Source organism: Seriola dumerili, unplaced genomic scaffold (assembly GCF_002260705.1).
Source record: "Seriola dumerili isolate Sdu_G_001 unplaced genomic scaffold, Sdu_1.0 BDQW01000073.1, whole genome shotgun sequence".
NCBI lineage: Eukaryota > Metazoa > Chordata > Actinopteri > Carangiformes > Carangidae > Seriola > Seriola dumerili.
Window position 1 is genome coordinate 2,286,084 of NW_019174328.1, and position 106,828 is coordinate 2,392,911.

Sequence of the window (106,828 nt, forward strand, 5' to 3'; positions counted from 1 at the left end):
GTTCCCGTATGCGCTGTCCTGATGGTGCGTTCAGGTAACCCTCGGAAAGTGCCTCACCCATGTAGCTCTCATACATAACTGCATGGTCAAAACATAGCCCCACATCCAACTAAACAGAGACTTGAATTAATGGTTTCCCTTTTCAGTGGTCTTGACATCAAAGTGAAATACATACTAAAAGTTAATACACACTAAAATACAGACTAAAAGAGTATTTCTGTTTTGTAGGTCAATTTAAATTTTAAAGTTCTATTGTAGGTTGGAACAATTTTGTTCACACTGGATATAGAGAGGCTAAATCTGAACCTCCTCTCCACACCTATACGAATACAAATGCAATACAAAATATCTTAGAAAACTATCATGCAGGTTATGTTTTGCTTATTCTGCTGCCAAACATATTTATATTGCTTTGCTAATTTCAGAGAAGGCTTAATGTATCTTAAATATGTACAATGGAGATTTATTAAGGTCAAACATAAGGACACAAACATTTATCATGTTTAAAAAACATAATAGCCTTAAAAAAAACAATATTAGGTTAGAATCAGTATTCATACTGAGTAGACTGAGTATATATACATATATGCCTGCCTACACTTAACTGTTCCAATCAGAAATATGGCAACATAATTTATTGGCATTTCACAAGTTTCTGATGTCTTGTTTTGTATAATTCTACAATTTCGGTATCTGTGAACGAACCATCAGCCCTGGAGTATCGCCAGCTGTGATTGGTTGTGAGCAGCGTGTCTCCTCCCGCACAATCCTCCAGTCCCGGAAGAAGGAAGAGATTTCGCAGAGTGGGGAAACTCTGTTGACAGCAGGAATCACACCCAGGCCACTGACAAGTTTGAACATATTTTCTGCCTCAGTAAACCTGCCCGGGATTGTGTTTTGGTTTTGGACTTTGCAGGAGCTCTCAAGGTACTTCACGGCTACATTAGCGTCCGCAGAGGAAGATGGTTGGGGGTTTCTCTTCAGTTAACTTGTGTTTATGAACTCTTTCAGGTATGGAATATGGCAGCGACTGAAACGCAGCTTATGTTAAGCGTCGGATTAATCGGTAAGTGTAAGTTCACTCGTGGTTTCTTGTTTCTTGGTCTTGGTTTTGAAACGAACCTGGCGCCTCAGACTCCCTGCAAGAGGATCACATGATGCCATTGTGACCCAAACGTCTCCCATCAGCAGGGCTCCATGTCCTTCATTGGTTCATTGCTCCTGCATGTTTGTCCTGCGTTCATTTAGGAGCTGGTAAAATGGATAACACAGACCTGATGAAGATTTGGTCTCATGAGGCCCTGTCCTAGACCATTTTTAATCTCTGTCCCTCTTCAGATAGGTAAAGATTGATACACCATGTTCAGTGTTGGTGTTATTTTGTCTCTGCCCAGAGAAAGATGTGAATGGAGACACACTGTGGGTTTGGTGCTATCCCTCCGTGGACTCAGACCTGAGGCAAGTCCTGCTCAGCAAGTGCTGCCTGACGCAGGACAGCCGGGATTTCCACACCTTTGTGTTTGGTCAGTTCTGCCGTACCTGGTACTACATTACCACAGTGGAGGTACAGGAACCTACAGCACTAAACAAGGTACAACGTCATTTCTCAGAGACTCCTCCATTACAATTACCTTACCATAAACTAGGAACAATGAATCTGGGGCTGACACTTATGATTATTTTCATTCAGGATTAATCTGCTGATTGTTTTTTGTAATTAATCAGTTTAGTAATTTGTATAGTCTATAAAATGCAAGATAATGGAGAAAAATACACAGCACAATTTCTCAGAGACAAAGGTGAGGTTTTCAGATTGCGTGTTTTATCCAATCAGCAGCCCCAAAAGATTTATAATGATGTAAAGCAGAGAGAAGCAGCAAATCCTCCATTTAAGAAGCTGGTGTCTTTATTTGATAATTATTTTCTGTTGATCGACTAATGGAGTTTTGTCTCTGTTTTCCCTTCTTCAGGTCACTCATTTTTCAATAGTTGTCACAGCAAAAGACTTCAACCCAGAGAAGTATGCTGCACTCAGTAGAATACTCTGCAGGTAACACTGTTTGTGTATTTCATGAGTAATGCCAACTTTGTACTGTGGACTGCGCTTATTTAGTCATGTGGTGTGTTTTGATCTGTCATTCAGGATGTACATCAAACACGGCAGTCCAGTGAAGATGATGGAGGCTTACATCACTGTTCTCACCAAAGGAATTTGTCAGAGTGATGAAAATGGCTCGTTCCTCATCAAGGACTACGATGTTCGGAAGGCGTACTTGGCCGGTTCAGTCAAAGGTAAGACGTCACAGTTGTTAGGACGAACAGGGATCTGTATTTTGGGCTCTATAGTCTGATTTCACTTTAAAATGGATGCAGTGGATTTATTGTTATAGCAAAGCTGAGACAAATAGATGATTAATTGATCGGCAGAAAAATAATCAACTATTTTGGAAATTGATTAAATGTTTCAGTAATTTTCAACCAAAAATGCCAAACGCTGGCTCGCTGGTTCCAGCCTCTCGGATGCAAAGACTTCCTGCTTCTTGTTGTCATATATAATAGTAACCTGAATATCTCTGGGTTTTGGACTGTTAGTGTTATAAAACATGCGATCTGCAGGCATCACCTCGGGCTCTGAGAAATCATGATGCACATTTATTTTCACAATTTCATATTTTGAAGACTAAAGACTCATTGAATAATCAAGAAAATAATCAGCATATTAACTGACAGAAAAATGAATGCTTAGTTGCGACCTGAAATTATATTCAAGTAAGATAAGACTACAAAGAAGCACTGCATGTAAATGTTGACTAACCATTATTTCCATTATTATTTTATTCACAAATTATTTCTGTGATTGTGTTTGAGTCTATCACAAGTTACCAGAACACATCGTGACATTCCTAAATATCTTGTTTTTTTAAAACTCAACAAGATATTTAACTGATATAATTATAATAATAATAATTATAATTACAATTAAGAAACTGAGGCAATCTATTTTTGTCATTTTTGCTCAAAAAATTACTTGTGATTAATTTTCTGGCAATCAACTAATCAACTATTTGAATTATTGTTAATGCGTCAAACAATCAAGCCACTGATTAACATAGCTAAGTTCGCTTACTTTAAATTGGAGCTCAGTGAACAACTTGTATCTGATGTGGTGTTTTATTTTATAATATGAAGTAGAAAACGCAGCCAAGAATCTTTTCTTTCCCTATGGTATTGGTGATTCTACCATCTAATGCTGAAAGAAAAACAACTAACACTGAAAGTGCTTCATAAAAATTTACTAAGAACACAACCCAGATTCCTTCAGAGATGAAAGTGGGTCATCCAGTTTACTTCCATGTTTCCGCTCTGTTTTAGATGTGGTGTCTCAGTTTGGTATGGAGACGATCATCCTGTACACTGCTCTCATGCTGAAGAGGAGGATCGTCGTCCATCACCCTCGTATCGAAGCGTTGTTGGAGTTCACCAGGTAAAATTGAGACTTCAAGCCAAGATATTTAGTTTAAACCTTCATGAGAATTTGATGGTGGGAGATTAAAGTCACAATACTTTGCCCGTTTCCCTCTAGAGTTCTGCCGGCTCTGACGTGGCACAGGAAAGACTGGTCCATCCTGCACCCGTACGTGCACCTGACTGATACTGAAGTGGAGGATTTAAAGAAATGCCCCGGTGAGACTGCCTCCTGATTTATTTAAACTCTGATCAACAGAAAACCTTCGTGGCGAGACCTATCCTCGTGCCACCGTCTGCACTGTGATCGCTGTGATCTCATGGTGGGGAAATGAATTATTCATGCACCAATATGTTTGTTTTCTCCACAGGGTATGTAGCAGGATTTGTAGATCCAGAAGTGAGCAACAGATCAGACTTGTTTGATGTGTTCGTGAACCTCCCCGACAGTGTCATCACAGTATCCCAGAGCGCCAAAGGTACAGTATGTTGAAAGAGAGGGAGATATGTTTGTGAGAGCGAGAGAGTAGGACAACATTTCCCTCAGACTGACGTGCAGTTTCCCACCACAGAGGCCATGGCTATGGGGAAGCTACACAAGGACGTCGGCCACCTCATCGTCCAGTCCGCAGAGGATGCTGAGAGGTCAGACAGTCAGGTGATCAAGGTGAGAACACACTCAGAACACCGGCACTTCTGTGTCCAAGCCACAGCTGCAAGAAATGTTGACTGTAACTTGACGACCACGCTTTCATTCACAGGACATCTCTGTGAAGACCAAAGAGATCCTCGCCAACCTGGTCGCCCTGGCTGACGAGTGTGAGGACTCCAAAATCACACTGGAAGGTTTAAAGCAGCGTCACTTCCCTCCAGCGACGGAGAACTTCCTCTTTCATTTGGCAGCTGCCGAGCAACTCCTGAGGATATAAACTCCATTTCAGACGCTCCGCTGCAGGATGATGTCGCTGTCAGCAGCTGTGGGCTCTGTGGTGTTTTGTATACGTCAGGATAAATACTGTTTTCTGAAAGGCTTGTACAGACTCTCGCTGTTATCATATGAGTGTGCACAAGACGCTCTCTCACAGCAACCTTCATGTGAAGTAGGAAAGTGTCACTAGCATCAGATTTTAGCTTACGCTGTTGCGCTAATGAGACGTGACTCATATCTTGTACCAATACAAGGGTGTTTGACAATAATTTATATATTTTTTTATTGCCAACAAATCCCATGAAAAGACCAAAACAAACAAGTATTGTGTGTGTAGTCAAAGCCTGATTATATGTGATTCCTCTGTGCCATAGAGCTCCACTGTCGTTCAGAAGCTGTTGAAGCTCTGTTACACTGGGAGACATTCTCTGTAGTTAATTTCGAGTCAATCACCTCATACACAGTCCTGCTGCTGTTAATACTCACTAGAATGCCAAATGTGTATTAATCCGCAGCTGGAAATAGTCCCCAATAAATGCACTGTTTACTGCAGTCTGAGTAGTGTTTGCTAAAAACTACAGTACCCAGCTGTTGTAGGAAAACATTGAGCCTTTTAAAAGAATGAAGGTATACATTTGTGACTTTATCTCTAGAAGGAATCAGTGGGTTTGAGGCCGAGTACCATGTCGTAAAATTTAGAAAGACAGACACTAAAACTGTTGATTTTGGTCTCTTCATGCTATTTATTGGCAAACAGATAAATATAAGATGATGATAGCCTTATACTTTAACATTAGTCATTATTGACAATAAGGAGCTACAGTATTTGTCTCAAATGTTGTGAAATTGACACAAATAAGCTGGTACTTTTTCAGCTGGTACATCCAGATGTTAGCTTCCACTCCTCAGTGCAAAGCTGCACAAATCTTGTTCTTGGTCTGAATCGACTCGCTGTAAAGAGCCAGACCCAGATGTGTTTGTGTGGTAGCAGCAGCTGGAACGACTCAGATGTGATGAGAACTTATTGTTATTGAGTTAGTTGATAGAAACTGCGTTGTACGTGGTTATGAGATCTCAAGAGCACAACATGTGGGTTTACGTCTTTTTAAACAGTTTGTATTTTACTAATGATTTTGGTGTCACAACAGAAATACAAGCAAATTGTGTTATCAGGTTTTTTCAAAGTGTTTTATAAAAAAGCAAAAACAAAATAACTGTTCCTCATTAACCTGCAGCTGATCAAATAATGACTGATGCTTCTATTCCACAGTGATTTAAATTGCATTATGTGTCTTACCATTCAGGTTTTTTTTGTATTAATGTACGATAAGCAATGTTGTTTTACTGTCCAGTGCATTTTCAACCACATTACCAAAAGGATGTTTTTGACAGTGCAATACATAAATCTTACATGCTCGTGTAAGTTTGAAAACTAATTGTATTTTCATGAATTGACATAATATTTCATATCTATAAAAACATCTAATATTCCAATTAAATAAATTTACTATCAGAAACTATCTTCAGGTTTCTTGAAATGTTTTTTAAACAAAATATTCCACATGAAACTCTGAAAAAACGCTGCATTTCAGTTTTGGATCATATATTTTCATGCTATCCAGCACTGTAATTGGATCTCAGTTCATTTTGTATCTCCTGTGTGTGACTGCTCCTCAGAGTCCTCTGTGATAGAATAACTGTCCATCAACGGCTGCAGCCTGTAGCTCCTCCTCCAACGCCTCCTTCTTTATCTGTAAAACAAGGTCAATATCAGCTGAGTTCATCACTATGGAAACATCACAGCAGAGCAGAGGATCCTGAATCTCACCGTTCCCAGCTGTGGAAAGAGGCTGAACGACACAGGGATCATCAGGCCCAGAACAAATGCAACGCTTATGTGACGGAGAGGAGCGACCAGCAGAGAGTTCCTCTGGAAAAGTCTCGTTCTGTGAAGGAAAATCTAAGGTTTAAAACAGGTGTGATTTTGTCCAGGTAGACAGGAGTAAAATTTAAACTAACTCACCTCTTCAAAAGCAAAACCAGCAGATTAGGAACAGCGGCGGTCGTACCAAACAGTGCCGCTCTAGACAACGCAGTGTCTCTCACAGCCTGAGGAAAAAGTAAACAAATATTCAACACTGCAAGTCTTCAATGAGAAGACATCTTTATGTCCATGTGCTCCTCTTTCTTCACCTTTTCTCCTGCTGCTTTAGAAATGCCGACAGGATTTCCATTGGAATCAAACACTCGGATCCCTGTTTCTGACTCCTCACTTCTCACGGTGAAGACATTGAAGAAGGCCAGAGCAGCTGAAGACAGTTACACACCATGTTAGTATAGAAAGTTGTAGTTGTTACTACTGGATCCCTGCCTGATGAATTATTGGTAAATCATTCAAATTGGATTTATATATGTGCGAACTATCTGAGATGTAAAATAGTTTCTGATTTCTGACACAGTTCAGAGTAAAGAACCTACCTGAGAGTGGGATTGGTAATATCGACCTAAAGAAAGTCTGGATCGGTGGACTCCTTACACCGAGTCGGTTAATGAAAATTTGAGGAAGGGCCTGAAACAGAAAATACATTAGGGCAAGTTCACTTGAAACATGATGGTCAGCACTGAACAGTTGACACCAACAATCAGGTCACACACACCCCTGCACATGTTGCATAGGACACTGTTCCTGCGATCAACAGGAGCTGCTTCACAGACGTCTTCTTACCCTGGTGGTGAGAGATAAAGACAGACAGGAAGGGAGGACGTCAGAGTAAAGACTGAAGATTAATGAGGGATTCAAGCAAACGAGTCACTTTGTGTGGAGACATTAGTATCTGATGACTCAGTGTCTGATATATTTGAGGATCTCAGTAGTTTTTGTGTTACTGATTCATGTATTACCTGCTCTGATGAAGAATTTCTATTTGCATAGTTGAACCCAGCACTGTAACTCTGCAGCAAAAACTGTAAAAGATAATTTTTTTTTATCATTAATGTTCATAATGTTATAGCCTCATGTCATATATTTTTATTAATGTGATGAATGAGCTTCGTTACCTGCCAGAACAGAGCTGGTTTGACAGTGTTATGAGGTAAAAAACTGGCTACCACCTGCAACAACACACTTTTTAAAAAAAAAGTTTGTTTCACAGCCACAACAATATTAAGAACAAGGTGTAATTAAATATTGATTAAATATTGATTGGATGACACACGTACCAAAGGTGCTGATATTGGTAATAATGCTATAAGGAAATGACAGAGGAGAGGGCATCAGGATATATGTTGCAGATAATTGCAGTAATGCAATAACACAGTAGCAATATACATACAAAATGTCATTTGAGATGTTTAAAGATTGATTTTAATGTTAGTGGAATTGAAACTAAACTCAACAAAGCAGACAGCAGCAGCTGATTTCTGATCTCAACTTTTGAGACCTTTATATACTTTTTTGAAAGACCCGCAAATACCATGATTTACTGCCATTAAAGTTTCTATGAGAACACATTAAATACTCGTCGATATTACAAGGTACTGATGTTTTAATATTGGCTGGAGGAAGATTAGTGAAAGTCTGCATTCTGCTGTACCTGGAGGGCGGAAAACTAGTGGAAGAACAGCTCCAGAGTCAGCGTGGACGGACGACTGGAAACACAGAGGTAACATTAAGACTTAAAGAAACTCATTCAAATCACAACATATGGACCCCACAGCCTCCAGAGGATAAAACATCTGGACACATTTAAAGACATAAACACACTGGCAAAAATGAATTTCAGTTCTGTCTATACAAATGTTTGATGCACGTGGCTCAAATGTCTGAAATACATGATCTTCATCTGTTCTACTGGAGCAGAAGCAGCAGTCATTACATATTAGGCCTTCTGGTAAATATTGTAACAGAGAGTGTTCATGCAGAATATTTATTTATATTTATGGTTAATTTAGCAAACATGAATATTATTTGTTTTATGTTTCTTTCAACACTTACAAGAGCGAGGGTCAGTGCAGGAGCATCCTAGAGAAGGAAGAAAGAGGTTTAAATAAAGCTGAGAGGCAAGTTAAAAAGGTGACTGTCTGTCGAGTAGAAACATCATCTGACCTTTTCCCTTTTCTCTCCACCTCCAAGAAGAGAGTGGGACCTCTCTATTTCAGCCTGAGGAGAGCAGCACCATTAGTTAAACATCAGATTCTTTCTAGTCGTCTCTCAGTATCAGATCACCGCAGTAGCTGCTACTTACATCAGAGGAGAGCAGGACAGTTGGATCGAGCAGATTAAGCCAGATCTGAACTCGACTGAGGAAAGACTGAAAGAGAAGGTACAGGTCAGCAGAAACATCAGAGGAACTAAGAAATAAACAGTTCAGTTTCATTGTAACTGTAACTGTGTGATATATCCTCATCACTGATGATGCTCTGCATGTTAAAACACAGCACAGTTACCTGCCCCTGGTTCCTCCAGTACAACTGGTTAGGATCCATTACAACAACAAGTACATTCACGTCTTATTAATTAAATATCTCACAATAACACTGCTACACTTCACACTGATTTCCCATGCTTCTGAGGTCAAGTTCTATTTAGAAACTATTTCCGTGTTCAACCACGTGTTCTGTTGTGGGCGGGTGGTGGTACATTCATGAACTTCGGAAATATCGGAGGTTATACTTCTATGTGATGAAATCATGGATCATATCCATGGATGTATCATAAGCCCATGGTCATATCTGTGTTGCTATTGTGTTCACTTTATTGAGCTGGAAGCATATGCAGCATGTTCATGGTTGATGCAAAATATTGGGATTATTAATAAACAAAACTTTAACAAGAGGCAATGTTTTGTTGTTTTTTTTAAACAGACCTCTGTAACACATTTTTGACAAAAAATGAATAAATAAATGAATAAAATTGCGGTGCCATCTTTCCAGCGCTACAATAAATTCCCAGTGATTGGACCTTTTGCTATTCTTTTTTTAATCTGAGATATATCGCCCCGAGGAGCTAAGCACCCAAAGGCAGCATGAGAGCCGGTTAAGGTTTGTTTTTATTTTTAGGTTTTAATTTTTCCCCGTAACGTCTTCTGCTGCTATTTTTGGTTCCCATTCTCATAAAGTCAAGTTGACAGTACATCATATACGATATTTTATACTTTATATTATTATACAGGTTTGCGTCGAACACGCGCGTAAATGACGCAATAACCAACTCAAACCGCCCTCCTCTGTCATAATCCAAAATGGCAGCCACCATTGGGAGACTACTCAGGACCTCTGTAAGTGCAACTTCATACAACACAGTATCAAATTCACTATCGGCACTGTTTTGTCTTAGTAAGGCACTTTATTAATCAGTAATTAACGAGTCTCGATAGCAGGTATTGATGAATAATTTGCATGCGCACTGAGGCGCTGTCATGTCGTTAGTGTCGCACATTTGAACCGGAGGACCAGCTGACACTGTGGTACCAACCTCTGGTCCGCGGCCGCTGTTTAAGAACAGTGTGTTTTACAAGAAATACTCAAATAATACGTAATACTTTAATACATAATACTTTCAATTTATTTTTACTTTGAAGGGCTTTGTTATAAACTTTATGTAAACCAACAACTGTCTTTGTTCACATCAAAAACTCTGAATCTTACTTTACTTTTAACATTGTTGTCATCATCTCATGCTTTATTTAATTTATTTTTTTTAAATTTGATTTAATTTAAAGTGGTCCGTGTCACAGTGGCATTATTACTGTCCCATACATAGACATTATTCGCATTGTGACGTGCCATAGCAGAAAAAGCACAGGTGTAATCAATCACACTAATTAAAGGTGTCTCTGTTGTACTGTCATGGCAGTTAGCCAGAACACTTAAACTTAATATTTGTCCTGATGTTTGTGTTTTGTGTTACGAATTTGTCTGTTTTCATGTTGAAGAAACAAATAACTTCAACTGTATTTTTATACTTAACATGTAAACATGCTTAACATATTGAATTTGAATGTAATGCTGGCTGTGACCCACCTAAAAGAAATGCAGCCATCATTAATCTTATCAATTACACCGGTGCCTTTTCTGCTATAACATTTCAAAATGTCTACTGTGATAAATGTATGTATGTGTGTGGCATGTTTTTTGTCATAACTGCAACTGCATGAAACACAACAACAGCTTAAAGATATAGAATTTAATATATTCAGTATGAGCATAACGGCCATCTATAGGCTTATTTTGCATTTTTAATTATTACTCACCCGTCGTGGCAAACTATTCAGCAGAAAACACTCAACAGAAACCTGTGATTTTGAAGTCTATGAAATCCACATCAGACCTGCTAAACATGTTGTATAGGTTCAGACACAGCTCACTTATTTGCTTGTTTTTATTCCTGTCAGTGGCGGCGGTTTGCTCTCTCTCAGCAGGTATTGTGCCCTGGCAGCTGGTGTAAAACACCTGCTGGGAAATCACTGTTCGTGGTGTAACTGACTTTTGAACCCTAGAGAGCAGTGCAGCATCACTTTTATGGGAACTTCCCTTTCAACATGTTTTAAAAAGATATGACTTCTCATAACTGAGGGTGGCGCAGTTTGGCAAGTCAGGACTGCAGATGTCAAACCAACACAGTGTCATAAATTTCGGCCTGTTCTGCAAATATTTAGGAACCTTTTTGGACTGCACTCTTGAGTTTTACAGTCAACACACAATGCATTTTTTAAAAAGCATAATTTGCAGTGTTGTATCTAATCAAGAAATTGGAGTCATATGATATAAGCAAAAGCATTTTAGAGATTGTTCACAGAAGTCTTGTGGAAAGAGTTTTAACTTTTAATATGTGCACATGGTGTAGGGCGCCTAGGGTCTAAGAAACAGACTGACCTCGATTACAAGCACTGCCAGTAAAATAATTGGGAAAGAGCAGAAACAACTGGAGTGTGTAAACAGACTGCAGGTGAAACAGAAAGCTCGACAAATTGTGTCTGATCCTGTTCGTCCCCTTTTTTAAAGAATTCACAAACTGCCCTCAGGAAGACGCTGTACTACACACTGATAGGAATTAATAGTATACAGTGACAAAATCATATGTCACTGTTATAAGAAAAGTTACTTTGAAAAAAAGGTCATTATTAATATTTCTACCTACAAATATTCAGCATGTATTCAGTGTCACCATCATGGCTGAAAAAAATCACAGCATGTCATTCATTTTCAGCACAGGATCTTTCATCTTGCAGAAACTTGTTGGCATCAAACCTGTGGACATCTCGTCTGTCGCTCATCATAAAACCACCTCACATTTGTAAAGATTTCATAACAAGCCTCGAACATTTGCACATCACGACCTTTGCTCACTAGACTGTGAAGTGGTAGCAGCAAAAGAAAAGTTGTCAAATTATAAAGGAAGGACATATTTTCTTTTCATGCAGGATGAATTCAAATCAAACATGAGGGATTAAACATCCTCGACTTTATACCTCAGCTTTAAAACTGCCCCACATTTTAACTACGTTTTAGTCTCCAGTCAGGACACAAACATGGCTGGTATGAACTTATAAAAAATAAGTGTCAAGTTGCTAATTTACCATTTGTGTATTGTTAATATAATGAACTGATGTCTGTTCCCAGGCAAGAGTTGCAGCCGCTGGACTGAACGTCACAGCAGCTTGTCAACATGGAGGCTCTGGGGCTGTAAGAGCTCTCACCGCTCCTGCTCTTCAGAGAGCCTGTTTCTCCACCAGTGAGTACAAAACTCAGATTACAGCTGTCAGATAATATCACTTTTCCCTTATTGATGTATATCACAATGAGGCAAATATGTGTAATATCAAATTAAGTATTCAAATTGATGCTTAGTGCAGTGAACTGATCAGACAAAATGATTCATGTACAAAACTTTTTTGTTAGTTTATAATCAGATTTTGGATCAATTTAGACCAGCGGTTCCCAACCTTTTCCAACTCATGTCCCACTTTAAAATCTCAAAAAAGTTGGCAGCTAACATTTGACCCTGTAACGATACAGAGACCAAATAATACATTCTCAGTCGTTTCTATTTGAATGATAACAAGCAAACAGGACTGAGATGGCAACAAGGTAGAAGTTCCTATCATTGGCTTATGACAGTGACAGAACTTAATACAAGAAATAAAAAACAACGAAAGGAGTTTTTCAACATTTTTAATATTTTTAAAGATAATTTTGTTTAAGCAAATATTTTATAACACACATATTTTCACCAAAATTGTTCTGTTTTGTAAATGATTTGTCGCCCCACTTGCAGTATCTTTGCTGTCCACAGGTTGGGAACCACAGATTTAGACCACAGAATTCAATATAAAGGTGACTTGTTATGATCATATCATTAAATCTACCATAAGTTGTCTGCAGCTCACACTGATGATGTTGTTTTGTGGAGGTACCGTACACTGTGTCAAGTGGGTCTCAAACTGATTGCATGTCTTTGCAAGTAGCTCCTGTTAGTAAGTATTAAACTAACATGCTGGACATGTTGTCCATTGAGATCATTGTTTTCAGCACACACCGACATGTTCCGTACACATGTTATCTTGACTGAAGATGTATAGGGGTCATATATAGATGACTGGGATCATCAGTGTGCTGTATCTGTGCTCCAAACTGCAGGAATCACCTTGGTTTCACTAAGCAAATAGCATGTATGAATAAATTGTGCTTGACTTTTCTATCAGGCTCTTGCAGATGGGCCCCCGCTGTCACTCAGCCCGCTCCTGCTTTTAAGGGCACAGCTGTCCACAATGGGGAGTTTAAGGAGATGAGCCTCGCTGATTTCAAGGGCAAATACCTGGTCCTGTTCTTCTACCCTCTGGATTTGTGAGTACTGGTCGTGACTCTCAGACGTGCACCAAGAGATGACGTGAATAACACGTTGACTTTGTTCAGCTTTAATTTAAATGTGCTTTAATGTAATGTAAATTAATGTATGTACATTTTAAGTACCTCTATTGACGATCACCTTGTGCTTTTTGACCGAATGAAAGTATTTCAGACTCATCTCATCAATCCTCTGCAGATGTACTGTGGTTATTTGTGACTGTGCTATCTCGTGACTTCTCTCTGTGTCTGCAGCACCTTCGTTTGCCCAACAGAGATCATCTCATTCAGCGACAAGGCCAGCGAGTTCCACGACGTCAACTGTGAGGTGATGGGTGTGTCTGTGGACTCCCACTTTACCCACCTGGCATGGATCAACACTCCACGCAAGGTACACTTCCTCCCTCAATGATTAGTCAGTAACAGACACATGGTGCAAGGTTCAACTCACTGCTGTTTTGGTTCCGGCTTTGAAGTGACAAACCTTTAGTAAATGCGTGGTTGGTCTGTTGTGCTCTGAGTGCTGTCTAATGCACTAAAGTAAATATATGCTGTGTTGTCAGACTGGAGGTCTGGGCCACATCCACATCCCCCTGCTCTCAGACCTCAACAAGCAGATCTCCAGAGACTATGGGGTGCTGCTGGAGGGTCCGGGCATCGCACTGAGGTAGGTTCATGATGTGATCTCTCAGTCCGCAGCCGCCATTAAACCGACACAGAAATGTTTGCCAAGAATTCAACATAACTTAGAATTTAATTTCCAATATAATGTACAGGTATAGTTGTTTAAAGTTATTAGACCAGACTAACCAGCAGAGATGTTGGCAGGTGTGACAAGAACCCTGAAGGACTTGTCACTTAACCACAGCTACTGTTGCTACCACCATCACTGCTGCTGTCATTTCTTAGGTGGCTAACATCACTTCTATCTGTCACCTAAGCCCATTAGACCCTTTGGTCCTCGTTCTGATAATGTTGCTGCAGGACTATTTGATTTTTTATTTGATTTTTTTTCAAAAACCGATCATTGTGGTTTTTATTTACTTTTATTTGCCAGCTCAGTCTGTGTTCAGTCCAGATGTTCTCCAGGAAAGAGAAAGATGTTTGCTATATTTAACAGAACAGCTGTTACAAACAGCATTTGGTGAACTTCCACAGTGGTAGTGTAATAATCATACACTCACGCCCACAGCTGCAGTACTGTATTTTGAAGGATTTTATTAAAGCCTCAGTAGAAGTCAGAGAAAACACTCATTCTGCAGATTTATGAGCCCAGTTGAACTTTAGAAGATCAGGTTGTTTGTATGTTTACAGAGTGATCGTAGATGAACTGAAGGACATGGAAAACACGATTCAGCCTCAAGTTGCTGCTATTTATTTCAGTATCTGTTATGTTTGCTACCGTTACCTGTTACTATTTCTGTACTGATGTAGTATTTCTTGATTTTTTTTTCTTTTCTGATTGTCTGCATGATGTTTTTGACTTTGACTTTTGTTTTTGCCTCCGCGCCAGCGGCGTATTGTTTTTGGGTTTTCTGTCAGTCCATACATATGTACATCAGTATGTCCGTCCCATTCCCGTGGAGACGATATCTCAGAGGAAGGAACTCCTTCAAATTTTGTGCAAATGTCCACTTGGACTCAAGGACGAAGTGATTCCATTTTAGTGGTCAAAGGTCAAGGTCACAATGGCGTCAAAAAACATTTCTTAGCCATTACTCAAGACTTCACACAGCAATTATAGCAAAATTTCTCAGATATTTTATGACAGAGATGTAACCTGACACTACACAGCTGTGAGGAGGTAATTATAGTTTTGTCTTTTGTTTAGATTTTGTTAATGTTCTGTAGAGAACAGTGTAACTGTTGTTGAGAAAGACGCTTGACAATGTTTTTATTACTGTCCTTCAGGGGCCTGTTCATCATTGATCCAAACGGTGTGGTGAAGCACATGAGTGTGAATGACCTGCCAGTGGGCCGTTGTGTAGAAGAGACCCTTCGTCTGGTTAAGGCGTTCCAGTTTGTGGAGACTCATGGTGAGGTGTGTCCGGCCAGCTGGACCCCCGAGTCCCCGACGGTGAGTTCACTCAACCTCTGTTGGATTCAGCCCCAAAGTATAAATGTTCCTGTTAGCACCTTTCTCGGTGCATTTCACATTGTGCTTTTAATTTCAGTTTGTCACACCAATTATTCACTCTGTGTGTGTAAGTGTAAGAAATGCAATGTGGAGAAATGTGCTTCAGGTTCATCAGTTTTCTGTGAGTCAGAGTGGAGACCTGTTCTTCAGCTGAAGTTCATCTTGTAACCGTTTGTTTTTCAGATCAAACCGACCCCAGAAGGATCCAAGGAGTACTTTGAAAAGGTCAACTGACAAAGTTCACAACGCTTCCAGCTAAAACAGCACAAACCTAAAAATAAATGAAACACTCTTAGTCCATTAAAGTTGTATTTACTCATACACTGCTCAATAAATATATTCTTCATAAACAACTCTGTTTTATGAGCAAGATTGTGGTGGAGCTCATATTTTAAGCAGGGGTTCAGGCTAATTGACCCGACACGTCACTCTTTTATTCATGGCTGGTATTTTCTTGAGTGATTAACTGAATCACCTCAGCTTCCCCTCGAGACTCTGCATAAAACAGTGATGTTACGTTGGCAGCTCTTTGGCACGAAGGGAACAGAGTCGCACTTAATGAAAGCCGTTCTTTTTATCATTGGGCACAAATATCAGTGCGCCGACTTATTATTGCAGATAATCCTGAGCAAGAGCCAAATGGGGAAACTCCAACACACGGCAGACCAATGGTATAACTTCATCACTCAGTCACTGTTGTGGTCCAGCCAAAAAGGAAAAAGAACAATGATCTAAGAAATAAGCAGAGCCCTAACTCCCAGCTCATTCCCTATCAAACAGACACTGAGCTGTACCACTGTATGGTCTGGTGACTGTAATACAGTGTGAACTTATTAAACCAGTTTAAAAATATTTACCCTCAAAGTCCAAACCACACTTAATAACCCCTGTACATAAACATGTTTATTTTCTCTTTTTACAGCAAGTTAATATGCAGGTTCAAAATGTCTAAACAGACATTGGTACACAACATGAGGTGCCAAAATCAACTTCAGTGGGGGAGAACTGGAAGTTAGAAAAAAAAGGCATTGCCACTTCTCATACAAGTAGGGTACGTACTGTATTTACACAAAATGGAAAAAAGCATTTGAAACACTCCGCAGCACTGTGGTTATGAAAACATCTAGTTTTAAGTGTACATAAACTTCACTTTGTACAGTGTTTGCAGAAACAAAGCAATCTGCCTCATTCCTTCTGACATTCACAAATGATGTTTCAGGTTAGGCAACAGAAAGAACATGAAGGGAAAATGGCTTACCAGGAGATGTAGAGCCTTTTAAAGCTTTAAATAATATATGAAATCAAAAATAAGAAGAGTGTCCATAAGCAGGCCTACTGATCATCAAAAATGTACCTCTACATTTTGAGACTGAGAAGATGCTTACAATCGGAGAGAGAGAGAAAAAAAAAAAAAAGACAGCGCTGACTGAAGTGAAAACTTGATCAGATGGTTTGGTGAAAACTTCATGCAATTTCAGGCAAGATGTAACAGCGCCACCAGCCCCACCCCAAGCACCAAACAAAGAAAAAAAAAAAAAAACCTTTTTGTTTTTAACTGAATGATTCATTTAAAAAAAACACCCTGTAGTAAATCTGTACAACGAAAATACATTTGGGATCTACATCTAAAGGTACATTATTAAGGTTATATACACTCCCCCCCATCCATATATTATCTTTACAAGTAGACTTCATTCAAACCCAAACATTAAGAAAACATAAGACTAAACGGGAAATGGGGTCACATCAAACATCCATTTAAAAATCGGGTCTTACTGCACCTCAACCACTGATCAGTCCCTCTGTTCTCATCTGCACAGTAAACTACAGCAGGACTAAAATCATCAACTGGATGGATTGCTACTGTAACAGGGAATTAAGAATCGTCAAAATGGGGGAATGATTCTCGAGTGACAACAGATTTCTAAATCATTTTGCAGTGGAAGTAGATCTGAACAAACTACTGTGTAGTAACGATAATTCGATTGACTTCAAGAATACAAAATAGAAATCAAGTCAGAACACGGGCACAAACCCAACTCTCCGATATTCTGACACAATAGAACGAAAGGCTTTCAATACACTTAGGCCTCTTCACTGAAGAGAGCTACACTATGCCATCAATAAACATTTATGTTCTCTGGTCTCAGGTGGGACTGGGTTGGAAAAGAGAAGCCATGTCAGCCTTAAACATCTGCCCCAACGTTTGTTTGAAAGCAACTGATAAAAACAGAACCTTGTGTTTGATATCTCTCCCGCAGATTCGCTCTTGTTCACTTTGAGTTGCGGCATTGAAATTCATTCAGAAAAATGGAAAAAACTACATTGTACAAAGTGAGATTCTCACAATCTCTTTGCAAGAAAGAAAAGTAATAAAGAATGACTTGTGCCCGCCGTCGTAGGCAAATCCATTAATATCCCTGTGTTGCTGATTCGCGCCTTAGTCAATTTTCACATTTGTGTAGATCTTCCTCACGAAGGCACTTGTTCCCATGTATCCGACGGCACCTGGAAGACAAATGTGTTGTGAGTTTCTTTTAGGTGGACCGACAACTCGCGCACTGCTCTCACTCTGCAGGTAAATCCATCACAGGACAAAACGATTACTGGTGAAAGAATTCACTGAGGGTGGGAAGAGCAAAGCACATCCTACATCTACACAATGAGCAGTCACACATCCAACAAACCCAGAGGGGAGGTAGTGCCGATTAGAGAGAGCTCCACAAAAGGAGCTTTAAGATACATCGGTGACGGTCTTGGCTTATCATTCTTCAAGATGAGGAATGAGTTTGGCTTGCAGCTAATGAGGAAAAGCCTATATAACTGCAGTTAAAGCTGAAGAGCTGATGTGGAAAAAAACTTGCAGGCTGAAGAACCACTTGTGTGGACATAATCGAGTGATTCAAGACAATCTGTTGCATCCAAAAAATTTTTGGTATTTAGAATTTGCATCCAGGTCTGTTGCAGGGTTTATGGACAGATCATTTGTCTTTCTCCACATGAGAAAAAACACTTGATTGACTTGTTTGACTGTGACTCAGGAGATCGAGTCAGCCGCTCACTGAACCCCACATTGTTCCTCATAGTCAGGCCGTGGCAGCTCACTGCTGTCTGTGTGTCAATGGGTAAATGAGCAAACTGTGAGGTGCTTTGTATAAAATACAGTCATCTACCACTGCCTCAATCTGAATTAATTTGAAATTTAAATATGTAACAATAAATCCTAAATAAACTCAAATTACTGCCTTGCAGTCGTCCAACTCCACCAACAAGTCAAGCTGCAGTTTACAGCCATGTCTGTGCAGACTCATAATATATGTAGTGAAGACTTTGAAGGAATTTAATGAAAAGGTATTAAGTGCATTTGCAGAACATTATAGTGTCACAGTGAAGTTGACCTCTGACCTTTAGGATTTACCCTATGAGACATTTGTGTGAAATTTTGACAAATTCTTGACAAAAATGGTTATATGAGTTCAGTGACCTGGATTCATCCTGGATAAACTGATTAGAATCTGTTGGTCAAAAGGTCAAAGGTCAAGGCCACTGTCACATAACAAAACATTTATGGCCATAACTCAAGAATTCATACGCCAATTATGACAAAATATACTTAATACCTTTTATTAGATTACTTCAAAGTCTTCACAACATATAGCTCCATCTTTGAGAAGATGATGTTTGTTTCACAAAGTGTTTTTTACCTTTAGGTATTCAGAGCTGGAATCTTCACTACATATATATGCAAGTCTGGACAGACATGGAACTTGACCGTGTCACAGCACGATGCTGCTCTAATGACACAACGCTGTATTACACCGGAATTATTATTTAATATTGATATTTTCTACATTGTTTTGGGTGACTACTAACATTTACATTTGTTATGATTTCGTCTGCTGGATTGAGCATGAATGAACCCTGCCCATATACTGAGCTAAACAGGGAGCTCTGCATAGCATTAAGGTCGATCATGCAAATGGTCAAATCTCACTGCTGCGCACCTCTTCATGGACAGATAACACTCCTCATGTTGAAACAGGTATGTGCACTCATAGGATAAGAATATTCAAATGTCTTTACAATCAGGCTCAGCCGTTACCTCTCAGAGACTAATCACACTGGATGATTGCCAAAATATCTTTCACATTATTTCATCACTGAAAAATCTAATCAACAGATGGATTTGTGGCAGTGTACTCATGTCTCTTGTTCTGCAACAGACTCTGCAATTAAAAGTTTTTGATTAAATCTAGAGTTTATAAAAGCCAAATTCTGCAAATATTACTTCTCCAAGAGTTTCTTTAGTTCAGCTCAGTACTACAGTATTTAATCAACCAGGACCGTGACTCACCACACATGATTCCGAGGGCAGTGCTGAACACGGCCATGTAACCAAAGTAGAAAGATGTCTGGAACAGCCCGTACATCCTGAAGCACATGAGCATAAAACAACATGTTAGAAATGTATCTGACTCTTCGGAAGTATCTATTTTAAATTGTTTCTCCCCGTATTGGGAGACTATTCCATGTGTGTGTGTATTAAGAAGACTGAAAACTCACTTAGTTTTGAAGAAGTAGTAGTAAAAGGAGTACATGTAAACATAAACAGCAGTGGATGCAGCAGAGAGGAAGCTTGTCCATTGCCTGGAAAAGAGGGACAAGCAAAAAACTACAATCAGTACCAGTTACTTTCAGTAACTCTCAACTGTTTATGGCAGGTGAGCACAAGGTTTGCAACAAACTGTAAATGGTTTAAAATGCTGAAAGATTATTTTCTGGAATTAAACTCATGACTGTTATTTGCAAAATCTGTATGGAACAAGTTGTCGTCGTATTGGGCAACACACTCACCATCTGTAATCCTCAGCGTTGAGCAGGAAGTACGTACACACGATGGTGACACACACAGTCACGATGCACAGGATAACCAGGACCAGCATCATGAAGCCGTACACGTAGTAGATTTTGTAGGCCCAGAAAGATGTGAAGATGAAGTACCTGAAGAGTGAGGACAGTGAACACATTGCCGAGGCTGCAGAGATCAGCTAACAACGTACAAATACATCAGTATCACCGCACACACTTACATTTCAATGAAAATGGAGCCGAACGGAAGGATTCCTCCGAGGCAGACGATGACAGCGGGCTCCATGAACCTGAGCAATCGCAAGATTCAGCATGTCAATATGACTTTATACATTCAAGTGTTTACATCAGACTCCCCCCTTCAGGGTACAGATACATGACTCATTGTGTTATGTGAGGGAAAAAAGAAAAGACAGACGGAGTGGAAATTCAAGCTAATTCTGACAGTGGCCTTAAGTCACATCTACCATTTCCTGCTGGCAGCTGGCCACAGTACTTGGCAGAAGGTTGTAAATGTTAATACACTCACAGCTTATTTCTTTGCTATTTGTCATTACTCAAAGAGTTTGTGCAGAGAGCAAAAAAACCATTCTCTGCTTCAGACCTGACATGTCACACTTGAACACAGGTCCTACAAACACTCTGGATTCATTTCTCTCCCTCGCTGACCACTGATCAGTCATTACACTTTCCTCTAGAGCAATAAATACAGTGTAAGCCGTAATGTTTGAATGGAAAATTATTACTTAATCAGTAGGCTTCAAGCATTTTGACACATTTGTTTATGTAATTTACTTATCTTGCAAAAATCCAACAAATGTGCTGATTATTTGCCTTTTCTGTTTCATATTATTGTAAATTGTAGAATAGGCAGAATATGTGTTACATATGAAGAAAAGTATGTTTTGATTATTATGATTTTTTGTACACTGTGAATGGACCACAAGACTTTCCACTGTCCAAACTGACCCGTCCGTGTTGGACCACACTTACCATTTTTTCTCAGGGATGGGTCGCGGCACAGCGTTCACTCGGCAGGGGAAGTTTGGCTGCCCTGACAGATTCCTCCCCAAAATTGTTCCCACGAGGTTTAGCGGCAGAATGACAAAGAAGCAAATACAGCAAACAGCAACCTGTAGAAAAGACAAACAAAAATTATTAATATTCATCTGGGAGGTCTGTGTTTACAGCCAACATCTCGTGTGTTTTCAGATCCCCCACCGTTTACTCAACTGTCCTTCCAATGAGTCCCAGGAATTTTTTACTATCAGCTCAATGTCTTTTAATTAACTGTTGAAACTGTTTTGAGTGGTGCTGGATCTCTTGGTTCCCAGATTATCATTGTTAATGCTCATAGATCCAGAGGTACACATGCGAAAAACGCCAACCCTCACCAAATTTGTGGGATAACAAATACTGACAGGTTCATGGTTTTCATTAGATGACCTTCAGGTTTGGCCAGAACAAATTAAAACTGCCCCACACATATCTGGGAGCCGGTGACTAAGAGGTGCTCATAACTGTGGTTTTTAGGAGGTGTTGCTGTGTCAAACCCACCATGGTACCAAATGGGATGGCTCTGGAGGCGTGGTAGTAGATAGCGATGAAGTTAATGAAGAAGGCAGTCCCGCACACCATGGCTGGGATCATGAAGGCCCCAATGAACATTTGTTTAATCCATCTTCTGCCTGTATTATTGAAACAAATCAAACAGTGTGATGTGAGAAATGCAGTCTGGATCAAGCCAATAGTCCGTGTCCAGGAAAGCAGTTAGATAGAATATGATGCATGGAGGTTTTTTTATTACCTCCTTGTTTTGCATACAGACTTCCTCCAAAGTAGCCATTGACTGGGGAGGTAGCAGCGTACACAAAAATGGCTGTGCTCAGCATGGATCCTCTCCTGCAGAGAAAAAAATGGAAGTGAGGTCCCCTCCTCCATCAATTACTGGACCTTGTTCATCTTGAAAATGGTGTTTCATATTTCTTATGTTTTCTCTGACTCACATCTAATTTTATGTTTTAACCTAAATTTCAATAGAGCTTGAATTTTAATCGACATAACCCAAAGAAAAACACACTGACACACACATACTTCTATCTTTGTAATGAAACTCATTCACGCAATGCATTCCCTAGTCCCTAACCCTGACCCTGGCTGTGAACAACAAGTGCTCATGGATGCATTATAATAGATGTATTATAATACATCCAAGGCAAGTGCGTCCCACTTGGGTTCATCACTTTTTTTGTGTCTCCTGGAAGCACTCCCTTTGAGTTGTGACTATTTGCAGCACATGTGTTGTCAAATTGATGATGATGTCTTCTGAATTTGTTTGTTTTGTCTGTTTGCATGTGTTTTCTCTCTAAGGTTGTGAGGACCAACCTAACTGTCCTCACTCTGAAAGGACTAAGGCTCTGTTCAGACCTGGCATTAACAAGCGCCTTCAGTGATCTGATCACAAGTGGACAGCTGTAAGTGCGTCAGTTCACACCTGGCATTAGACTGCATCTCCACATGCCACTTGTGATTGGCAATAAACATTTGTATGTGTTGTTTTTTAGTCTGACGGGTCTATTGTCAATGTGTTTGTGTTTGTGAGAGAGAGAGAGAGAGAGAGAGAGAGAGAGAGAGAGAGAGAGAGAGAGAGAGAGAGAGAGAGAAGAGAGAGAGAGAGAGAGAGAGAGAGAGAAGAGAGAGAGAGAGAAAGAGAGAGAGAGAGAAGAGAGAGAGAGAGAGAGAGAGAGAGAGAGACTGTTCACAGCTCTACAAAGAAAGTTTTACTCATTTAAAATGGTCAAATATTTTCAGTTCATTATGAAACTGTGGCAGGACTAATTAGACTGTGGCAGAGTACGTCAGTTGAGTAAGTGGTTCTTCAGTGTGGCCCAGGACACATTTAAGTCACACTGCTACAAGAATGTGGGCCACGCCACCTTCAGATGTGGTCTTAGTGATTGGATCTCAAATATGTCCTCAAAGTGTCTTGGGTCCATTCACACCAGATGTTAATACTAGGTCTGAACAGAGCCTGCCACCCACATCCACCCACCCACACATACACATACATACATATACACACACACACACGCTTGCTTCCTTCATGAAAGCATTACCTTCCTTTCTTTCCTCTAAGGACCCATCTATTCTGTGGTATTCCAATTTGTACTGAAATAATCCTTCTTAACAATGATTTGTAACTTCCTCATACTTTATCCAAACATTGACATGAGGTTAGCATAAAAACTAAATCCTCCTAAATCTGATTATTGAGTGAATCTCAAATGTGGAAAATGAAACTCAACATTATATTTTTCTTGATCGTCATCATGTTTGTTTTTCAGCTAAATGATTTTAACCTTGGCCTCAGGCAACATAATAATTCAGGAGATAAAATATCTGACCCATCCCGGTATATAAAATGAAGTTAAAAGTTAGAAGGCAGTTGGCTGCCAGTTACTCACTCTGTGTACAGATCCTCTACCATAGCCACGATGATGACGATGAGGGAGACGGAGAAGATCTGGCAGCCAGACCCAATGAGTGAAGAGAAGATCAATGGGTGGCTTGATGGTCGAAACACGTCGCCATGTACCTGCTTCCACCCATATTCATCCCCCAGGTCTCTGTCCTGTTGGTACACAGTAACAGAATGTGAATATGAGAAGGAAAAAAAGATCAAATGAAAGATAAAAATCTAGGAAAACAATGACGACAAAACCTAGAAAATGAATTCTGCATTAACCAAATGACAGTGTGTTCACGAGCAAACTGCTGAGTCAACAAAAACTTACCATGTCATCCATTTCCTCCTCTTTGCTGTATCTGGCATAATCCTTTCTTAGTGTCCTCATCAGAATCATTGACACCAGACCGACCAAGAAAATGACCATCATGAAGGAGTTGAAGATGGAGAACCAGTGAATCTGAAAAAAAAAAAAAAACAAACAAACAAACAAACAAAAAATGATAATGATAAAATTAATAATTAGTACAAGTTAGGAAACAAACTTTTTCATCCACTGGCTGTAGAAGGTGCTGGTACGACAACAGCAATAGTTAAAGAATCAGCCACAAGTTACCAGGTGAGTTATATCGCACCTAAAACGGAACAAGGCTCGACTCGTAGCTTCTGAAAGGTCATACACACGTGTTACAACATGCCAGTGGTGTTTCCTTGGCTGACATGATGAAGCACAAATCTTCTGAAAACTCACCCTGTGCTGGAAGAAGGATGGGTCGAGGTACTTGTCGAATCTGTCCTCAAACTTCACATCTGACTTCTTCCACTTCACCTGTGATGGGAAAAATTTATTTAGACTAATATAATGACTATTTTCTATTCAACAGTCTATTCATAGAGACTCATGTTACAAACATAAAATGGGTTTTAACCTGTAAAAAGGACCATTCAGTACTCACAGAATAAGACATTGCAATTCTCGTGTTTGGCACAAGTCTGACTTTCCCCTCGCTGGTCAGATTTACATCAACAATTCTGTTGCCATTGAAGCCAATCTCCAGTTTCTTGTATGTCCACAGGTAATGATCTTCTCCGTTTTCATCTGCCTCACCAACAATACCTTAAAAAATGCATTGAGTTAGAGATCTGGTACTTCTGACCACAGAAATGGTCACATAGGCAGGTATAAACACTGAGCCTTTGGTTTCATGAAATAAATAATCAAAATAAATAATCAGGATGGGTAAATGCCAAATAAAAGGTCACTTACTACACTGCTCATTAACTTTCTAACAGCATCATCTGCATTCATCCATTATATTCAGCTTTAAGGCCTCAAGTTCTTGTCAAAGTTTGTCCCTGTGGGCCATGGTAAGCAATCTCTTACTCTGAGCAAAACAGTTTGCAAAACAATCACTCTGAATAAACTCCCAACTGACTGCCCATTATTCTAGCTCTTACAAAAAAAACTGAAAATGTATCCCTCTATTTCTTCACTAAATGGTTACTTGACAAAATTATATTAATACAGAAATTTAAAGTTATTCTCTTGTGGCAGTACATACAGCAGACAGTGTGAAGCCACTAAAAAACAAGTAGATAATGAGAAGGTTTTCCACAAAGCCCTTAATATGCCTTTGCCTCTCCTACTGAATATCACACTATATCTTGTTATGGGATTGGTAACAGGTAGGGTAAAACACCTGTGTAAAGCATTTGCAGTGGCATACCCTCAGTTGGCAGTTTATTAGGAATACCTTGCTGCAACTAATGGAGTCTAAAACAACAGTACTGCAATAAATTCTCCCTTCATAAAGGTTATAATATTCAGTTTTCATTTAATGTGTTTTAGAGAGGTGTGGATTCAACTTTATGGTCATTTTGGGAGCTGCAGTTTGTGGTGTTGTTGAACTGTGTTTCTATTATTTTGTCCACTCCATTTATGTCAACGAGGGCACGCTAAATAACAGAAACACCTCTCTTTATAATTCAGTATTATTCAACAAACCACCATATATTAGTCTTGGTAGGTACTGTTTTCTTTTTTTTCTAGTTTACCAGCCCCAAGCAGGTGAATCTAATTTAAGAGACTGTAGTAAATGGTGCTGCAAGTGTGTTGTGGTCAGAAAGCGTTGAACTAGAGATCTGTCGTTACTGAGCTCCAGGTTTTATGTCAATAACCCCAACTAAACACATCACTGCCTCGTACATGAAGCGCACTGGTTCAGTTATCACACGACAACCCGGACATGAGGTCAAAGTCTAAATGTATTTATTGTCATTAAGGCATGAGCAGGTAATATAACAACAGAGAGAACTGTCTGATAAAATGCGAGTGCCCCACCCACTGCCTACAACATAAGTTTACAAAGTTGTGTTTGAGCAACTGTAGGAGTGGCACCGTTGTACAAACTGCCACCAAGTGTGTGAGAGATCCCATTCACAACTTGTTAGAGTGATAGCCTTAAGAAGAGTCTAATGACAGTGACTCATTCATATCCTGCTTAGCCTAGAACAACAGAGGAGCACCTCACTGTCCAGGTTGGCATCAGAAGCTCTTCTACAAATGTGACTGTATCAATACTGTAAGTTGTAGGGGTGTAATTAGTCACGAAATAGAAGGTTTGATTACTAAGTCAACCTGATGTTGTGTATCAATACATTTTCAATAGAGCAGAGATAAGGAGGTCCTTAAAGTGTACATCAGAAATACAGATTTAATTTTATAAAAATGACATTCATGATTTTATAATTGAACAATAGTTTTCTCTGATCCATTTAAAGTGGCTTCTCAGCAGTATATAACACAGTGCATAAAATACAATACAATATAACAAGAGCCAGATGAGGTGACAGAAACTGAAGATAGCTGCTCATCAACCAGAACACTGCATTGTTCGACTGACTCTGAACAAAAACCATGCAGATTCACCACACGTACTGACTTGAGTGGCTTTCAGTAAGCCATCTGATATATGAGATATGTGTGTGTATTGTTCCACCCCTAGTAGGTTGGCCAAGTATGAATGGACACACCCACCTTCGAATAAGAACTAAAGGTTTAACTTCTCCAATATTAAATCAACTGATACACAACCTTGATACACAAGGTGCCATTATCACTGCAAACATTTGGAATCGGCCAATTAGCTAATAAGCAAATACATAACTCAAGCAGAAGGGAAGATAAAGATAGACATAGACAGAGGAAGAAAATATGACAGTAATAACTATATCACAGGACAACTCACAACACACCTTTGTTTTTAAAAAGTAAATGAAGCATCTCTTACCCCAGATGGGCAGGTCATCTATGTACATTTGGTACCAGTAGTGATTCTTTATGGCATAGACAAAGGCATCCCGCTTGGCTTTGTCCAAGTCAATTTCACAGTAAGTTGCCTGCATGACTTCGTCTACGTGAATTAAAAAGACAACATCATCGTTGTTAGATATGATTACATGATGTGTGCAGGAGAAGACATCCATATATGCTCAACCGGTGAAAGTCAGTGTAGATTACCTTTGAACTTTATGTCTAGGCCGCTGAATTCCAGCTCCACTCCCTGCAGAGCTTCTCCAAGTGTTTCATGGTAATGACTGATAGTCTTCTTGGAGCCCGCGCAGAAGGGCAAAGAGAAGTACTTGTATGTCTCCTGTCGGTTGTGGTAAGGCCCCACTGTGTTCATCCATAAAACTACCTCCTCCTTTTCTGTGTACTGCAAAGGAGAAGCAAGGACTCTTATTGTGAATTGCAGGAATGCAAAACCAGTTCTGCTAGTCCTGCTGGTTTCATATTATGGCATTTGATAATTTAAAAGAAATGTCTTGAATAATAAACAAAAAGCACTACTTTTTCACACCCACATTAGTTACAACACAGCCACAGCAACATTTGATATAGACAAAGACGACTTGCTGGAAGTAACATTATCATCATATTTCCACTAAAACTGACAGGAGCGTTATTGCATTCAAAGTCATGCAAACAAATTAACATGCAACAGTCTTGATTATCACTGCATCAATATAACACTATAAAAAGTGATGTACGTTAGCTGCAGCTATGTTTGCAGTTAAGGAAGTTAACTTCAATGCTATCACGTTATCCGTTGCAGCTAATTCAACAGCTATCACGTATAAGACAGCTGGACTGTGTCGACAACACAATGTCAACCAGTTTATGAACTCGTTAACTAACTGTATCTGGGGTGTCTGGCTCTCACAAAAGCGACAGAGACATAAGAAACACCGCGAGGCCCTGACGTTTAACCGGTGTTTCGGCATAATGTTACGTTGACTGTTAAAACCACCATCGTATTCATGATTTCGGGGGAAATTGTTTTAAAAGGATTTCCTTAAGGCTACAATGTTTACGTGTTCGTTATGCTACTGGATTTGAATCTGTTAAACTAACTAACGATAGCCAGCCTAACTTCAGTGCAGTTTCCGCCGGTGCTCAAGGAAAGCTTGTGAAGACCAGTGTTGAAGACGTGCTAACTAGCTAGCAGGCAAACGTTAGCCATAAGCACTTAGGCCGATAAGTGATGACAAGTTAGCTAGCTAACTGAACACCACTATGTTTGAAAGCTCACAGAGTGTCGATAAATAACCCGACAGGCCAAGTCTGGCACTGTGTCATGTATGTAATTCTGTCTTCTCGTGTGCAGCTAGCTGCCGCAGCTACAGTTAGCAGGTTACACAGAGCACAAACGTCCATTATTTTCAAGGCTCCCCCTTTTCAATCGGCCTCTCAAAGGCAGTCTTACCGTGTGTTCATGTTCATCTGCGTCGACAGGTAATAAGGAGCCCACTATAGCGAGAAACGCCGCCGCTGCCACCTTCCACCTGGAAGATCCCATTATTTTTGGAGAAAGTATGCAGAAAGATTTGGGATGTTAGCTTTGCAGGGCTATCCCACCTTCTTCCTGGTTGTATGACAGAGGCAATTTTTAGGGATGCTCTCGTACGCATATGGCGTAAGCGCTTCATGACCGCTCACCGTACGCACATAGGATTGGCTGAATCGAGTCACGTGGCTCAAAGCCTCCAGTCAGCGTGGAAAGCGGTGAATCAAACGGCGAATAAAGAAACTGTGTCGGCGCATCGTCCGCAACCTTCAGCCACGTCATCCGACTGCCAAGACTGGAGCTTCACCTCAGCTCTGACAGAGCTGGTGCATGAAACATGATCCCCGCGCAACACAAACGGGTCTATTCACTTTCTGATGAGTCTCCGAATGAGGACAAAGTTGTCTGAGCAATATGTCGCTTCTCATGCATTGACGTGTACTTTAAGGCATTCACAACAACCCCAGCCTTTCATTTTCTGAGTATTGCCATTTTATGTTACCCGGAGGATAATGCCTACAACTTATACCGCTTGTTAAGACCTAATTTTAATTTTTTGGTAACATATCTCTCCTATTGCCAGAAACATTAAGGCTTCAGTTTGTGACCCATTAACAAAGTTGTTTGTACATCCTTTATCAGAACCATAACTCATATAATAAAAATGGCACATGCTCTTTTGAAGACAATGCAGTAGTCTTTGAGGATATCAGTCTAAAAAAGTGGGTTAATAAACACCTATTGTCTTCCAAAGGAGACAGATTCATCTTTGACTTCTTATACGTGCTCCTGAGCTTTAAAAATGTCATTTAACAATTATGAAAACTGATATACATGACTGAAACTGAAATTTGAATAAGATTTGAAGTTATCAAAGTAAAAAAATCCATTTGGTGTCAGTATCCTGTATATAAATGTACAAGTAACAGTGATAAATTAATCTGGACGGCTTTATTGAAAGTTACATCCTCTGTTCTATTGAGAAACAGTGCAAAGTAGACTACATAATATACTACAAGTTAAAGAGGAAACATGGTTCAATAAGAAGTGTTAATTAAGATCCTGACATGAACAGAAATCAGTCCAAGGTAACAGTTTTTTTTAATTAAGAGAAAACAGCTTTGTGAATATCTGACAAAATCAAATTTGTTGTGGGCAAATTCTCTTGATACTGTAGATTTCCACATAATTCTTTACTTTTCAGGTTCATAGATGAACCCAGGTGGTTGAACAGATTCAATGCTGCAACAGTGCAACACATACCTAAATCAACCCTGACTACTTTATTTATGAGAACCAATTAGAAATGAAGTAGTGTTATGTGAAAAATACGAAGTGGATAGCTCTTCCAGATTTTTTCCAAACGACACCATTACGTTACTGTGTGTTTTCATGTGACGTGAAATGAAAGACAGACGTGATGAGCTGCTGACAGTGGGTGTCATCAAATTTATTGTAATAAACTGCAACAACATATGAACTGAGATTCTTTAAACTTATATGAATGCATTTTATATTCTATAGTTGAACTGACAGAAATCAGAATTTCTAGAATTTGTGTTTTTTCTAGAACCACATTTGTGATAAGAAGTTCAGAGGACAGATGTTTTCCAGCTGCTCTCCCTGTATTATTCTGAAATGTTACTGACATCTCAATGTCTAAAGCCTTGGATTAACAAACTGATTATCTTGTATTATAGATGAGCATTATCATCACACAAAAATGCCCAGCAAAGGGCACCTACTGTAGTAATGTCGCATCTTAAACATTTTTAACCAGTTATTTCTAGTTTTGTTAAATCAGAATAAGTTACATTTACAGATTTAAAAAAATCAGTAGTTAACAATTTCATGCATCTTAACCGATTGAAAAAAAAAATTTTACCATCTATTAGCCTGAACAACTTTGGCATTTGTCCTTAAAATAACAGATGTTCAACACAGACCTTCTGGATCACATATTTATGCAACATATATGCAGCAGTAAAGACAAAGTAAAACGCTGAAATCAAATCAGTGCTCTAACTCTGAAGTGTGGCACGTTTTTCCTGTTTTCAGTCGTCCACCCCACATTACAATGACATCACAAACTTCCTGCAGAGGAGAAATGACAAGGTGAGATGTACATGTCGTGCAAATCAAACAGGCACAGAGTTACCAAGCCGGGATATAATCACTTTAAGTATTATCTGCAAAATGTTTTCTCACTTTAAGATGTCAGGCAGATGGGGGTCTCTGTATAAGCCGTTGTGCAGGTACCCCAGAGAACCGTCAAAAGACACCAGCTTGACTCGCTCTGCATTCTGGGCGCTCGCTGCCACCTCATACATCTGGGAGAGAAAGGCAAAGAAAAAACTATAGCAAAAAGTTATCCCAGAGAGGACACCTAATCAGGTACAGCTGCAAGGAAAACACTGCTTCAGTTTACATTGGATTAGATGAAAAGTAGCTTTCTGTGCCAGTAATACCTGCTGAGCAATCTGAATGGGAACCAAGTGATCGTCTTCTGAATGAAGGAAAAGTATCGGGCTTCTCATTTTCTTCAGACTGCAGAAGCACAAAAAAATAAATCACGTCATTGTATTTTACTGCTAGTAACAATATTATTAGCTGATCAATGTTTGTAGTATTTGACTACCGTGTATAGGTTTTCATTAATGCTTACTTTTCTTCAGTAGGAAAGACAACCTTGTTTTCTGCCCATGGCTCCGGGAAAAAGTAGCCAGTGCCTGGAAACGTCCAGTAATACTTCAAAGAGAGAGAAATACAACATTGTTTATTATTTAGTAGCAGGCGCATGAAATGAACAAATCCGATATCAAAAATGGCTTAAGTTAGTTGAGTCTACCCAAGTAAAAGGATGAACTGTAATGCGCTCTCGAACACTATTGAATGCGCCCTCCAGGATCACACCATCCAAAGCCACACCTGGAAACAAGAGGAAATAGATATTTTGAAATCTTGAAATAATTTCCTCTTATTTCTATTTGCCATATTGCACTGGTAGAAAAGCCTACCTTGTTCAATCAGTTTCACTGCAGTGTTAGTGGCCACTCTGCACAGAGATATGAGGAGCAACATCTTCAGTTTCTCTAATTGTGTGTATTATTTGAACAGTTATTATTTGCAATTATTAAACACTTTTCTCTTCGACTACTTCTGACAGTGGCAGGTTTATTGTAGCTGAGGGCAAATTTCAACAATTCCTGTCAAAATGTATGATGTATTCTACTGATGATAGTGTCAGTTGTTTGGTATAACTGTTAATCACTGTGCAAGCACATGAATAAAAAGTGGCTGATTATAACTAATCAAATACCTGTAGGTGATTTGTTTTTTTGTCACTTATAGTCATAATTTCTACTATTTATTCTAGAAATTGTACTATTGAATATGGTGAGATCTGTCAGTTTCTAGCAGGACCTGCCTGTAACACATTGTATTTTTCATCAGTCCAAACTGTGGACGTGACCTACTCGCTTTATATATATCTAATATCTAAGACAGTCAATTGTGTAGACATGACTAGCTATGAATTAAAGTATAAATGTTGCAGTCTGTTAATTCAAAGTTCCAAGTTCCAGATTTCAAAGAAGAGTAAAACTGTTAATGCAACAGTCTTTTTTTTTGTGATTATTTTATTTATAGTTTTTCACATTCAAACAAACACACCCAATACCCAGTACAATTACACAAATTAACAAAAAGGCAATGATTCATATCCAAAACTCCCAATAAAAAAGTATCAACAAACAAAAAACAGGCAAGATAGGAGACTGCCCTGTCTGCCAGGAGAATCAAAGGTTCCCACAAAACCAACAAAAAAACAAACTGGAGGACTGCCAGAATATCAGTCAGTGCACAGAATAAGACAGAACTTGCACAGAGTAGAGCTACAACATAGCAGCAAAGCTCGTGGATTATACAGTTAGGTCTTATCAAGCCATGTCAAAAATGGCTGCTGGAAAAGATTTTGTGAATTCAGTTTGCTATAATGAATCCGTTCCATCTTAACAATAGAAGGCATCTCATTCAGCCACCTCTTGGAACAAGGGGACGATGGATACTTCCAGTTTACTAATAGTAATTTTTTTGCTGCATCAATGCCTGCTTTTAACCTGACCTGAGTCATTTTTACTTTTGTGAGTGTGTGTACAATGTTATAGATTGGGAGTCGTTTCCTACTCACCCAGTGCCAAGAGAGTGTCCCCAGATGACAACCAGGCTGTTTCCACTGTGTGCTTTGACCCAGTTGTACAAGTAGAGTGCATCAGTGGTCAGACCGGCCTCAGTCGGTTCCCCAGTGGAATCTCCAAACCCTGCCAAAGTTTCTCATATCAACTACAGCTCACTGTCAGAACACAGAGCTGCTTCACTCTGCCACAAGGTGGCAGTCACTCAGAGGAAAACCTGCACTAAATTTTGACCTAAAGTTGAACTGCTGGCTTTTAACTGCCTTACAACAAACAACTCATCAAGCACAGCCACTCTACTCTACAGTGATCATATGGCTGCAAATGATATTAAATCAATGTGAGAAGGTTGTTTATTACAATCAATAAGAAGGGGAAGAAGCATAGACGTGGAAAACATGTTCAAAAGAAGAGTCATAAATCTTCATTTGCACCAACCTCTGTAGTCAGGCACCAGCACGTGGTAACCAAGTGCACTCAATACCTGTTGACACATAATGCTTATTTGTCATTAGAATTGCTGCTGAGACTTTCATATCTTTATTAGACCGCCAAAAGATTAATATGTTTGTGTTGGTGATCACTCACTTTTGCCACTCCCACCCGATGAGTGGCTGCCCTGTTGAAATGATTCATAAACAACACAAGTGCCAATAAATTAGTGTTTTTCCAAAAATAAAATAAAAAATAAAAATAAGAACAAATATGTCTAGTGGTGTGGAACTAATACTCTCTGCTTCTTCAACTATAATACCAATGCATTATTTATCATACCTTGTGCCTGTGTTTCCATGAAGATATATGAAAACTGGACTTCCATGGTTTAAAGTGTTCTGGTACCATGCCAAGTCCTTCCCTTGAGCCTCTTTCCACAGACTTTCAGGGACAGTGTGCCTTGAACAGTTCAAAACAACAAACCAGCTTAGAGACACAACCGATAATTAGATCATTAAAAAACAGGTATTGTCCTTTTCTCTCAGCCTTTCTACACCTATGCTAGGAAAAGAGAAAAAATGCTGAAGTTGGCTTATACTCACCATACGCCAAGGGAGATTCCTTCCTCTGATGTTAAGTACATGTTGATGGTGTGATTAAGGGAGAGATCAGCAGGTCGACTGAGGTCAACAAAGAACGGCAACCTGACTACAAAGAGGAAAAGAAGAGAGGTGGGTCTCCTTTTTTGTGAGCAACCTGAGGATTTACAGTACTTCCAAGAGACAGGCAGGGTATTCACTTACTTCTGTGAGTGTAAACAAGGTGCTGGATTAATTCTGGGCGTATTCTTAGTGAGAAAGGCACCAAAATGAAAATAACAAGGGCGGCCAATACACCTGTTTTCAGCGAGCATCGGGGCCTGAAAACAGGCAGAGAGAGAAATAAAACAATGTGATTACTGACTACCTAATCATTGTCTTACAGATCTTATATCAATAAAGGCTGAGGACCCTCTATGGGCCCTTCAACAATCTCCATGAGGTCTCAGAGTGACTCAAGTGTTTGTTCTAAGTTTTATTACTAAGCCAACAAAACAAGATTACAATAGACTGAATCACCATATGTTAATTTAACAACAATTATTATTGATTATTGGTGATGTTAAATCCCCTCTTCAGAGCCAGATCAGCTCAAACTCCCTAATCAACACCTGTCCAATATGAATAAGAGTCACAACGTCAAATCAACACCAGGAAGCATTGGAAAAGTATCACTCCCGACTCTCCTCTTCACCCACTTCACACCTGACCTCGGCTCTACCTCTGCTTCATTTCAACTGCCTCAGCGTCAGGAAAAGGGAAAGGAGGATGGGGGTGTGGTGGGTGACTTTGTTGAACCACCTGTAGCTGCGTGTAGACAAAACCTGAGAAAAACAAGACTCCTGGGACCTCGTGGACAGCAGCTCCCATGGGGAAGGACTGTGAAGATGATGCAGCAAGTGTACATGGGAATGCACACTCAGGCCCATTGGCATGTACTGAGCAGCTCCGCACAGGTCTGACAAGTCTGAGGTTGCAGCCTTAACATGGAAACATTAATGTGGGAGAGTAGATTTTAATAACCTAATAAGAATAGCAGGCTGTCCTTGGAGTTAGTCTTGGCTCCCTGAAGGCAACAGCAGAAAAGGGGATGCTATTCAGACTATTGCTAATTAATGGACAATACATCCCACCCCCTCCATTAACACTCTAATCAGCTAGAAGAGCCCTTTTAATCGAAGACTGATTTCTCCACGCTGCTGGAGGGGAACCATAAAGGAGGTCGTTTATTCCAGCAGCCATCAGACTGTCGCCTCATCTCTCAAGAGTTAATTCTTATACTTTAATATTCACTTCCAAATCTTTTCTACAAGAGAGTGAGAAACCTCATATCAGAAGTTTGATGAATGTGCAGCTGCAGCGTGATGTAATACTACCTTTGGTTAACTAGACAACCTGAAGTTTAGGTTTACTGCAGAACAGATGTCTGCTCATTCTGCTCAGTTTTTCCAAGTGCTGCAACTTCAGAAAGTATTCACACCCCTTCCCTTTGTCACAATTTGCAATTTTCCCCTTCAACCTACACTGAATAACTCAAACTGACAAATAGAAAACGTGTTTTATGCCCGTTTTATGCCACCTAGGTAACGTCACTCATTAACTATATCCAAAAAAAATGTAACTTGAAGAGAAAGTTAGTGGTAATATGTGCACTAAACTCAGACCTACTTCACCCCAGACTATAACAAAATTACAACCACCGCATAAATACTCCGCAACTCCCAACAGTTACAGTTAACGGTTAGTGAAGTAAGCTAGCTAACTTACGATGCACTTTGGACTCTATCAGTCCTCTGAGCTTCACTGACTTCGGAAGATGAATTATTCTGTTTAACGACCCTTCTCTTCATCGTGTGGGCTAACATAAGTACATAGGTAAGATACACATCAATATATAAGCACTTCTTCTGACACTTAGTTAGTAGCTAACAAGAGGTTGATCAAAGTAGTTGAGTCGCAAGGAAGAGGCGGGACCTGTGATTGTTAAGGTAGCACTATTTACATATATTCGTTTAGTACAATACATGGTGCAAATGACGCTACCTTAAATAGGGCACAGTATACACTTAATAAGCTAAAGCATACTTAAACTAAACATACTTAAAGTTATGTGACACATAACACAATTATAGTAGATGTTTTATTATACAAATCACATCATACAATTATACATGGAAATATATATACGACGCAATGCCTTCTGCTGTTTTATTTAATTTAAAATCAGGTATTTTGCAAGGTTCTGGAAATCTATTCATTTTATTTCACACTTTAAATGTTCATGGTAAAAAATTAATAAATCAAACACACATACATCACTGATTAAAAACAATTAGAAACTTCTCAGCAACAATCATTGTTAGAGTGCACAGACTGCTGCACCAGTGCAAGAGTCTGTGTATTTGTAAGAGGTAGAGATGTGGCATATTAAAAAAAACAACCAGAGCAGATGAGTCACCGAAGGAGTTGATGAGTATGAAAATTAGGTGAATCATATGCGATGGCCTATGAAGTCACCAGATCTCAACCAAATCGGGATTGGGGAGTGACGTGCTAGACAGCACTGTCCACCACCGTCATCGAAATACCGCATAACACCACATTAGATAGGCATTTACTTTTACTTCATTTGTCATCCGTCTATATATTTTGTTCAGCTTTTGTCTGGGAGGCCTTGGGCACACACATACTGACAAACATGCTATTAGCAGTACGAAACATTGGGATACACAGCAACCACCTCGTCTCACTCTTGTAACTGCACCACAGGTGAGCATATAGGACCAATTTAACTGCAAGACGTTGACAGATCATTTGAGCACACACGTACTTTATGTACAAGCATGTCAAGCTGAACATATAATTTCTGGTGCCAAGATGTCTAACCTCACTGTTTTTCTCAGGAATTACAAATTTTCTATCTTCTACCTCAAATTATTACGCTTTCTGACAAACTATTATGTCCAAGTCAGCATCACTTTGGGAGCATACACTGAGCGCTGAGTGTCTGGTAGCCTTTTTTTTTTTCATTACAAGGAGCAATATGTCTCAGATCTCTGGCAGCAGCAACAGTGTTGTGTTTGGAATAAATAGCAATATAAACCTCCATGGGGAGAAACAGTGGAAGAACTGTCTGGGAGGTTAACTTGAACAGTGATTAAAGCATCAAGCCTGACATGTTTTGGCTAAAATAACAGTAAAAAATTCAATTTCTAATTTTGTCATGCAATTAATGCTTCACATCTACTTTACTCCACACACTTTAAAAACATCACCATGGGAGAAAAATCCAGAAATCTAATTAATTTCCCATCAAAACAGACTCAGATTGAATAAAATCTGAACACTCAGGCACGAAAAGGATGCTTGAGAGGACAAAAGACATCAGGGCGACACAGACAGAAAAGAGCAGCATCTACAGAAACACCCCACAGTGTATGACAGGTGATCTTTAGGACATGCAGTGCAGAAATGACTGCTACATCAAATATGTTGACAAAATAAATAAAAGAGGATGTTGATGCAGATGACCACTTCAAGAACCCTTTGACTCTGGCTTTAGGAGGGAGCCAACAGTGAGGACACTGGCTGCAGGGGAACCCTTTGGTAGCTGATGGGTCAGGTACACACCAAAGGTCACCTAAAGATCCACAAAATAACAGGTAAAGGGATTATTTTTTTTCATGCTCATGCACCACTACACAAGCACACAAATGTTTTTGACTCACCTTCCCACTGCGGTAAGCTGACAGGGACATCAGTGGCTCTTTTGTTTTGGTCCCAGTTTCCTGGTCTACTCCAACCATCTGGCACCTTCCACACTGACCTGCAACCTTTGGGTTAATCACACAGGGAGCACATTCGTTTTTGAGAAATCCGCTTTTAATGCATCTGAAGATTTCATCATTTATCTCAAAGTGTCAGCTCACCACGAATTGAGTGTTGCCAATAATCAAGTGTGACCAATTATCTTCCTCAAATGGTTCTACTCCAGTGATGACTAAATTGGCTCGGAAGCGGCTAATGACATTCTGTGTGTCAAGGAGCTGATTGCCCTCAGAATAGTCCTGCCTGAGAAAAGGGAATGTGGAAATTGCACGTTAGTTTTCTACCCCGACGTAAATGATCTACTGTAATGTAAATGTACAGGCGTCAACACATCCGGATGTTTCTCTGTGGAGCACTGCTTATTTTGAATAACTCATTATGTGTTCAAACCTGCTGCTCATTTCTTTCTGAATGAGCTCCACACTGGCACGACTGATCATGAGATACTGAGCTTCATTCACCAGGGAGAGGGACGCGGAGGAGGCAGCTAGAAGGGAAAGACTTTATATTACCCCAGCGATTTATTTGTTTTCAGCAAAACATTCTGATCTCTCGTTTTGAACAATGTGCCTCCCCAAAGAGCCTTCAAATTGAGTTTCTACTGTAATACAGAGAGAGAGGAAAATGTGTGACTTCAGTGAATTTATCATTGCTGATCAAAATGTTCAACATTCAACACACATGAATAACAGTTGAGCGATGGTGGTCGAATCTTCTATCACCAGGTATGTAACTTTCAAGCTGACAAGTGATAAATTGTGTAATTGAATTGAAAAGCTCCACAACGGCTTGATTGGATTATTTTGTCAAATATCAATATACAGTATATTGTGATATAGTAACTATTCGGGAAACTCAATTTGGAAACAGTTTATGGCAGCTCCGACTTCACAGCTCCTTCAGAGCCAGACAACATTATACAACTGTTTTTACCCATAACACTGAGCTAGATGTATAAATGCGTTGTATAGATGCATTCATGCTACCACTTGAAGTTGCAGAAGCTATCTATTTTAATTATTAGTATCACTTATCCTTTTTTTTTTTTTTACCTTTTTCAACCATTTATTGCTTTAAGTTATTTCAACCATTCACCCATCACTTATAGCCATATCTACCATGTATCCATTACTGTTAGCTAATTATTTGAACCATTTCCTCATTGATTTTAGCTATTTAAACAATTTAGCCATTACTTTTAGCAAACTGTTTCAACTATTGAGCAATTTTGTTTTACTATAGTAATCATTTAGCCATTAGTTGTAGTTATCTATTGTAACCATTTACCCATTAAGTTAAGACAGCTGTCACAACAGGTGGTGTTCAGGTGTTAAAAGCTGAACCTGTGTAGGGATATTTTAATGAAATTGTAATTTCCAGGAACAAGTAGGAACCACTCCAATATGTCATATGTCATATGTCATATGAACCAACCTCTGCCTCAATTTCTCATTTGCTTTTACATAATAAACTATTTCTCGAAAACATCTTAACTTGCAAAAACAGAAAAATATGACATTTCTAAATTCCAAATTACCACCAGCATGGAATGGAAAGTCACAGCCACAACATGGACTATTTGCAAGAAATGTGACCTTGTATTGCTCATGTACAGTATAACAGATGACTCCAGGGTAAAGGAAGAAGAGCCAGGCTGAACAGGTACGATGCTTATATATACCTCCGCTAGGCCTCTTCTTGATGTCTCGGGTGAAATAAGGACTTTGTCTTATCAGGCGGCATGGCTGTCCAAGGAAGTCTGAAAGCCATGATGCAGCCTCATCCCCACAGTCGACAGTCTCCACCCTGGGGGAAGGAGGAGGATTATATTCAGGAGGCCCCGAGGGAAATCTACTGAGTTTGATGTTGCTTACTATTTGGTGCGACATCTAATCCAAGAATGACTGGATGAACAGTTTTTTTTATCCTGTGACTCGTCATGCGGGTATCCGTCAGAGGACATTAATGTCATCTCTTGGTCATTGTTTGTTTTTCCATTTAAAAATGGTAAAAAGAAAAAAAAACAGGAATTTCATATGAAATCGAGAGAGAGAGGGAGGCCACATAAAGTCATCCACTGTAGAAATGTAGTGTCAAGAACAATGGAGCGAGAGAATGCATTGATATGAGTGAAAAATATGGAACAAATGAAATGTGTGACAGTATTTCCTGCAGCTGCTACTTTTAGATGTTTTAACATTGCCGGCTCACCTGTCACCACAAACTTTACTCTGACACACCCGGTAGCTTGGATGCTTTTGAGCGTTGTTTTCCAAGGGAACAGAAATGGTATCCATCCCTGCAGGGCAATGAAAAAAAATCCTCTCACAAAGAGAATTTATCGCAGAAAAAAAAATGACTGACTGAAATTTCGTATGGTTAAGTGGTGTTTTTATTTTCAGCGCGCCGCTGACAGACTGTCTGACCTGATGCCTGCAGGAGCAATTTGTTTGAGGGCAGGTGGACTTGTGGGCGAATGAGGCATAAACGTGTCTCTCTCTTCTGACTCAGGCACACGCCGTTTCCATTCACCACCATCCAGCCTCTGTCATATAGTAAACCCAGCGGTCCCACTGGCCAGTCGTGGACCTGCATGAAGAACAGCACAGAGTCGAAATCAAAACAGAGAGAGGGAACAAAATAGGAGAGACAGCGATGGAAAAAAAAAAGTGATGGAGAGATAGCGTTGTGTTGTGCTCAAACCTCATATGCTGCACACGATTTGATGGGATATATGTAGATATTGGTGAGAGTATAAGCCTCCCCGTGGCTGTTTGAGTCTCGGTGTCCAAATCCCTTCAGTGATGCTGCTGTGGGCTCCTTCTCATCTACTTTACATATTTCTCCATTAGTCAATTTGATAGGAGGATCTTCATTTGAGCCCTCGGACGCTGCTGTTGTTGTTTTTAGCTTCTGGAGTCGCACTTGATCCACCGTGACCGGTTTCTCTACAAAGCACTCAGCAACAAAGTTCAGGAACTTTTGACAGTCTTCAAATGTCGACATGTAGCCAAAGGACACGCGAACAGATCCGGTCGGCTGGCCGTCCACCAGGTCGATGCTGTCTCCACAGACGTGGCCGGCCTTGAAGAGAAGAAGACAATTTTGTGTTTTACCTATCCTGCCCTTAACAGACTTTGACATTTTTCCTATCCCTTGATCTCATACCTGCAGGTTTCTCTTCATCTGCTGATTGGTGATCCCGAGGAAAGACTGACAGGCCCCGGTGTTGCAGAAGCAGCCCGTGCGCACGTGAATATTGTACAGACTGGCCATTCGGTCCACCTGAGGAAAACAGAGTAATTGTGGGAATATTCACAAGCGCTGCCTAGGCATATACAAGCAGTGATGAAACTCTTGTGAAATAGAAATAAGTCCCTGAATGTACCTGAGAATACCCAATTATCTGTCCATGAGAATCCATGAGGTTGAAGTTTAGGATTGCGCCCTGTGTGCCTGGACTCTCAAACTGGCCGTCAGTGTAGATTCGAGCCACTGGTCTCCCGTTGCCATGGCAAAGACTTGACAGCAGCATGTAAGTGTAGCGTGCCAAGCCAAAGGTGTGCTGTTGGATGTTGTGCATGCCCCCTGAAGGCAAAAAAGGGATAAGGATTGGGGATGCTGCTGATGTTAACCTGAATCAGCTTATCATTATGAACAACCTGCGTATGCATTATGACTACTAAATGGGGGTGTTAAAGTTTTTCTATGAATGAGCATGCTCATTTACATACCTGTGATCTTGTAAAGAGCGTCAAAACTGTGATTTAGAGCAATAATGTCCAAGAAAGAGACAGTCCCATCTTCAAACCTGTATCAGGGAGAACGAAGAAGAAAACATTGCATTTTAGAAGACGGATGCAGGAGCTATACAGCCTCTGTGAGCTGAGAGAATATCTAGGATTTGGCAGGCTTGTACAGTACTTCACCTGTCAGAAATGTTTGCTGAATGCACATAATAATCTTCTCCAGAAAGGTAAGCTGCTGCTGTGCCTCCTCCAAAATAAGTCTTTTTTAGTATGCCTGCTGCGTCGTTACGGACAAGAAGGGCCCCCAGCCCTGTAGGGAAGCCAAACATCTTGTAGAAGGAGATGGGAATGAAATCAGCGGGGCAGTCCTGTAGGTTTAGAGGGGAACAGCTGACATGAGAGGCAGCATCCAGCAGCACAAGCCAGCGGCCTCGGTGGTCACATGCTGGGTAAAGGCGTCTCGCCTGGATGCCTTTCACATGGCTAAGGGGATACTTCCTCCCAGAGAAGTTGCTCTGTGCTGGGTAGCAGAAGAGGTGCAGCGTCTGGCAAATAACATCTTCACCTTGAGCCACATCCTTTGCCCTGTTTTCCACCTCCTGCGGGGAGACAGGCAGCACAACTACTCCCTGGCTAGAAGTCAGTCCTCGTATGCCAACTACAGAGGTATGGCAGTCAGTGAGATAGCAGAAGTGACTCCCCGCCTCGCCTTCAGTCTGCAGCCTCCAGGGAAAGCTCTCGGCCACTAATTTGAGAGCGGCTGTACATCCAGAAGTGAAAATCACAGAGTACTCCTCCGAGGGGGCGTTAAAATGCTGCAATACCCTGTAAGAAAATGTTCTGCTTTTTACTCATATGAACCATCAAAGTACAACTCAAAGTTTTCACAGGGGCTCATTATGAGGGTTTCTGAGGCCATGAATGGACTTTACCTGTATCTGACCCTCTCCATGGTGTCATGTGTCAGTCTGCTGCTGGGGTTATAGCTGTGAGGATTTCCTATTGGGGAAAATAACAAGACTTATTACAAGGCTTTAAATTTAATGTTTGAATGAAACATAAAGAGCCACATAAAATCACACTCAATGTGACTCCCCTCACCATAAACGTTCCTTGTAATGTCCAAGCTGTAGTCCCTGACCAGAGACTCTGGGTACAGAGTAGTTCCTGCATGATCCAGATATGTTATTCCTGTTTACAATGAAAAGAGCAGCCATTAGCGACCACTAACCCTGTCACTGTCTGCTCAGGGCTGGACATAATCATTACCTTTAATTCGTGTGAACTCCTGCTCGATCACTTCCTCTAAATCCGCCTCATAACCGTAGTGAGTCCAAACCTGCTGGAAAGTTTCAAAAGTGCAGAGGTTTTGGAAATCCATCGACCCTGAGAGCTACAGAACACACCGCGGGACTGCTGATGCCTCAGCCATTTCAACACACACAAACCACCGTCCTGTCCTCATTGACATTTTGCTGGGTCTAAGTCTAAGCTTTATAGTCCTCGTCCGTCTGAAGTCCGGCTGTTTGCTGGTAGGGGGGCGGTTACACGGCCGTGATAGCACATGACAAGTTATAACTTAGTCTCTGACTGACTGAGTTTTTTTTGTCGGAGTGGACACTCAGCTAGAGGAAACCACAGAGCTTGTTGACTATAGCTGAAGCTCAGCTGCTATAAACGTTTTACCGTCATGTGACAAGCTAGTTTTTTTTAGCTTTCTCCTCCTCTTGTCAGTGTGTTAGGAATATAAACAGTGAGCTAACAGCAGCTAACATGGCTAAAGAGCATATATGAGTAACAACAGATGAAGTTATTTTGAAAAGTTAGTAAGATAACTTATTATTTCACTCATTATTTCATTATGGACATATATTCTGATACATATATGTCTCACAAACATTTAATACTTATAAACGTGTCACAGAAATACAATAATATTTAATGAACATATTTAATGCTGTGCAGTATGTAGTATTTAACATGTATTGATTTGTTGATGTATTGTTGTGATTTTAAGCATTATAAAATATGATTATTCATTAGTTTCTAAGGTATGTTGAATTTATTCATTCTTTAACAGCTGCTCTTGGTCTTAAACTTGAAGATTGACATTTTATTTATCAGTAATTCATTAATTCACATTTGATTCCTTTAATCAAAGAATAACAGGGATTGTATTGAAACCCGGAGAAGTAAATGTATCTGGTGTCTCAAGATGTCTGATAGACATTAAAGTTAAGCACAGATGTTGATGAAAGAACCACATGAACATTATATTTATCCTTCACAGCCATTTAGCATGATTGCATTGTTGCATTGACATTTATACTGCTTTAACTGATTTTATCAAATGTCTTAGTAATCACATTACAGTAACCCCACCACATATAGTCCACATTTTATCCTCATTGACACACAATGTGCATAAAGGAGTTAATTAGGACGGCTGGTGTTCAAAATCTTATTAAAAAATATTGATTAGTTCACATTATTCCAGTGTAATGATTACTTTATGTCAAGCTGCTAGACCTGCTGTGTTATTAAAGCCAAAGACAGATAATGATGAAATAACCATGAGTATATCACATTTATCCTTCTACATTCTTTGAATTTTGCTAAAAATGTAGTGCAATAATGACTCAATTTCTTTTCATTTTTCAGGATGTTCCTAATTTGAAATCTACCCTGGTTTCAGTAATAGTAACCGATTACACCAACAGGTAATCACTTCACAGTAATCCCATTACATGTAATCCCTGACTCTTTAACCTCACTGACACACAAGGAACATGAAGGGGAGAAAATTAGTCACAAGTGATTTGTATAAAATGCATGATCACCTCATGAGCTCTGAAAGGAGAGTAACATACCGGGTCAGACACCGTGTCACTGACAACTCTGACGGCTTTGTTGTAGTTCTGAGTCTGTTTGCAATTCGGACACAATCACACTGTTGTACAAGTTTTATTATACTTTTCTGAACTTTTATTGACCTTCATTCCCTAACCTCAAATCCTAACATGACCTAGGCTTAACCCCTGAAAAAGTCCCTTAAAACGTGAAGAATACCCACACTTAAAGGGATTATCTTCATCTGTCTGTTTTCATGAAGACATCCAGCCCTTTAAATCACAGAAATACAACTTGGAAGCTGTATTGAAATCCTAGTTGAGAAGTGAATATAATGTGGCCTGCTTAGATGTCTGATAGACAGCCATGAGGCTGACAGCAGCCATCATTGTCTCCGTGCAACGCACTGAATAGTAATTAAATATGCCACTTATGCTTCACTGATTCATTTCCTTCACAATTTCGAAGCTCAGCTGAATACATTTTTCAGTGCAGAAGGGCTGTATTGTATCCAGTATGGCCTCATTACGAGGGCAGAAGGGCTTGGTGTGGGGGAGGGCCGAGGCACTGACGGGGGGAGAAGCACCCCACGAAGACATTGTGTTTAACATCACTAAATAACTCAAACGCCACATTGTCCTTCCCAGCCCTCAATTAGTCGGGTTCCTTGTACAAAGCACCGATTTCATACAGGGAGATTTATTTTTAGAGAAAATCCGGCCCTGTGCAGGCAGGAAGCTCTCTGAAAATCTAATGAAGAACACAGCAGTCATGCAGAGTTGTTAGTCACAGAGCAACATTGGTTAACAAAGCTTCCCTTCAGTGTCTCTGTGTGTATTTCTGATGACTGCAAAAGGCTAGACCTTCGCGTTTTTTTTGTTGTTGTGGTGGTGGCTGTAACTGTAGCTTGCTCTATCTATGCTGGACAGTGTCCAGGCAAAGAGCCTCTCTGCCCTGCCCTCAGGCCTCTCCAGCTTGTGGATCTCCGTGCGGAGGAACACCTCTTTGGTGGCTGTGACAGGGAGAATTAGGCAAGAGATGCGGGTTCACTTGCCCTGCGTAGGGGCTTATCTTGGGCTAAGCTGAGGGACTAATAGCAAAGCCAGCCTCCGCTCCAGCCAGTCTGAGGGCACAGGGAGCCATCTGTCCACTCCGTGGATAACTAACAAAGGGGGCAAACATTGAAGACGGACCACAAAGTAAAAGGCTGTTCATTTTGGAGATATCAGAAATAAAGAAGAGGAGCAAGTATTCTCTTTATAAGGTCAGTACGTTATACTTATCATGCATTACAGGCCCTTCACTAAGAGAGAGAAGGGTCAGACTGGTCAGTTTCTGTTAAGAGTGTTGCTGCAGGACTATAGTAATGTTGGGGTTTAGCCAGACAGGAAGTTCAAGTGTAACTTTTAATACAGCTTTCTTGTTTTGCTTTGTACATTTAAAGGGAGCTGAACTAGGTGAGGCTTTGTTTTAATACATTACTCCTGACACCCATTAGGTTAAATTAATTTGAGCTGCTTGTTTTTCTGCTGTGTTGTAAACGCACTTTGCTGCGCTCATAAATTCAGAGATCGGTCGGGCAAGAATTAATATTGCATTAAAGCAGACATGTGATGTATCTCCAATACTGTAACCCTTGTGTAGAGGGAGGAATGCCATGCTGCAAGGCCCCATGCTTATAGTCTAATATGTGGTGGCTCACAAATAGTTATAAATAGAATAGAATAAATAGTTAGACATAGAACAACCGTTTAGATAATCAAGAAGCAATTAAAACCTTTCATTATGTTGAAGGTAAAATATCTGGCATGAAATATATGGAATTTCTTTTTGAATTCATGTCTTTTAAAGGGCATTTTTCCTAAAGCACTATTCTATATGATAATGTACAATACAATAATCTTCGGTGTTAAAAAATTCTTTGTGTTACCCTCAAATTTCAATATATTTTCAAACGAAACTCCTCAAGTAATCCACTTAGACATTGTTCTCCCGTTCCCTCAAGGATTAATGCCCCGTTTTTTTTCATTGTCTGAAACACGTTCCTGCCTGTCACTGCTGTGGGAGCTGGGTTCCTGTAGATTATCTGTTTTATCATGTGCACTCTGTGGGTGCTGTTGTGCACCAGTGTTTTGTTCGGAAGTCTTGAGTGGGCGCTGACATGCTAGAGGTGACAGAAATGGGTCAAAAGGGTCTTAGCATTAACTAAACAAATCCTGGCCTATAGGATTAGACAGAGATGTTGCTGTTTATTTGATGTACTCACTGTAACTTTATAATGATACACGGAGAGGAGAATAGCTGTGGGTCTTGTTAGCAGAGAGACACCCTCCACTTATTCACAATATTGTTTGGATTAAGTCCTTCAGCTCAGTCTGGTATTATCAACACTGGAATGTGCTAGAACAATATCTTATTGTAAACTCAGCTGAGGGAAAGCCATGTTTTATTTGCCCATGATCACACTGATGCTGCCACATGTCATTCGACGACTACTGACAATTGTGTTGTTATCAGAGTTAGCATGCTGGAGGCAAACTCACTCATTTTTGGTCTTTTACTTTTTTTAGGTGTGGGATGGCGGCAGAGAGTTTTGTATTTATTGATTTGTGTGAGTATCTAAGCTGGGGTCTGTGGGAGGGTCAAAGGTCATGTATTAAAGATGGAGTTCAACCTTTGAGGAAATAGCTTGTTCGTTTTCTTGCGGAGAGTAAAATGTTATAAGATGTTACAACTTTGTAGTTTAACTTTGTTCAGAGTAGTGTCAGCTTCTCCCCCTGTTTCCAGCCTTTATACTAAGATAAACTAACCGGCTCTCTTTAGCTTCATATTTACAATATACACATGAGAGTAGTATCTCTCTACCTAACTCTCCATCAGGAAGCAGATAAGTGTGATTTCCCACAATGTTGAACTATTGCTTGAAAAAAAATATGTCATAGTGTTAAAACCCTGGAGTAGGATTGAATTAAACTCTGGATTAACTGGAAACACCTCATACACACTCGCCAATAGCGTGTCGCCATGTTCCCTCCTCCCCTTTGAAATCGCCAAGGTTTCAGCAAGTAAATCTAGCATTTGCATGAAGCCAACGTGACCAGCTACTCAGCTGCTACAAAATCCAGACAGCTCCTGGTTAAATGACATTTTTTCATTTAGTTTATTGAGTGTATTCATTCATCGGTTTTCTATGTAAAGTGGCTCTCAAAGACTGAGCTTCATCATTCCTGGTATTAATGAATGTAATCAATGGTAAAAGCATAATCAGAATCATGATGATCTAATAAACAAGGTGACCCTGGTCCTTTATAGTTAAACTCTATGGTTCTCTCTCTGTCTATTATGGTGCAGTAAGATGCCTACACTTTTTTTTTTTGTTCTGCAAATACAACCAATTGGATACACGGCCACAACAGAGCTGACATTGTGTGGTGTGCTGTTATATTAAGAGACAGTCACACACACATCACTTGATCCTCAGGCCTCCACGGCACCAGTGGCTTCCTTAGTATCTTATCTAATCCGAGGGAGTCACACAACTTGTATTTAGCCGGAACTAAAGACACCGTCCCATGTGAAGATTGCACCTAGTGATAGGCTTATCTTCCCCCGCTCACTACCACACCATCAGAAGACAAACAACTATGGTCTACAACTCTTCAGAGAGCATCAGCCCCCTGATAAATTCTTTAAAAAAAAAGACAAATTGGCTTCTTATAGCAGCATAAAAGCAACTGTTCCAACTTTGTAGTATTTTCCAGTTACTTTACATTCTCCATAGTTAAAGTAATGATCCATAACATTTTCAAATAGAGATCTCTTTTATTGCTGCTGCTGCTGCTGCAGCTGCAGCTGCAGACTGGTTTAACAATGATGATGCTGCTAACACGATAGCTTTAACATTTACAGTGTCTGGTTGCTGTTTCCCAGGAAAATCTTGTTGAGCACAGTGAATAATACATTTCACATTTGCAGCAGTTTGACTGTAAAACACAGAAGAAGAACAGGCTAGTTAGCATGACAAAAATAAGGCTGCAAGTTTATTTAAACTTTTAAGTGCAATACTTTCCACTCTTGAGAGTTTGACTTTATAATAAAATTCATTAAAACACACTTGGATCTTGCAGAGAACACGTCTTCAGCTTTACAGATAATTTCCTGAACCACCTGAACTACCAGAGCGGGGGTTATTATGCATGGGGACTGTCTTAGATGATTTCTTTCTTTTTGCAGAGTGTTTGCTTTAAAGCTCGGAGAACAGAGAGGATGTCTGACAAGGAAGAAATGGCTTCAGATGGGAGCCTGAATGTTACACTGACGCTGAGACTGCTAATGCATGGAAAGGTAATTCACAGATGTGGTATTTGTAGTAATAGCCTAATCGTCTGGTAATGGCATGCAGTTGCTGTTAAAAGGATTACATCCTGCTCCAAATGTGAAGAGCTGTTAAGAGAAAATCTTGTGTGTTGCCTCTTGTGTGTTCAAGCATTGTTATCTTTTCATTCACAGGAAGTTGGCAGCATAATTGGGAAGGTAGATTTATTTTACAATCCATCAAAATGTATTTATTCACTCTGCCTTTCTTCTGGTTGTCTATTTTTTTTCTTCTCATAAAACTAATCAGGCCTCCTGTTTTATCATTTCTTACATGATTCCAGAAAGGAGAAACGGTAAAGAAAATGAGGGAGGAGGTGAGAATTCACTTTGACATCCATAATGTGGAATCATATAGAATTTAATGTGCTCTGGCAGATCAATTACAGCTAATCAAAGCTGGAGTTATTGTGGGTGTGTGTTTCCAGAGTGGCGCTCGCATCAACATATCAGAGGGATCGTCTCCTGAGAGAATAGTCACCATCACAGGACCTACAGAGGGCATCTTCAGAGCTTTCTCCATGATCGCACAGAAGTTTGAAGAGGTACAACAAAACACAAAAGCAACAAACTCCACAGCAATGTTAAAGGTCTCATATTTTACACTGTGTTTTATTTGAAGTGTTGATCCATAAGAAGATATATTTGTGGTTTTAAGGACCAAAAACCATCTCAATGTAGTTTTACATCTCTCAGGCTTCTCTGAGCTCTAGTAACATCAGGTCAATGAGCCAATCAGAAGAGAGGATCCCAGTTTCTCCTCTTATTGGCTGACTGTTTTCTGAGTGATCTAATAAACATTTCACATAAACAGTCAGAGAAACCAAATTCTCTAAGGTTGGATGGCGGGTCCATGTGGGCAGGGCTTGGGGCATGGCTGAGAGCGGTGACTGCTTTGTTGTGACATCACAAAGTTCCAGAAGTCCTGACGGCTGGTTTTAAGGCTCAGTTTCTGAATACAGGCTGTGTGCATTTCTCTGTGGACTGAGGCTTTGATACTTTCACAGTATTAATATAGAACCTAGACCTGCTTTATAATCAAGCAACACAGCGACATCTCACTATATACAATATGGGTCCTTTAAATCATTACTAAAACTCTATTGTTTTACACAAGAATTTAATAGAGAACCTTTGAAGACATTGTCTGAAATCTGAAGGACAGTGAATGCACCTTTTCCTCAAAAAAGACTTGTCAGATGAAGCTGACGTTTTTACACCCTGTGCTTTAAAAATAAAAAAAACAACATATTTTTGAATTCTCCCTCAGGACATTACTGCAGCAATGACAAACAGCAACGTGACAAGCAAACCACCTGTGACACTTCGTCTGGTTTTCCCAGGGAGCCAATGTGGCTCACTGATTGGCAAAGGAGGCTCAAAGATCAAAGAGATCAGAGAAGTAAGTGTCCTTTTCCTTTTTTTTACTTTCTATCAGGAAGTTGTTTTTCTGCACCCAAACACGCACAGAAACGCTCCTCCTCAGGACCCTGACACCTCAAGTATCAAACACTCCAGTCAAACTTTTCTTATTCCTTGCCGCCTTAAAATGTGTGTGTTTTTTTGGTTGCTGCTCATGAAAATCCCACTGATTATGCCTGTAAAGATCAGAGGAGGCTGAATACCCGTTCTGAATGGACAATATTTGTGTGCACCTCTTCAAATATTGGAGCACACATTGCTATTTGGCTTGCAGCTGCTCCCTGCATGTCAAAATGTGTTTGGGGTAATTTGCGGGTGCTTGAAACAGCATTTCAATTTGGGTGATGGTGCGCTCTTTTCAGCAATAAATAGCCTTTGTTTCTTCTGCTGTCTGGCGATGTGAAGACCACAGGCGCTCAGGTTCAGGTGGCAGGAGACATGCTGCCGGACTCTACAGAGAGGGCTGTCACAATCTCCGGCACTCCACAGGCCATCACTCAGTGTGTAAGACACATCTGTTCTGTCATGCTGGAGGTAAGCACTGTCAGACAGCAGATGATCTTCACATTTAGCAGCTCTGTTTAGGTGTCAAGTATGCCACATTTGTTTAGGCTGTGGTTAAAGGTATTCAGTAGCACATTTAGGATATGTTAAACCTGAGCAATACCGAGCGGTAATACTTTAACCTAACCTATGTCAACCCTTATTTATAGCTAACTATGTCAACTGTTTTTTTTTCATTACTTTGAGCTAAGTATTTCAACATCTCTGTTTGTTTGCTAACCAGTTTTCAGCCACTCATATGCAAATGTAATATATGTGATATATTGAATTTGAATGCATGAAATACATATACATATAAAATAAAAACATAAATGTAAAAAATATACATGAAACATATTAGAAGTTGGAACAATTTCATATATTGACATGGACAGTATGTCTAACCCATACAAATATGTATGTTCATGTATGTATGCTTACAGTTTTAGACATAAGTTACATAAATAGTATATATCCATCCCAAAACCTGTCAAGGTATGTTGATATACAGTGGGTTTTATCACTTTATCACTTTCCCAATGTGAAGATAGATGTGTTTAAAATTAATGATAAATTAATAAGAAAATATTTAAGTATATAGAATGTATCTTGTTTTAATAACCTTGCATATATAAATTCAATATAACATAAAACATATATGGACACAACATGTTATACCGTAAAAAATATTCATCATACAGATATTTTTTAATATACTATATGTACATATACAAATTTTGCTATAAGTTTTTCATATATGTTCTAGACTTATATTCTTAATATATCCAGACGATGAATATATGTGATAATAATATATCCCCTGATATGTGACATATATGGCAACATCACTCTTGATATCGGGACATATATACTATGCATATATATTACATTTCTTTATGGGTATTGCAACATGTAATGTTAATTAATGTTTTACAGCTGACTCAGGTTGATAGGCAGCTACTGGTTATTGCGGATAAACAAACAATCCCACATTATAACCAGTTTGCAATCCCATTTGGCTGTTTATTTTCCACTAATATGTGGATATATTATTTTAAATAAAATCATAATTACTATTTTTGTAGGTGTAGTTGAGTTACCCCTTGTAATTGCAGAAGCACCACTTGGAAGGGAAAAACTGAAGTATAGTATGCTATAATTTTTTTTATAGTGATTCATATAAACTTGAACATGTAGGTAAAATGGGTTCCTTTATATTAGCATCCTAATACTAATGTTAGAAAAGGAATGTGTTTAGATTTATGATGCAAGCCCAGTTGACTTCTTTGAAAATTGTCAAAAACTCTCCATAATTTCATATTTTTCCGGTGTATTCACAGTTGTATCATGAGGTTCTTTGGTCCAAGGTTTCACTGACAATGAATGGGATATAAAAAGATTGTGCAAGTGATATAAAAAGGCATATAAAATAGCAAAGGTTCTTTTCTCAGCTGTAGCAGTGAATAAATTCTTTCTCCCTTTTTGCTTGGCATGACTGTGTCTGTAGTCTCCACCAAAAGGAGCGACTATTCCCTACCGTCCCAAGGCTATACCTGCAGGAGCCCATGCAGTATTAGCACCGCAGCACTCTGCACAAGTAAGTAGACACATGGGGGCTATTTAGCTCTGATTTTAGCCTCTTTCTGAAAAACATAACAATTGAATAGGCTCCTTATTTTGTGGGATCTCAGAGTCACACCACTAGAGGGACACATCTGTGTAATGCTGTGAGCAGAAAGATGAGGTAATGATGTTATTAAAAAAGTATCAAGCCAAGCTGTAATGTGTCAGTGATATGAATAACAGTCATTTACATTAATAATCCCCCTGCAGTGTGAAATCTGAACGATGTCGTGACCAAAGCTCATGTTTTCCATGAGCTGGCTAGCCGCTGTCCCGAATTTGGCACAGTCTGTCCTGACCTATCAGACATCTGTTTATGTTATTGGATTTCTGGCCATGGTCAAAGAGGGGGAAAAACAGCAGATGACATTTAGATAAAATTCCATCAAATCTATACACATCAGAGCTATGGAAAAGAGAGCGGGGGTGGGTTTTCAGACATGCAGTCACTGAGGTTGCTCTTCACACTCTGTGTGTGATAAATTCACATTTGAAGTGACGTGTTTCAACATGTCTGCACCTCTCAATCACATCACCACATCTCTTCTCTCACTCTGTCCAGGCCTTTGCAATTCCAGGGCAGTACGCTTTTGCGCATCAAGATGTAAGTATGATCATTTGATTGACTGACATCAGCCCTATTGACCTACTCCTGCCCACTCCCTCCAAGCCACCACTACGCCCTCTGTGTACCCTACTCTGCAAAGATGAAACTTCAGTAATCTGTTGACATTACTAACTCTAACACACGGTAGCAGCATGCGTTGATTGAAATGAAATCTGAGATCGTAAGAGTTCATGATCAGTTGTAGCTTTGTAGCCTGAGAGATGTGACTGTATTTTTCAGAAGACTAGCTTGAGAAGCCAGCATGCCTTTCTGAAGGAAATGAATCTCTTTCACACTGACACCATCTGTGATGTTTGTGAACTTCACATTGGCTCTGTATTGTAGCTGTCAGCTCCTCTGAAATAATCCAGTTTGATTGGTTAGCTCTAACTTCCTTCCTACCCTGCAGTTGACCAAGCTTCACCAGTTGGCTATGCAGCATATCCCCCTCCCTTCCCTTGGGCAGAGCAACCCTACCTTCCCTGGTACGTACCCACGGCTCCCCAGGGAAGTCCATCTATCCCTCTGTCTTCACTCCTCTTTGAATCACACCATCAAAACATCCCTGTCACTACAAAAAGAATCAAGGATGTCTCCATTGTTTCAGACTTTCTCACAGGTATTTGTAGAAGATGGCTCTAAATAGATGTACATATATCCAAAAAGATCTGCTATTTTGCAGTGATATTTGCAATAAAATGAAAGAGAAAAGAATAATGAATAGGATAGTGATGTTAAGCCAACAAACTAGTTTATTATCAACAATCTTGAAAGTAAGTGACTGAAATATTTATAATCCAAAAGAGTAGGTGACAGATTAAAGCAGACAGTATGATACAAAAGATGGAATACAAAAGAAAAAGAGACTTGTCTGAGAGGGAAATGTGAAAAATGACAGAAAATATTTACACTTTAGTAAATATTTAATCATTTTTCACAATTTCTCACATCCTCCCAAAATTTCAGCTCAGCTCCATTTGCCCCAGTTCCCTTCTTCCAAAATAAAACAGATCCTAATCTCTTGACCCCATCCTTCACCTCTGCAGCGTTTCTCCTTCAAATCTAACATCGTCTTGGCCAGACCATCCCTGACCTCAACCACCCCATCTACTCATATATTTTACCACAACTAACTAAGAACGAAACATTACATTATGATTACATTGGCTGGACTGGTGTGATAAAACTAATGAAACCTGTTCATTTTATTTAAAAAGTAGCTTTTCCAATTACAGTAATGTGAATAGAATGCGTGTAGGATACATATATACAATGTAGGTGTCTAACAAGGAATATTTTTCTGCCATATGTAATTTTCATGTCCCTAATTTAGCTGTATAACAGTTATAAACTAGACAAAGTAGGGCAACTTGTCATGCAGTGAAAGTGGAAGCCATTAGCACCATACTGTTGTTAGCGTTCCTTGTCCTACTTTGCAGGATTGGATGCATCTGCCCCCACAAGTTCACAAGAGCTGGCAATACCTAATGATGTAAGTGCCACATTGTTTGTATTCCTCCAGCACTAAAACTCACACCGATAATCCTCATGCCACTGACTTCATTAGCACTTTCTGGGAGGACAGCTATAATGAGGAATTTATGGACACTAGTGTTGCGCCTTCTTAGCTACAGAGAGTAATTTATTCCTTGTCTCTAACTTAAATTACTGTAGGGCTATTATCGTAGTGCTAGCATTACCAGTAGTAGCCTGTTGTAGCTTGAAAAAGACAAAAATATTAATATAACCTCAGTGTTTCTAAGGCTCTATAGCAGCCTATTAGCTATTAGACATTAACCTTATATAAGAATAGTTTAAGCTATGCTAGGTCAGCAAAACAGATGTCTCAGATAAAAATGTTTTATATTCATATAGAATTACACATACTACAACCTAACCTCTGCCATAAATTGATACCACCCTTATGTCTGTATGGTAAATGTGATCGTGGAGCCAGCAGCCGTTAGCTTAGCTGAACAGAATATAACATTTGTTTCATCCACAGAAAGACTGAGGTGTAAAAACAGATTAAACGAAGGAATGATAATGTGTTAATTTTGTCTTCTTTGAACCTGTTCCCCATTTCCAGTCTTTGTGCTAAGCTAAGCTAATGGGTAGTAGCTTCAGATTTAGCCTACAGACATGAGAGTGGTGTCAGTCTTGACATCTAACTCTCAGCAGGAAACAGTTTCACAATAATAGGTTAGTGAAGTCAGTGATCTAGTGACGATATTCAAAATATCATGAGCTTGCATTCAATGAGATGTTATAATTACAAGATGGTGTTTTAGTAATGTGGCTATAAAGCATCATGCAGATGTTTTCTATGCTAGGAATATGGTTTTCCACTGTAGAAATCTTGCTTCCAGATGCTGGTTTAAAATCTAATTCCTGAAAAACATGGAAACATGAACTGTCTTGTTATTCACGTTTCTCCACTTCTAGTTTATTGGCTGCATAATTGGAAGACAAGGCAGCAAGATCAATGAGATTCGTCAGGTCTCTGGAGCTCACATCAAAATTGCCAGTGCCACTGATGGCTCAGCCATGCGCCAAGTCACGATCACAGGCTCACCAGCCAGCATCAGCGTGGCCCAGTACCTCATCAACGCCAGGTAAGACATTACGCAGGGCAGCCACGTCCAGCAGGTCTTCACATCACAGCCTGATGATAAGAAAGCCAAACACCAAGCTATTGTATGAGGGTAGAGTTATTGTGCTCAGGGTGAGGCTGGATTTGTTCCATCTCACTGCTTCGTTCTCTTGACTGCATTAAAATCCTTATTGTCTCTGCTTTTTAACACATTCCTTCTTTGATTCTTATGTTTTCTCCTCTTTCTCACCTCCCTTCTCCTTTGTCTCACCCGTTCATCCCCTTTTCATTTTCCACTCTCTTCTCTTTAACCCCTCACCGTCTCAACTTCCCCCTTCCCTTCCCTTCCCTTCCCTTCCCTTCCTCCGAACGTCACGACCTGCAGCTTAGAGATGGCTAAATACACCATGCAGGCTGCTTCCTCAGCGACCCCAGTTGACTTCAACATGAGCTTCTCTCAGTCCGCTCCCACTGCCTCCACTGCTGCTACCTCTATGGCCGTCCTGGCGGCCACCACCCCAGCCCCAACCACCATTAACGTCCACTCTCCTTCCACCTTACCAACCATCCAAAACCCACACTATGCCGTCCCCGTTTCCAGTCTTCTTGGCATGAAAACTCTCCCTGTCCTGGCTGTCCACCCAGCAGCCGCTTCCAGCCTAACACAGGGTTTATCCCCTTACACCGCAAAAATGTCAACCTCCGGCGTCAAAAAATCAGAGAGGCAGAAGTTTGCTCCGTATTGATGTATGCTTTTTAAAGTGTAGCCAGTGTAGCTGACTGGTAAGACATTATTGAAATATGTCAATTTAACATTAAGGGTATAGCTTACACCAATGTGTGTAAGTTTTGCCAGTGTAGCACTTGTTTTCCATAAATCAGGAGGATATTAAAAACATGCTGAAAGGATGGTGGTATCAAAGCAAACATGTCCTCATTAATTAAACAGGCAGCGGAGGTGAATATTAACTCAGCGCATTATCTCACGGACATGCATAACAATTAATGTGGGTAACTCAGGCTTGTATTAGTATCCTAGAAAAAGATATTTTTTCAAATGGATTCATGTCACAGAGCTTTATATGAAGACTTACACCATGAGATGTGTTTTCCATGATGCAAATATTGACTTAGTTTTCTATCTGTGTAACTAGTTTACAATCAGTTTTTGTTAGAGAATGCAAACTAGTATCTCAAGACGTGGTGCTTTGTTGGCAGCAGGCTGTTAAATTGTTTGTCTTGTACATTAGAAGTCAGTATGTAAAGTATTTTTGCTCCACTCTTCTGTCATGTTTCCCCCCTTTTCCTTCACTATAGGCTCTCATCAGTGCTAACAGGCTTGGGTGTCCTGTAGTAGCGCTGCACTGTTGCAGTTCTGATGGGATTATCCTAAAGCCACATTGGATTCTAGTGGATTTCACTCTACACAGTAATCCTGTAGAGCGGGACCGGCCTAACTAACTCATTTATTGTTTCTGTACACTGGCGTGTTTCTTGTTTATTCTCCAACCTAAATGAGTGGAGTGCTTCAACTTTCAGCATCTGAAATGGACGCTGAGCAATTATTGTACTGAATGATTTATTCATGTGTTTCTGGTGAGGACCCCCCACCCCCCACCCCCCCCTAAACAAGGCAGATTTGTTATATTTGCTGATGAAATGACTTTGAAATAAATGGGACTTTTTATGAATGAAGATTTGGTTGTTTTGTTGTAATTTGTTAATGTAGAAAATCTTTTGCATTTTTGCTTAAGTCTCTAACCCCTATATACAAACATCAGCTCTGAGGATTTATGCATTGTTTAATCTGAAGCGGCTTTAAGTTTAATTTTATATACATCAGGACCACCAGCATTTAAGCTTTTTTCTTTAAAATATCATGTGGGCTCAAGTCTCTGAATACAGGCTGTGTGCATTTCTCTGTGGACTGAGGCTTTGATACTTTCAAAGTATTAATATAGAACGTAGACCTGCTTTATAACCACACAACACATGGACATCTACTTTTATACATATACGAGAGACGAGACTTTGTATCCATGCAGCGGATAAGGAATTTGAGCCCCTGTTACAATATGATATTTTTTGAATTTCACATTTTATTGTTGCAAATCCTTGAGATATGGGCTAACTGAATCTAAACAAACAAACTGAGGGAACATTTTTCCAAGTTTTTGTCTGACCTGTAGAAACCCAAAGACTAGACACTGCATAGTGTGAGACTTATAGCAATCAGATACTTTTCTCCATATTTTGATGGTTTTTCTCCGAAGAGAAAATGTGCCTCCACAGCCTGCACATGTAAAAAATTAAACAGCAGTGATGCTGAAATATAGACAACAATAGAGAGCAGTAACAGCAGCCATTACACGTTTGCAGCACACAGATGTATAGTGATTTTGGCAGGTGTACAAAGACAGCTCTACACAGACTGGTTCATGGTGTTGTGGATGCAGTTTGTTGATGGCAGAGTGCACAAAGCTCCTGCCCAAACAAACTTTTCCCTCCTGCGCTCTCCCGAAAAACAGAAGCAAACTTGGCCTAACCTCACAGTAAATATTCAACACAGGCTGTGGCAAAATTCTCACAGGTCCGGAAAAAGAACGACTTAACCTCCAGATGTCCACTCAAGCATACAGCTAATGGGCAGGTAGGGCACAGTCTAGTCACTCCTTGTTCCTCCCTGTCCCACTTTACCCCTGCCCCTCTGTGAAATCTGACTTCAGCCCCAACCCCCACCCCCAACCCCGCTGTCCCCCCCCCACTCCCACCCCCCCCTCTCACTGTAAAAACCAGGAGGTGGGCACTTCTGTTCTGCCCGATCAGTGGAGTATGGGGTAGCGAGCCACATGGGCCATTTCCACAGCAGGTCTGGAAATGCTGAAGTGGAGATAATCAATAGTTAATGGGGGCAGAAATGTAATGACAGTGAAGGATGACATTTCAACCTCGGGGAAAAAGTGAGGCAGCAGAGAACAGTGCTACATGTATGCTTATGTGTGCCCAGGGCAGTCATGAGTTCACAGCCAGACTCTAATGCTATATTAATGATTTCCTTTTTCAACCTGACACAGGCAGGAGTGAGGGACCCATTTTGGGAGCCTGCTGCCATTATGCAGTTTTGAAAAGCAATTTGGAGGTAAATAAGTAAATAAATAAACTTTTTTTTTTTTGGGTGCATAACCACGTGAAAGATTGTAGCAAATTGGGAGACAGGGCTGTCTCTCAATCCCTGATGAAAAATCACTGCAATACTCTATAAATATTCCTCTAGGGACAGACTCACATATCTTTTACTTTGTCTTTGGTATTCCCTCAGTAGTTTTCCACAGAATTTCTATTGGCCAGTGTAAGGTTTCATACCTATAACACTTAAACTAATAATACTTACAGTGTTATTATGATCTTCTTAAAAGAACTTATCATGTTATTTTTATAGTATCTACTATATATACACTTGTGTTTCTTTGATAGCAGTGAAGCTCTTAATCAGCCGTGCTGTAGCTTGCCTGTGTGCATGCAGGCCTGGAAAACTGAGGACAATGACACACTCAGCATTGCTTTCTGTTCTTGTTCATTTGGGGTTTTAGCTCCCTGAGGGGAGTTTTCATTCTACCGGTGGTGCAAGAGGTAAGAGTATAGCAACACCACTGTATTAAATATAGCCTAGTCTATTGCAAACAGAAGTCATGCATTCAAAATTAACCAGCAAAAGTACAGCAAAGTGTAAAGAAAGGTAAAGGAAGTGCAGGGAAAGTGGTCCGTCAGAGTTATAATCTATATTATAATACTGAATTACTATTATCGAGGCATTAATATATAATGTAGCTGGGAAAGGTGGAGCTCATTCTAATTAATGGGTGGTTTAATTTATTGTATAACGACGTGTCATATTTTATTTTCTAATTCTTAAGCTTTTAGCCACGCTGTGGTTGGTGAGTGCTCAGCTGTGCTGCCCACTGAGATATCTCAACAACTATCAGATGAACCACTGTGACGTTCTGCACAGACATTCATAGAACAAAGATGATGATTAATCATGACGATGATATTTCTTCAAGCAGAAAACAAGTCGAAATTTCAATTTGTCCAATTTTGGTTTATGACTAAAGTAAAGCAAATAAAGTACAAATTTGCATGTGGTTATTTTCCACCGCTGCATTTTACAGCACACATATTTTTTACTACTTTAAAATAAAAAAATTATACATAAAAGCATTTCTCTGCCAGAATGTTATTCCTGCTAGTGAAGAGACTTTGACCTTCATTTCACTTAATAAAACACAAAGTGTAATTGAACAGTTAACTGTTGGAATAAAATATGAAAATTTTAATAATAAAAACAAATGAGACCTTTCATTGCTGCTGGTCCAAGTGATGTGCAGATGGTGATGGATGTTGCGTGTGTGTGTTTGCGTTTGTGTTTTTATATCCTGGCGGGGACGTCAACCTGAATACACAGGACTGCGGCTCAGGAGGCAGAGCGGGTCGTCCACTAATCAGAGGCGTGGTTTGATCCCCGGCCCCTCCTGTCCACATGGCAAGGTGTCCTTGGGCAAGATGCTGAACCCCAAATTGTCTCTGATGGCTGTGATGTATGAATGTGCGTATAGGTGAATGGGTGAATGTGGCATGTATTGTAAAGAGCTTTGAGTGGTCGATAAGACTAGAGAAGCACAATATAAGTGCAATCCATTTACTATTACACACTAACCCATTGCAGAGACATCTGAGAAAGGAGACGGTGCACTTACAATCATTTCCCTTTAACCGTGTCATGTGGGTTTCTCCACCTCCCTCCCCCTTTAGGAGACCAGCAACTGGTCTGCATCTATTCACTCCAATGGGAGAAGTGAACGTGATCACAGGTTTTATGGTTCTTTTGCCCCATAGTCACCGAAATAAATAGCCATTTTTCCACAAGCCACAGATCTTCCGAACATCCTGACATTAAAATGGCATTTTTCAGACGGATCAGGAGAAAACGTACTTTATTAGAGACCTGTCTCTGTCTCAGCAACAAACTCTGGCAAAATCATGGCAACACAGATCTCTCTTCTCTCTGTCGGTTCTGGTTCTGGTTCTGGGACCTGTACATGCAAGCATGCATTAAAAGTTAAAACTGAAACAAAACGAATGTTTCTTTGCTTAAAAATACTATTATTGTTATTATTGTTTAACAGTTTTTGGAGGGGAAACAGAGTATTAGACTGATATGATCTTGTACTGAGTTGATCAGATATTAAGCAAAACAAAAGCTATCTATCAGGCATGTAGTTGTGAAGGTTAGGGTAAGTGAAACAAGTCAGTGTGTGTGTGTGTGTGTGTGTTTGTGGCTGGGTGTGAGGGGGCTGCTGGGGGACTCATGACCACAGTGTCTCTAGAATCCTGGCTATGGCCCTGCATGAGTCTTGATGTATTTCACTCAGGTGGCCTGTTACACTGACAGTTATGTGGGCCCGCATTTTCTAATTCCCTGCTTGTTTAATGTGCTTTGGTCTTTTCTCATTCGGTAACAAATTATCCAGGGACCGAGCCGTGTCACGGAAACGACTTCCTAATTCGAGATAATGAAGTAAAGTCGTTAATCACAGCAGCGCGCGAACCTTATGAACCGACCTGAGAAACATCCATTCGGCTAATTGACTGCCTGTTGTTCCCCCCCAGTTTGCTCCATCTAGTGGCCTCTCGGCTGAACGTGGCGTCGGAGCGCTACCCCCCCCCCCCTCCCCTCCCTCCCTCCTCTTCCCTCCTCCTCCACCTCCTTCCTTCCTCCTCCTCCCATTTATTAAATTATTTATTTCTGGTCACCGTGAGAAACAAAGTGCCAGTATAGAGCAGGAACATCAGCAGCAGCAGCGCGGCAGTTGCGAACAGCGGCGGTTCGCGGGAGACGGAGCGCTCTCACTCTCTGTGGCGATTAAAGTTGAGCTGATGACCTGCGAGCATCCTCCGGGGAAACTGTGCATTTGACCGGTTTAACGAGCGTCAGTTTCCATCTCCTCACTACAGATCATTTGTTGCTGCCTTAGCTCCGCTGCCCAACAGTCCGAAGGCTGTGTGTGTGAAGCCGGCGCGTTGACGGATACGGACACACTCCCGAGGATCACAGGTGAATAATCTCAGTGTTGCTGCGTGTGTGTGTGTGTGTGTGTGTGTGTGTGTGTGTGTGTGTGTGTGTGTGTGTGTGTGTGTAGGGAGGGGGGCTGCAGTGTTTTTATTCGTGCATGTTACACTAAATTGCTTCAATGCTCAGGTTTCTCATCAACTTTGGGAGTGAGCTGCTTCCGTGTGAGATCTCACTCACTCAAGGTTACAGTAAAACCTGCCTGAAAATGAAAATGCATCCATCACCTATATGCTCATATGAGCTTGATGTGGTGAACTAATGCAGGAGAAGGCTGTTGCACCTGTGGAGGCTGCATGTGTTCCAGTGTAAGTGAAGCTGTGTTGGTATTTGGATGTAACTAGGACTAAGGGATGTTCTGAGAAGCTTCAGAGGGATTTGACAGGCTGCACAAAGACTGTCTGCTTACACACTTCAGGATGCAACAGCCAGCCAACACAGCCTCAAACAGTGGACCAGGCAGCCCAGCGCATTAAACAATGTATGCATCATTATATGAATTCAGTGTCCAGCAAAGTAGGTGGTTGCGTGGTGACAGTGTCTAGAAAAAAATATGCTTTTTTTTTTTTTTTTTTGATGATTGTTGTTTTATTGGTCGCTCAAGTGGGAGATTTATTCACGCTTTCATTTAAATGTCAATACATATCTGGGTGTGACAGACAAGACTTTGGCATGAGTCAAAAAGGCTACATCATCATCACAGCCATCATCATCTTTTCATCATCTTTCCTCACTATAATGTGTTTTCTGCCTCAGACTTTTCCTGGCAGGCTTTGTGTAGGAGCAAATTCTCACCTTGTTCCACCGCACATAATCTTAAGATTATATGACAGTTTTGCAAGGGCCCTTGGTTTTGCATTGCATGTTTAGGCAAACTTTCTTTTGATTTGGGTCACTCGTAGGATTTACAGTCAGAGGATAAAATTCAATTAGACAGCCCTGCAGCAATCTTTACTCACTGGCAGATGGCTTAATACTTCTGGATCCTGCCTTAGTGTCCCTTATTGCTCTAACTGGATTTCATCATTTCACGCTGTTTATCTGTATAAAAAACGAGTTTTTAAACGTGGCATCATTATTTCAATACTTTCTCAGCCCTGTCAGATCCAAGCCCACTAGCCTCCGCTGTCTAAACATTTCACATCTCGTCCCCTGTGATCTGCTTTGTCATAAATTGAAGTAGACCTCAAAGTAAATTGTTGCACTTCCCCCATGTGTTGTCAATGGCATGTTGGGATGTTGGAACGGTGTAAGTAGGAGAATCTGTAATGTGCAATAAATGCAGGGCACACAGCGGTGAGGGCATATTGTCTGTCTGAGTTAATTCCAGTCCTGAGGAGATGGTTTTCCTCTCAGTGACATCCAGTTTGATTTTTACAGAGGGACATCGCAGGAGTTGTTTTCTTTTCTCCAAGACAATGTGGATGTGATGTTTGCTTGTTTTTGGAGGCTCATTGCCAGACTTACATCGTGCATGGCCTTAAACAGACATCAAAACAAGAAGGATGCTGGGAGCCTTGCTGCTGCTGCTGCTGCTGCTGCTGCTGCTGCTGCTGCTGCTGCTGTATCACTTTCTCTGCTGCATCACTTTTTCAGTCAGATCAAATTTGCCTATTTATTCTTTTAAATACAGCTCATTTTTTATGAAGAGCAAATGGTAATTAGAAATAAACAAATAGACAAAAAAAAAAACAAAAAAACATCCTTGCTCGGGTGTGGAAAATTCCTGGAGATGAGAGCACTGCCACAGTACATTTGGCCCTATTTATAGCATGATTGTGTGAGTGAAACAGCTATTAACCTCCCTGGAAGAAACCTTTCTGAGTGACATCAGACAAGACAGCAAGAGGCAGGTCAACCTTAACACATCTTAACCGCCTCGCTGTTTACTTTTGAAGCCATGCCAATTCAATCTGTGAGAATAATAGTATCTTATTAGTCAAGGTGGAGCTAAAATTTGACTCTGAGCTCAGGTTGTTGTGTCATGACTTATGGGCCTTATTCTCTCTGCTGGGTAATGAAAACGACAATAATTTATGAGTCATAAATCAATGCGATGGTGAGCATCACTGAACCGTGAACTAACAGCAGGTTGAGTCCTTGCTTGATTAATCATTGTTGCTGCACCTCAGTGGTCAAGTCGGCTGTGTTCAATGGCCTGAGATGTAAACAGAACTTTGGCCTTTGACAGAGGGATTCATATCTACGTTAATGACTGAACCCGCTCCCGCTGCCAAACACTGAGGCTAATGTTGACTTCATTCTCTCTAGCGCAGGAAGCAACAGCAACATTTAAATGTCAGTGGAAAGTGGAAACGATTTTCTGTGTGCAGAAAATCAAGCTGGAGAGCTTCCTGAAGCAGGAACAGGTCACATTTAAGGAGGAGGGGAGGAGATTTCTAATGTATGGTCCAGTTCATATCACAGTCTGGTCACTGTGAATATTTAATAGGGGATGTAATCTTTTACACTGTTACTGGATTTTGCGCCAGCATAAGGTATCTGTAAAACTCACCTCATTTCTAGTTATTCAGTTTTTACCCAGAAATGTGGATCCCCATTGACAAAACCCACACTGAGTGCTGCTTTTGAATGCATGAGTAAAAATACACAGTGGTAAAAATCCAAATGAACTTTAATTGCAAATTTTACACACGATTTATGTAGTTGTAGAGCCCCTGACATTAGGTCAAAACTTTAATAATTGTTTTTGTTCTCCTTAAATATTTTTTCTGACCTTATTTAAACCTCATTAGTAGAAGAGAATCAATGTGCGAACCCTTTCCTTTACCATAAACTAAGGATAAAAACCACAAGACATGGAAAAACGCATGAAAAAAAGGCAACATTTCATGTTTTATATGTTATCTGGGCTGTGCATGAAAAAAATATATGTTTCATTTCTTTGACAAAAATCATTCACAGGCAAAAATGTACATTATATCACCCATTTCCCCTCGGGGACAATAAATAAACTAACTAAGTAACATATAGTGACATTATTAATTATTGAGTTCAGTAAGACCACAACAAGGAGTTAGACCTCATACAACAAACTCCAATAACAGAAGTCCAAATGCTCCTATTTGGGTTTTTGAACCACAGCTGTAGAGCATATTAAAATCTGTATTTAACTATGTGTTATAGTTTATTTATTACTCGCTTAAGGGTTGGCTTCCTCAGTAATACTGACTTCTGTTTTTTGAGTATGTTTTTTAATATTGTATTTCATGGAAATCTGCCTCCCCTGCTGCTGAGTTTCCGGCGGGGGTCCCCCTGCTGGTTGACCTGTCAGACCTGAGGTTTGAACTGACAACTTTCACATCTGTGGTCTGAGCTCAGACTGACCGTACAGCAGGCTGGCTCAGTGGTGGAGGAGTGAGAAAATGAAACTCACTCGATATCAACTTTGAATATATGAGCAGAGATGTTTTAGTAATATGTATAATTAAGACCTATAGATATTTTACTCCGAGGGTGTGTAGCTGTGTGTGTAGTTGTGTTTGCCAACACACTCTAAATAACATCTCGCAGCATCATTATTTAGTAATCAAAAATCAATTAAAGAACACCATTAGATTACATTTTAGTACAGTATTAAAGCTAGGTGGAGGTCTTTGTTTTGTAGAACTTATTCTGATGCATGTTTAACCACGGGAGCCATGGTGGGGTAATACAAATTGCATGGTGTTGCATTTTAAAATTGACCTGATTTAAGCTGAATTTGCTGCATTGTTCTCATATATATTTCTTTTTTAATTGGCCATTTTTGGCAGGACTTACATGCCATTTTAGCACTTTATGTGACTCAATAATGGCTCGGACCACTTCAGTGTTTGGAGCCGTGCAGAGACCTGTCACTAGCCAAATAACAAGGAAACCACATGACCGCTTAACTGTGCACGGTGATAAAAGGTGACTGTTCTTCAACACAAAAATATACAGCTATTTCTCCCAAGCATTAATTAGTGTTTGTTTTCCAGAGATAATTATCTGGAGCTGACAAGTGTTAATTGAGAGTTTTTCCACTTACAGTGCTGATTTTGTTTGCTCTGAAGTGGGTGTTCAAATGTGTCAGAAGTGTGAATAAACTCAGTGATGATGGCTTATATAAACTCTAGTATGCTGCTGATTGATGGCTGCAACCAGTAGTTAGTCTAAGGCTTTAGCGAGCATGGGCCGTTTCAGGTCACACCTGTGCAGAGTTTAAGAGTCTGACTGTGGCTTATTCCATGTTTGCTGGTAAAAACACAGAGTTGCTACATGGGGTTTGGGTCCTAAAAGAGATTTTTACAGACCCATGGTTGCAGTTTATCACAAATTATGCGCTCATTACACTCAAATTAATACTTGCCTGGGTAACAGTCCACAACACAGGCTTGTACCTAGTGCTTCAGATATGTATGGTGAGACATTGTATTGCATCTTTATGTCAGTTCATTGCTGTGTTTTTTTGTTTTGTTTTGTTTTTTTGTTTTTTGTTTCCTGACAGAATGCCTTTGCAAGTATTCAAGATAGAGCAGTGAAGCAAAAAAACAGAATTCTCTGCAGGGCTGGGGGCGAAAGATAAATCCATGACCTTTCGCCAAATGCCTTATATGCAACACTATAAATGTAGGAAAGTTGCAATACCTTGAACCTGAGTGTTAAGAAGAAGTACCCACAAAGGCATCTTGAAAATGTTCAGTGGTATTGGACCATTACACCAGAAGGGACTTATTTGTGTTCCAGTCTAGCCTTTAAAATCCCATGGCATTTGACACACATTATGCTGTGTGGCTGAGAATTAATTAGACAGACATTTAGAAAAGATGTGATCTGTATTAAAGATGGCATTAAGATGCAATGAATGTAGCAAATGATTTAATTTGCACATCCAGAGAATACACATGTGGTTGTAAAAAATTTAATACACAGCTGGTGTTATTGTATATTTTTCTTATTGTTAGATGCCATGAAAAGGCTGAACTAACAGTCTGTAAGTCTGTCTCAGTACCTCATTCATTCTTGCTGAAGACATAATTCTTGTAAAACAGGTCACATATTTCTGTTTTCAAGAGGTATCTGTATTTTAAAAAACAGCTGTGCACTGCAGTTTTAAGGATTAGTTAGTCAGACATGAGTAAATAGTGCATTTTTGAGGGGACTATTTTCAGCCACGGATTAATACACATCTGGTGCTGTAGTGAGTATTGACGCCACTGTAGGCGGATTGTTAGCAACACCTCGATTCTTTTTTCTGTTTTGTTGGGTGGAGAAATAATTTAAGAGGCTTGAGTCTATTTCTCTGCTTATTATTGTCTGTACCGGTCAGCTGGCTCGGCTCAGTGAGATCCAACTCACAAGAAAAGAAGTTATTTTAGCTTTTAGCTTTAGCTTATTTGTGCTATTTCATGTTGCATGACCAATTTCACACTGTAAAATTAGCATTTAGTTGTTATACTTCACAACACAAACAACATGTTCACACTGGGAAAATTTTGATATAAATTTGCTACAATGTGCAAAGATTCAACTTATATTTGAATGAATGAAGTCGGAGTTACCAGGAGGTGGTTTGGGTGGAGGGAACGCACATCACTATCACGCCAAAGACAAGGGTTTGCATCCAGAGTCCCATCTGTGGTTAGGTTTATGCAGGTTTTATTTAAATGAGCTGTTTTTAAGTTAATGCTACACAGCTGGCATTAGCATTTTCAGCTGTTCACTCACCAGTCTAGAAAAGCACCGAGAGCTGTCTCCAGTGGTGGAAAGTAATGTCGCTAGCTGGTTAGCGTGCTAGTGCACTCAGCAAATAAGCTATCTATCGATTAGATATTTTGGCCAAAAACAAACACGTTGTCTTTGAAAATTTTACTGATATGTTCAGTATCAACATATTTGCGACTTAACAGATATGTAAATTAACAACATATCCTCATTATGTCTGTAGAAAATGTTTCCCGCAAAATGTTTTTTCTGTTGCATTTAAGTTGTATAAACTTAAATTCTAGGAGACAGGGTTGACTACTCCATATATGGCAAACTGAATCACACACTGTACAAACCCTGTTACATTTGGAAGTGACTCACCATAACCTACATTGTGTGTGTTCACTGTAATGAGGGAAGGTGTTAGCAAGTACAACAGTGTGGCTCACGATGTGTTTCTGGACAACAATGGAGCTCTATGGCAGAGGAAAAAAGATATAGCTTAACACTTGTTTGTAGGATCAGTTTGTTGCTGGTTGTGATCGTTTCATTGGATCTGTTGACAGTGAGAAAAATGCATGTCTATTGGCAGACTTATCCTTTAAGAAGCTGCGGTGCCACGGCTAGTTTGTGCCCAACCAGAGCTCAGTCTGACGGAGAGCACGGCAGCAGCAGTATCTGTGTGACAGCTAGTAACAGCTGTTAAGGTGGAGAGGTGAAGCTGAGAAAAGCCAAATGAGGTCCTTTTACTAATGAGGCTTGGTCTCATCTCTCTCACTCTCCCCTTCTCTCCCTCTCTCCCTCTCTCAGCTGCAGCAGCATTATCGGTATGCACCTCGTTCTGCTTCCTCTCAGTTCCACAGCAGCTCCAAGGATTCTGCCTCAAACATAGCAATTCAGCCAAAACACCGCTCAAATACCAGTGGCGTGCCAGAAGTCAATTTTAGCCTTTTTTCCCTCAGAATGGATCAGATTTCATAAATATCAAAATGTATAAGTTAAAACATATGTAGGGACTCTGGCATCATAGTTGAACACAGAATTAGTGTCCCAACATGATGTCTGCTCTGTCTGCGTATTACCACACACCTAATCATGTTTACTTCCTGTTTACTTAGTACTCGGTTGCTTATCACTTTCTGTTTAGTGCTCCTAATTGCTCTGCTGGAAATTAGCTGTGTTCATTGAGGTTGACAAATTAATCAATATGGTGAACTACTCTTAAACAAGCCCAGGCAGGACTTTACAGTTAATTGAAGTGTCAGTCAATACGGTGTAATCTCACCTCCCTTTCAAAAGAAGCTATAAATGTCAACACAACTGAAGCCTGTTAAACGGAGCTCGGCGACGACACCAAACATTTGGAGTGAGGGAAATGAATGGAAGTAGGCCACCACAAGCAGCAAAGCATCATAGCAAGGCATTTGAATTTCAAGACGCCGCAGTAAATCAAGTTAAGCAAGAGAATGAAACAAAAACATTGACTACAGCTTTTTCAAAAATGTGCAGCCTCTGCAACGTCTGCTGTTGAGCCTGGGATTTCACTCGCTTGAGCTGCTGTATATTGACTCCTCAGAACTGTAAAGAAAGTGATGTGCTTTTATTTTGGTTAATAGAAAACAATGAGGAATTTAGTGGGCTCTTTTTAGAGGAAGTTTTGATGCATATTCGGTTCACGGCGAAGGCTTCAGCAGATCTGGCTTCATTTTGAAATTGATATGCCTACTTCTGTCAGCTATAGTAAATTCATCTTCCCAGACTAGAATTATGTTCTATTTTCAGATCAATTTCTGCTTTTGTACACTTGACTGTGATTCATTTAAATAAAGCAGACATTGATCCCACTGCTTTGTTCCGTAAGAGGAGCAGGAGTTTAAGAGTGTTAGATTCAGGTCCTCCTTTGGTGATTTTCCTCTTACTCTGTCACTGCTGTGACCAATTGATGCGGGGAAGTATTACAGTACGAAGCAGTATTGATTTCCTAACACAGCCCTATGAATAGTCCCTGTCCGAAGGATCCAATTCACTGCTCCTATGGCTTGCGTCACACTCAGTGGGATGTTTGCTCGACATGATTGAACAGTGCTCTGAAGTGGCCCGAATTTCTTGCACTGCTCTACTAAATGAGACAAACCCCACACCTGGGATAAGAAGTGACAAAATACTGAGCACATAACCCCAGTTTAATTTTCTCTTTCCAGATGGACTGGCTCACACCTGAGATGTGAAGTGTGTTATGTGAGCCAAGGTGTTTTCCCACCTCGCTGGTGGTGGGGAGAGATGCTGCACTTCGTTGCCATGACAGCAGAAGTTCTCTTTGTTCTTGGGTTCCTGATGAGTGGCGCTCAGTGTAATCCTATAGCGACCTTACCAGTGAGCCGAGAACGTCTGGAAAGGGTGTTGACCCAAGCCAGGGAGGACAAACATCAGGACAAGCAGGCCCCAGAGGAGCCGCTGGGATATGGCGCTCAGCAGCGGCCAGAGGAAATCAATACTTTGAGCCCCAACAGGACTGTCGTGAGCCGCACCAGGCCAAACCTCAACTCCCAGGCACAGGGATCTAAGGGCGGGAAGTCCCAGGAGCTGTGGAGCGAACAGGACAGCCTGAACCAAATAGACGAGGGCCCCACTAGTGACGTCACCCTCTCCCTGGACGCCATCGACGAGTACGCCTACCCAGACTACAGAGGCAAAGGCTGCATGGACGAGAGCGGCTTTGTGTTCGCCATCGGAGAGCAGTTCACCCCGGGCCCCTCGACGTGCCCTTGCCTCTGCACAGACGAGGGCCCTCTGTGCACCAAGCCAGAATGTCCCAAGGTTCACCCTCGCTGCATTAAAGTGGACACTAGCCAATGCTGCCCACAGTGCAAAGAGAAAAAGAACTACTGCGAGTTTCGGGGCAAGATCTACGCCTCGCTTGAAGAGTTTAAGGTGAGCCCATTAACTGCATTCACTCATTTTTTGACATGCTCAAACTTGAAAGAAGTGCTGACAGAACACTCCTCGCCATTCAATGGAGTTTATCACAGGCGCTACACAGAAACTAGTTACCTTGCCTTGCAGCATGCAAGCGAGCAGGCAGGCAGATTTATAATGGCAAAGGTCAGCACTTGTCTTTTTTTCTCACACAACGCCGGCATATTACCAGAGGCTGAATTTAGCAGTGCAGCTTCAGCAGAGTGTTTCCATATTCAGTTTGTTGATACACATGATAGAATTAGAGTTATAGTAATGTTACAACTCTGGTAGGGCATGCTCTTACATGTGGGTGTTTATGAAGAGACACAGAGACACACCAGCGAAATCTTGAATGTTTTATCTTCAGACACTTCTTTGAAAAGCTCGACTCAGGATTGCACCACAATCTTGGTGTTATGTGTCACATGAGAAACTACATTTACTAGTGCCTAATGCCTCTCTGTAAGTTGGTGAGTGTCTCAGCAGGAGGTTAAAGCTAATATGGAATTTTCTTCTCCCAACACATGGTGTTAGCGACAGCTCTATGTCAAGTCCTTTCTGAGGGAAATCTACAGAAATCTCACTAGCAGCATACATCAGCCTTTGTACTGTGCAGTGTGTGTGTGTGTGTGTATATGTATATGTGTGTGTGGGGGGGTGGGGGGTGGGGTGGGCTGCTTTGAAACTAAGCAACAGGCAGGTTTTTTTTTCGCTTGATTGCTAAGTTCTGGGGCACTGTACTAAGTGCTGCCTCGCTCCATTTTTCACAGTGGAGTGCTGTGCGGAGGCGCAAGCCTCCACTATCTGCAGCAGCACCGGTAGAATTAACCTTTGCTCTCTTGTTAAGACTAAAGGTGTACAGCTTTATGCAAGCAGCTGCCAAATGAAGCCTTTCATGGGAAATGTAGGAGCTGCATATAATTCCAAACGTATACAATCAGTCCCAGCCATTGTCCCTCATTTGTTCTATTTCAGGACATGAAGGAACACTTGGATAACCGACTTATTTCTATCATTCTCTGTTCATGCAGAAAGAAAATTGGAAGCATCTTTCTTTTGTTTCCTATTCCTATTGATTTCTCCATATCGCCTGATTGGATAGTGAAGCTGTGGAGAGACAGAACAGTGAAAAAAGAGAGAGACAGACACTGACACAAACAAAGAGCCAGAGTCAAAGATAGCAAGAAATTAATTAAGCGGAGAAGTCTGTTCCTCTGAACACTGTTTCTCTACGTGTGTATCTGTGTGTGAACTGTTTATGATGGTGTTAATAACTATTTCTTCTCTGTTATCCAGGTGTCTCCATGTGAGAAGTGCCGGTGTGAGCCAAGTGGGGAGGTGTTGTGTTCGGTGGCGGCTTGCCCTCAGACAGAGTGCGTGGACCCGGAGTACGAGCCGGATCAGTGCTGTCCCATCTGCAAGAGCGGTGAGTAGAAGTGAAGTGTTGAACACTGTATTCGAGTACAACCAGTCTGCTTGTGGTAGCTCCACCACAGCAGAGTCAGTGTCAAATGTTTTAGCTCAAGGGCACCTCAGCAGGAGTTACGAGGGCAAGGTAGCACAAATCATTTCGCTGACGCAAAGAACGCAGCGTGCTGCACTGCAGTGTTTGCAGTCTGTTTCTATATCAGATTGCATATTTGTAATCATGTAAGTAATGAGATCTAAGTCACACCAAAAATATGGTTAATCAGTCATGAGTTATTGAAAAAAACATTAACTCGTGTCTTAATGTCATATAATTACTTAGTTTATCTGATGGAGGCTGCAGCGTATGTTCCAAATCCGTCACTGCTGTCTGGTAGAGATTTGAGGTCTGCTCGGGTTTTTTGCTGTGAGGGGCTGTGAGTGTATGATCCTATTGGTTTGAGAGCTCCGGCCCATCTGAGAAGGAATTCTGCGGCTCAGAGTCGATTATCTGAAGTTGTTTCGGATGATTCCAGACAGCATGTCCTAGATTATGTCCCCTTGTTTTCTTGGTGTGACTCTAATGCAACATGGCAATGTCAGCAACATTGCTTCCTTCAGCAAAAAGAATGATGACTTGCGATATGTATCTGACTTGGAATCTTAAAGTGGTGCAGGCTGTCTGCTATAAACAAGAGCAAGCAATCTGCATGAAGAGGGGAAAATGCATCCCTGTGACAGAGACAAGATATACAGTGCACTCCACATTAAAATACTTCGTCTGTATGAGCCACTTATTAGACGACAGAACGGCTAATATCATTTTTGAGTAAAACTGCAAGCAAGATGTTTGGATATTTCATGCTGTCTGTTCAAACTGAGCATTTATACATTAAATGATGAACACAAGATAATTAGATGTAACAGAATGTCCAAGTGAAATTACAAAACCAACTGTTTTGCATAGAAATTCATCTTTAAAAGAAAAAAGAAATATACCACAACACCACAACACCTTCTTCAGCATATGACTACCATCTGCTTGGTTCATTATAATTACACCCAGAATATCACATTAGGGTAATTCATGTATCACTTTAGGCTCATAAAACATTATAGACCTAAGCATTTGCGTGTAATGAATGTTCGTGACTGGTTATCAATCAAAGGTTGTCCCACTCAAATTAAAATCCCGTCTCACAACGTCCAGAGATAACAAGTCGAAAACATTGGCAGTCATGAAGCGTTACATGCTCTATTAATATTTGCCTGCTGTAATCTTGGGGAATACACGCTGGTCCTTTGTTCCCTTTTTGCTGTTCACCCACTTTTTATATATGCACATATTGATCATGCTGAGAGTGCTTTGTGCCGAGTTTTGGGCAGTGCTCCATATTTTCCCCTGTGCAATGCCCAGTGGATTTGCTGTGGGTTGCGTTCGCAGGCACATCAGTCAAGGAGACAGATGTAGATACAGTACAGTATGTGCAGGGATGTGGCAGACTTGAGGAGAACATGCATCTGCAGTCAAAAGTCCCACCAAATCCGCGGGCTCATTCAGCCGATGAGGATTTTCAGTTTTAGGACGGCATCAGTCCCTATTACCATAAGATTACCACACATTACCATTCACCAGACAGAGCTCACTAAGTCTAAGAGGCTAAGTTACCTGACCACAACTAACACTCTCACAGTCTCAGCTGGAAATACTTGAATTATTGTAGTCCTATGGGATTCCGCGGTTAAAGGGGCATTACACTGACTTTACACATTAAGATCAGTTTACTCATGTCGAGGAGTGGGCTACTTCTCAGCCTGTGAAAACAGTTGTGTAATGTCTTTTGTGTCTGTGGAGGAGCTGTCTAAACCTGTGCTATAAACTGGAGGCCTGGAGTTTGAAATCTGTCTGCTTTTATCAGTCAGAGACGGTTTAATAAGAGTTGCGAAATGAGAGCAGCTGCTAGTTCTAGAAGTACTTTTCCCCCCACTTTAAATCCCTATTTCAAGTTTTTCTTTTAATGATATCCTCAATGTACCCCAACACAGAGAAACTGGAGCCTCCTGGATAATGTAACAGTACTAGGGGTTTATGCTATGGCTATCAGTTTGAATTATTTCATCATTGTTTCTGAGTGATAGTGTGTTTTCCGTCAATGTGGCATCACAGATGGCTCTAAATACTATAACAACCAAGAGCCTTGGCAACTGTTGCCGTGGTGGAGAAGCCAGGCAGAGGCTCAAATCAAAATGGACTTAAATTAAAAACACTTTGTTGTTGAGTTTGTGAACAAAACACAGTCCAGTAGGTGCTGAATTAACAAAATTGGCTCCGGATCAAAAGTAAATTAATTTAAACTCCAGACTTTTAAGTTTCTCAGCAACATAGCCTTTAGCTGTCACCCACAGTTAGCCGTGCCAGCGGATTCTAAGCTTGGAGACTTCTGACATCGTGCCAAAATGCACCTTGGGAGTTCTTCTTTGATTTTTTTTTTTTTTTATGTACACAGGATTGTACCTTTGACTGACAGTTACCTAACACTAGCTGTGGTCCAATTCAGGGATGACTCTGATGGCCACACCTTCATACGTGGCCTCCAAAGGATTGCGGCCATCAGAGTCATCGTAGGCCGTGAAGGCCGAACTGAAATTAACTTTGTCTCACCTGTTTTCGCCCATACCGTTGCATCACAAAGCTTGGCAACACATAACTTTTTTTTTTTTTTTTTTGGTACAAAAACTTTAGGTTTTAAGGCCTTTGTTTTGTTGTTAGCCGTTAGCTGTTCAACTGAGCTGACACCCAATACTTACATTTAACAGTGTATTCCTCAGGCTCTCTGTTTGCTGCCATATTATTTTCTTTATGGATCTTGGGATAGGTTGAGCCATGACGGATCCACTTGTTAGCGCCTTTGTTGCCCAGAAAAGAAAGACTCATTTCTCACCAATCTGATAGTCACGCCGCTCTGACGCAGTCCGTCTTCAAATGCAGCCTCTGAAGGATGTGGCCCCTGAATTGGGCCACAGCTGCTGTCAGTGAGAAGATGAACTGCACTTTTTCTTCTGGAACCAGGGGGACCTGACAAAGCTCCTCCCACTTAACAAATCTATTAAAAAACCCATCAAGTTGCATCATGGGAATTGTACGCTGCAGTGTATTTATAGCTTGAACAACAGGGACTGAAAGTCAAGCTCTCGTGGTTTTTAATTCTGTCTTGTGTGAGCCCCCTCAGATTTATGGAAGTGAAATACTAGATTGCTCCTATGCCCCTTAAGCTGGCTCCTATTATTATACACCTGTATGGCACTTAGCTATAATTAGGAGTCTGCTCCTACATCGTCATGCACCCTCTGTCAGCTCAGTCTCACACTCTTTTAGATTATCAACAGGAGCACAGTGGTATTTATGAAAATGCAGAAATAGCCTTTAGTAGCTTTTACAGTTGATTTGTGCAGCAGACTACTGTGTTTTTAAAGCTGCAGTAGGTGAAATTTATATGTTAATAATAAACAGAGTTTTAAGTTTGTGCCAACTTCCTTTGTTGTTTCTCTGACTCCTGCTGTTTTTCTCATATTTCACATTGATATCAGAGCTCCAACTTTTAATTAAGCAGAGTTGAGTATGTTTTTATCAGTGTGTGTTTAACAATCTCCTGTTGGACAGAGAATATTTCTGGCTCTGATTTGATGAACAGTGCTGGCAGGACTGTCACTGTGTAAACATGAGGTGTAAACACACTCTGCAATCACCAGACATCTTTGTGAGCATCACCTTCCACCTGCTGGAGAGAATGGAGGTATCTGTCAGGGCTTCATCCATCAAAAACATGACGCTTTGAAGACTTAATTATCACAAATATGCATTTGCATTTGCATTTGCATGTAAGACACCAAACTATAAACAACAGGAAGACTGGACCTACCTCCCTCCATCTAAGGGGGGGGGGGGGGCGGGGGCGAAAGAGAGGGCGTGTCTCGCCTCAGCGGACAGACTCCAATCCACAACGGTCTGGGGGTTATTCAAGACAGGGCAGGACACAAAAAATATTAACTAAAAAAAGCCTGGATATTAAAGACTGTATGGTTGTATGCTGGTTTCCAGGTAATATATAAATACCGTGGGTGTGTGGTCAGGCACAATGAGACACCAGGAGAAGTCCAATCCCATCCAGTGATGATTTATTGCAGTCTTTTAGGATAATATGTACAGGTAAGTACGAGGTCTAGGCCATGAAGGTGAACAACTATTGATGCTTGTTTTTTTTTTTATCTGAACAGAAAATACAAATAATGAGTTAATTCCACTAAGAAAATATATGAGCTCATCAAGAGGTATGAAATAAAACAACTACTAACATAGCATCTAAGGAACAAAGGAACTCACATTACACTCAGACAATCAACTGTAGCCAGGAGAGATCCCAGGGTTCTGCTGCAGGTACAGAAAGGGGTTTGCGCCTGAACACAATCCTCTATATAACCTCTGATTAATCCAAGCCCCTCCTCCTTCCTGCTCCTCCTGGAGCTCCTCCTCCAGACCTGCTCTTTACAACAATAAAATTGCCCTAAATAAAGGTCCGTCCAAGTTAAAAACCTTTCTCTTGAAGGGAAGGAGATGGCCGTCCCAGATGTCCCCTGTGTGGGCTCCTGGCTGCGTTGCTGGGGGATCGGGCTGGAGGGGGGGGGGCCTGCTTGCACCTCCGTCACTCTCCCCACCTTCACTACATAATTACAGCAATGATTATCAAAATGGTTGATAATATGATTATTTCTATATTGCTGTATGCAAATGTAAATTTGTAAATATATTATATGTTGTTATTGTTATAAGGACGTTGTACATGATATTCGCTATTACCATATTATTATTATTATTGTTATTGTTATTATTATGATTATTATTATTAACACTCTACCATGCACACACACAACACCAATCTTCATCCCTAGATATTACTACTACTACTTGTTTAAACATATTAAAGCATGAAGTACATAGGGGATACCCTACTAAACTATTAGACTATTTAACTAATGGAAGATACATCAAGGAGACATAAACATAAACAGGTGAGACATCATCCCAAGCTCGTGTCAACATCAAAACGATTATACATTGAATTTCACTTTGTCTTTTATTCATGATGCTTCTTTGGCAGGTTTTTACAGACGCTGTGATTTAAATGATGAGGATCAATGATTGTCAACTCCCACCTCGCCACTGTTGATCACGCAGCACTCAATACAAGACAGCACCGCCGTGGTGGTGGCTCGCTGATGAAATACTGATGATGTAAAATAAGGTTACTGGAGGTCGTCGGAGAGTTCCTCCTCTGGTTCTGTTGTTTGTCTTGTCTACAGATGTTGTTTGAGGTGCAAGACAGATGTTAAGACCTCCCAGGAACTCAAAGTGCCACATCAAAGCTCAGCTCATTAATGGGAACGAATTAAATACTCATCCAGATGTGTCGTGCTACCATACAAGGATAGTGTGTCTTGGAGTTTAAGAGTGTAAAAGTGTAAGAAGGAAAGGAAAAAGGAAAGAAAATGGAATAAATGAAGTGAAAGACTAAAGCAGATCTGTAAAGAGAAAAACTGAGCTTTGGTTTCTCATTCAACAAGTCATCCCTGCTGTCTTTTACCCTCATTTCCCAGCTAACAGCCCTCTTTACCATTTTCCTCACTATTGATATAAATCACAATGAAGTATTTCAATGTTTGATAAGTTCATCAATTATGCACAGGCATTATCTTGGCCTTTTCAGGCATGCAAAATCAATGCTTATGGCAGAGCACCCTGTCTCAGATGTGTTATTCAGCTTGTACGCGAGGAGACACTTGGGGAAGAGCCAGGGGAGGAAGATGAAAGTGAGAGGTATCGCTTACATCCACCCCAGACAGTTGTTCATGAATATCAAAGAACAGCTGTGAATAGAGGCAGGTTCTCATCATTTTTTACTCATTATCTTAAAGCAGTGGAACACATTGCAATTAAATAGTTTCATACCCCCCTAAAGTTTGTGACTATCATTTGCTTGCCTCCATAAAGTTTAATTAAACAATATTGATTCATCCAAAGAACACCTAGTCAATACAAGTCAAAGAGGAGAGGAAGGAAAACATGCTCTATACTTTAGTTTTTCTTTTTCCTGCTGTCAATGTATTTGAGATATTATTTTCCTTTCTTTGACATATAGGTATAAAAGATATAGAAGTGTTTGTTGTAAATTATAAGCCAAGTTTTCTCTCTCTTTCAGCATCTGCTTTTGAAGAATGGTCTGGAAAAAAAAAAAATCAATGCAGGAGAAGCCTCTCTCCTTGGCACCTCGGCCGTGGCTCCCTCCCTCTCGTCCTTTGCTCTTGCAGGGTATCGCCTTGGCAACGCATGAGGAAACAAGCGGTGCTCTTCAAGACTTAGACATTAGGGTCAACACTAATCTGGGGGGGATGTGATAAACAGTCTGAACTGGGGCCAAAATCACTTCAAATAGAGCAACACGAGACATGGTAGCCTGGTTGCCAAGAGGGATAGAGCCTCATTTAAATTAAGAGAGGCATGATTCATAGAGGGTCTTTTAAGACGTGACAGGTTTTTTTAAAAGGAACACAATAAGAAAAAACAAACACACACACACGAGTGAAAGGGAAGCTGTTTATATGAATGTGAAATGATGTGGTTGGTCCATCTGAAGCAGCCTCCATCTCACCCTGACAACACAGATAAGGAGTAGTGCAGTAAACAGAGCCGGCCCCAGTCAATGAATGCAAAAATTAGTGCTTGTTTGTAACAGACTCCTTGCAAAGCCCTGCAGTCCCTATTTACTGTTGCTACGCCTGTCAAGCTTTTCGTTCTTACATGTTACAATGATAAAATAGCTAATTTACCATTGTATTTTTTAAAACAGTCGATCTTCAATTTCACCCAGGAGTCAAAGGTCCCATATAGTCTAAAGGTAGATGTCCATGTGTTGTTTGATTATACAGCAGGTCTATGTTCTATATTAATACTGTGAAAGTATCAAAGCCTCAGTCCACAGAGAAATGCACACAGCCTGTATTCAGACACTGAGCCTTAAAACCAGCCGTCAGGACTTCTGGAACTTTGTGATGTCACAACAAAGCAGTCACTGCTCCAACCTTGTAGGATTTGGTTTCTCTTACTGTTTACCTGAAATCTGCTATATTTTTATTTGGATCACTCAGAAAACAGTGAGCCAATCAGAAGAGAGGATCAGAGCGTCCTCCAAAGCATCTATCTTGATGTTTGTTGAGATCCTCTGTAGATCCCGCTGTAGATCCTCCTTAAGATCACCCTCTCCAGTGGTACATTAGTGAACAGAGACTGAACTGTATCATCTTCATGAAGGTGTATTGGTTTATCCTTAATGTGATTGGCAGCATCAAAGCAGTATTGTGAAGTATGTTCATTTGTTGCCACAGGAGCAGATATAAGGGGTTTGCCTTTCCGTCATAATGTGCACCGGATGCCCTCATCACCTTCAATTAAATACTACAAGGGTGGTGGATACAATGGAAATCGCCGTTACAATCCATTGCCATGCTTAATTGGAATGATATCACAAGGCGAGAAAACCCAGCTCAATGGAAACACAGACCATTCACAATTATGTTTTGTTGACTTTTCTAAAAGATCCCTTCTAATTTGTGCAAAATTATAATGGAAATATTTCCTAGTATGATCATAAATGAGATCTTAAAAATTTGTGTTCTCAAAAAGCTTTGGGTGATACCAAGTACTGTCGTTTTAAAATATGGATCCATCTGTGGAAAAATTGGAAACAGATCCTAAAAAGATGTCTTTCAAAAATTAAGAAAAATCTAAGCAAAGAGAATAAGTTGATAACAATATGGGACTGTGTGAAGATTTTTTTACTTTATATCCCCAAATGATGATCTAAAGTGTTCACAAGTTATGTCCTGTCTTCATGTGTCCCGGTTGTAATGCTGATTGTATAGCTGCCTGATTCCAGATTAAGATTAAGATTAAGATTTGCTGTCAGCGGATATAAACCTTGAACAGTGGTTTACGTCATGTTGTGAGCACTGTTGGTTCATTTGTGTTGTCGCTGTTAAATCTCACAAGCTGTGTGTGTGAGCTCATCAGCCTAATTGACATACCTGAGCTGTCAGCTGGCACACCTGCTATTTATCTGCTGCTGCTTGCTCGTCCCCTCTGACTCCTCCTGATGATGGTTTTAAAGCAAAACGTGAGAGAACTGCCTGCTCTTATATGGCTGCATAAATTATATAATACAAAAAAAGAGAGTGAGGTTAAAGCTGCATGTTCCCAAAGCTGCAAAAATTAGATAGACTGTTCAATTTATTACTTACACCTTTTGCTCTGGGTTTGAAAGGCTAACCAAAGACACAGCCCTCCAAATTCTGAAGATACATAATATTGCTATTATTAGAGCCTTTTTCACACTGCTTTAAAGTTGCATGTGGAAAAATCGATAACCTGACAGGCCTGTTGCTAAGCCATGATTGGACAATCACTGTTTAGGAGCAGTGTTAATTAACAGTACAATTATTGCTTCTTTTTTAAATATCGGTTTGTTTCAATCTGTTGTTACATGTTACACACAGACTGTGGGTTATGATATAATCAGGAATAATAACTAGATGTACACTGATTTCATTTATTAGATAAACTGGAAAGGGAAAGTAGGACATTTTGCATCATCTAATGAATTTACAAAAGATTAAAATGAGTTTTTCCCCATCTTTCACCCTTTCCAGTCTCACTGCTGTTTTATTATCTAAAGGCCATTTGCCATTACTGGGCTTCATAGTTATGTTAACAACAGAGAAAGGTCTCTCAAATGAAGGTAATGGTTAGTCACATTATGTCTTAGCAATTAGATTACTACTGGGTAACTGAATGGTTTTTGGCTTTGGTCTGCTTGTTAGAGGTTATTTTCTTAATTTTCCTCTGAATAAAAGTCACTGCTAATGTCACATCCAAATACATTTTTCACAATACAGAAATAAGAGAGTAACAAAACTAAACAGGAAGGTCTCATTGACGTCAGGGCTGTTTATGAGGTTTAAGTAAATGACGATCTTCTAGTAAAGCCTGTCACCTGGACACCGCTGTGCTGACTGGCGAGGGTTTGTGGCTCTGTTGCTGTGAAGGACATCGGTTATGACAGTCGTGCTACTTGTGTGCAGCTGGGTTGTTCAGCCACAAAGATGATCATTGGGCACAGTAGCTGGAGACAACATATGCAAACAAACATTCACATGAGGTGGCACTTTCATAAAGAACCCAGTGTCTGCAGCTTTTATGTGAGGCGGGCCGTATTTAAAAGACTGAACCTGTTTCACGCAGCATCTCTGAAACAAATTATTCATATTGTTCTTAAATCATAGTCCCTCCCTGCAAAAGTTCTCCTACTTCCTGTCTTTGGAAAGCAAGGTCATTTTAATTCTGCATTTATAATGCAAATGTACTCAAAAAATGCATTAAGATGAGTGATTTCTGCTATTCTTCTTTTTCCATTACCTTATAATGGAGCCCTGCAAGTTTATAACATTTCAGAATGAAGGGGTGTGATGATTGGGATGTGTCCTCATTTCCCTGTCTATTATCTGGCACTGCTACAGAGCCAAAAGCCACAGGTGCTAATGGCTATCTTTTTCACACACTGCCCGTGCCAACTTCTAACATGCTGTAGTGACAGTTTGAGTCCAACTGTTCATGCACATGCACAGTCCATTTGTTTCTGCCTCTTCGGGTGTCGTTGAAAAGCTCTTGTGAAGCCTGATGTGCCTATAAAAATCTCTTCCTGCCACAGAGAGCGAGAGGCAGAGAAAGACAGAGAGTGATGGTGAGATGGGGATATATTATATTAATGAAGCAATGACAAAAAGGTGGGTGTGATATGACTGGCAGAATAATAGGGTGATGGCAATGAGTAAGCACAGTGGCGCCGAATCCATGCATAAATTAACACAAACGAGTGTCATGCAACCGTGAATGTCTGGCTGACAGGCTGTGGTTTAATCCCAGCTCCAGGAAGTACTTTTGATTTATTTTGTAAAGTGCATGATTATTTTTCATATTTTTCTCTCCCAGCATATCCTTGACATATGCGTCTTTTATTCGACACACTGTGTTCTAAATGCTGCTAATGATGATGAATCAGTAGCGACAGCAGCGCGGGACACAGGATGAGTTGTTATTCAGATAGGGTGTGTGTGTGTTCATCTGAAGACTTATAAATGTGTTAGGGTTGACATTTTGACAGGCCTCGGCAAACTGTTCACATTGATTGATGTGCCAGCACGCTCCTTCTGGTGTGCTGCCGTCCAATGAAATGCGGTGGCTGCAGCTGAAAGACTCCCCATTTATCAGGATCTTAATTATACAACAGAGTAGCTCAAGACCTTGTTAGTCTAAGGGAAATAGCCATTGTTATGCTATACCTGATGTTGTGGAACAATTCCCTCAGTGTTTATATTTTACCATGCAGCTTTAGAGATAATGGGTGATTTATGGGGACTTTTTTCCAGCCAATGGTTGAGGACAGAGGCACTTTGACTAAACAAAAGCTTCCCATCACACCTAGTACCAAAGAAGGTGATTCTGTAGGTGACAAAAGGTGCACATTTATGTTTGCCATCGTGGGATTTCTGTGCCCACAATGTCATATGAAAGGGAGGACCGAGGCAAATCGGGCTCCCGTGGTAGCTCTTTTTTTTTTTTTTTGCAGTGTCTCTCAGCTACTCATAATTCTTAACAACCTTTACCTAACATCAAAATTTCCATTAGTGAGCCGAGTTCCTCAAATATAATAATAATAAAAAGAACAGTCTCCTAAAACTGTTGATTAATTTTGTTGTTATGCACAATTCCACTGTGTATTCCCACCTTGAAGTTCAGTAAGATTTCTGATTTACTTGTGGTGTAAGGAATACCTCTGATGTGCACACCTCAAATTGAGTCTTAATGAAAACAAAAAGGCTTGGGTTGAATGTTTGAATCCCAGAACGAGACGGTGAAAGAGATAATCATGTGAATCGGTCCTTAAGAATTCAGCGCAATCACTGTAATCCCAGGATTCATCTCTTCCCTGATGAGAGCTCGATCTTCCAGAATGAAAATACTCCTCTACATAAACCGTAAGCGGTTGCCCAGTGGTATGAAGAGCATGGTAATGATGGCCAATGCTTATTTTGATAGGCAGGTAGAAAGCCAATTGATGATTCATGGCACCTTTAAAGGGACCCCAGTGAAAACTCATTCACTCTATTAAATGTGATCAGCATTGGTTTCATCCTGAATTAAATCCTGTCAGAATTGGCCACTGACACCACCAGCGATAGCCTGTTCATAAATCCTGATGCTTGTGTAGCTGTTATTTTTCTGTGGCTCTTACATTCACATAACCAGAACACTATTTTGGGAACGAATCAATGAAAGCCCAGATGTGAGAGCCCATTTTCCACTGAGAGAAATGAAATGAAGGGCAGCGCATTCAGTCTCTCGTGTTCATTATCTTTTTTTTTTGACTGACTGCATTCAAGCTCACTGAGATGTCATGAAACTATCTTAAAGAAACAAAATAGGACGTCTAACCGTGCTGAACTCCATATGGAAATTTGGTCACTGCAGCAGATATGACATCTAAAAGCAGCAATAAAAGAATAACTTAAGTCCTGTCCTACTTTCGAACAAGCTTGTGTCCCATTGGCCTTTGTTCCACACTGTATTTTCATAGATAGAAGAAGACTTGCAGCTCGGGTCGTAGACTAGAATAACTATTAAAACCTTGTTATTGATCATTCCAAAACAACAATATAAAATGCAACTTTTGTTGTATTGATGAGGTGAACCTGAACCTAAACTTGAATGTGACTCTGTGCTCAGTGTAATGGCATTAATCAGAGCCAAATAACTGCAGCTGCTGAGCAAGAACATTTGGTAAACTCAAAATTCAGTGAACTCTGGTCAAATGAAAAAACCCAGTATTCATGGTGGTGGATGCAGTGAGTTAGCTAACGGACTTATAGGCTAATAGTTCAGTAACTAGCTAACTGAGATGTGCTATTTCTAGACTGCACAGGTCAGTAGAAATAAAGGCACAAATCTTTTTAACATTAGCTTGTGTCCTCAGTTAGCACCCTGTTGAGTTAGCGAGAAACACTCCTTATCAGTAATGTCACTTTGACAGCTTTCGCAATGCTGACAGTAGCTAACTTTAGCTACTGTCAGCTAAATGGTCATAAACAGAACAACTGGCAGAGATATCCCAGAGTATAATTGGGTTAACTAGTGTTTTGTTGTTTTATTGGACTTACACTTGTTTATATATTTTAAGACTATTAGTTTATGTCTGAAATCACCCACTCATTTACTACTCCCTACACACCATCTATGGGGACTATAACCTATATCGACAAAATAAAAAAAAACAAGATTGTTTTTCCTTCTTTCAGAGCGAGCACAATGCATGATGGTATATATTGCTTAGAGACGATCGGTACTACACTACTTTTTTCACAATGCATTGTTGGATACTATGAGTTCACTATATAGGATATAATAATTCTCACTATACATTTGGACAGCACTATACTCCCTATATAGTAGACTATATAGGGAGTAGTGGGTGATTTCGGACACACACAGTATCAAAGATTGTGGCATAAAGGAAAAGTTTTCTCCAGGAATTAATGAGTGTGCAGTGTAATACTCTGTTAGTCTTGGTCAACTTATCGATTCACATGGGTTCAAGGGTGTCAAGATATACCAGTACTGACAATAACTGTGATATAAAAAAAAAATGCAACATTAATATTGTGTTAATAATACACATATGATAATATCACGATGGCAAGTGTTAAGCCTTGTGGATTTTCTGTTTATCAATTAATCTGGTTGCCTTTTCACCATCCATGAAGTGTGATTGTTTGTTGTTACAGCTATAGTTACAGATTCTCTAATTCATTTGACAAAAAAGAGACAGATTTACTGTCACTTAGTGGCTTTATAGATTGAAAAGAGCAAGAAAGTTTTTCTAACAACACAATGGCAGGATTTTCAGGTTGTTGCGCTTCATAAATCACCTGCGTCCAGACTGACAAGGGTGTCTGTGAATTCGTGGAATTTTAAACTGATTGGGATCCTTCGAGCAGCACAAAAGAATGTGACATTGAATTGTGTGTTCAGACCTTAAACTGCATTTTTACACAATGAACAGTGTCCTTGGTGGATCTAGTACAATGACTGTATATATGCAGTCATTGGTCTAGTGGTAGAAAATATCACAGAGGAGTGTAACATGGGTATGTCTTCTTTAAAGTTACTGAAACGCCGACGTATGGATGATTTTCTTTGTATCTGTGCACATCTCAGAATTTGACCAATAAATTATTTGACAAAGCAAAGCAAATCACACATTTTCAGTGTTCAGAGCCCGACCTCAATAATGTGACATGTCAAATGATGCCAGCAACACAAAAGAAACATATTGAAAAGATATAAAGTCCATCTGAATCTGTTTTTCTTCTACTACCCACAGGGCCAAATTGCTACGCGGACACGGCAGTCATACCGGCCGGCCGAGAGGTGAAGATTGATGAATGCACAATCTGCTACTGCACATACGAGGAGGGTACATGGCAGATTGAGCGTCAGGCCACCTGCAGTAAGAATGAGTGCCAGCGGAGCTAGAGCCTGGCACGTTGAAAGGGGGACATTGGCACGTAACACCAGCGCCAACCCGCATGTAAACTCTCGGCCTTTCACCCAGTCTACTGGACATCAGGGTCGGACAGCAACCCTCGATCATTTCAGCATTTATACTCTAGTCACTCTGGCAGTACAGAAAAAAAAATGCTTTTATGAAAGTTTATAATCTACACACAGAATATCTATTTATCTATGTATTAAATTATTTATGAATATATACATATAGGGGTCATTAATGCTGAACTAGTGAAAAAATATTTTTTATAGCCTCTGTATTTTAATAAGCAATGTATTGGACCAGAGGTCAATAAAACAACAGAATGTATAGAACACACACAGCTGTCTTTGGAGGTTAAAACCTCAATGTCTTGACATGTGGTGTCATCCGACAAATCCTGACACCTGCCCCTCTACCACCAAAGTGCAGACTAGACTTTGTGCGATCAATTTGAGAGTGACGGGAAAAGATTTGCTGTGCAGGACGATCAAGTGCAGAGTTAAAAACAACGAGGAACAGAGAGAAATTCAAGAGGACTTGACTGTTTCCTGATTTCTTTTATCTTTTTTGGATGTTCAGATGTGTTTTTGATTTTAAAGTGCTTTTTTGTATTTCTCTTGGTACTGTGTATTCATGTTTCAAATAAATGCCAATCTGTGCTCGATAAATGCTCAAATGGTACCTCTCAGCTGAAGGTCTTCATGGTTAATCTTTGCTGAAAGGTTGGCGTTTTACATTTTCTGACTTCTAATTGAATAAAATGTTCACAATTTCAATTGAATCATCAAGTAATACTGAGATGGAAAGATCAACCCAGATCCTTCCTTCAGAATAAATGATTTGGCATTTCAGATATCACAGGTAACCTTTGAGTGTGACAAAGTCGAACAAATCCACTCTTTAGATGCAAGCATTTTTCTGTTTTGAAGTACTAGGATGAGCAGTGTTTGTGGGAAAGCTACAGGTAAATATTTAATGAGTTGTCAAGAGGATATTAACTTATTTAGTAATGCTGTGGTTTCATTTCCAGTAGCTATACGCATAACAATATAAACAAGAGTGAGATTACAGACTCTCCACAGTTGCCTCTGAATTTTCAACTCCATTAATAAAGACTGGACCCTCCAATGGCATTGGTCCCAATTTGCTTCCAAATTTTAGAAACTGAAAGGTCATGTGGCTTGTAGCATATTTCTTCTTGTCTACATCCTCAATTTGGGGATGAGGACTAATGACTGCATGTGTCTGGCAGAGCGTTGGGGCCTATTGACCAGCAGATGAGAGTGACAATGACAATAATTTAAGCCCAGGTTCTGGACACTGAAGTGCAGGCTGTGATAACTGGATGCAGATGTTGCGTTCCTGTTATCTTTTGCATTAGCAGAGTGGCGCTCTCTGTGCCCCCCTTTGCAATGTGCTGGCCACGCCGCAAAACTCTTTGATCAAGGGGTTGCCAGACAACGATGCTGCATCTCCAGCAGTGAAACGTGCCTGTCAGCCAGCCGGCAGGATTGAGGTAAATAAGCCTAAATGCATGTACATGCTACGTGACAGGCTTCTCTCAGAGCAGCGGGGGAGCGGTGGCACAGATCTATTAAGGGTTTCTGGTCAGCCTTAACTCCTCCGTTTCTATGACTGTAAGTGTCCTTTCAAACCAGACTCGTTCATTCAAGGAAAAAAAGGACCTTTGCTTATGCATACAATTGGTGAATGAATGTGGGATTTTTCTCCTGTCCACCACCACCTTCTTCTATTTAGAGGTATTACTGCAGCGTCATCACTATATTCCTTCATTTTACAAGCTAATCCTCATTATGGCTAGTTTCCCAAGCAGCCTATGTGCTGTGTCTCAGCCTGTTAAGTAAGGATTCTGACCAGGGATGTTATCTGTCACCCACATTCGCTCTGTCCAGGTCATTAACACTCACAATTGGCTTTAGATCAGTGCATATCACAGCAGTTATTCAAGATCAACTCTGTGTGTGATTTAACAGAAGAGAGCCTTGATTAAGATTGCCTATAAAGTCTACTCATTAGAAACAAGGCTGGGTCTTTTACTTCGACATAAAACTCCCAGTAGTAGTAAGCATTGAAAATCCTTCAAAGACAGGCTATTAATTGGACACATCTGTTGGAGAAGCCCATGCGAGATTCCAATGCGCCCCAATCCTGCAACTATGTAATTAGGCTGCTGCCCTGTTGTGGACAATGTGTACTGCTGCACTGCGATGAGATGTGTTCATATTAAAATAGGTGATGAAATTCATTATTCATTTATAGCAATCGTCCAGCTCTGGCATTTGAAATGAAAACATCACAAGCTTTGAGAGACCCTCCGGTCAACAAAGGAAAGTTGAAAGCACCATCAGCATGCAGTTTCACAATAGGACCTTTATTAGCTCACAAATAGAAAACAAAAAGTCCTCCAGAGCTCTTTGCCCTAAATGACAGATGAAAACTAAGGCACAGCTTACAGCTTTGTTAAGACAAAATTCCTCTAGTATAGGGACTTACATACTTGTATGAAGTTTGCAAACAGAGTTAATCTTTGTAAAATACCATTAACCCTTCAACACATTTCCCATCTAATTACTCCATCAATTAAATCATAAAGGAGCCATTTGTAAGTTTAGCTATTGCTACATAGCCGATGTTAGCATTAACAGCTGTTTACTCACCTGTCTATAAGAGAGGTTGTGAGTTCAGCGTCAAACTTTTTTTTTACTCACCAGGAGCTGTCTCGAGATGTGGAAAGCCTTTCATGTTTCACTTCCTGTACTGAAGCTAGCATGGTAACCATTAGCCCTGGCCCATTCTGATTGTCTCAACACTTTCTGATACCGAGTCACTAGCGTCAGTCTGTCCTGAAGAAGTAGCGCTGCTCAGAGGGCATATTATTATCTCTTGTCTTAAAAAAACAGAATGATGGCTGAAGCTCTGGGCAAGACTGGTAAGTAAACGGCTATTCATGCTAACTTACAGATAGCTCCTTTAAACTTGTTAGTATTGTCACTGTTAGAATGGTAACATGATGATGCATAATTTATCTTAAAGCCTCACAAAACACCCAGCCTAGACTTTCAGACTTGCTTTACAGATCTTCTGATGACAGTAACTCTGAAATGAAGATGTTTGATAATGATGATTTCATTTTTGTGCTACACAATCAATCAGATGACAGCAAAAAGAGGACCCCTGTGCTCTTATATCTTATGTTCTAAAAGGTTTACAAATAACATTATTTGAATTTGTACCTCAGTCTGTGTTACTTAATACCCATGCATTTGAAGCTTAAACTAAATAGCTAACACATTCTAAGACTTACCATATGGTTTCCTATGAAACTTCAGGCAACAAGTTTGTCTTACATTTGAACGACACAGTGCTCAGAAACAGACTTAATAATAACTGACTTTTCCCCCATGGCTGTTGTATTTTTTATCAATATATAGTGTTTTGGATTTCTGACATCAGCCTATTCCTCCCTTTTTGACAACTTTGATGTTTCTCAACCAATCATTTATTGAAAAAAGTTGCAATCAGTTTGCTACACATGCTTGAGGGAGATACAGAGCTGAAAATTCCCAATTTCTTCAAAAGGCAGTTGATTAATTCCTTTAATGCACTGAGTGAAATTTGTAAAGCCTTATTATTGAATCTTCTGAAATGATAATAAATCCCTTCTTATTGTTTTATGAAAATGATGTCATGTTTTGTTACAAAATATGAAAACACAAGCAATTTCACAATATGAATGCTTTTGCAGCTTGGACCACTTGAAAGTTCAGTATAAAAAGAGGCTGTTTGAGTGAAGCTTTAGATCAAACTACTTCAGTGTCAACTTCAATCTAAAGTTTTGAAAGCACAGGTTTACTTTCATGATTTTCCATATGAAATGTAAGCCTACGTTAATGGCCCTATCTGTCTGCAGTCTTGGGAAATGCATTAAAAGCTTTGTGAGACAATGATTTGACAGAGGTGGAAATGTTCTATGAGCCCATAATACAGGGAACTAAGAAAAGGCAGCCTACCTGCATCCACACCAGGCAGTGTTAGTGAACACTACATTGAGATTTCACTTGCCCATTACGCTTTAATGACCTACCTTCTCATTCATTAGATGTGAGTAATTATGTCGGATTTCGGTTTTTATCGTGCATTTATCTTCAGACATGAAAAAGTAGATGACAGCTGAAGGTTATGAATATTTGATGTCGCATTTGCAGCATTTATTTCAATTTCTAAGGCAGCACTGAGCTTTTAACCGGGATTACTTTAAATAAAAGAGGGCTCGTTATCTGTTAGTGCATTTAGACTTTCTGGTTAATATGGAACTGTTATCAACAGCGGTTCATTAGTAGATTTCCGATTCTTCTTTCACAGAGCCAGGCTCTTTGAATTTCTGCTGTGAGAATACAGAGTTTAAATACCAGCCCTGTGTTCCTCTCATGGCGACTATTCGTCTAAATTCCTCTGTTCAGAACATTAATTTCACTGGACAGCTGCTAAATGTTGGTAAAATGCTTTGAGGATTCTATTTGCACCTTCTGAAATGATTTCTAAGCACATCACCTCAAATCCATTAAATCCCGCTTTGAATCTCTTGACAGTTCTGCGAGTCATCCTTGGAGCCACATGTAACATTCCCATGTGATTACGATGCTCCTTGATCAATCTGAGTGAATCACTTCATGATTGAGCGCCTGAGTCTCCAGAGTCTGGAGCCTGAAATTGTCCTTTATAGATTTGGTATTATATCTCCAACACTCCTCTCTGCCATTAGCCAGACATTCACATTTTCAATTTCACCCCTCTGCCTTGTCTTGCCTCCAGATGAGGGTGATACTCAATGTTAAAGGCTTGAATTGTCTTCCCATTCATATATCTGTGGAGCACATCTAACCCAGTGACAGATGTGGTTCGATTAACTACAACTGGGTTTTAAGGGGACAGGATATGGGAAGCAAACAACTAACTTGGCTTTGCTTTAGTGTTAAAAAGTAATCTAAGCCTGGCAGAAAGCAAATCCCCTATTTTCTCTAAATGACATGGGTTGGATAGACGACTTCAGCTTCAATCTGGCCCTATCCATCACAGGCTGTTATGGGCCAGGTAGGTGAGTGATAAGGCTTAGAGCATTTTGGAGGACAGCGGTTCAGCATTTCATCCACAACAGGCAGCCTACGTCAATGTGACCTGCTTGCTGAACACTTTTCAGGGGGTTGGGGGTGGGGTTCAATTCGGCGGAGGACTGCTGAGCCTCGCACATCTGCATAAGTTGCTGTCAAACTGGAGATAGTATTGTGGATTGTTAGGTTATCATAAAAGAAACAGCTTTTGTCTCAGCCCTGTGGAATACTAAGTTTTTTGTATTTGCAATACAACATTCATCCTGCAGTATTCTTTTTTTTTTTTTTCCTCTGGCGCGTGTATGGTAATTCATCATCCAGGTCTTGATACATACTGTGTGAGTGTCCGGTGAATGTGTAAGCGACTGGCTCACATGCTGCTGTACATTCCCCTGGGGTATTTGGATATGAAAAGTGAAAAGAGACCTCAATGCAAACAACACTGCAGAATCAGTTTTTTTTTGCTTCTTTTTTTTTTTTTGTCCTCTCAAAGAACATGAACGCCCCAACCCCAGCAGAGAGGAAATGGAGGTTGAAGCTGTGGCTTCTTTACTATGTTTAAGTTTCAAAAGCAGGTAATTTCACTTTGGTCAGAGGGAATGGAAACAGCCAAGGTGGGCAATGTGGTGGTGTGTGGTTTAATAATGGAAACCAAGGTCTCGAGGGACAAGTCCATCTTTCTGAGCAACAAGGAAAGTCCATTACCCTCAGTGTTTTTTTTGCGTAATGCAACGTCTTATTCGTAATTGAAAATCAGAGGTGTGTTATTGCACATAGATCAGGTCTAAAGCTGAAAAGTGGAGTGGTGTCCTGTGGCCACTGTCAGACACCTCGAGACAGAGCCAGAAATATCTCTAAAAGTAGAAATGATCTAAAACAGTGCTTCCGAGCTACTCTTTATTTGTCTGATGAACGCACACCCTGTAAGATGGACGCTTCATCAACACCATCCTTCATGATTTAAAAGTGGATGTTAAGTAACACTACAGCAAAGTGGGTATTACAATTTTTTTTTTTGGTACAATTGAATCTATTTTAGGTTGATTTGCAGAACTTAGCTTTTCTGACTACTCCTTAGAGGCAGAAGCTCAACCCTTAAACAATTTATATATAACTTTTAGCTATTTTAAGAGTTTATTCTTCACTTTTGGCTGTCTATTCTAAATAGTGATGTATTCATTGTAGCTAACCTTTTCAACTGTGTATTACTTTTTTATCCATTACTCCTAGCTAGCTTACCCTGCTACATTTCAGCTGGTTATCCATTACTTTTTAACCAATTGCTTCAACAGGTTCGTGTTTTGCCTAACTACTTTAAGTATTTATCCATTCATTTTAGTTCATTATTCCACCTGTTTATCTGTTACAAAGGTAAGTGTTAAAAAAAGAAGCTTTCATCACCAATAGCTGAAAAATAACATGAATTTCATCAATAAAAAATATGATTCGTTTAAAGATTCTCTGTAGCAATGTAATTAAATAAAGTTAATGCACACACGTCCTACATGAGCCCCAACTATTGTTGTTTGCTTACAAACCCTGTGTTGGAACAGACTGTTATTACACAGTCAAACATTGCTTGGGAAATATTGCGCAGCAGGAAGTGTGTATTGCTGTCAGACTGGCCAGACAGAGGCAACTGATAAAGGAAGTCAGACTAGTTGGTCAGAAGTTCATCCTACAGCAAGACGATGACCCTATAAACATACCTCCAGGGTTACCTGGCAGAAAAGGGCGAGACAGCGGCTTCGCATGATGGAAGAGCAGCACGGTCTCCTGACTCTCCAGACGAGCTGGTGTGAGATGAACTAGATGAACTTTCTCAACAGTATTTCCATGCAAGAAATAAGTGTGTTCAGCTGCTGAACAAGTCAGAAATTTCAATTAAATTCAGTTCAACAAAAGATTTCCAGGATTCCTTTTTTATTTGTTCTATTCTTTAATTTCAGCGTACACCAAAACTTTAAACTGCATCCATTTGAATAGCAACAGTAAAACTTGAGGTGCTCTAAACTTTTTGACCAGTAAGTAGTTATTTCAACTGTTGACTTTGGGCCAATTATTTCAAAGTTTATCCTTCACTTTTAGCTGACTATTTTAAATTCTCTGCTCGCTAACCAGCTTTCATGCAGTCTCTTTGGCAAAACACCAGCCATACACCAATTTGTAATCCTTATTGGATGTTTATTTTCCTCCCAAAAAACAAGCATATGAATATATATTTTTTAAATCAAATCACATTTTCTATTTTTCTTAATTACTCCAGATACACCACAGTCGCTACACGCACCCTGTCAGCTGCAGAGGAAATTCCTCTGTGGGGATCTAAAACACCAGCTGGACACCATGTTTACAATGGTGGTTATATGTATCCATGCATGTAAAATGGTTTAAGTAGCTGATTTTAAATAGTGACAAATATGCCAAACCTTAGTCATTTGCCTAATTGCTTGCTTGTTGATTATTTCTGAACAGCACTTGTGTTCATTTGCATTTATCTTCCCTTTCATACTTAATAGTCTTCCATTTTCGGAAGTTCATGGATGTGCTTCCTTGTAAACTAATTAATTACTGTAATGATGTGAGACCTGAAAAGGTGACTCACATTACAGTGAGATATGTTTCCCCTCACCAGATATTCCCTGTGCAGCCAGTGGCTTCTTTTCCAAAAGAGGACAGCCACTGTTATCCCAACTTACACATGATTTACAGCTGCTTGTGTATCTGCTGTAGTCAACATATTCATCACTGAAAGTGACATTGCATTATGCTGACTCTCCCCTGGGGAATGTTAACATTAAACATCATGCTCATGCAGCATCATGATAGCCCAGAGGGTACTTTGCGGGGGAAGACTGTGTGTGAAAACTTCCATATTAAAAGCATTATAAAGAGCAGATTTTTCACTCCCACCTCCCTCATGAAAAATGTACAGCGGCATATTCATTACTTCATTGAGCTAACTGAGTGTGACAAGCGGAGAGCTGCAGCAACCGAGGGCAGGAAAGCAGCACTACAATAAAGCCTTCGGCCACTCTCTAAGGACATGGCTACCCCCGCCGCTCATGGGAGCTTCATCTCTCCACTCTGTTTGGATTTTTCCAAATGGGTGAGAGTGCCGCACACAGCATGAGAGAGAGTTCACTTCAGCCAATTTGCCCTCTAATCTAATGCGTGCGTGGTCATCGGGCAATAATCAATTCACTGCTTTTACAGTGTGATGAATATGACCCACGAGCTATGACTTAGGGCCCTTATGCTATAAATATGGTCATGCATTTTCATCAGTTTACAACAGATACAGACATAATCTCAGAAGTGGCTGCATTAAGACACGCATGGGGCTCTTTGTGTGAAGTGTGCTGTATATCATGCACACAAAGAGACAGCTGGGTATAACTTTTGAGATATATAACCCTACAGGTATCTGCAGGTGGCTAATGCATCAAAGCTTTATATAGAAATAACGTGAATAATTGCAAACATTAATCTATCATCTGTTCCCCTTTATCTGCTTAATTTCTTGAAGTGCTGATTCCCTAACAGTTTGTGATGAATGATGCTGTCTGTTTATATTTTGGAGCATCCTCTCCACTCTTGGATGATCCATTCCCTGTGCCTGGCAGCCGTATCTCCTCCCGGCCCTGCCTGTCTGATCCCGAGGTGTCATCCTGGGTCACCCTCAGCGCTGTTGTCTGATTAACAAAAATAATGTCCCGCCCAGAGCAGCATCAGCCCATATTGTCTTCAGCCACAACACTCCACATGTGACTTTGCTTTGATGACCCTCTGCAGCGGCTGCAGCTGCAGCAGCAACAACAACAATGCCTCTTAATCCAGAGCAACAGTTTCTCTCAGATGAATGCAGTCTGCGCAAATTAGCTGCTGCTGCTGCTGCTGCTGCACTGTAGCATTGGGTCCCGGCACCATGGGCAAGATGTGAGATTTAAATAATTTCTGAGACTGTGGAGGAGTCTAGAGAATGGCAGACAAGCTGACTAATAACACAGGATTCAGTAACAAGGGCTGCTCCAATGGTAATGACTCCTCACTCCAGAAATATCTGGTTCCCTGCAAGAAACACAGTCGAATTTGGTATTTCAAGTCCTGCAACAACAACAACAAAAAGACCCCTGAAATAATTGGGATACAAAGCATAGGAGGGATTTAATTTTGGTGAAGGGAGGAATTTCTGATATAGGAATAATTAATGGACTCCAAATGCAATAAATCATGTGGACCTCTGGAACTATATAACCTCATTTATTACAACTGTATGACTTTTACATTCAGCACACCTCTCCTGAGACCTCATGAGATTGATGCAACAAATGGCATGTTTTTTATCTGGAGAGCGATTTCAAGAGGAGCCCACATCAGATCTTCACAAGTGTCATTTGTGCTCTCCTTTTGTGGAGGAACACTGTGTGGGAGTCGGGCATATTCACCACTCGGCTATCAGAATAACTCTAATTAGGCTATTTTTAACACATCCTTTTCAACACGCTCTTGGGTGTTTACATTTGCTAATGACAGCCTGAGTAAAAATCATCTATCAGCAGTCATCACCGTCATCGTCACTAACACGTTAACATGAACTCTCTCCCAAGAAAAATGCCACCTAACCAGGGCGCCTTCACTATTTATACACAGCATGCATGTGTAGCAGCAGTATGCATATATATTTATTGTGCATACTTACATTTGCACATTAGATTTCAGCAAACTAATTAATAGGCACTGAGGCACATAGTATTTGGTGTTGTTTTTGCTCCAGTGACTTAAGACAGTTCTTTCATGCACCAGATTACACCCTTTGTAAAGACATTTTTTTTTTTTTGCATTCATGTGATTTACATATTTTTCATTTAGTTTATTGTCAACCATAAAAACACAGCGTACATTTGAAGTTTCCCTGTCAACAAATACCATGCCTGGTTATTAAAATACCTTGTTTACCCTACATACACAAAGAAAAGTCATTTTAATATTTCTCCAGGGGATTGAAGTGTCTGAGCTATTCAACACTGGGTTTATGGTCACCTTGATTTTCAGTAATGGTATTTTAAGCTCATGATGTATCACTATAATTTCACATTCGGGACATATATTTTTTGTTGTAATATTTGTAGGCTATCATTCAATTCATAAGGGACAGGACGGCATTCACAGGCGTTTCTAGTTTTGCCATCTGACAATTCAGGCTCTACTACTCCATCTAGTGGTCCAGTGGCAGAAAACCAGACAACTGCAAATTTCTACACAGATGTAAAGAGGTTTTTTTTCTTGCTTTCTTTTTTTTTTTTTTTCGAAATAAAGAATTCCTTACCCATCAGACTGTAGCATTCTCTCTGGAGGGTCAGTCCACTGAACCCTGAGGCGAGGCCAAGTCTCCTCATTATTATTTGCCACAAAAACACATTTGTGTGGAGTAATATTCCACAGACAATAGGCGCCTCTGACTACTGGCAAAACATTTATATTTGGTTAGTGTGATAAATTAGTAGTTGCAGGTTGCTAAAATATAGCAGCTCAAAGGAGACATTATTAATCTTGAATTGCTCCCCTGAGGTGAATCATTGTGTGTGTAGCGTCCAAAATAGATACCAGGGGATGATTATTAGGTCGCTGCTCTCCATTATCATAGCAAGTACAGAATAGATGTTCACACATGAATGTTTTACTCAGGGATGTGGAGCTGCACACCTTCACAGACAGCAGGTCATGGCCTCTCTGCATGTCAGTAATGTGAGCAGCAGCCAACAAAGACAGTCTCTGGGCAACCAGCGCTCACTGGATTATTATGCCTGAGAGCTGATCCACGACCTGCTCCGTGTCTTACACACACATAAACACATACACATACACACTCTGTGAGTTTCTCCACTGGCAACAATGATGGCGGTTTTGGATCCCTTCAAGCCTTTCTCTGCAGAGCTACATGTCATCAGGTGCCTGAGCACCAGTTTGAACTGGACTGGACTCAAACCTGGATGTGCAAACTCTCCTTTTGCTAGATTTTACTCCCCCTGCATGTCGTCCTGGCTTCATTATGAAACGTCCCCCTGCCGGATCCTTGCTGTGGTCAGCCGGGCCCCAGAGTGGAGGTGGACATGGGGGGAAGGGGGTCAAATGTCAACAGAAATTCATAGATTTCGATCATCTGGCCTCTGCTCTCTCCATGTATCAGGGAGGGGCCACAAATAGCCCCAATCCCCTCAGGTGTCTGTCTAGACCTAAGAACTACAGGAGGATCCCTGGTACGGTCTTGAGAGACTCAGACAACAGATAAGGTAGTATAATAATGATTATATATTAATGTTTATTAATATTTATATCTGCTGCCTATCATAATTTATATCAGATGTCGTTATGAAGTTGGATCACTTTTTCTCGATCAAAACAATACCCAGAGAAGGAGTTTGGTGAGGTAATGAAGTAGTGTGCTTAGCTTGATTCTCTAGAACTTAAAATCCAGACGTCTGATGAATAAAATCCTTCATCCAGTTTAAATGTATGGTTAAAAATGACCAAGATCTAAAAAAAGGAAAAAGTAGAAAAAAATCTATTTTGAGGCTTCTGGTAGACAACAACAACGCTGACACATGTGCAAAAGGAATATGACGCCACTGACAGGCGACCAAATGAAACAGAATGTCACCTTGATTAAAGCGGAGGATTTCTCTAGGTTTGAAAATTGCTGTAAACATTTGGGATAATGTAAGTACACAACTCAAAATATATTGGTCATACACAGGTCGTTTTTTTTTAAAGTTATTTTTTGCATGGTTTTTATACCTTTGTTTGATAGGGAAAGTGGAGAGAGACAGGAATATTGGGGAGAGATATGCCGTAAAGGGTGCGCTGCCCGGGAGTCAAGCCGTGGACCTGCTGCTCAGGGATCAGTATGCCCGTATGTTACGTGCCCTAACCCCTCAGCCACTGGGACTCCCGTTTTTAGACATTTTAGCGCAGAAAAGTGACACATTATACGTTTAACCAAATTATCAGAAACAAACTGACACTCTCACTCACCTATGAAGGTATTATTGGAGCAAAAAAACTGAGCACCTGTGACAGTGGAATTTGTAGCTGTAGAAAAGTCACACATGTGTAAGCATGGCTAGAGATGAAGACCAGGAGTGCTAGTCGGTATCTGCATGTCTTGGAAAACACTGTAATAATGCTGCCATTTGCAGTCTGCTGTGTGCTTTTTACTTAACGGGTACTTGATACACAATCCACAGAGTGGGAGGAATGAGGGGTCAATAGGGACACATGGCTGATGGTTGCCGCAGGGCCTCCTCAGTAATCTGGCATTGAGAGCAATTACTAATGTGCTTAGTTATAGTTCCTAATTTGACTTTATCCCAGAGAATTTATCATTGTCCTGTCATCATAAGGTTCAACCAGGTCTGATGAAGTTCAGCCAAACTCATGGACATTTGCTATAGAAGGAACGCGCGGCAGTCTCCCTGATAAACACACTGGGTTTCCTACTGAAATGCATTACAAAACAGCATTCATGTACTTGGTAGAATTCATATTCCATACACACTGTACACACAAACCCCAAAAGATATTTGTTGACATTTCCTTCATTTTTCCTCTTTAACTATCGGAGCATAAAAACACTCACTTAATGCATTCAGTCTACAGCGCAGACAATGCAAACATTTGGCTGAGCTAAAGCTGGACTGGTTTCTGTTGAATGAATCACTTCACTAACAAAACATCACATATTAAATCCATAAACAAACACACCACACATGTTAAAGCCTCACATCATCCTACCATTATGTGGGCAGATGTTCACTTTGAAAACATAATCGTACTTTATTATTTTGTTTCTCAGCCAGTTAATTGAAGTAATCATAATTACTTTGACATACGTTATTATGGTTTAGGAGCTTTACAGCACTCAATTGCATTGAAGAGTTTAACAGTGTTGTTTCAATAAATGGAGGTTTGACTGATGTCTGTATATAAACAGTCTGAGACATGGGAGGAGAATGGTGAACGCAGTGCAGCTCACTGATGCGTTAAAACATCAAACTGTCTGATGGACTCATTCACTTAAGAGGTCTGTATTTTTGTCTTTACTTTAGCGATGGTAATTTCAGTCTGCTGCTCAGTCGGTCCAACACTTCGGTCCAGACTGAAATATTTCAACAACTATTGGGTGGATTGCCATTAAATTTGGTTCAGACATGCGTGATCCCGAGAGGATGAATCCTGATGACTCTGGCGAAACCTGACGCTCAAACCATAGCTCAGCTCCAATGCTGACTGTGGCATGTAGCTGGAAAGAACAGTGAAAAATAGATAGGTCTGAGGAAATTTTCGGTTTAGTTCAGTGAAGTAAAAAGTTGTTTTTTTCAGTTAGACGACCATGAGTTAGGGCGCCGTATATTTCCATTGTGTGTGAGCCTCTCTGGAATTGGAGTGTTGAAGCTGGTGCGTCCAAATCCATGAAGTTGCTGCTAGACTCCTCCACCTGCAGCACAGTGGTGGTCAGGTAAAAACTCCTGCAGACTGCAGTCGTCCAACCAACCTGCATACCAAACATTAAACTTATCGTTTGTTGCTCGCTCAAATGTTCACAAATAACAGAACATGACTATGACCAGAAAATACATTTCACAAGACAATAGTTTCTGCAAGAAATCTTTCACAACACAAAATCACACATCTCAAACTCTACATTGCTGAGTTTTTATCAACCACAACATCTTTCTCCAAATGATGAAATTAGTGCGCTGACATCACTTTTAAGCTAGCACTGGAAAAGAAAACACACTCACCAGAGAACACTCATCAAAAACACATTTTAATGTGGTCCTTCTAAATCCTTTGGTAACACAACAGTTCTCAGATCCCAACACAGTATGTCACAGTGTACAACATACATATCAAATCATATCATATCGAAACAGTTTTCAAAACGGGGCTGTTTTTCTGAGCTCAATATAAGCTGCCAGCCTAGAACTACAAGCACAGCAACGATACATATGATCATGTAGAATATACTAATAATAAACTTCATTTGAATAGCACTTTTCAAAACACAGTTTCAAAGTGCTGTACAGAACAGGATAAAGTAATAGACACAGTCAAGATAAAAAACAACAGAAACATAAGCATAAATGAAAACATGGAACAACAGCTATTTCTCAGTGTGAGTAATAGGAAACAGATAAAATGAAAGCGATAAAAGAGGGAGAAAATCTACATGTATACCACAGAAAAACTATATATAAAAAAGCCTTCCTGTAAAAGTAAGTTTTGAGAAGGAATTGAGTGTGTGAAGTCCCTCACATAAAGAGTTCCACAGTTTCAGGACTCTAATGAAAAAAGGCTGTTTTCCTTTTGTAGCCAGGCAGGCAGTAGGAACAGTTACCGTATGTTCAGGCGACAGAAAGCGGCGGGAGCTGTTGCAGTTTGCAGGCGCACTGACAGAGATGATGTCAATGAAACACCCAGCTAGCAAGTTTGTTCAGAGTGCTGATTTGCATGCTATGGCGCTAGTTAGCATGCAGTTCCCTCCTATTTACCATAGACTACACTTCACCAATTCACCTGGAACACCTAAATGCATCATAGCTCATTACCATAAAGTTGCCTGGACTTCTACTTCTTCTGATGCCCAACAGTTCAACAACCTGGAGGTCAGAACACAGTGACCTTTAATTGTCTCCCTTGTCTCCTAATGATAATAAAGCTAAACAAAGTTCACCTCCCACGTCATTCATTATGTGTAGTCCACACACAGTGTCATTTTTCTTTGAGGGTTATTGAGATTGAATAGGTTTGATTTTGTGCTCCAGTGATGTCATCAGGGAACAGTGTGTCATCTTGTTGTGTTAATTACTGCTCAATGAAATCATGCAGATGAACTGTAGCTTTGCTTAAAGCTGCGGGGAAGAATAAGCTCTCCATTTAATAAGCTGTCTGGTATACTTTGTGCAACAAAGGGGGCTGTTTAAGAATTCAAATTAAAGCAAATAACGTTGGTGAAACAAGTTAATCAATTACACTCAAGGCACTTGGTTCAGATGTTTAACGGCCAGTATGACCCATTCATTTGCAGGCGTTAGTTGGTTGGGATACAAAGTTACCCCAGGACTTGAAAGCATCAGAAACAACCCCGGAGCAAATGGCTGACCCAGTGTGTGAGTGTCCCTCATTGAAGTGTTACAACAGGTGACCTTGGTTGTGGCATGTGATCCATGGAGAGCAAAACCATCACTGCCAAAGCTGGAGCTTGATTATTGGTTGGACTGACCATGGGCCAGCTTTACATTTGCAAATATCTGTTAGTGACTGAGTGAGTGAGTTGAGTGAGTGAGTGAGTGAGTGATGAAGTTACACCATTGATCAGCTGGTAGAGTGTTGGACTTTTCCCATTGGCTGTTGTTCTTTCAAAATGATTTGGCACAAACTGTTTCTATTAAGTCATCAGGGGGCGTTTACAGCGGATCCACAACAGTTTTCAATAACTGTATTTCCTCAGTGACTGGGGCCTTTAATTACACCAACTACAGAAGGAAACAGACCTTTATTAGAGGCAGGCTTATTTCTAATTCCATCTGTTGATATGTATAGTTACTCTATTAAACTTTAACACAAATTCAAGACTTCCTGTAACTGTTTCATATTAAAAGCCCTCTAGCATTTCAATGGACAGAAACTTTTTTTTCTTAACACGGCTTATATTGCTGTGCCGATGTGCTGCAGTAAGTGTAATGTCTCATTTCCTGTAGCTGGCGTTTCTGTTGTTTACACACTATTCATATCTGCTAGTTTCTTTAGCGAAGCAGATACAGATGGCCTCTCTCTCCCTCCCACTCTCCTACTCTGTGTTGCTTGGTGTGTCTTATCTTTAGTTATTCCTCTGCCTCCTTTAGCGATAATAGTACATTTAATAAATGTAGTTTATTTGGAGTGATGGAGGCGAGGCTCAGTGAATTGGAAACGCAGCTTTGCTTCCTGGCTGTGGGATGCGGCTACATGTCTGCCTATAACAAGAGGCATAGCCAGGGTTTGACTGGGGCAAATATTGGCCCTGGTATTTTTTTCTTCAGGTCCGGATGCCCAGGCCTAACGATACCTTACGCTTTTGTTTTTCCCTTTTCATGCTTTTATCATTTCACTATCCTGAGATCTGTGACTCTAGACAGGGGGACAGAGGTGGAGGCGTGGGCCAACCTTGTGAGCGACGTGATTAGGCCTGTGTCATTACATAGAAAATGAACCAATGGGCCGCTGTGCCTGCTTTATGCGCGATTACCAGTCCAGCCCTGGGCATAGCCCTAAGACCACAGCTCACATCACAGCTGGTTGTAAACCACACATGGTCCAGCCAAATACTAGGTTCATAGCTAGTCTTGGTTTCTTTTTCTCCAGCTGTGGGCTCTTACTCTCATTCCCACAATTGACTGTAGGAAATTTGAATTTTTAATAGCTATGAAAAGAGTCACAAATATAACATGGCTGAAAATAAATATTTCACAGAACAGGTTTATTACATCTGCTGTGCTGAAGTATATAACCCTGGTGGTGGTTTTCAAGGAACTCATTTACTATCAAGAAAGGTCACTCTAATTGAGTTACCTGAATGTCATTACTGTAAATAGAAAACACATTGTTATTGTTATTCGATAAATGTGTTTGAGATGGTTTTTCTTTTGGTTTTTTTTTTTTACAGTACTTTCTGTTGCAGAAACTCTGTTCCTCCTGAGTTTGTACCACTTTGTACTGTGCACCCTAACCCTAACCCTAACCCTCTGTGTACTTTACCATTGCCCTCCTGTGACATAGACTCACGATGGACATCTAAATTGATGCAGCAGAATGAAGGATATTGTCTTTTTCATTCCATGCATACTCCTTCTTTGTCGAAACCTGGCGCCTATATTACTCACATTGCAACTCAGCCTTGTCAGTTCAGTTAGAGAGTCGGGTCGCTATGCTAGCAGTATTACCTCAAGCGTCTTGCCTCAGGCAGAGATTAGGAGCAGACTAGAGATCTGGTAAATTCACTTCTTTGTAACCCCACACCTCCAGATGTTCTCATTTTTGAACTTGTAGTCTTCAGCTTCAGATGATGCTGACTCAAGCCGGAATTAAACTTCTCTGTGCTGCATGTAGGCGAGAGTGCATGGGGGTTGCTTGGATACGTTTGTACAGTTTATCAGATTTCTCACAACTTCCTCTGCAGCCACAAAATGCTTTATTTAATTTTCTTCACATATGCATTAGTACTCCAGTAGACCTGTAAACAGACTGATATTTAAAATCAGTGGAGTTCCCCTTTTAAACAGAGCAGCACCAGCATCAGCATCAGTTTTGACCTGTTGGCACACAAAAAATCAGCATTGAGGTAATGATAATGGACTGCACTTATATAGCACTTTTCTGTTCTTGTTGACCATTTAAGGGGCTTTACACTACAGGCCACATTCACCCAGTCATACACACATTCATACAGCAGGACCATCTGATTAGTGGACGACCTGCTCTGCTTCCTGAGCCACAGCTGGCAGGGAAATAATGGTGGATAAAGTCTGGTGATATTTCATATTTTAACATAACTCTACTATTAACTTAGTTATTAGTAACTTAGTCTGTTTTATTGTTCCAAAGCCACACTGTTGTACCAGGTGACATGTTCTATCATTACAATGAACCACTGTTTGATAAATGTTTGCTAAAAACTACAGTGCCCAACAGTTTTAAAAAAATTAAAAATGTAACTGTATGTTTGTGATTGTATGTTAACTTCATTAGGAACTAATGGGTCTGGGTATATTACCAGATTCATCCCTTAATGTTGTCAAATCCATGTGGTAAAAATGTACAGTGATAAAACAATGTATTTAGCATTTTTAAATAGCACTGTCACAGATCTACACACTGTATGTGTGTGTATGTGGTGAAGTCAAAGTCAGACTTTCTTAATGAGATAAATTCTGCGAAACGATCTATTGATGTTTCTGTCCTCTCTAAGTCCATTGGAGCTGAGTGGAACAAACAGCAGTTTCGATCAAGGAACGACACCAAGAAACTCATATCACTGTAAGTTTCCAACAACCAGTGAAATCTTTCCTTCTGTTTAATTAGAAATAAATGTGATGCTGCTCAACAGTGACCTCCAGTGACCCTGCGTCCTCCTTATCTTCAGCTGAAGTGGATGTCCATGGTCAGGTCAAATCCCTCTGTACATGTGAGTACTTTGTGTTTGAGAGGTCACCGCAAATGCCTTAGATACACGTTAGCACCAGTTCATGGATCCAATCCCCAGGTGTGTATCAACAGAGGTGACCTTGATCCACCTTTTATGTGTGTGTTCTCATGTATCTGCAGTGGTATAATCATCTCTGAGAACAGGGATAACACTGACAACATGGATGAGGATCTTCAACTGCTGACCCTGAAGACGTGTGTCATGCCCCCAGACACGCCTACAGCCCGGTGAGATTCACCTTTATCACACACACATGCATTCACCGTGGATCTAAAGAGCTTTAACATGAAATGTATTTTGCACTTTGATTCTCAAAGCTGCTACCTTTGAAATTCCTCTCACGGTGAAATTCAGCCTCATGGAACAGATTCTGATATATAGTGTGTAAACTTATGTTTTTGCTCCAGCAAATCCACCATCCCTGGATATTCAGACAAGATGCTCACTGTGCTGCTGATGCTGCAGTCTCTGTCCCAACTCTCTCCAGTCCTGCACGCTCCACTGGGTCCTGTGAGTCCTCACAGTAACTTTGATGAAGCCACTTAGGCAGCAAAATAAATCATTACCTCAAGTTTGCCGCTCAGCAGGGCCAATCTCTAAAGTGTCATCAGTCATTAATTTGTTATTCAAGGATTCAGAGCAAACATTATTTATCTTCTTCAATTTATCTTTTTTTTTGTTTTTGTAGTCTGTTAATATTCTGTTGTGTCCACTGAGGTTTTTTCTCCCTCCTACCACTACTCATGTCCTCAATACACATTATTTTTTAACTGGGTTTAAAACGTAGGAGAAGAATTATCACAAATGTCCACTGGAGGGCGATCTAATGCACTCCACCAACACCTACAACATCTAGTCATGTATATTCAAACTTCACCATGCTGATGTGTCCCTATTTTACTGCCATTCCTTTGAAAAATAAAATACAGCTGAAAGTAATCATCATCAACATCAACAATAAAGTGGGTTTTACTTAGAAAATGAATCATTTAAGATATTTGTTACATTTTAAGCCTGTATGTAGTAATTTATTCATCTTAAAAAAGAAGTTTTTTAGCATAATCCTTCAACTCTAAGTCGGTACAGTGGCATTCCTGCATTCAGTTTGACTGAAGGAACAAATAATATAAGCAAAAGCTGTTACATCAAGAAGAATACAAGGTATCTGTGTGTTTCAAGGGAAATAAGAGAATAAAATGAGACAGATTAGAAATGGTTGCAGTGTTGTTGGAAAATGAGCATGTGGGATGATTGCAGCAATAATACAAGTTCTAATGCTTTTCTGTTGCATTTTATTTTTGATTTCTTTCTGTCATCCATCCTTCTTTCCTTCCTTCCTTTTTTATGCCTGTACCTATTTGAGCAGCATCACTTCATCTAGTTGGATTTTACTTACTTTTCGATGAGTGGGCCGCTGAATTATTAGTTAGTGATCGGTTGGTAACAGTTAAAAAAACAATGGGTGTCATTCCTGAAGACAGACAGGAAGGAAATGGGAAGTCTTGGGGAGAAAATGACAAAGTTATTTTGAAGAGAAAATAATATAGAGGATATTTCACAGCAGATTTTTCTGGTCTGATTTCAGAGAATTAAAAAAAAAGAAGTGTTTAACGCACAGCTTAACCGAGATAAAGTCAGTTTACACGACTGAAAGTGATGCGTGTTCTAGAGCAAACATCCCTCTGCTCTGGGAGTGTTGGCTGTCTGTTAAGGAGGCATAAACCTGTTTCCTAGTTGGGCCTCAGTTGAGCGAACTTTACCGGCTTTTGGAGCAGGCATCTCCAGATGGCTGAATCCAGAGCAGGTCGTGGTAATCGTGGTTTTTCACAACCCAGATCCATTTTCCTGGTGCCCAACACCCCCTGAGATCTGTTTCCTCTGCTGATTAGGCTGGCCGCCCATATTTTTTCCCCAAAACAGAAAAAAGACAAGCACTTGGATTGATTAACTGTCTGCTGCAACGGTCAGACGTCCTCGGGATTTTTGCTTGCCAGAGCTCGCTCCTTACACAAGTGCCTATGGGTATTTTTTTCAAGTCTCAGTCTGTAGTCATCTTAGCTATTTGATCTTTTGCACTGTTGGTTCTTGGATTTTTATTTCATCCAAAATTATTTGTAATGTATTGACTCATAAAAACAATTACATATTTCCAGGGGGCAATCGAGGAAGTGGGGGCCCCTGTCCAGAGTGGTGACCACCACGACCCCCTGTAACCCCTTCCTGAGACCTGCGCTTCCTGTCTCACAAGCAAACACACGAGGAGACATTAGACAAAGCAGATGAGAAAGTTTTGAAGGAGTCAGCTTCCTTTTTATGCCATCCAATCTGTTTATATGAATACGTCTATAATGATGTGATGTCAGTGACTGATTCGGAGTGAGTTGGAGAATAATGAGATGCCCCATTATCATAATTTCCCTGATTTAGATGAGTGGTTTTCTAACTCTGGGTAGTGAGCGCTTGCATTGTCCTTTTAAACATTCACTCTCTCACCGACTTGCTGTGTGTGCGTGTGTGTGTGTGTGTGTATCTGTGTGTGTGTGTGTGTGTATTTTAACCTACACTATGTGTTTCTGTCATGAAGGGCAAAGAGAGGGATGAAACAGAGAAAATACTGAGGGAAGTCAGGATAATCTGCACTAATGTTACATATTTAACAGTATAAACTATGGTGGCTATAGTAGAGCCATTATGAGCAACATTTTGATAATCATTTTCTCTGGAAGTTACACAGACAGCACACATCATAGAGAGGTGTTACTTTTCTCTAGATGTGACTCTAATGCAAATCAACATTATTAAGTGCTATAGCTTTATGTCTGTGGTTTGTGCAGCTTCACGCTTAGACAGGAAATAGGGATGAGCTGGTTTTCCTGTTTCTCTTCATCTATATTTTGTTTAGATTTACATTTCACAAGGATTTGTACTTGAATACACTGCTGGTTTTCTGAGAAGTTAAAGTTGTGTGATCACAAAATGCATTGCTAATCTAATCCATATCTCAGTTATCTTACATTTATTGTCATGAAAGAGGTAGTTTGATGAGTTAGTATTAACGCTTCCAGAAAGCTGAGGGACTCACAAGAAAAAGCAGAGATTAATGCATCCTGAGTTTTAGTTTTTTTGTATGGGTAAACATCCAAAAATGTAGGACCTACATTTCCCATAATACAATTCTTTTATTAG

At 40.3% G+C, this 106,828-nt stretch overlaps 8 protein-coding genes across 9 annotated transcripts; 4 read left to right on the forward strand and 4 right to left on the reverse strand.

Annotated features, from left to right (window-relative positions):
- Nucleotides 1-803: 803 nt before the first annotated feature.
- fam45a (family with sequence similarity 45 member A) lies at nt 804-5,913 on the forward strand. The gene is made up of 10 exons (XM_022743933.1): nt 804-927; nt 1,012-1,066; nt 1,395-1,591; nt 1,971-2,050; nt 2,144-2,292; nt 3,373-3,484; nt 3,584-3,684; nt 3,837-3,944; nt 4,038-4,132; nt 4,227-5,913. Exons 2-10 carry the CDS (start codon nt 1,021-1,023, stop codon nt 4,392-4,394), a joined length of 1,056 nt encoding a protein of 351 aa, XP_022599654.1. The 5' UTR covers nt 804-927; nt 1,012-1,020; the 3' UTR covers nt 4,395-5,913.
- Nucleotides 5,914-6,009: 96 nt separating this feature from the next.
- sfxn4 (sideroflexin 4) lies at nt 6,010-8,965 on the reverse strand. The gene is made up of 14 exons (XM_022743934.1): nt 8,840-8,965; nt 8,638-8,703; nt 8,499-8,552; nt 8,388-8,414; nt 7,987-8,041; nt 7,613-7,638; nt 7,451-7,504; nt 7,295-7,357; nt 7,051-7,119; nt 6,872-6,962; nt 6,587-6,702; nt 6,417-6,502; nt 6,222-6,339; nt 6,010-6,144 (listed from the first exon to the last, which is right to left on the reverse strand). Exons 1-14 carry the CDS (start codon nt 8,876-8,878, stop codon nt 6,067-6,069), a joined length of 942 nt encoding a protein of 313 aa, XP_022599655.1. The 5' UTR covers nt 8,879-8,965; the 3' UTR covers nt 6,010-6,066.
- A 643-nt stretch (nt 8,966-9,608) lies between these two features.
- On the forward strand, nt 9,609-15,695 carry prdx3 (peroxiredoxin 3). The gene is made up of 7 exons (XM_022743980.1): nt 9,609-9,669; nt 12,014-12,125; nt 13,096-13,237; nt 13,493-13,628; nt 13,801-13,904; nt 15,149-15,314; nt 15,558-15,695. The coding sequence occupies exons 1-7, from the start codon at nt 9,634-9,636 to the stop codon at nt 15,606-15,608; spliced, it is 747 nt and encodes a 248-aa protein (XP_022599701.1). The 5' UTR covers nt 9,609-9,633; the 3' UTR covers nt 15,609-15,695.
- Nucleotides 15,696-16,259: 564 nt separating this feature from the next.
- Nucleotides 16,260-28,663, reverse strand: tm9sf3 (transmembrane 9 superfamily member 3). Its single transcript, XM_022743979.1, has 15 exons — nt 28,476-28,663; nt 27,230-27,425; nt 27,000-27,122; nt 24,666-24,826; nt 24,461-24,538; nt 24,038-24,169; nt 23,708-23,874; nt 22,051-22,145; nt 21,801-21,931; nt 21,237-21,376; nt 20,465-20,533; nt 20,229-20,375; nt 19,938-20,021; nt 19,729-19,805; nt 16,260-17,882 (listed from the first exon to the last, which is right to left on the reverse strand). The coding sequence occupies exons 1-15, from the start codon at nt 28,566-28,568 to the stop codon at nt 17,815-17,817; spliced, it is 1,761 nt and encodes a 586-aa protein (XP_022599700.1). The 5' UTR covers nt 28,569-28,663; the 3' UTR covers nt 16,260-17,814.
- Nucleotides 28,664-29,991: 1,328 nt separating this feature from the next.
- On the reverse strand, nt 29,992-35,747 carry LOC111220667 (monoacylglycerol lipase ABHD12-like). Its single transcript, XM_022743836.1, has 13 exons — nt 35,551-35,747; nt 33,988-34,103; nt 33,787-33,892; nt 33,524-33,643; nt 33,338-33,368; nt 33,188-33,233; nt 32,746-32,875; nt 31,574-31,611; nt 31,405-31,484; nt 31,222-31,304; nt 31,025-31,103; nt 30,765-30,886; nt 29,992-30,650 (listed from the first exon to the last, which is right to left on the reverse strand). Exons 1-13 carry the CDS (start codon nt 35,646-35,648, stop codon nt 30,629-30,631), a joined length of 1,071 nt encoding a protein of 356 aa, XP_022599557.1. The 5' UTR covers nt 35,649-35,747; the 3' UTR covers nt 29,992-30,628.
- A 214-nt stretch (nt 35,748-35,961) lies between these two features.
- mocos (molybdenum cofactor sulfurase) lies at nt 35,962-42,857 on the reverse strand. The gene is made up of 15 exons (XM_022743953.1): nt 42,630-42,857; nt 42,462-42,551; nt 42,293-42,359; nt 41,541-42,185; nt 41,346-41,422; nt 41,000-41,199; nt 40,780-40,896; nt 40,315-40,695; nt 40,038-40,200; nt 39,823-39,910; nt 39,293-39,417; nt 38,002-38,098; nt 37,713-37,854; nt 37,512-37,616; nt 35,962-37,423 (listed from the first exon to the last, which is right to left on the reverse strand). The coding sequence occupies exons 1-15, from the start codon at nt 42,739-42,741 to the stop codon at nt 37,319-37,321; spliced, it is 2,514 nt and encodes an 837-aa protein (XP_022599674.1). The 5' UTR covers nt 42,742-42,857; the 3' UTR covers nt 35,962-37,318.
- A 2,322-nt stretch (nt 42,858-45,179) lies between these two features.
- On the forward strand, nt 45,180-57,020 carry LOC111220573 (poly(rC)-binding protein 3-like). The gene is made up of 14 exons (XM_022743690.1): nt 45,180-45,474; nt 46,781-46,821; nt 48,444-48,554; nt 48,720-48,743; nt 48,869-48,901; nt 49,013-49,129; nt 49,855-49,986; nt 50,412-50,540; nt 52,057-52,146; nt 52,735-52,776; nt 53,189-53,264; nt 54,219-54,271; nt 55,225-55,394; nt 55,758-57,020. The coding sequence occupies exons 3-14, from the start codon at nt 48,477-48,479 to the stop codon at nt 56,116-56,118; spliced, it is 1,305 nt and encodes a 434-aa protein (XP_022599411.1). The 5' UTR covers nt 45,180-45,474; nt 46,781-46,821; nt 48,444-48,476; the 3' UTR covers nt 56,119-57,020.
- Nucleotides 57,021-61,218: 4,198 nt separating this feature from the next.
- vwc2 (von Willebrand factor C domain containing 2) lies at nt 61,219-85,909 on the forward strand. Of its 2 annotated transcripts, none has more exons than XM_022743814.1 (4): nt 61,219-61,484; nt 69,392-70,121; nt 71,445-71,574; nt 85,100-85,909. In XM_022743814.1, exons 2-4 carry the CDS (start codon nt 69,471-69,473, stop codon nt 85,249-85,251), a joined length of 933 nt encoding a protein of 310 aa, XP_022599535.1. In that variant the 5' UTR covers nt 61,219-61,484; nt 69,392-69,470; the 3' UTR covers nt 85,252-85,909. The 2 variants fall into 2 exon arrangements, with proteins under 2 accessions (XP_022599535.1, XP_022599534.1); XM_022743813.1 differs by lacking the exon at nt 85,100-85,909 and adding an exon at nt 77,810-78,071.
- Nucleotides 85,910-106,828: the final 20,919 nt, after the last annotated feature.

Excerpts from the sequence above, each read along its gene's own strand:
- fam45a (XM_022743933.1), top strand. The coding sequence starts at position 1,021 with ATGGCAGCGACTGAAACGCAGCTTATGTTAAGCGTCGGATTAATCG. Across the intron at positions 2,293-3,372 it reads CTTGGCCGGTTCAGTCAAAG|ATGTGGTGTCTCAGTTTGGT; the intron begins GTAAGACGTCAC and ends GCTCTGTTTTAG. Across the intron at positions 3,685-3,836 it reads GGATTTAAAGAAATGCCCCG|GGTATGTAGCAGGATTTGTA; the intron begins GTGAGACTGCCT and ends TTTTCTCCACAG.
- sfxn4 (XM_022743934.1), bottom strand. The coding sequence starts at position 8,878 with ATGGATCCTAACCAGTTGTACTGGAGGAACCAGGGGCAG. Across the intron at positions 8,042-8,387 it reads CTGCACTGACCCTCGCTCTT|TCGTCCGTCCACGCTGACTC; the intron begins GTAAGTGTTGAA and ends CTGTGTTTCCAG. Across the intron at positions 6,503-6,586 it reads CTAAAGCAGCAGGAGAAAAG|GCTGTGAGAGACACTGCGTT; the intron begins GTGAAGAAAGAG and ends CTTTTTCCTCAG.
- prdx3 (XM_022743980.1), top strand. The coding sequence starts at position 9,634 with ATGGCAGCCACCATTGGGAGACTACTCAGGACCTCT. Across the intron at positions 12,126-13,095 it reads GAGAGCCTGTTTCTCCACCA|GCTCTTGCAGATGGGCCCCC; the intron begins GTGAGTACAAAA and ends CTTTTCTATCAG. Across the intron at positions 13,629-13,800 it reads GGATCAACACTCCACGCAAG|ACTGGAGGTCTGGGCCACAT; the intron begins GTACACTTCCTC and ends CTGTGTTGTCAG.
- tm9sf3 (XM_022743979.1), bottom strand. The coding sequence starts at position 28,568 with ATGGGATCTTCCAGGTGGAAGGTGGCAGCGGCGGCGTTTCTCGCTATA. Across the intron at positions 24,170-24,460 it reads CATCCTTCTTCCAGCACAGG|ATTCACTGGTTCTCCATCTT; the intron begins GTGAGTTTTCAG and ends TTTTTTTTTCAG. Across the intron at positions 20,022-20,228 it reads AACGCTGAGGATTACAGATG|GCAATGGACAAGCTTCCTCT; the intron begins GTGAGTGTGTTG and ends CCTCTTTTCCAG.
- LOC111220667 (XM_022743836.1), bottom strand. The coding sequence starts at position 35,648 with ATGTTAGCCCACACGATGAAGAGAAGGGTCGTTAAACAGAATAATTCA. Across the intron at positions 33,644-33,786 it reads GGAATCTCCCTTGGCGTATG|GCACACTGTCCCTGAAAGTC; the intron begins GTGAGTATAAGC and ends GAACTGTTCAAG. Across the intron at positions 33,234-33,337 it reads ATCGGGTGGGAGTGGCAAAA|GTATTGAGTGCACTTGGTTA; the intron begins GTGAGTGATCAC and ends ATGTGTCAACAG.
- mocos (XM_022743953.1), bottom strand. The coding sequence starts at position 42,741 with ATGGATTTCCAAAACCTCTGCACTTTTGAAACTTTCCAGCAGGTTTGG. Across the intron at positions 42,360-42,461 it reads CATTACAAGGAACGTTTATG|GAAATCCTCACAGCTATAAC; the intron begins GTGAGGGGAGTC and ends TTTCCCCAATAG. Across the intron at positions 37,617-37,712 it reads TTGGCAACACTCAATTCGTG|GTTGCAGGTCAGTGTGGAAG; the intron begins GTGAGCTGACAC and ends ATTAACCCAAAG.
- LOC111220573 (XM_022743690.1), top strand. The coding sequence starts at position 48,477 with ATGTCTGACAAGGAAGAAATGGCTTCAGATGGGAGCCTGAATGTTACA. Across the intron at positions 48,902-49,012 it reads TAAAGAAAATGAGGGAGGAG|AGTGGCGCTCGCATCAACAT; the intron begins GTGAGAATTCAC and ends GTGTGTTTCCAG. Across the intron at positions 53,265-54,218 it reads GAGCAACCCTACCTTCCCTG|GATTGGATGCATCTGCCCCC; the intron begins GTACGTACCCAC and ends CCTACTTTGCAG.
- vwc2 (XM_022743813.1), top strand. The coding sequence starts at position 69,471 with ATGCTGCACTTCGTTGCCATGACAGCAGAAGTTCTCTTTGTTCTTGGG. Across the intron at positions 70,122-71,444 it reads CCTCGCTTGAAGAGTTTAAG|GTGTCTCCATGTGAGAAGTG; the intron begins GTGAGCCCATTA and ends TCTGTTATCCAG. Across the intron at positions 71,575-77,809 it reads CTGTCCCATCTGCAAGAGCG|CATCTGCTTTTGAAGAATGG; the intron begins GTGAGTAGAAGT and ends TCTCTCTTTCAG.